The sequence below is a fragment of the Amblyomma mixtum genome, chromosome 6, assembly GCF_055824585.1.
Source record: "Amblyomma mixtum isolate Tamu chromosome 6, ASM5582458v1, whole genome shotgun sequence".
In the NCBI taxonomy this organism is placed as follows: domain Eukaryota; kingdom Metazoa; phylum Arthropoda; class Arachnida; order Ixodida; family Ixodidae; genus Amblyomma; species Amblyomma mixtum.
In genome coordinates, this window is record NC_143017.1 from 100,187,198 (window position 1) to 100,309,093 (window position 121,896).

At 47.7% G+C, this 121,896-nt stretch overlaps 2 protein-coding genes across 4 annotated transcripts; one reads left to right on the forward strand and one right to left on the reverse strand.

The window, feature by feature from the left end:
• Positions 1–44,801: 44,801 nt before the first annotated feature.
• On the forward strand, positions 44,802–90,937 carry LOC149339852 (venom metalloproteinase antarease-like TtrivMP_A). The gene is made up of 14 exons (XM_089551008.1): positions 44,802–44,808; positions 46,044–46,216; positions 57,225–57,314; positions 59,149–59,290; positions 61,886–61,972; positions 68,824–68,936; positions 70,645–70,722; positions 72,685–72,821; positions 78,485–78,540; positions 81,552–81,660; positions 84,437–84,604; positions 86,127–86,268; positions 90,512–90,631; positions 90,848–90,937. The coding sequence occupies exons 1-14, from the start codon at positions 44,802–44,804 to the stop codon at positions 90,935–90,937; spliced, it is 1,512 nt and encodes a 503-aa protein (XP_089407134.1).
• Positions 90,938–97,697: 6,760 nt separating this feature from the next.
• LOC149339853 (trans-1,2-dihydrobenzene-1,2-diol dehydrogenase-like) lies at positions 97,698–121,656 on the reverse strand. 3 transcript variants are annotated; one of them, XM_089548507.1, is made up of 7 exons: positions 121,243–121,654; positions 116,218–116,329; positions 107,123–107,286; positions 105,327–105,579; positions 102,334–102,458; positions 101,571–101,721; positions 97,698–100,577 (listed from the first exon to the last, which is right to left on the reverse strand). In XM_089548507.1, exons 1-7 carry the CDS (start codon positions 121,333–121,335, stop codon positions 100,483–100,485), a joined length of 993 nt encoding a protein of 330 aa, XP_089404633.1. In that variant the 5' UTR covers positions 121,336–121,654; the 3' UTR covers positions 97,698–100,482. The 3 variants fall into 3 exon arrangements, with proteins under 3 accessions (XP_089404633.1, XP_089404636.1, XP_089404635.1); XM_089548510.1 differs by lacking the exon at positions 116,218–116,329 and having other exon boundaries at positions 121,243–121,656; XM_089548509.1 differs by lacking the exons at positions 116,218–116,329; positions 121,243–121,654 and adding an exon at positions 108,162–108,568.
• Between the last annotated feature and the right edge of the window lie 240 nt (positions 121,657–121,896).

Below are 121,896 nucleotides of genomic sequence, written 5' to 3' on the forward strand. Positions count from 1 at the left end.
CACCATTAACATTTAAATACTCGTTTCCGTCTTTTAGAGCATTTTTCCATTGACATTACACTTCTGAAGTGCTGACAGCCGGAGCAAAAGGTCAGTCACATTGCATAAGATGCGTTACGGATTATTTGCTTCTCGAGGAAGGCATAACACCGTAATAACATCAAGATTTATTCATCTCAAAAGATGAAGAAATGAATAGACTTGAGTAAAGAATAAGCCGAGTAAATTGACACAACCACCCAAGAAAAAGACGCGTATAGAATTAAACTAAAAAAATGTCGGCAAAATACTCCACTGAGCATCGGCATGACTAAAATGAGCACATCGGTTAATGCCGTGCTAAAAACAGAGAAAAAATCCTATGTTGAGCAATGCATCTGGTATGCACGCAAATTCCTTTTAGGAGGGGGTGTCTATGATGGAGTGCATATTGCAACCGCGCTAAACGACGAGGGACGAAGAGAGGAAAACACGGGACAAGACGCGGAACTTCAACTAAGGTTTACTACAAGGAAAACCACATTTATACAAGATTCGTAATCCCACCTGATAGACAGCAAACACCATCACATTATACAGGCACGTGGGCGCGCGCGGCACAAGTTAGCATCTAGATAGCCGAATTCTTTCTTGGATAACGATACTGAAGTGGAGCTGACGCAACGGTCATTTTCTTTTTTTATGCCGTAGGCTTCAAAAATTTGCCTGCTAAGTAGGTCGTTAATTTTTTCAAGACAATTGTGTTAGACAATGTTAGACTTCAGGAGCATCGCGCAGCCGTTGAATCATTGGCAGGGGCGGGGAACGGGCAAAACATTGTCGCCATTGTCGTAACTGCACGCCCAGGTTCCGCGACACAATTGTCTTGAATATTGTATATAGCGCAATACAAAATGCTCCAAATGCTTCTGACGGCAGCTCTCTCATTAGGGTGACGTCTGGATCCTACGATGAGTGTGACGAAGGTAATATAGATTGTGACGAATATGAACACGTCGTTCGGGCAAAGGCCCAAGTGAAATATAGCAGTCAAATGAAACAGGCCATCGAACACAAAGCTGGCAAGACGCAGCGATTCATACGCTTTTTTCGTAACATAGAGGTTGCGCGGGCTGAGAAACGAGATCGGTGAACAGGCGCACCCACAAGCATCAATAGCGCAATTCGTCTAGCCGGGGTGCCACTTAAAAAGCCATGGGGGTATTCGAATCTAATGGTAAGGAGAAAAAAATTGTAGGGCAGATTACACTGTCGTGTAAGACTGATGACACCACGATGCTGTTTGAGTTTGGTTAGAGTATACGTTAACCGTGATTATACTCGTCATCTCTATCTGTTGTCCTCTATAGTACCTCCCCATGGTTAACGAACACTTAGTCGACATCTTGACGCATGCTCAGCAGCGCGATATTCAGGATTGGACAGAAGTCGTCGCATCTGTTCTCAAGCAGCGGCACGTCGGCTTTCGCACCATGCTTCCTCTTCTTCGGGAGATTCTTTTTCCGCGGCCCCATCTATCTTCGTCAGAGACACGGTCACTTTGTGGTCCTTTTATTATACCACCTTTATACGCACCGCCCCCGAGGATGTCTGTTTGTTTTTTTTGTTTTAGTTGTCATCCGCTCCGACAGGTGGCATCAGGCGTCCGTGTTTTGTATTAGTTTTCGTACGCTCCGACAGGGTGCGTAAGCGTACGTGGGTGACCACATTACTGCGAACCAGTGTTGTAGGCGTTACCGAAAAAAAGTAACTAAATACGTTATTCGTTACGCTAAGAAAAAAAAGAACGCGTTAGCGCTCTACGTTACCTACAAAAAAAGGTAACGCGTTACCGTTACCGTTACCGAAAAAAAAAGTATCGCACGTTACTTTGCCGTTACTCCATGGGCATAAATTTTAATCGCTGCGTTTTCGCTGTAACTGTAACCTATAACTCGTCTTCTCTGCAAGGCTTGTTTTCCACCCAAAAGATCTCAAACCCTGACGACGCGCTCATATTCTTCAAGCGAATGGAAACTCCGGATCGTCGCACTCTGCTTGCAACAGAGTCTAGGCAGGAAAAGGAGGGAGGCCGTCCTTAGTCACAGTGCTGTGGGGAGTGCGTTGTTCCTTGTTCTGGCTAGGGGAGAAAGGGGGGTATGGCTATGACGGGAGAAAGTTGGAGCGACAGTGTTGTTGAGCAGAAAATTTTTAGAAAATTTAGTGTGAGGTAGCTCACTACCGCCAGCACAGGAACTAACAAGGGCCCATTTCCTTTTTTCGTCTACTTAGGTGCTACAGCCAGTTGACTGCAATCCCCTTTTCTGTACTGTGCCATCGTACTCTTTCGACGGCTCTCTTGGGGCCATCTTGAAGTAAAGTGGCGACATTCCTGAGTTTACTCAGAAGAGGGAACTGCTTCCACAAAGAATGCGAGAGTGTCGCCTGAAAACGAGACCTTTTGGTTGGGAAACAAGCTTACGCAGAATTTTACTTACAGATTTCTGCGGCATGCGTCCACTCTTTAGAGAGTTGTGTGTGTGAGTGGTTTGGGGGTGAAGACAAGTGTGTGAATGCGTGTCCGTGATTTTTTTTTAGTTTAGTGCGTCGTCAAGGGCAGGTGTTATTTGGCATGCATGCGAGCCGCAACAAGGGTCGTCGAGAACAACGGTAGATTTTGTTTACTTGCGACATCATTTTCGGCGTTTTTTTTTCTGAAAAAGAGGCGGAGGGGGACAATCGAAATAAAAAGTAACTAGTAACGTGACACCTCACGTTACCGAAAAATGTTAACGTAAGTACGTTACCCGTTACAGTTCCGAAATGGTAACGAGTACGTTACTAAGTTACCGAAAAAAGTAACGCGTTACCGACAACACTGCTGCGAACACAGCCACCGCTGCGCGCGATGACCATGCCGCTGCGCACGACTAACGGAACAACCTCCGGCTTATACAGCATCACTGTTAAAAAGGCAGTAGAAGCTTGAGCCTCGACCCCTTCGTGGAAAAGAGTCGTTGCCGTTTATTAATGGCCAAACTCGAAAGAAGTTTGTCGTTGGGCTTTCAAGGGGACGCGACGTTAGCTTAGAAACAAGTATCGAACAGCGCAGAGAAGGGTCACAGACGAAGCGATTACTGGAAGACAAATATTTACTGACAGTGCAAAATATACATACTGTATACACAGGCCCAACAAAGAATGTTGAAAATGCGAAAAAAAGAAGAAACGAAGTTACAGTGCAGCAGGGACTCAGTCATTTGCAAGATACGCCAGTTCCTTAGGGTGGTGCGCGATCGATGAAACGGTGACTCAGTTTTCGCTTTTGCCTTTAATATTTCCCGTAAAGGTTTTGGGCAACAAGTGGTGGCAAGATCATTTTAGAGTCTTAGCGGTGCCTCGTTTTGTGGGAGAGGAAGGCCAGGCTTCTTGGAAGCACACTTAGAAGCCAAGCCGAGTGTCTACTGAAGGAAATGAAACATGAAGAACGGTTGTCAAGAACCTGGTCCTCGGCCGAGGTGTCGCACTGCTGTTAAAAATGTGTCAAGTACAGTAGTTTAGCTGACTGTAAATTTAGGACGGCATCGTAGCATTCACAATTATAGAGGAATAATATGGTTTCGTCTGGCATGATTAAATACAGTACAGCATATGTACATCTGATGTGTTCCATACAGTATATTCCCATAAATGTTAATTTTAATCTAGCAGGTGGCCGCGGCCAGCCGCGTATTAAGGAGAAAGAAATTTACGAGCGTATTATGAATAGAATGCTCGAAGCGCTAAACATCCGAGGAGAGCCCGTTCGGTGCAGAAAGAGGCATGACACACCTTTGCCGTTCAACGCTCTATAGCAGGTGCCTGCAGTTTCTTCTGCCTCGAAGCGACTGCAACCTTCGAGGTGTGAGTCATTTCTGCCGATATTTAAGCGTGTCCCATGCTGCAGAGGTCACTGAACTAAGATATTTTGTCAGCAGCGTGCTAATGTGGGCACCCTGGATTTGCTCTATTACTGCGTGCATGTCAAGAAGGAATAAAAATCGCCACGTCCTATGGTTGCTCGAAGGGACAACTTCTTTCTTTCTGGATGGTGACAACTAATTACTTTCGTTTTGTATCTTGAAACATAGCTTGCGGCTTTCAAACACATTGTCAAGCGCTTGATTTCACGTCGCATACGCGTAAGATAAATATCTGTCAGTTCGGTTAGGGCTTCCATCCGCTGCTCGAGCAATCAGACATGCCGCAAACCAAGCATGAACCCTTGAATTAGTGTTCCAAGGTCAAACTCTAGATCAAATGGACAACCGCGGATAGTGTTACTATCCACATTTCAGCAGTCCATCCTTCAGCGCCAGGCAGTAATACGAAAGCAGAGACAAACCGTTGTTGAAAACGTTCATGCGACTAACATGCTCAGTTTGCTGAAGGTGTTAATCGAATGGTATGCGCACTTACAGGAGTAAGATCGCAAATGGGTTTGTCTGAAAGGTTCGTAGCTCTTGAATATTTTGTTCGGATCAGTGTGTCATTTGCTGAAGTAAACGTGTGCATTCTGAAGTCCGCATGGTACCATTTGCCTCACAGTATATCCTAGTAAATTCCTCGTTACATCCACACAGCCATCGTCAGTGGCGGAGCACTGTGAACAATCCATTGCCTTCGGTAGCGGTGCGTTCATGAAAAACGTTCGAGCCAATTTCCCCGACAGGAGGGCTCATTTTCGGACCTATGCGGAAATTGCATACATTTAACAACGGTTGCATTTGCGTATAGAATGCCACTGATACTTCTCACTGAATATTCAGCCGAAGAGGTAAATACAGGAACATTACTGCATTAGTAAAGAAGACGTGCTATAGTTTGATCTTGATACTATTTCAAGTGAGATCAATTTATGAATAATTAATAACTTAAAGGTGCTGCGAATTACGATATGTATGCTTCAATGCAAGCCGCATAGGCAATAGGCGCGAGGAAATACCTCAAACAAAAAAAATACTGTAACGTTCCTCGCTTCGAGTCGAAAACTTCTGCACGCAGCTTCTGCATACATCCTATTGCGTCACTTAGCAAGAAGGCATATCTTGCAAACAGTGCCAAGGATTTTTGAAAAGCTGGCACTGAACAGGGTGCCTCTTACTTCGGCTAGGCTACCCAAGGAAGCGGCAGGAAAGTCAGTAAAGTGGACAGAGACTAAACTAAAGAACAATGAAACTGAATTCTAGGAACTGGAAGAACGGTCGGGTTGTTGCTGCAATGTTTATTCTTATCTTTACGTATTCTGGCTGCAACGAACGTGGTATCAAAGATGCAGTGATCAGCACGAACAGAATTAAGAAACGTCAATTCAGACTCCTCTTGGTGCGTTAGAACAGGCCCAGAGGTAGCCGTTGCAGGTTAGGAAAAACCCATCCTCCCCAGAAAAAGGTTCAATATGGGCAGTGCTGCAGCAGCTAACAGGAATAATTTCAAGAGCCCCTTAAGTTCTCAAGACATTTTGCAAGAAGGTATTGACCGCTTTTACTGCTATCAGCGGAGCTCTTACATTACTTCATTTAAAAATCATATCTGTTGGATTTTTACTGCTCCTCGTAGTAGCAGAGGACGCGGCTCTGAAAGAATGCCTCTTGTCATAATAGTGTTTCAGTGCTAAATTCAGAGCTTCAATTATTGAAATCAGGATCAGAATCCGGAATGTTTTATTGGTAGTTGGTGGTTTCACACTAGATATTCCACAAAGGATCGACCCCAGAACACCGCAAAGAAGGGTCTTTACGTTCATCACCACCATCATCAGCCTGGCTATGCCCACTGCAGGGGAAAGGCCTCTCCCAGGTCTCGCCAATTAACGCTGTCCTTTACCAGCTGCGGCCACCATATCCCCGCAAACTTCTTAATCTCATCCGCCCACCTAACTTTCTGCCGCCTGATGTGATCGGACGATCGGGACCGTGGACTTAACCGCATGAGGATGAAGCGGGCAGACTACGGAAGGAAGTCTTCAGGGGAGGAAGCAAACTTGAAGATTTATTTTACATATTTACAACATAAACAGGGAGACCAAAAGTCGGAAATGAAGCTCTGTGACACACGACAGATTGCGGGTTAAACACAGTTCATATTCCCCAGGCACCCAGCTAGGGAATCCGATTTCTGGTCAAGTGTCCAATGAGCCTTGAGCCTCTTGATAGGCTCAGCCCTCTCCACGTGACCATGCACACACCACAGAAACACGCACAGACAAGGAGGAATCTTGGCGCCTTGCAGTCGCGGACTGTGGTTTCCAGCGGGCCCACCAGGCCCAAGGGTCGTTGGCTCCTTATGCGGCGACCCTGATCGTGGGAGACACGAGTGCTGACAGCTCACACCGATGAACTCTTCAGGTGGGGAAGGACCAATCAGCCGACCACCCCCGCTTGTTGGGCTGCTCAGGCCAAGCAGGCGGTGGGTTGGCGCCGCCGCCGCCACTCGGGACTCCTCCGTCGGTCCACGACAATGCGCAGTGCGAGAGAAGCGCCGCATTCAGCATCACCGGCGAAGGGGATTAGACGCCTTTGTACACGGCGACGCCATAGCCAGAAGCCGCCCCCACGCCGGCGTTTCTTGCGTCTTCTCCGAACAGCAGCGCTTTCGGTAACGGTAGCTCGATGGCGCCTGCCTGGCTCGTCTCTCACCGCTGGCCGGGCTATGGTGGCTAGAAGCCACCATAGCCGGGCCTCCATTATAACACTCCGTCCGCCGCCAAGAAGACGCCACGAAGTGGTTGCAGCTGATCGGTGAACCACGAATGTGCGTCAGTGTGCGAGTCCTCCTGGTCGATAGGCCTGCCATGAAGCCCTGCACAGCTCGCAATGGTCCTCGAGAGGGAGCATGAGTGATCAAGCCTGCGCTAAATTCATTTTCCGAGGAGGGAAGCACTTGGCCAACCTCCGAAAACAGCCAGGACTTAGGATAAGATTAAACAAAGGCTGTAAATTTTGATACCCAACACAGCCGTCGCCTCGAAAGCGCATGTGTGGAAAGCTGGCCTGCCGGACCTAGTTGAGCCAATTTTTGTTTTATTTTGTACTGGAAGCCACTCGCTTCCGAATTTTGGCCAAAGAAAACCGCTCTTAGACGACGAAGGGAACAAAACGGTGATGCTTCAGAGATGCAAATGAAAAGAAAACAAATCTAGCTTGTTTTCCTCGGTGACTCTAAAGCGCTTCCTACAGGGCCACTAAAAAAAAACATGTTTTGAGACCGTCAGCGTTTCAGTTTTCTCGCCCCTTTTGTAGTGCAGTTCAATCATCACGACAATTACGAACGTGCTTGTGTCCCTTCATTCTGCACGACAGCGTACTGCCGTCGCCTTTGCACAACCTTCCAAAGCGTCGCTCAACATCAAAGCCAAAGTCTCTTTAATCTCCCTAGTGTCTTACAAGAAAGCGACTCCCTACGCTTACTAGTGACCTACAATGGCCCATCTTGCTAGCACTTCCACGTGTCAGCGGACACTGCAATGGACAAAGGCGCCATCAGTGCATGGTGCAAAACAACTTGCCTCAAAAGAAACGCTGTACCATTGCGGCAAAAATGAACAACGAGCATTTAAAAACTACGCATGCTCAAAACCTTCTTTTTTGAAGAAAAACAAGAAAAAAAGAAAAAACAAGCAGCAGAGACTTTCATGGAATCTGCCAACAACCCGCGTCGCGACTCGAAGGGGTGGCCTATTCTTTAGCCGCGCCCTGCGCGGTCGCAGACCGACGGTAGCCTCGGCAGCCGAGACCCCACAAAAGCCGAAGTTCTTAAGTGCGCGCTGACCCCTGCGAGCTCAAGACGCCACGCGACAATGATCTCTTTCGAACCCCGGCCGCCCGTCTCCAACGCCTGAGCAAGACCTGAAAAGAATGCGAGAGGGGGACGATCGAGTATGAGGGAGACCAAAAGTCGGAAATGAAGTTCTGTGACACACGACAGATTGCGTTAAGTACAGTTCATATTCCCCAGGCACCGAGCCAGGGAATCCGATCTCTGGTCGAGTGTCCAATGCGCCTTGAGCCTCTTCATAGACTCCGCCTTCCCCACGTGATCGCGCACATATCAAAGAGACACGCACAGGCACGGAGGAATCTTGGCGCTTTGCAGTCGCGGACTGCGGTTTCCAGCGGGTCGACCAGACCCAAGGGTCGTTGGCTCCTTATGCGGCGACCCTGATCGTGGGAGACACGAGTGCTGACAGCTGACACCGATAAACTGTTCAGGTGGGAAGGGACAAATCAGCCGTCCACCCCCGCTTGTCGGGCTGCTCAGGTCAAGCAGGCGGTGGGTTGGCGCCGCCGCCGCAACTCGGGTCTCCTACGTCGTTGTACGGCAATGCGCGGTGTGGGAGAAGCACCGCGTTTAGCATCACCGGCGAAGGGGATTAGACGCCTTTGTACATGGCGACGCCATCGCCAGTAGCCGCCCCCACGTCGGCGTTTCTTGCGTCTTCTGCGAACAGCAGCGCTTACGGTCCCGTTAGCTCGATGGCGCCTGCCTGGCTCGTCTGTCCGCGCTGGCCGGGCCTCCAATCATAACATGCCCCCTGCTATGCTTGCCTTCACTTGGAATCTACTCCGTCACCCATAGGTGAAACGGTGTAAATACTTCAGATGTGATCATTTAAAATACCGGATAAGTAGGAAAGGGAACAAGGACTAGAAAAAATAAAAAAAACGGCAGAAGAGCTAATACAAGGCAAGTCCTCTTTCGAAACGTTGCCTTGAGGGCTGAGGCTCCCCCCTTTCCCTCTTTTGTTCACTTTGCTTTGTGTTATAAAATATCCTGTCTTTCTGCCTTCTCTCTTCCGGTATGAGTTGTTATTCTGTTTAGAGTTTATGTGGATTGTGCTTCCTGAGCAACACGAGCACGCGCGCGTTGCTGCCGTTTTGCTCATAAGAAACCTCCCGAGATGTGTCTGCGAGCGGAATTGCACTTCTTTGCAAGAGAAGCTCTTTCTAGAAATGCTAAGAGTCACCTTCCCTTCCATCGTTCCCGTTTGACCTCGCGTCCCCGTTGGTCTCTCTAAGTGACGTTTGAGGCATTGTTTCGAGGAGAGGTTGTGAGCGAGAAATCAACACGGGGGAGACGACCGCCGACTCGGGCAGCGAAAAGGTCCGTAGAGTTCGTTTCCCGGTGCTCCGGCCTTTGGCGGGAGACCAAGAACGCCGGTGGTTAAGCGCGGCCCGAACGGATACTTGTCACTAACTTGTGCTTCTCACTCACCTGAACTGGAACGGCCTGATCTGGATGGTTCTCCGCCGGTGCCGACGCGCAGTGAGCCATCGATGTTCGGTCTGTGACGTCAAGATGTGCTCCGCGCACTCTCCGTCCTCCATCGTGTTGTGTCGCATTCTATGTAAATCTTTGGTTAGCCGTGCCTCTAGCCAACGCCCTTAGCTTCACCGCGAACGCGTGTGCACTTTGCGCACTCAACTCCGTGGGCTCGCTTTCGGCTGCTGCTGATGTGCGATGGGTTGTACTGAGCTCTGGGGTTTAGTGCAGGGTGCTGTAATCCAGCGTACTGTGTGATGAACACTTGGGCTCTTAGTTACTTGCGTCTTCCTTCGGGGCGAGAATACCGGCGCGCGGTGAACGCTGGCTGACCTTAAGCTTGCTCTCAGCCGAGCCCGCGTTATGTGGGTGAAATGAACTTAACACTATGCACTGGTGGTTCACAAGTTCAAGCGTTCACAGTTCTTGTTTGCATGGTATTTGAAAAAAAGCTACGTGGTAACCCGTTCGTAAAATGAGTGGTGTTGCTAAGAGGTGGAATAAAACTGACCGTAGAATGTTCCAGTTTGAATTGTGAGTTTTTAAAAAAACAGCGGACAATACGACGAATATGTTTGTATTTTAAGCAGGGGTGAATCATTATTCTGCCAAAAAAAACAGCATTTCAATTTCGCACTTTCTGATAGAGCATATTTTTATCTTTCTGAAAATATATTACACTCGTGTATTCGCGTCTTCAGAAATGATTTTTTGAACCTTTTTTTGTAGTGGCGCCAAGCGGGAAGGTGGAAGTTTTCAGAGGTTTTTATTTGCACTTTCGTCACATCATTTTGTTTTCGATGTTTAGGTTCGAAATCTTCTTACAGAGCATTTCTTTAACTCTCAGAAAATATATTGCACATGGTTATTTGTGACTTAAAAGCGCGAGCCTACGCAAGTTAGAAACAACACATTCGTTCGCCTAAATCTGCCGCAGAAACGGGTTGAGGATGGACAGCAAAGCGGCAGCTAACAGAGTATCATCAGAGTAGAGTAGAGTAGAGTAGAGTAGAGTAGTATAGTAGAGTAGAGAACAGAGTAGAGAGCAACAGAGTACTATTAGTACCTAAATTTCTGAAGAAATTTGCGATAGCGCTTAGGGTCCCGTTCAGCGGAAAAACCGGCGCTGTCGGAGGCGGCGGCATGAGCGAAAAATCCCCTCGGAAGCACCTTAGCTGGCAGGTGGGCACCCTAGATAACGTGACCTGTGACGTCATGACAACCTGCCCACCGGACTGTGAGCCCATCGCGACAGGTGGCAGTTAAATTAATGATTGCTCGCGAGATGATTAATGCTATCGTGCCGCACCCTTAAAGCGGAGCTCAAGTGCGCCCTCCAGTTTGTAAGTTCCTTTCTCACGGTCACGTTGGGCGGAAAGGTACAAGTTTTTAGATGCTTCTGCATTTTCTCAAAACAGCATTTTGAAGCTTTATGCGTCTTTTTACTCAGGAACTATCAGGCATAAGGAAATAAAAATTTCCCCAGATTCCAACGAAAGTGTTTTACATGAGTGATACCAGAATCGAATACCGAAGTGTATTTCTATTCTTGACTAAAAAAACAAACATATATGGGTAGCAATTCTATACCGCCAAGAAAAAAAAACAAACAAATTACTCTTCGCCCAAAGCACATATTTCTGGTCGGAGAACAAAGTTTCTACTCTCATAGAATATATCAACACTCTGCATTCAGTAGATTCAAGAATCAGGTACATTAGTGGAAAAATGAAGAAACACGGCACAAAATTTCAATCCAGTTTTTTAGCGGTAATGCAAGATGCAGCTATTTAGAAATTTCCTGGCCGATTTCATAGCCTTGGATATTATTACAATCATTCTACGGACAACGTAAGAAAAACATTTTCGAAGTCTCAGCCCACCTTAAATCTAGCGCATGGTAACTAAGGTCCAATTTTACGGGATAAATATTAAGCTCTCGATATGAAAATGTGCTCTAATCACACTTTCGATAAAAAATGACTCCGTGTAATGCTATGTGTTCGGCCACTTAGTAGCGATAGTAGCAGTGTAGTGCCGGTTGGTTTATGGGGCTTAACGTCCCAAAGCGACTAAGGCTATGAGAGACGCCGTAGTGGAGGGCTGCGGAAATTTCGACCACCTGGTAGAATTTCTCCCCCAAAGAAATTCTAGCCGCCGCGGCCGGGATCGAACCCGCGTCTTTCAGGTTAGCAGCCGAGCACCATAGCCGCTGAGCAACCGCGGCGGCGCAGTGTAGTGCGTTATGTGAGAACATAAACAATGACTGTGCAGGTGACGTATTAGTATTAATAAATTATTTAAAGAGAATAAGAAATTTTACTTACTGAGAAGTCGATTTCTTTTTGCAAGTGTTATATTATCTATGTGCGCATGTTTTGAAAGCCAGGAGCTAAAGTATGCGCCGAAAAATGTTGTTTTTTGAATCCTTTGCAACGTAAGAGAACTTTTTGCTCGGCGACTTGGTAATTCATTGTAATTCAAAGGCATGGAAATTCACACACACACAAAGGCAAGAGAACCGCACAGAGCGCCACTCGCAACTGGTACATTTTGCAGAAACCACATACATATATACAGTCTGCCAGCGCCTGCGAAAGGAAGAAATTTACGCATTAAGTCGTACATAATAAACACCGCTCAAAAAGCTTTCTTTTTCCGCCTGATACAAAGACACCAATGCATACCAAATTTACCGAAACATATTAGATCCTGCCCTTCAGGCACTTGTGAGCCATGTTTTTCAGCCGTGCCGATCCTTGCCAGAAGCTGCAATATGAAAGTAGGAGAACTGATGGAAGCGTTCTTCTATATCAACAAGAAAGACAGTTTGTGTGTCAGCAAAACATTTGTATCTTTGCATCAGGCGGAAAAATAGCGTTTTGAGCGATGTTTATCGTGTAGGACTTGAAGCGTAAATTTGTTCCTCGCGCAGGCTCTGGCTAACTGTAATATGCATGTGGTTTCTGCAAAAGAAACCAGTTGTGAGTGGCGCTTGGTCTCGTTCTCTTGTCTTGTGTATGTGCGTGATTTCTGGAGCCTTTGTAACATCTTGTCATTAACTGACATCGTTCTCATTCTTTAATCGCCTGTTTTTATACGTAAACACTATATAGCTGCTTCATTAATTTTCACAGAAACTGCGTTCAACCTTAAGCAATAGGAGTTTTCTTAAAGCTTTCGTTGCTTAGCGATTTCGTATTATTTTCTGCCATTATAACGACGTTAGCATCGTGTGCATGAACACTGATACAATAGTACTGGTAATTATTTAAACCTACATCAGTATATGTCGACTTATTACTGCTTTATAGTATACCCATAACTGCGAAGGTATACAGGGTCTGTTCTGAAAGTAGTAGGACTGGTTTTTTCCTGGGCGAACGGGAGGACGAGAGGCGGTCTGCTTGTGCTGAATCGTTGAAGGGGGATATTGGGAATGCTGGGGAAAATCGCCAGTCGGCCATTGAAAAAAGCAGGTCGCTTGTATTGTGAACCCCTGTCGAAACGTCTCGTCACGCAGAATCATGGAGCGTTTATCGGATCAGCGATACGCGATCAAATTTTGTGTAAATCTTGGTAAAACGGGCAAAGAGACTCACGACATGATTAAGGAGGCCTACGGTGACACTGTCATGGGTAGACCAGGTGTTTTTTGAGTGGCGCAAGCTGCCCCGAGGAGGTAAGAAAAGAGTGGAAGACGACGACTGCTCCGGACGCCCTTCGACCAGCAAGACCAACGAAAATGTGCAGCGAGTGAAACATTTACTGAACAGTGATTGTAGGATGAGTATCAGAATGATTGCTGATGACTTGAGCATTACTCAAACTCAAGTTGTTGAGATCGTCACCGAAAACTTAGCCATGAGGAAAGTGTTTGCGATGTTGGTGCCGGGAGTGTTGTCAGAGGAGCAAAAGGCCAACCGGAGAACGATCTGCCAGGATCTTCTTCATCATGTGAATGAGGACCCCGATTTTTTGCCTAGTACAAGGAAGCAACGCTGCCTCAGCCCTCCTACAGCCCCCACTTGGCCCTGCCAAACTTTTTTCTATTCCCGAAAATAAAATCGACGCTCAAAGGATCGGTAGAGGCGGTTCAACAGGCGGTGACGAGGGAGCTAAACAGCATTCTGGTCAAGGCGTTCCTGGAGGCGTACGAAAACTGGACAACTCATTAGCAGCAGCGTGTAAGTGCGGAAGGGTGCTACTTTTAAAAATTCTAATCGTTTTTACTACTCTCATGAATAAATTTTATTTAAAAAATCAGTCCTACTACTTTCAGAACAGACCCTGTATCTACACAAATTCGTCACAGCTTTCTTCTTCTGTCAAGCTATGTGAGATGCATCGTTTAGGTGGGTTGAACATCCCGATGCGACTCAGGCTATGCGTCGCCCGTCAGGGAGTGTTCACGCTTGATCAGGCATGAGACAGCCTTTTCGTCGGTTCTCTTATTGGTCTTCTTTGAATAAAGTTCAAGTCAAGTTGAGCCGACTGATGTCGCGAATTTCACCCGCGCAGCGAGAGCAAGCAGACAACGGCAGCTTATTTTTGGCATTTGCTGATCACAATGCCTATATATAATAAAAAAAAAAAGGCGTGGACGGAAAGAATAAATCACGGCCAGTAGCACTTACGCCAATTCCCGGCATTCAGAGGCTGCGCGTTTTTGTTTGGCATTCTCTCACTTGCCTCATAAAGACTCCTGTCAGGGGGAGGTCACTGTTTCGGAATATGCAGGGGAGAAGCGAAAAAGCAGTTCTGTGCTTAGCAGCCTGCGTGACGCTCTTTCAATGCACGCCGCAGGGTAGGTATCTCTTCTACTACTCTTTTCTTGTCGTGCAGGTTTCTTGCTTATATGTAGTACAGAGAAGAAGTGGGAGTGCTCCTACATCTCCTGGCGCAGAGGTGCAGCGGTCAAGCGATGCGCCACTGCCCTCTTTATTTATTTATTTATTTACGAATACTGTCAACCCTCGTGCGAGGGTCCTTTCTGAGAGGGTATAAAAACTTCATACAAAAGCAGCATTATTAAAAAGCACTGAATACATCAGCACGAAACGGTACATTATTCAGTCAAGCATCAATTGGCACTTTCAAGCAGATGGTGATCCAGAGATAGTTCGAATTTATTCTGTTCCACAACACTCATTGACAAGTAATTCCGCACTTCAATTAAATGGGGGAAGAAGGAATGTTTGTTTGAAAGTTTCACTACGGGCGTAGTACGGCTGAATTATCCGACTATGACTTGTTCTAGAACTCCGTTTGCCTGTTGCTTGTATGTATGTTTCCTTGTATGTATGGCAGGTGTTGCCAACAGTGGACTTGGGTTGCTTGGGTTGGGTGGCGACCCAGGTTGGCCTCCCCGGGCCATGCCTGGGCAGGTCACCCACCACCCGACGGGCAGGTGAGCAGCCTGGCACAAAAGCGGCTTCAGACACGGTGAAACAAACAGGCAAACACAGAACGGCTAAATGCGGGGAATGGCCACTATAACTGCTAGCGCACTAAAAAATGCGCTCCAATCAATGCCGCACATAGATTACCCCAATGTAGGAATGCATGCGTTCTGTTCGATGCTTTCATCTAATCCGTACACCAGCAACAGCATAAGGAAGGTTGTCACGAAAGCAACCATTGTACACTATCTTCGTAACGTCACTTCTAAGCGCCCATGTTTCAGAAACGATGACATAGCGTGCGCTTAGAATACTAGCCTGCTGAAGGCATATCGGCACAAGAATGTTTTTAATTTCGGCTACTTTCCAATCGTGTCACGTGCTCCAGGTGATGTGGTCAGGCAAGGAACGAGGACGCTGCCAAACGCTTATCAGTATTTTTCGGCACGCGCTGACTCAATCACACTGAAAGGCTACATATATATATATATATGAAAACTGATTTCTTGGCAGCTGATTGATCAATATAAAATAAAGTCACCAGAAATTGAAAAAACATAACAGGATTTAATTCACTACGTTTCGGCTGGCGGACCAGCCGAGACGTCGTGAATTAAATCCTGTTATGTTTTTCAATTTCTGCTGACTTTATCTTATATATATATATATATATATATATATATATATATATATTGTCGTGTCCGGTCGCTGTGTTGAATGCAGCGAAAGACGCACACGGTACTTTAAGACTTCGTTTATTTAAAGCCGATGAGGGTGCGACCAGCGTCGACCGAGGCAGGAGCCGAACTGGCCGCCCGAAGAAAGGAGGGAGCGGAGAAGCGTCCACGGGAGGGAGTGGCTTCCCAAAACAGGAGGAGGGGGGCATCTGGCGACAGCGTGCGACGAGGGGCAAGTGGTCGTTAGGAGGAGGATGCGAGTGGTCGTTAGGAGGAGGATGCGAGTGGTCGTTAGGAGGAGGATGCGGGGGCGCACACACACAAAAGCAATAAGGGAACACAACACTTCCTTCCCCCTTAGAAAGTTGCCTGGTATCGTGCAGGGGGTCGGCGCTCACGCGTGGAGGCGCGCTGGCTTTGTGCGCTCGGGGGAGAAACACTTGTAGGCTGGCTGTTGTTCGCTGTGTCTCCTAGGTCTGTCCTGGGCGAAGTCTCTTCTTCCGGGAAGAGGTGCCAGGCTATGTGGGAAGATGGTGCACGTGTTCTCTCCGCTGGCGGACAGCTCTCAGACGGCGTCGTAAATCTACGCAGCTGGTTGAGATGTCGGCGTGCTACTGTGCCATGTATGTTGACGAGCCAAGAGCGCAGGCCTATGCGTCTGACAATTGTAGCTTCCTCCCAGCGTGTCTTTTTCAGAAACTGTCGGGCGAGGACGCGCTGCCCCTCATTAAGCGTGCCGCAGCGCGGAATTGCTTTTTCTTCCCGGAACGTCTCTGCCTTTGGCTCGGGGAGGATGGCTGTGAGCTGGGTTCGCATTTCACGCTCGAACATCATTTTCGAGGGGGTCTCGCCTGTTGTGCTCTGAACCGTCGTGTGCTGCTTGAAGAGAAAGCGCGCAAGGCGGCGCTGCAGCGAGCCTGTCTGATCTCTTTCAAGGGCGCGTTTTAGCTCGGCTACGTAGCGCTCGGCTTGTCCGTTTGTCGCTGGGTGGTAGGGGGCCGATGTAACTGATGAGATCCCGTTGTCGCGATAAAACTTGAGGATCTCCGCAGACACAAACGGTGTTCCGTTGTCCGACACTACCTTGCGCGGCAGGCCGAACGTTGCAAATAGTGATCGGAGGTTGTCAATGACTGCTGCCGAAGTCGTCTGTCCCATTTGCCTTATCTCAAGCCACTTTGTGTAGGCATCTACGACCACAAGGAAAGTGCAGCCCTCAATTGGTCCTGCAAAATCAATGTGCAGTGTGTGCCATGGTGTGTCTGGCTTTTCGCATTCTGGGACAGGAGCTTTCGGCGGGGCGCTCCGGCTGCTCTGGCAAGGCTTGCATTCTCGCACCACTGTTTCGATGTCGTTGTCAATGCCAGGCCACCACATGTAGCTTCTGGCACACTTTTTCATTGCAACGATGCCCCGATGTCCGGCGTGGATGAGAGACATAGCTTGTGCGCGTAGTTCTCTCGGCATCACAACTCGGGACCCAAATATGATGCAGCCGCGATGGGTGCTCAACTCTGTAGCTCGCCTGCGGTAAGCGTCGAAGTTGTCCCCTTTGAGTTTATGCACGTTGCCTTGTTGAACAGCTGTGTAAACTAGCCGGAGAGCTGCGCACTTCTGCGTAGATGCTGCAACTGTGCCTGCTGTAAGCGGAGGTTCTGGCAGTGCTTCGAACATCAGAACGTCTCCTGGTGGAAATGGTTCGTCAACAGTTGCGTCTAGTGGCAGACGGCTTAGCGCATCGGCGTTTTGATGTTTACTCCCATTGCGGTAGACCAGAGCGTAGTCGTACGCTGAGAGTTTGATGCACCAACGTGTCATTCGCGGAGACAAAGTTGGTGGCATAGGCCTTTGTGGTCCCAGAATGCCCAATAGCGGTCGGTGATCGGTTATAAAGGTCACCTTCCGGCCGGCAATGTACTGGTGAAAATGTGTCGCCGCGTAGACGATGGCTAGCCCTTCTTTGTCAAGTTGCGCGTAGTTGCGTTCTGCTTGCGACAACGTACGTGAGGCGAAGGCGATGGGAGCTTCCCTTCCTTGCTCGTCAGTTTGCGATAGAACCGCGCCGACTCCGTACGGTGATGCGTCGCAAGCCAAAAGCAGAGGCTTCCTTTCGTCGTAGTGGCGGAGGACTGTACATCTTCGAATCAGGTCTTTCAGGGCATCGAATGACTGCTGATGGCGTGGCGACCATGTCCATGTCACATCTTTCCGAAGGAGTTGGTATAAGTCGTTGGCCACGGTAGCTCTTTGTTCCAAGAACCGGTCGTAGAACGTCAAGAGTCCGAGAAAAGCCTGTAGCTCCTGCTTGTTTGTTGGAGCTCGTGCTTCTGTGATCGCTCGCACTTTGTCCTCGGTAGGGTGAATGCCTTCCGCATCAATTCGGTGTCCCAAAAAAAACACCTCTGGCACCGCAAAACAGCACTTCGATTTGCTTATGCACAAATTAGCGTTTGCTAGCCTTTCGAGAACGAGCTCTAGGCGCACTGCATGCTCTTCAGTGGAAGTGCCACTGATGATGACATCGTCAAGGTAGACACAAACTCCTGGGATGCCCTGAAGCACTGTCTCCATGAATTTTTGAAATATGGCCGGGGCTGCAGCTACGCCAAAAGGCAGTCGCTTGACTTTGTACAAGCCTTTCAGTGTGTTAATTGCCAATAATTCAGCAGTTGACTCGCTCACCTTCAGCTGCTGATACGCCTGGGTGAGGTCCAATGTGCTGAAGACTCTTGCGCCACGTAGTACACTGAATACTTCTTCAGGTGTCGGTAGCGGGTAAGAGGACGCTTTAGTCGCAAGATTGACGGTGCTCCGGTAGTCTCCGCAGAGGCGTATGGTTCCGTTCTTCTTGCGAACTACGACAAGTGGTGTGGCCCATTCTGAATGCTGCGTCGGCTCGATGACACCTTGCTGCTCCAGTTTGTCCAACTCTTTTTCAACTGAATCTCGGAGAGCAAACGGCACCGGCCTGGCCTTCAGAAATTTGGGTTGCGCGTTGTCCAACAACTCCAGTGTGACCGGGGGCCCTTCGTTTCCTGGAATCTCTTCCGAGAATACTCTTTCGTATTTCTCTTGCAGTTGCTCAACCATGTTCTGGCTCGGCGTCTGGTGTATGCCGCATATCATCACGCCTAGTGGAGAAAACCAGTTTCTCCCTAGAAGGCTTGATCCTGTGCCCTTCACAACAAGCAGAGGTAGCGTATGGGTCTGGCCGTTGTAGTTAACCTGCACGTTGGCAGAGCCCAATAGTGGCAGATTCTGTCCTGACCACGTTCGCAGGTGCGTGTCGTCTTGTTGCAGGGCGGGTGCGTCAGATGGCCATGAAGTTCGGAACGTGTCCTCACTGATCAGAGTACAGGCTGCGCCGGAGTCCACCTCGAACTTAATCAGCTGGTGATGTACGCTTACTTCTGTAAAAATCTTCGGTCGCGTGCCGAGATTCATGGTGTTCAGGTCGTACAACACAGATGGTGTTGCTGATGTTGTTCCATGGAGATCAGATAGCGGCGTATTCTCTGAGGCGTTGACGCTGTGATTAGGCTGGGAAGGTGACTTTATCTTGGCAAGTCTCCGTTTCGTAATGCATGCTCTTTCGATATGCCCTCGCTTGTGGCAAAAATTACACGTGGCTGACTGGAATCGACATCCCTGGGGGTTGTGTTGGTCGTCACACCGCCAGCAGCGTTGTGCCTTTTTGACCGATTTTACAACAACAGAAGGCTTGCGCACCTGGTTGCTTGTCTGGTGTACCGGCTCGGTGTTCCGGCGAATCCCTCTCTGCTGGTGACCGGCGCTCTCCGCTCGAACGGCGATGTCGTAAGCTTTGCTGAATGTGAGGTCCTTCTCAGCGAACAGGCGCTGCTGCAGTGACTCGTCACTCAGTCCGCACACAAATCTGTCGCGTAACATCACGTCCAAGGGAAGCATGGTGGTGTTAGCAGAAGAAGCTGCGTCTCCCTCCTGCCCGGTAGCTGTTGTCGACAGCGTTCCAAAATTGCAGTCGGCAGCGAGCTTCTTGAGCGCGGCTACGTAGGCGCTCACAGTTTCTCCTCCCAGTTGATCTCGTCGTTGGAAGCGAGCCCGGCTGTAGACCTCGGATGGCCTTGGGTCGTAGTGCTTTTGCAGCGCTTTTACGATGTCGTCGTAAGACACTGCCGCTGGTGTGCTTGGCTGAATAAGGGCGCAGACAGTATCGTAGGTCTGCTCCCCGCACAGCGTCAGCAGGTTGGCCCTCTTCAAGGCTGGGTCTGTGATGTTGTTAGCTTCAAAGTAGAACTGAAGGCGTCCAACCCACGATGACCACGATGAGCCGTTGAACTCTGGTATCTGATTGGGAAACCCTCGCGTAGCCATGGCTTGTCAATAGCGTTGCGTAGCGCGGGTCGAATCCACTTTCTCGTCGCCACTGTCGTGTCCGGTCGCTGTGTTGAATGCAGCGAAAGACGCACACGGTACTTTAAGACTTCGTTTATTTAAAGCCGATGAGGGTGCGACCAGCGTCGACCGAGGCAGGAGCCGAACTGGCCGCCCGAAGAAAGGAGGGAGCGGAGAAGCGTCCACGGGAGGGAGTGGCTTCCCAAAACAGGAGGAGGGGGGCATCTGGCGACAGCGTGCGACGAGGGGCAAGTGGTCGTTAGGAGGAGGATGCGAGTGGTCGTTAGGAGGAGGATGCGGGGGCGCACACACACAAAAGCAATAAGGGAACACAACATATATATATATATATATATATATATATATATATATATATATATATATATATATATATATATATATATATATATATATATAAGGTTGGTTTGGTTTATGGGGTTTAACGTCCCAAAGCGACTAAGGCTATGAGAGACGCCGTAGTGGAGGACTCCGGAAATTTCGACCACCTGGGGTTATTTAACGTGCACTGACATCGCACAGTACAAGGGCCTCTAGAATTTCTCCTCCAAAGAAATTCAACTACCGTGGCCGGGATCAAACCCGCGTCTTTCGGGTCAGCGGCCGAGCACCATAACCACTGAGCCACCGCGGTGGCATACAGCACAAAAAGATCAATGTACTTGGTTACTAGAGGTGAAATGCGAAATTGAAAAAAAATGCTTCATTCAGGTAAACATTCATTGCAAGTCGACGCTTCGGACAGAGCCTGTCTGTCCTTTTACAATACTGAAGATACATGGTTCTTGCTTCATCTGTACAGGAGTTCGGCACATGATCCAAAACAACAAGCAAACGATGCTGTAGGGAAGAACGCCGGTAAAGAAAAAAAAGAAAATACACAAACGGAACAGGAAAGGGGCAGAGTAAATGTCGCTGCCCGCCACCCACGTATGCGATCGCGGGGAGAAAAAAAAGAGAACGAAGAAAAGGGAGGGGGGGGGGGGGAGGCGGGAGGGAAGAATGGACGGTGGCCTGAGTCGTAACGTAGCCGCTGCAAGTAAAGTGTATGGAAACAGCCGATGGCCGAAGCACAGAAAAGATTCGAGATGCACTCACGTGTTGTCGACTTAAACGAGTAAACAAAATCAACGAAACAAATGTGGAAAGGGCGGGGACTTCCGCCATGAGAAACTCCTTTGGCACGAGCAGTCAAGGCGGGCAGAGTGGAATTTAACTAGACACACGTGGGTTGTAGATGCTCTCACATGCACACACGCACAAAAACAACAAAAAAGAGAGAACCCCCCCCCCCCAAAAAAAAGAAAAAAAGCCGCAAACGTAGGCGACTTTAGGGAAGAAAAGTCGCGCGGGGCTACAATGGTTGCAGTGCTTAAGCAAGGGCTCTTTGATCGCGCCGCGCTCGTCAAGATGGTCGAATTGGGGAAGGTAAGAGCGTGGTGTGGAATGAAGACATCTGTGTAAGCGTATCGGGGGGGGGGGAGGAAGCTTGCGAAGGATGAGAAAAGGGAGGAACGGCCGAGGCTTGTCAAGCCGGGACTCAAAGGTCAGCACTGGCTTTGCAAGGGGCGGATTGAAGACAAAACGCCCAGGCTTTCATTAATGCCTTGGGCAATTGTTGCAAACTTATAGTATGACTCGCGTTGCTCCCGTTCCCGGGTGTTGTTGAATCCACCCTGTAAGACTGTTAATTTACATGCGTCAAATGGGTGTTTTTTCTCATTTATGTGTTTTGACGAGGAGAGCTTGGGTAGAGATAGGGCGCGAGCGCGGTGGTTATTAAAGCGAATTCGTAGAGGGTTAACCGTCTGCCCAATGTACTGCATACTGCACACACTGCATTCTAGGAGTTAGATTACGTTCGAGGAGTCACAGTTAAAGTTGCCATTGATTTTCCATTTAAAGCCTGAGGCTGTGCTTATTGCAAAGCTTGTTGTTTGCATATGTTTGCAGACCTGGTATCTACTTTTTGCGCAGGGTCGGCACCCCAACCCCAGGTGGTTATATGTTTTTGAGTGTACTAGAATGTTTTGAATGTTTTTCGGTCGTCTGTAGATTACGTGAGGGGGAGTAATGAAAATTTTATCGAGGTGCTCGCTTTGTTCGAGAATGTTTAAACGTTTTTTAAGGATTTAGTTTACGTTGGGGGGATTACTCGTGAAGGTGAGTACCAAGTTTGCCCGGCGATCTGATTCTTTACTGCGTCCACGTCCCTCTGGTATTTTCTCTCGGTCGACTTTAGATGTCCTTTGAATTGCATCGTCGACAATGGCGAGGGGATATCATGGCTTCGAGAGGACTTCTCGCATGCGATTGGAATCATCCATTATATATATATATATATATATACTATATATATATATATATCACACAATGAGAACTTACGCTACAAACACATGCGAGCTTGGACAAGAGCACGCGGTGCAGGCTACGGAAGCATGGTAGAACATGACAGAGAACGCATCATAAAGCCACACTACGTGTTCGGGAAGTATAAAGAGCTGCAACGTTACTAAGGACTCTATTTTTAGTCGCATCGTGAGGATATTGTGCATTCATAGCGGATAAGGCGTCTTTCGTAAGGTGTCTTTTACATAAACCTCTGCTTTCCTCCTTGTGCATCGCTGTGTACAAAAGTAGCGTCGTTTTTAGAATCGCAGCTGTTGCTAGTCTAGTACCAATTACCAGCTAACGATTACATTAGCAAATACCCCTTAGATAAGCTGCTAGGAAGCCGCTGTGGTGGCTCAGTACTTATGGCACTCGGCTGCTGTCCTGGAAGACGCGGGTTGGATCCCGGCTGCTGCGGTCGAATTTCGATGGAGGCGAAATTCTAGAGGCCCGTATGTCAGTGCATGTTAAAGAACCCCAGGTGGTCGAAATTTCCGGAGCCCTTCACTACGGCGTCTCTCATAGCCTGAGTCGCTCCGGAACGTTAAGCCTCCATAAACCAAACGAATCACCCCAAGCGTAAATGCTTGCTCCCTATTCACTAAATAGGCCGAAACTATACGTTAGCATCGAGCCAGGATTTCGAAGAAAGTCTTAAAGTAATTCACGGCTTACATGATGTTATGACCCTTCTTTGTGAAGAGATGCCAGGTAGAGAGAATGGTAATTAGTGGCCTCCATTCTTATCAGGGTGGTAATAACTGTCACCTGGCTATTAAATCCTGATGAACGTCAGATTGGGCGAGTTGGTTTTGCGTAATTACTGTGTGCCCTTTTCTTCTCTCTCCTGTGTCCGCAGCGTGGTTTTATAACTAAATAATAAATCCTAACGCGCCAAATTTGTTCAAATTAAATGCCGCTTTTCATCTTTATCCAACTCACGTACTCTCTTGTTTTTCTTCATTAGTCCTCTAATCACCTCTAAGTTGCACGTTTTACAGATTACGCTTGCTTTGGCTCTTCATAAACTCCAGCACCCATCTCAGGTCCCTGTGGTGGCCGCGTCCATTGAGGGCTCGAGGCCTTTACACCGGATAGGATTGTGCTCTATCGGTTATCTGTCTTGCATGCATTAACAACAAACGTTATCCGTGAAGTCGAATTTTTGCGGCTAGCACTTCGTCCGCAAGCATTGAGCCCAAGTATTAAAAAGTAAAGCGCTTCCTTTTGAAATGTCGATAGGGTTTTTCCTTTTAATTTAATTTCAGCCGTCCTACAGAGCTCCGACGCTGGCTTGTACACAGCATTTTCATTACTACTGCTATTGTCAGCGCGCTCTCCGGTAGCCCGACAGATTTGCAGAACCTTCAATGTACATTGTCCGGGACTTTCATTACGCGGGTAACACTCGACCGAGGTTGGCTAACAGATAAAAAAAAACAACAACATAACTACGCAGGGGACAAGACGCACGAAAGTAGCAGACGGGACGAGCGCAGACTTGCCCCTGCTTTACTGAAGCAACGCCTCTAGAGGCCCGTGTACTGTGCGATGTCAGTGCACGTTAAAGAACCCTAGGTGGTCGAAATTTCCGGAGCCCTCCACTACGGCGTCTCTCATAGCCTTAGTCGCTTTGGGACGTTAAACCCCATAAACCAAACCAAACCAAACCATCTTTTCATCAACAAAAATCTGCATACCCAAGTCTTCAAGACTGGGTTGGTTACCTGAGCCCCAAGACTCCAGTGGGCCACGCTGGCCTGAATCATACATGGCCACTCAGCACCCTTTATCGAAATCATCAACTTCAGCCCACCTGCATAATATTCTCATTAGTCGACAAGCAAGCCCTGCATCTTTTTACTTGCGAGGTACGAATCAGCAGCAATGCTGTTGGTCGAAGTTCCTTGTGGAGCCTTCACCATAAAAATCCTTTCAGTGTCCGTTATATCAGCTTATTCGTTTCAGACTAACACTCAAGTTACTCAGCCATGCTCAGGAAACCATGACTCACGTTAGAAAACCACGCGTGCCTAGCGAACTTTGGGAAATACTTTAATGGCGGCAGGCTAAAGCTCCGTATAACAGCCTTGAAGGCATTCCTGCAGCGGATGCTTCCATTTTTCGCTCACGGTAGATGGTGTCGACGCCGATGACGACGACATCGGATTTTTTGCGACAGGAGGTTGTTAACGCTGTCGCGTTCAAGCACCACTTTTACTGAAAACAAACCTCTAGTAGAGTAGAAAAAAACAAGAAATAAAACACAGGCATCGCCGCCACAGGACCCTATCGCAAGTCCAAGCGCGATGACGAAATAATTGACAACTAGAACGGAACTTTGAAGCTGACAGATGTGCATGAAGGTTACGCGTTTTAGATATTGAAGTACATAAGTTTTGTTTTCAAACCGCTAGGGCTCTTTTATCACAAGAAGACAGAAAAAAGAAAACCTGATTGTTGGAAGCCGAAGGAAAGTCATACTTGGCGGCGCAGGAGGCGGCCAGCTTAGTTTCGGTATGAATCGCGGCTATGCGCTTTGCGGTGTCAGCGTGGTTTCGTTTTTTACGCGCCTCGTTTGACAAATGTGAGCAGTAGAGAAATTACAAGGGCCGGTGAGGTGCTCCTCGGACAGAAGTTCATGCCGCGGCATGCACCTGCGACGCACCTGCGACGAGGCTAGCTAATGTTGTGTGAGTCTCCACATTAACAAACGCACCACTCGGCGTGTTCACTTCGTGAACGTCCCAAGACGCTGGGCTGCATAACCGGCCTTACGAGGACTATGATTGCAGAATTTAAATATGTCGTTATGCACCAGCCTACACTCATGAATTCTCACGGTGGTGCGGCTGTGCACGAGTAGCTTGGCACGCTGCCGACGCCGCCGATTCCTTGTCGCTAGGGCTTTCTGCCAGACCCGCCACCTCAGCCCTCAAAAGCATGTCAAGCTGTGTAGGGTCGAGGGCCCCAGATTTTTCGGGGCCGAAAATACAACACACACGCCACACTCGTCACTAACCTTATTGAGGCGGTGTGAGACCTGATGCCAGTAGGGCACAACGACAGGTCGCTGTTTGGTACGTGCGTTTCGCCTGGCTTGCACCGCCCACCGGATTTTACCTCGCGATTTCACCTCGCGTCTAGTCCTACAGGAGACGTAAATGGCAGGTGAACGCTAATGCTAACGCATCAATCACATTTTATATTTTTTCTTTCATATCACAATGGGAAAGGTAGCACACACCCTGGCCCCCTCACGCCAAGTGCGATTTTCACATTGTGCCTCCATCCCCAACCTAATATCCCAACCCATGGCGCTCTAGCTTCTGGTTCCCATTATCCTTTCAGGCGCCTTTTATCATTTCAAGACAAAAGCAAGCACCTTTCCGCTAAAATAGCACACGTAGGCCTCAAGAAAGGCAATTCTTTACTTTAAAAAAAAAAACACAACTGGGTAATTGCTTTACACGCTCATACAGCATTTTCAATACCTGTGCCACGCGGAAAAATTTAATGCCATTAAGTGCTTGCTGCCTCCCGTTCTAATGCCATTCGCGCAGTGCCACACACTTTAAAGAAATTAGCCTTGCTGCCATTCGCGACCTACTGAGTTGGCCACAAATCATTCGCCCGAGTAATGTTTATTGTCGTCCCCACTCCAGACGCAGAACAGTATGCAGCGTTTTTAGTAACAACTTCCTGTCCAGTAGCAAATACTTTATACATAACTTTTTAATCATATGAGGCGCCATTACTGAATTTTTGATGTGAAGATACTCATACACAGATACAAGGTACAGATATTCTCAGCTTATTGCTCGCACCCAAGTTTTTGTTTATGGGTACTTTCAGTGTGGAAGAAGTACTTAGTGCATTCCCAACTAAAGATCATGTGTGAAGCCCCGGAGTAACTCGGATAAGCTTGGGTAAGTTCAAGGGGGGGTGGGGGGGGGGGGGTCGCGCCAGCTGTAGCCAACGGGAGGACGACCTTGTCCAAACCCAGCAAGCAACAGGCCAAGCAGAAATAAAATACTCACCCCACTGGGTTTCGAACCCACGCTGGCGCGAACAGATCGGCTTCGCTGGCCACTGCGCGAGAGCACTGTGCGATCGCCGTAGCCTATCACGGCTCGTGTCAAAGTTCGTTACCAATTCAGCGTGTACAGGGGTATTAACCCGCTAAAGATATCATGCCACACCCCTAAGGCGGAGTTTAAGCACCCCCTTCAGTTGAGGAATGAACAACTGCTTTCGCAGGTCTACTCGGTTTAACTACTTTAAATCTCTATCAATATTTCTTGCTTTCGCTAGCTGGCATTAAAAAGCTCCCGACTTGCAAGTGAAGGATGCTGCATTCGCCTGAAAGGAAGAGCTCAGCACGAGCTAGAGCCGCTCTGAAAACATACTGCGAGTTCGCAATGTATACAACTGCTTACTATCGCGCTCAGTATGACTTGCCACGCACGAGCGTGTGGCCGCAGCGCTTTCCGGACGCACGGTGGTGTGTGGCAAGCGGTGTGCTTGAAAACAAAGGAGAAAGGATTCTGCTGTGATGAGCCCTAACCTTGCTTCATATGAGTCAGTAAACTTGTGTCACAACACTAATGGGAAATCAACTCCAAAACTAAATCGAAAAGTGCTTAAAAACATGCCTAGGACTTTCCACTATAGCCAGTTCCGAAATTAGCCCCTAACTAACTTCGGGTTGAGCGCATTCCCAATATGATGCAGGAAATCTGCGTCAGCACGGAGAACACCACAGTAATACACGCCTGCTATTCAAAGCTATGCGGCGTCCCTACTAAGCGCCCAAGTTTCACCACAGTGTGGACGCGAAGAAAAAAAATATAGTTTGGCACTGGGTGGAAACAGCCTTTTTCCTTTTTTTTTCGTTCGTCTAGCGACTCAGCTTACTTGCTTACTCGGAATATTTTTGAGAAGACTTGAGCGCAAGCTCTGTATTAATTGCGACTCCAATTACGGTTCAAGGCATTAATCGAATATTTCTAAACTTATTGCTACGAAGAAGGCAACGATAAAGCTGGCAGCAGCGTGGAAGAGAGCGCTTGCGCTAGCCATGTTATCATATTTATTCGGGTCATAATGTCGTCCTGTGTCTTCGCTTTTCGTCCCGTAACAATATTAATAAGAGAGTGACCGTCGGCAGCTGTATATTCTCGCGAAGTGGGATGCGCACACAAACGCTAATGTCAGCCGCTGCGCAAATCGCATGCCGCAATAGTCTGCCCGATGTCGGCCAGAAAGAGGGGTTAACATATAAGCTCTCTTTTGAAGCGACTGTAATAAAGTCGTGGCACCATTTCTAACTTGACATTTCTCCTCTTTAACATGCCCAGTTGTATATATTTTTACGTGCCTAGCCGTCAGCTATAGAAGGAAGCTAATAGTGATTGTTACAAAACTTATTATATTAAGAACGAATATTTAGGGTCGCTTTATTTCCCTGCTTTTGCCCTTTTTAAATTTCAGTGTTATGGGGATGATTAAACTTTACATTAAAAGCAGATTATTGCAACACAACTAGAGAGCCGCTTGGCTAAGTAATAAATCATTGTGACATTCTAAATCTCACCATGTGTGCTGCCTAACTTTGATGAATAAATGGGCTGACATTTTCGAAGGAACTGCGCTTGCTGCGCTTAAGGCTGCCCCCGTGAGCACGTGTTTCTGACGCTCCACTCCAGATGAAGGCAGGCATTCTCACGACACGGAGCTTTCTTGCTCTTTTCAAAAATGAAGGCAACTGCAAAGGGAGATGATGCAAATTATGCGAAAAAAGAAGTTTGCATGGTTCGAACCGGCAAATAGTGCTATCACTCAAACGCGGGCGTCTAATCGTTCAGAATTCGCTCTCGCGTGTCGAGCGGCCCAAGCTACTGACGACAGCAATTTTTAGGCACCTAGTGGAATAACTGCAGTGCCACCTGGGAAGCGCAGGCTCTCTATCCGAAAATATTTGATCGTGTTTCAAACTCTCGCTTAATAGCAAAATCACCGGTGCGTAATTTTCTCTCATTTCACAAAGTTCATTGAGAGATACTCGTACGCACTAACAGACGTATTGTTTGGTGTGCCCCACGACAGCGTGTTCGTTTCATTAGTATTCCTAATCTACGCCAATCGTTCACGATCTCATACTATTTCGAGCATTGAACTATTCCCAGGTGAATGCATGATGTATAGCAAAATATCACCCTCAGGGCACCTTGAACTTGAGGAAGTCTTAGATCAGGTCAGTAATTGGCGCACATCATACCATAATGCACTGAACGCCGATAAATGTAAAACCGTGACGTCCCCCAGAAAGAAATGCCCCATTAGTTTGGCATACTCACTTGTAGCCGTTGTGCGCAGGCACCCCCATGCAAGTACCTTGGTATATACACGCCTTCGACGACTGACATAAGGAACATCACGGCGAAGGCGTAGCGTGTGGTAGGCTTCAAGACATTCTCTTAACTAGGCGAAAACTTACGTAACCTAACCTCAACTTGAACCCGCCTCACCCATCTGCCCACCCCACCAAGCATACTGAATGCAATCGGTGCAGCATATTCAGAAACAATCGGCGCCTTTTGTAAGGTTTGGTTTAGTTTGGTTACTGTGCGTTTAACGTCCCGAAGTGACTAAGGATATGAGGGGCGCCGTAGTTAAGGGCTCCTGATATTTTGACCACCTCGTATTCTTTAACGTGTGTTTACATTGCACATCACACGGGCCTCTAGAATTTTGCCTCCATCGACGCGCCCGGGACCAAACCCGTGTCTTTCGGATCAGCAGTCGAGTGTTATAGCCACTGAGCCACTGAGGCGGCCTTTCTATAAGGATAAAATATTATCGGTAGTCTAGCGTCACTAAGCTCAAGTTGTCGCTATCATTTCCTTCATTACAGTAACATAGCAAGGCCGCTCTGCTCTGGCTATTTCACAAAACAATCCACAGTCAGCGTCTTACAACTCGTCCCCTTGCCGAACCACATCATACACTTCGTCGTCTGTATAATCATATCAGATTCAGATTTTTATTCGCTACGTCAAACAGCGGCTTTTAATCTTTCAAACCTTCCGCGAGCTACGAGCTACGGTAATCACTTTAATGGTCCCAACGCCACGATTCAAGACTAAGCGGTCTTCAAAGATCAAGTAATACAATGGTTCTTTGAACACTTACAAGATGTCACGCTCATTATACTGCTTATATTCTAGTAAAACTCCTCACTGCCTTGCATGCGCTGGCGGGATTTTGGTATGATGACATTAAATCTGGACGTGTACTACCGACAACAAAAGTTAACAAGCTGAAAGCCTAAAACATTGAATGCCATTTCTTGTATGTGCTTGGCACGGACACTAAAAAGTGTCATCATAGTGAAAAATTGCAGTACCAGGATTTATGAAATAGACACCGTGAGGATCGGGGTATCGATTTTTTTTTGTTTCATAGCCGCATATAACTTAAGGAGTCCAGAGAAAAAAAAAATGTCGTTATTAGTACAGATGGAAAAATCCGACCCCAAGATAATGGCGGGAGATATGCTAGCAATCTGACTCTTTCGTAAAATTTCTTTTTTGTTGCTTCGCTAGCTGGCATTAAAAAACTCCCTACTTGCAAGTGAAGGATGCTGCGTTCGCCTGAAACGAAGAGCAAAGCGCGAGCTATAGAGCACGCTCTGAAAACAAACTGCGAGTTCGCAATGTACACAACTGTTTACTATCGCGCTCAACATGACTTGCAACACACGAGCGTGTGGCCGCAGCGCTTTCCGGACGCACGGTGGTGTGTGGCAAGCGGTGTGCTTGAAAACAAAGAAGAAAGGATTCTGCTGTTCCACCAGTCAGCCGCATCCCCCGCGTCGTCTCCTCTGCGCAATCTGAGATCAAGTGCAATACGTGCCTTGCACTGTCGCACAAATATCGCCGCGCTAGCTTTCTCGATGCGATAACGCTATGCTTCTTTCAAGACCAGACGACACAGGGGGAAAGGTCACTGCTGGAAGAGCAAAATCCTTTCCCTTTCATTTTCAAGCGCGGTGCTTGCCGGCCTCACCATGATTCCGCTAAGTGCCCCTGCTACGCTGCCAGGCATTGGAAGTCATATTTAGCGCGATAGTACAAAGTTCCCAAACGGTTCAACACTTTTATACAACAATATACTTGCGTCAGCTTGTTCCTCTCAGTTAATGAAAACAGTCGGAATGGCCGGTTCGATTGATCGTATGCTCGTCCGGCGACACGTTGCCAGTTGGGGCAGCAACTCCAAACTTCTTTAGACAAAACTGATTTATTGAAGACGGGACCGAAATACAAACACTTAGGCGGTTCAAAAAAGGCTGTTAAAAGAAGGGCCGTTTAAAAAAAAGGCTGTTTAAAAAAAGGCTGTTTAAAAGCGGCCGAGACTGAGACTCGGCGCACTCGTCCCTACTCTTTGTTCGCAGCGGGTTTTAACCCTTCGATAATTGGGCGGAGCTTTATTGACTCCCCTCTCGCCCAATTCCAACCAATCCCGCCGCAATGGCACTGTAGGTACAAGTAAGGTGGAGCCCAGTGCTCGCCAGAGCCCGACTCTAGAGGCGCCAGTAAGTCCACTGCTTCGGGGGTTTCAAAAGTCGCCGACCTTACTGTCCCCCACCCCCACTTGACAGGTCATCTCTCTTCAATGGGAGACGGTCGCCGACCCCTTGGTCCCTGACAAGGCGGTCGCGGTCTTTCCCGCAGCCTTGGACAGCATCCGAAGCGCGCGACCCGCTGTCGCCATTCCTAACCCCTCCCGACTTCAGACGGACACGGTAGGGGGGGAATTAGCCTACGGGTGCCGTAGGCTTCAGCCTTAACACTCTCTGCATCACAATTCTACCTCAGATTTCTCACCAAAGCCTAAACTTTCTTCATTTATGTTAGCAGAATTAAATCACAACACAGAAGGAAATTCTACTCCAAACCTAAACCGAAAATTGCTTGAAAACATGACTAAGGCTTTCCACTAAAGCCAGTTTCTAAATTAGCCCCTTCGCACAAAAGAAACTTCGGGTTCAGCGCGGTCCCCATATACTTGCAAAGTAAGCGAGTGGATCTGATTGCTCAGTAAGCCTATCATTGTATAATCTTGTAAGAAACTCGCTATACATAGTTAAAAAAAAGTTAGTGAATGGTTGCCTTCTATCTGTAAACGTTGGATGTGTACGTGGCACAGGTGTAGTCAGTCGCTAGCTGTGATGCAGGAAATCTGCGTTAGCCCGGAGAACATAACATTACTACCGCCTGCTATTCTAAGCTATGCGGCGTTCCTGCTAAGCGCCCAAGTTTCACCACAGTGTGGAAGCGAAGAAAAAAAATAGTTTGGCACTTGGTGGAAACAGCTTTTTTCCTTTTTTTTCGTTCGTCTAGAAACTCAGCTTACTTGCTTACTCGAAATATCTTTTCAAAAGACTTGAGCGCAAGCACTGTATTCATTGCCACCCCGATTACAGTTCAAGGCATTAATCGAATCTCTCTTTAAATTTATTGCTACGAAGAAGGTAACGATGAAGCTGGCAGCGTCGCGTAAGAGAGCGCTTGTGCTAGCCATTATACCATATTTATTCGGGTCATACTGTCGTCCTGTTTCTTCGCTTTTCGCCCCGTAACAATATTAATAAGAGACTGACTGTCGGCAGCTGTATATTCTCGCGAAGTGGGATGCGCACACAAACGCTAATGTCGGCCGCTGCGCAACTCGCATGCCGCAATAGTCTGCCCGATGTCTGCCAGAAAGAGGGGTTAACATATAAGCTCTCCTTTGAAGCGACTGTCAATAAGTCGCCGCACCATTTCTAACTTGACACTTCCCGTCTTTAACATGCGCAGTTATATATATTTTTAAGTGCCTTGACGTCAGCTATACAAGGAAGCGAATAGAGATTGTTATAAAACTTATTATATTAGAAAGCATAATTCCACAAAAACGTATACTTACACTGGCTTTATTTCCCTGCTGTTGACCTTTTTAAATGTTAGTGTTATGGTGATGTTTAAAGTTTACATTAAAAGCAGATTATTGCAACATGGCTAGAGATCCGCTTGGCTAAGTAATAAATCATTGTGACATTCTAAATCTCACCATGTGTGCTGCCTAACTCTGATGAGTAAACGAGCTGACATTTTTGGAGAAACTGTGCTTGCTGACGTGTTTCTGACGCACCACTTCAGATGTAGGCAAGCTTTCTTATGACACGGCGCTTTCTTGCTCTTTTCAAAAATGAAGGCAACTGTCAAGGCAGATCATGCAAAATATTTTGATAATAAATTTTCATAATTCTGAGCGTCTTTAGTAGAGTGGCACGTGTGTCAGAAATCTCAGATCAGAAACACGGGAATTCCCGCAGAACACGTGTATGCTCTGTGTGAAAAGTTCATTGGAGTCACCCCAACGAAATACCACAATCGATCTTGATAAGCAGTTTTGAATGGTAGAATGATTAGCCTTCAAAGCACCGTGCATGGTTCGAACATATAGGAACATATAGGCCGAGCATATAGGACTTCAGAATGCATTTTTTGGTTACTTCTGAATACTGGCTGTCCTTTATAGCAAATAAAGTGCGTCAAAAATTATGCGCATGTAAGATTGGAAACGTTTATTTAAGAAAGTGAAATGGTTAGGAACACCGGAATCACCCCAAAAAACAGCTTCAATTTGCCAGTAGCCGCTCTTCAGGTCCATCGATGAGAAGTACTTAGCGTTGCATAGTCGATCCAGTGTGTCGTCGATGCGGGGGAGGGGGTAGACATCCTTCTTCGTAATGCTGTTCAGGCGGCGGTAATTGACGCAGAAGCGAAGGGTGCCGTCTTTCTTTTTCACTAGGACAACTGGTGCTGCCCAGGGGCTCCTTGATGGCTGGATGATGTCGTCACGTAGCATTTCCTCTACTTGCTTGCGGATAGCTTGGCGTTCTATCGGCGATACGCGGTAGGGGCTCTGCCGCAGTGGTCGGGCGTGTTCGTCTGTGACAATGCGGTGCTTGGCAAGCCGGGTTCGTCGCACATTCGATGCTGATGAGAAGCAATCGCTGTACCTTTGAAGAAGACTGCGTATTTGGTCTTGTCTGCTCCGGTGTAATGCCGGGTTGATGTCGAACGTGGGTTGACGGCCTTGGTCTGATGGTTCTGCGGGTTGGTCGGGTAGGGCAAATACGTCTCTGATGTCTGCCAGCTCGTCGAGGAAAGCGATCGTCGTGCCTTTGTTTAGATGCCGGTATTCTTCGGTGAAGTTGGTTAGCAACACCTGGCCTTGGCCATTTAGGATTTGGGCGACTCCCCTTGCGACGGCCAGTCCTCGATCCAGGAGTAGCTGGGTGTTCCCCTCGATGACGCCTTCGGCAGTTTCGACGTCTCCAGTACCTACGCAGGCGAGGACACTCGATCGGGGCGGCACGCTCAATGCTTCGTCGAGGACGTTTAAGGCAACGTGATGAATTGCGTTCGACGCAGCAGGTATGGCATTCTCCGTGGAAAGCCTGATCGACTTAGATCGAAGGTCGATGATCGCCCGATGTTCATTCAGGAAGTCCATTCCCAAAATCACGTCTCGTGAGCATTGCTGTAGGACCAGGAAGGTTGTAGCATAGGTTCTCCCATTTACAGTAACTCTCGCGGTGCAGCGTCCTGACGGCGTAATCAGGTTACCACCTGCGGTGCGGATCAACGGGCCATCCCAAATTGTTGTCACTTTCCTGAGTCGAACAGCGCATGGCCCGCTCATGACTGAGTAGTCAGCTCCCGTGTCGACCAAGGCAGTAACCGCGTGACCGTCGACCGTAACTTCAAGGTCACTTGTTCGCGTTTTCGTGCTACACGTGGTCTTCGGTGTACGATCTCGGCTTCGTCGGGTAGTGAGGCTGCGGTGGGCGTACTCCGACGTTACTTCTATGGGCAGCGGTAAAGGCGTCAAGTCTGGTCGCGTCGTCGTCGTCGTCGAAGTTGTCGTCGGAGGTGTCGTCGGAGGTGTCGTCGGAGGTGTCGTCGGAGGTGTCGTCGGAGGTGTCGTCGATGGAGGATCTTTGTCCTTGCGCTTAGAAGCAACCTGACCTCCAGAGGCTGCTTTATTCAGTTTAACCTTCGGGGGCTGGGGGAGCGTCCACGCACAGCGTAGCCTCGGCTCGGAGATACGAAGCGCGGAGACGAAGGCGACGGGGAACGTGACAGGTGGCTGGGTGGTGAGCATTCTTCCCGACGCAAAAATTCCTCAATTTCGGCTGGTCGCTGGCCGGGTCGGGGTCGTAGAGCGTCGTAAGAGAACCCTCGGATGCCCAGTCTTCTGTATGGGCAGTGCCGGAGGACGTGACCGGCTTCCCCACAGTGGAAGCATAGTGGGCGGCGCTGGTCGGGAGTTCTCCACTCGTCGCATTTCCGCGGCTGCGCGCGTCGCTCGTAGGACGGGCGGGTTGGGGCGAGTGGGCGGCGGTCCAACGCAGCTGGCTGAGGGCGATAGGGGCTTGGGTCCCGTCGTCGAGGGGCAGGACGGCGCACAGCTGCGGCGTAAGTCATGGCTGGGGGCTGCAGAGGCTGCGTGGGTGTCGGCGTCACACCCAAGGCCTGTTGAACCTCGTCCCGGATGACGTCAGTGAGCGATGAAATTTGCGGCTGCGTTCCCGTTGGCAGCAATCGTCGGAGCTCCTCTCGCACAACTTGACGTATAACATCCCGCAGGTCATTGCTGTTAGCGGTGTCCAGGCAGCTTGCTGAGAAAATGCGCTGCTGGCGGTCATACTGGCGGGCTCGGGCATCCAGAGTTTTTTCCATCGTGGATGCCTCTTCTACAAATTCCGCGACAGTTTTCGGTGGGTTGCGGACGAGGCCGGCAAAGAGTTGCTCTTTAACTCCTCGCATGAGCAACTTTACTTTTTCTTCTTCCTTCATGTTCGCGTCGGCACGCCGGAAGAGACGCTTCATTTCCTCAGTGTACACAGCAACGGTCTCGTTTGGGTGTTGTATGCGAGACTGTAGCAGCTGCTGGGCTCTCTCCTTTCGCACAACGTTCATGAAGGTCTTTAGAAGCTGCTCCTTGAAGGCTTCCCAGTTCGTGAGGTTAGCTTCCTCATTCTCAAACCAGACTTTTGCTGGTCCCTCCAAGGCGAAGAAGACGTACCTAAGCTTCGTAGCATCATCCCAGTTGTTGAAGGCAGCCACACGGTCGAACTGTTCCAGCCATTCTTCGGGGTCGGCGCCAGGCGAAGCGTCGAAGGTTGGTGGCACCCGGGGCTGGTGAAGAATGATTGGAGCCGTCGGCTGGGGCAAGCTCATGGTGGACGTTCCTGCTGGCTTTCGTTTCCGGGTAGGGTCAGGCAGAATCCCGAACTCAGGTGCGTCTCCTAGCAGACGTCGGCTTGCGCGGTGGACTGGACTCAGGTCCTGCGGTGAATGACTCGAAGGGCTGGCGTCGCGACTTGCTGGGGGTATCCGGTACATGGAAGGCTACCCCGCACCTCCACCAGATGTCACGTTGTAGTGACGGCAGTCCAGTGGTCAGGAAGACAGCAACAAAGACTTTCAAACGAAGCTCTTTATTTGGGCTGACTTGCGCCCTCAAAAGAACTGAATCACTCGGCGGCGGCGTAGAAAGAGAAGTTTATTTTTTCTGTTTTAACATAGAAAATACAAAACAAAACAGATGAACTTAATGCTCTGATCAGTCAAGCACATGCTCAGTGACGCAGCACTGAGCACGTCAGTAATGCAGTAGAAATGCCGATACTCGACCGCCGCGCAGGACGATAAAGTATGTCGACCATTTGCGCAAGAACTCAGCCTCGCTCATTGACAGAGCGTCCATGCATGCTTGTTCAAAGAGGCGCGTGCGCAGGCGCTGCAACATTGGGAACATTGTTCTTTGCGGACACCCATTTAAGGATGCCACTCCACGCTGCCGCCACAAAACGAACATGCCGACACACAAGAGCATATTTTGAAACACTTCGGGAGAACTAGTGCGCGCTTCCAGGCGGGTTAAAAACATGCGTGACACTAATGTCCAAAATGTGCGCGCAACTACACACTCAAACATTGCGTGCTGCAAAGTTTCAAGCAGACCGCACTGCGGGCATCGGGCGGAGGGCGCCACGCCCCACGCCGCAAGGCGGTCTCTTGTGGGCAGGACCCGCCAGCCTCGCAGCCAGCCGAAGTCCCTGACATCTGCAGGAAGCGTAGCTGAGGTCAGTCTCGTTTTCTGGAGTTGTTCGCGGGTCAGCGCAGCGACCGTTAGTGCTTCACACATCCTGGAGGGCGGGGTTTCATCAACATCCAGATCGGGCACGCCGGCAGTCAACGACGTCAGTGTGCGACGCACATTAACGAAAAATGCCGGGGGCTGCTCGGCTGTAGGGCCAACCACGTGTTGTGAAAAAAACTCGTTACGCGCTGTACCCAGAAAGTATGTGAGGAGTGTTCTCCCGGGATAGTCTGGGTTGCGTACAAGATCTCGTACTCCTCGCAAGGCGAGCACATTGCACATGGTGCGGATACAAGGTATACCAAACCCACCCATGTACGATGGAAGGCGCATGAACATTCGTGACACAAGTTCGGTTTTGCCCGCCCAAACGAAAGAGCCACAGGCCGAGGTTAGCCTGCGCGCAAACGTGCGCGGTGGGTTTGCGACGCGGGCGACAAAAAAACATGCGGCTAGGATTGTGGACTTAACTATATAGCAGCGCTCTGCCATTGAAAGGCGGAAAGTTGACGCCACCGAGAGGCGTTTCTCAGCGTTCGTGCGGAGGTTAGTCCAGGTTTCGCGGGCTACTTCTCCGCTGGCGAGGAATACTACTCCCAGGACTTTCACTCCCTGCACCCACTCCACCTCGCCCGCAAAGTTCGGTGTGAAGGTGCCAAACCTTAGTGCCTTGCTTTTTCCCCTGTTCAATAGGGCCCCAGATATCTCGCTGTACTCGAGAAACAGCCGCGAAAAAGCGGCGTAGCTATCCTCGTCCTTGAGGAAAAGCGACACGTCATCGGCGTAGGCCGATACCTTGATTTGGCCCTGGCCAGGCAGAGGGAAGCCGCGTATGGATGGGCTGTCGTTAATGCGCCGGATGAGTGGATCCAGGCATAACACGAAGAATGTTGGGGAGAGAGGGCATCCTTGCCTTATGCCCCTGGTGACTGAGAAGGGAGCGCTCTGGTGGCCGTTTACGGAGAGGCGAGCATTCAGGTCTGCGTAAAGTAGGCGCAGCCTGCTGACAATTTGCGGAGGGAATCCGAAGGCTTCAAGGACTCCGAACAGATACGAGTGTTCCACCCGATCGAATGCTTTCGCCTGGTCTAGTGAAACAAAGCACCCGCTGAAGCCCGTCCTGCTGGCAAATGTGAACAGGTCTCTAGTGAGTGCCAATGCATCAAACACAGAGCGGTCAGGGACACTGCTGGTTTGAGCCCGGTGAATTAGGTGAGGTAGGATCGTCCGCATTCTTGTGTTCACTAAAGATGTGACTATTTTGTAATCTGCGTTTAAGAGGCTTATGGGCCGCCATGCTTGCGGGTCGGAGGGGTCACCGCCCGCTTTCGGAATGAGTATGATGCGACATTCGCGGAAAGAGTTTGGACGTAACCCATCCGCGAGGAAGCCGTTGACCATCTTCAGGAGTGCTCCTTGGATCTCGTAAAAAAAGTTTGAATAAAAACTTGTTGGAATGCCGTCTGGACCGGGGGCAGAGGCTGCATTCATACTCTGCAGGATGGCGTGTAGCTCTTGGCTTGTGGCTGGTGCGCAAAGGTTTTCATGCAACTCTTCAGCTACTCGTGGCAAGTTTCCAAAAAAACTTTGTAGAAGCCCGTCATAGCCATCCTGAAGATGTAGCCAACTGTCCGTAGAGAACAGGTTCGAAAAGTGGCTTGCGAAGATCGTGCAGATATCGGCCGTGGTTTTGCTTTGGGTGCCGTCTGGGAGTGTCACGAAAGGCACAGTAGCGGCAGCGAATTCCTCTGCCGTGCCTGCGCGTACGTGTCGTAGCACAGCCGGGTCTGATATCGGCCGCCCGAGCTGGTGTGCACGACTAGCTGCCCCTGATGACTGGCAGAGCAACACGTGGTAACGTGCTTTAAGTAGACTCAGGTAATCGCTCATGGCAAAGGTTAAGGGTGCTCCCCTTTGCACTATACGGATGCGCTTGAGGGTGTCATTCAGTGCATGAGTTACCCGCCGTCTGCGGTCTTGACCGGCCGCCACCAGAGTTGCCTGCCAACGAGCCTTGAGTGTGTCCCATGAATCAGTCGCAACGAAGCTCTTGCACGATGCTGCCAACGCCGTACGCAGCGACGCCACGCTTTCCGGGTCCGCCAGTAGGCTCGTGGCCATGCGCCACGTAACAGTACGTGGGGTGTCCTCACCAAAGTCGAGCCTGACTGACAAGGGGTGGTGATCGGAAATCACCGGCGTGCCTGCAGGGAACGCGAGAACTTCGCAGCTAACGACAAAAGAAGCGAGCATGGTGGAAAATAGAATTTGTCTATCCGACTCGCTGACTGTGCTCTCTCAAACGTCGCTCCAAAGGCATCCCCGTGAAGCTGCACCCACGCGTCAGACAAGCGGAACTGAGTCACGAGATCGCGGAGCGCGGGGGCACCGCAATAACGGCGACCGTGACCCTGTCCGCGGACGTCGCGGTCGATGTTAAGTACACAATTGAAGTCACCGACGATGAAAGTGGGGTAGGGATCAAGGAGGAATGAGTCGAGGCGCTCAAAAAAATCAGAACTACTAGTCCGCCGTGCTGGCGCATATACAACCAACGCACGTACCCGCCGCTGGTTTAGTGTGAAGTCGACCGCAAGAGTGCGGCCGTCCAGCCCGAAAGTGCAATGAGCACCCGCGCGCAGGCAGGGGTTTACAAAAACGACACCAACACCGCACATATGAAAATCAGTCAACGAAAAATAAGCAAAAACAGAAAACCGGGTGGTGAAATTCAGCACATCAAGTGAAGTACGGAAGTTGCATTCCTGTAAAAACAGGATGTCGACGCCCCTAGCCCTGGCAAAGTGCATCACCTCTCTCTGTCTGTCTACGGATTGAAATCCCCGAACATTCAGGGAGAGGAGATGCACAACCGCCATGACTGCCAAGAGCACCGACGGCACAGCATACAACCTAAAGAGCGCTGCCATGGGCGGCGCTTGGCGCGCGCGGCACTTTTTTGCTAGAACGTTCGTTAACAGTCCCTTCGGATTCCGATGATTGGGGGTGGGCACGTTTGAAGTCTGGTCGGGAAAAGTCCATGTTTTCGGGGCCGTCGGCGCTTGTGGCCTCGCTCACCGGTTGCTGCGTGGTCTTGGCGACGCTCGCAGCTGAAGCCGATGCCGACGCCAGGGTCGCCGATGGGAGGGTGTGGCTGGCTGGTGACGGGAAGCGCTCGTCGTCCGCACCTCCAGGAGTCGTCGGTCCTGACACCTGGCCGCACGTCAAGTCGCCTGTCAGGCGAAGCGGCGTGACTTTGTCCGGTACGTCCACCAGGTCGCCCGACGCCACGCTCGACTCATCGCCGCTGCTGCTCTCGGTGTTGAAGGAAGCTGTGCGGGGTAGCGGCGGCAAGGGTTCGGAGAAAACAGCACCGAACGGCTCCACCTCGTTTGAAGGCGACCCCTCGAGCTGCTCCTTCACGGGCACCTCCGTCGCGGGGGTGGGCTCGGGCTCCATCGGGCTGCTGGTCGTAGGGACCACGTCGGCAACAGGCGTCCGGAGGGTTGGTGTGCTCCGTGTTTCCGTGGCCACGTTGTCTTTGCTCGGGGCTTTCCTCGAGGAGGCGGCGGCCGCCGCATACGACCGTGGCCGCAGGCAGTCCGCTGTGGCGTGGCTTCCACCGCAGCGCCTGCAAGCCGCTCCGCATCCTGCCGTGTCGTGGCCGAACACCTCGCAGCGAGCGCACCGCGGCGTTCGACACGCCGCGCCGATGTGGCCGTCCTGCCCGCAGCGGGAACACACCTTCCGGACGCCTCGGTAGTCAAACATGACGCGGTGGCCCTGGACGGTCAAGAAGTTCGGCACCGCCTGCTTCATCTCGATCCGGACCACGCGCGTCCCGTTGCCGACGTGACGACGGCCCTTGAGGACGGGGTGGGTGATGTCCAGCACCTTTCCGTAAGAGGACAGTGCTGCCGCCAGCGCCGCGTCTCCCACGAACAGCGGCACACGAAAAGCCGTCACGTGGACCACGGCGGGTCCCACGCAGGCTACTGGGACGGAAGTGCCATTCACGTTGAAGGCGCCTTCCACTAGCATCTTCTCTGCCGCCGCAGCCGAGGCCATGGCGACGCAGAACTTCATGCCTCCATGGTGTTGGAGGCTCTCTAGCCCTTTCGGGCCGACAACCGACTCGATGCCGTCGACGATGTCGTCAGCCGTCGCGTCGGAAGTAACTACGAACTGGAAACAGTGCGCCTTTGGGGGCGGCGCACGGAACACCGGAGGTGCAGCAGGTCCCGGGCCTCCCATGACGTCACGGGTGGCCGGCTGGGCTGCTGCTTGCACGAACTTCACACAGTTTGCCCGAGCACCGGCAAAGGCACGGCGCCTGGGCGGGGAGGCTGGTTGCGGAACCTCCGGGCCGCAGTGGATCCGGGGCCCGCCTGCACTTGTCGAAACTTCCCACGAAGCCAGCGCCGAAAAAAACTTCGCTGGTTCTGGACGAGCTCGGGCAGCAACAAACGTGCTCGGCGGTCGTCGAACTACGAATGTCCGCTGCTCGCGGCATCGTTCAATTTAAAGCCGCCAAGGAAACTTCGAGATAACAGTTCGAGATCATCTAGAGTAATCTGGAAACACGTAGATGCCGCTCTTCGTGGCTGTGATCAATCGAGATTAGTCCGGTCGCTTCTCGCGTCACAAACAAAAATGATAACAGCCCTTTCCTGCAGCCTTGAGCGTGAACGAACAAACACTACAATGATACGTGGCAATATTCTTGTGTGACACGCAAAGCGAAACATCTTTTTTCTCCAGTGATCTTCAGTTTATTATAACGAATAACACCATAAAATTGTGGAAAACCACACCACCCCAACAGCTACATCCTCAGATTACACTGAAAAATGATACCATGACATCTATAAGTAAAGAGAAGAGCCGATTTGCTTCTCACAATTTCTTAACCTCTGTCTTTAGACAAGAAGAACATTCCAGCAGTATCCCACAGATAACCGGAATTGACGATCAGAATACGGAACCTATAACATAACACGTGCTGAAAAAATGCGTCCCTGATTAATAAACTCTAGCAATCGACTTCCTTTGGCATTGATGACATCAGTACTAGCATGCTTACGAATGCCATAAATTATTCTGTCGTCACCTTCTCTCGCATGTTCGAACAATCGTTGTCACCTGGCGAAATTCCAACGATTCTAAAACTGCTGAAGTAATACGCATTTACATATGTGGTGAAAAAAATAACGTCAGCAACTATAGCCCTTTACCTGTAATAAGTATCCCATGCGAACTTCCTTAACAGATCGTCGCATTATGCATCGCGCGTGACCGCTAACTCAGTAATCTCTGTTTTCCCGAACTGACATGCTTTAACGTGGGATTTTCTTGTGAAACGCAGTTAATCGAGCTTGTTAATAAATTTATTTTTTAAATGAACGAAGGTTTTCAGACGAACTCCTTGTTTTTAGACTATCCGAAAGCATTCGATCGCGTTTCACTCTCCCGCTTAATAACAAAATCATGGGTGCGTAATATTCTCTCATTTCGCAAAGTTCATTGAGAGATACTCGTAAGCTCTAACGGACGTATCGTCTGGTGTGCCCCACGACAGCGTCTTCGTTCATTAGTATTCCTAATCTACGCCAATCGTCTACGATCTCATGCTATTTCGAGCATTGAACTTTTACTACGGCATCATTCCTTGCAGGAGCCGCTTTGGAACGTTAAAAACAAACCGAGCCCTAAGCAAGGTACCTTCGCCGCCTTGAAATACGAGATGACACGCATAAAAATTTTGTGAAGAGCCGCTTTCTAAAATTCTGTCGGACTGAAGGATATGAGGAGAAGACCCTACATGCATTATAAGTTAATAATTCGAAAGACGAAGTACTTTCGGCAGGCCAATAATTCTGAATCGATCCTTAGGAACAAACGAATGCGCAATGCTTCGATGAGAAGAGCTCATCTCTGAAAGCTTTTGCTGTTCATAGAGAAGATGGTTTGGTTTATGGGGTTTAACGTCCCAAAGCGACTAAGGCTATGAGAGACGCCGTAGTGGAGGACTCCGGAAATTTCGACCACCTGGGGTTCTTTAACGTGCACTGACATCGCACAGTACACGGGCCTCTAGAATTTCTCCTCCAAAGAAATTCCAGCCGCCGCGGCCGGGATCGAACCCGCGTCTTTTGGGTCAGCAGCCGAGCACCATAGCCACTGAGCCACCGCGGCGGCGTTCATAGAGAAGAGGAGAACAAACTACATAACTTTAACTCCTATTGTGGTTTATTAAAATAACTACAGTAGGGCGCTGTCGCTATTACGAGACCCTTAGAACGAGGCGATGGCGTTGCAGTTATGATTTGGTCGACCTGAATTTTGTGACAAGCCTTAAGTTACTATGATTTACATCGGTGAGGTTTTGGCCTTCAATATATGAGGAGTTTGTTTTTTCAGAGACAATTACTTTATTAATAAATTTTATCTTATTCTTTACTTACTATGATTTAAAGCATCGTTGAGGTTTGGGCCTTCAATGTATGAGAAGTTTGTTTTTGCAGAGATAATAACTTTATTAATAAATTTTATCTTATCCCAATACTATAATTGCGGAAGTGTCCTTTTTCCGCAGTGGCCTTCTAGAAGAGGGAAGCTGACGTCAACGCGTGAACGCCCAAGCGCGTGCACACACACACTAGCCTTCACGCAGGCACACATACGCGCGTGCGTGCGCTGTGGAAGATTGGGGTAGTCTTCGGCCCCGCACTGCCACTGCGCAGCTGCAGCATTTTCGCTGGATAACCGCTTAGCGGTTCGTGATCGAGTGAACACAGGGAGGGATGACAAAGCGTTTGCGCTCGGTTCATATTTATTATAACTTGCAAATAACATACAGAGCGGGCCAGCTAGCTATAAAACAATCAACGAGGTATTCCTCGGAGGGAGAAGGCTACATAAGAAGTGCTTTCGCTATTACTGGTTGGGGAAGGGGCGAGGCTTCGGAGCTATCGGCGGTGAACGCTTGCACGCGCCAGAAATGGCGGCCGGGTTTTCTCGTGCGCGCCGCATTCATGGGACCAAGCCATCGCCGGGCATTTGCCGCGGGAGACGGCGAGAGCACACGTTTGCTGCGTTCTCTTCGTTGCCTTGAACCAGACGAACGACGGCGGGACGCCACGGACTTTCCGTGCGGCTAGTGCGGATGGCGACGAGAGCGTGCGGCCACAACCGCTCGTGACGCTGGCCCGAACCTGCCCGAACAGACTCTAGCAAACCGGCTGCGGGGAGCGACCGGAGCGCCACCTCGAAGGCTGCGGGGAATTCCGCGCAGCCTTCGAGGTGGCGCTCCTGTCGCTGCTTACGCTCCCCCCTCCTCCTTGCCCAGCCTTGGAAACAGTCATATTAAGTAATCGAATTCCGTACAGCTGGCGTGAGAGTAAAATGAATTCGATTTTTATAGGCAAAGGAGATTCGATGCTCATAAAATTCTTCAGACTGATTGAGATAACATCTGTCAATACAGGCTGGCAACGCAGGCGGTGAAATTAAAAATTCATTCATGGGTAGAAAGTAATAAGATACTCGGAGAACTTCAGAACAGACTCAGAAGGGGTATGTGCTTAGATGATAACCGGTTCGTACTTACCCAATTCATAGAAATAGCTAAGGCGGAAAACAGACCTCAGTATTTAGCGTTCCTGGACAGAAGCGGTGCATTCAACAGCTTGAACAGGAAACTTCTGTGCAGCATAATAAAACGTGAAGGTATCGGTTATGAGACAATTTATCTGCTTCATGAAATATACCACGAAATAAAGGGACAAGAAGTGAAACTGTCGTGGTACGCCATGGATTACGGCAAGGTTGTCCTCTATCCCCGCTGTTGTACATGCTTTGTATGATAAATATGAGAAAGAAGCTACAAGAAAGTAATCTAGGTTACAATCTCTCATACATATTAGGTGGAAAGGTCGTTGAGCAACGGCGCCTCGATTTAATCAATATGGGTGATATTGTACTGTTAGCCAGGAAGATTTGCTGTGGTTAATTGTTGTGCAGACGAAGAAGACGCTTTAGGTTTCAGTTTTAACGCATTTAAGTCGGGTGTGATGATTTTCAATCATACAACTGATCAGGTGCTCACAATAAAAGACCATGAAATACCTAGGCGAAGAGATGCCGGGATAATGGAACATAGGACATTAGAGGGGTACAACGTATAAGATGTACCGAGAGGTATTTGGAAAGGAGTGATGGTGCCAGGGCTCACTTCGAGAAACGCAGTTTGTGCCTAAAGGCAGAAGTGCAGCCGAAATTAGAAATAAATAAGAGAGCTGTTAAAAGATTACCACTAGGTGCCCACAGGAAAACCACAAAGGAGATAGTACAGGGGGCATGTGCTGGGCATCGTTCCAAGCACGGGAAGCTGAGAGTAAATTATTATATGAACAACGCCTGAGAAAATTGGACTATGACAGGTGGGCAGATATGGTTGTAGCGCCGAGACAGACAACACACAGAAAGCTAGACGGGACAGGCGCTACAACCCTTTTCTGGAAACATGCACCAACTAGCCCCCCAACAAGTATTACGCAGATATGGTATTTAGATACTTATACAGAAAGAACGTTGACTCACAATGGCGGAAAATGACTAGGAAACTAACTAGTAAGTATGCAGGACACAAGGACAGAGGGATATAAACAGCTTTAAATTTCAGGAAAAAACGCAGAATCTAGAACTAGACTAGATGAGTGGAAAAGAATCAGAGTGTGGAACTATATCGAAATTGGAAAATTCATATCAGGAAGGGGCCGTTCTATGATAACTCAAGAGGCAACGCCCTACTCTTTGAAGCTACATCAGGGTGTCTTAATATGCGCAGCTACAAAAAGAAATGTATGGAGATGACGTATATGCAGTGTGTGGTAAATCTGTGCAAACAAATGAGCATCTTATACTCGAGTTTGATGGCATCCACCCGGAAGTCGACAAAGGCACAGTCGCTCTCCCTGAGGCCACGGGATTGAGGTAACAATGGTGATGTGAATGAAATGCGGTGGAAGTTGGCAAAAAGCGATTGGAAGATTGGTGGCTCAGAAGTAGAGCATGACAAATGGTTAGTATAAAGTGTAGAATTAAAAATGAATTTAACGGAAATGAGGTATCTATTGGCCGATTTATGACGTCATTAAAGAAATATAAAGAAAAAAAGCCGAGCACGGTGGCAACTGCCACCAACACGTTTCATAAGCCGCGTTTACATGAATGCGACAAAAGTCGACTCCAGTTCACTTTTTGAGGGAAAGTGTAAAAACGTCGAGGAGGAGAGTAGAGGATGAGTCGTGCCTTTCCTTCTCAAAACCTGCTCTTTCCCTCGAAAAGTTGACTGTAGTCGACTTCTGTCGCATTCATGTAACCGAGGCTATAGGGTACGTTGCTGTCTTCCATGCATCTGTCTTGGATGTGATGGTGGTCGGCCGCCGCGAGACAGTGGGGAAGCAGATCTTTCACAGTGCACAGACGCACGCACACATAGGCCACACACGCAAATACACGCACACATACGCCATACACGCGCATTCCCCCCCGCCCCCCCACACACACAAACACACGTACACGCACACGCACACGCACACACGCACTGAAAAGATGACGAAGGGATTGAGAACTTGGTGTGTGCTAGCAGGACTTCCTTTCTTACACCATGCAGGGGCTCCCGTGAAAGCTGTTGTCTTCCCTCGAGTCCTAGAGGAGCGAAGCGACGGTGGGGAGTTGCTCGTGGCCATCCGGGACAATCAGACTTTGAGGCTGAAGAGAGCGTCCGTGCTGCGGCGACAGCTGGATGTCACGACATTCGAAGAAGATAAGGAAGTCGTTCATTATGTGAGAGCGCTCCTTTCTTCTCGTACCAGTATGAAATGCTCTCTTAGGACACTCGTGACTTGCGCCTCAGTATTGTGCAGCCCACAAATAAGCTGGCGATATTTTGTGCCGCAGCACAAGTGTAGCCCTTTTGAAGTGCAGATGTTACTGCTTCGATTCGAAAGTGCGCCGCCTCACTTGCAGTTCCGGCTGCAGGCACAGAGGGCAGAATGTACCTGAAAACCACACTGGTGGCAGAGGGACCCCATCGCTAACCTAATTGCACATTATCGTCTGAGATGTCATGCTGTGCCGGCGAAACGAGGCCTTCATGATAAGTAGGGCCCGGAAATTTAGGCACTAAAAAACCCCGAAATAGGCAGGCATCTAGGCTCTAAAAAATATTGAAATAGGCGCTATAAAGCAAAAATAGACGCTTTGCATAATACTCTTTACTCATTAGTACAAGATTTTTAAGTCAAGCACGGAGCATACGCAGTCCTCAACTGAAGCAATAAAGCGCATTCTCAGGTTTTCGAAATTGGAGCTCATTCGGTTTTTGCTAAGCATAGCTTTGTACTTTAAAAGGCTTCTTTTGACATCACATAAACTTAGTGGCGCGAACCTAAAATTTGAGAGTTGATAAAGGCTAAGCCTTCAGGTGATGTGGCCGTATCGTCTCCGCGTAGAAAGTCTCTGATTTGGGAAATTGTTTCTAGGCGCGTATTTTTTTTTCTACCAATTGTTGCATCTTCGTTGAAGCAGTAGCGCCCAGTCCCCGAAGTGCTGCGGTACTTCTGCCACTACCTTCAACAATTCCTCTGTTGAGAGTCCAGCCTTTTCCAACTTTGTCATCCTTTCCTTCAATGTTGAGAAGATTGCACTAATGTATGTCAGGTCTCTTTCCAAGCTCGCCTCTTGCTACATTTCGAGATAAACATACGTTCAAGTTACAATTCGAGAAAAACGTTTGGCGAGACCCGCGCCTTTTGTGCGTGCGTCGGCGCGCGCCTTTCACCACACTCAGACAGATGTCCAAAAATTAAAAAACGGCACCGAGGACCGAAATGCCGGATTTAGGCATTTATAGGCAAAAAGTGCTGTTAAATAGGTAGTATTTCCTAAAAACCGGGAAAAAGGCAGGCAAGTGCAAAAATCCCCCGTTTAGGCATTTATAGGCATGTTTAGGCAAATGCCTAAATTTCCGGGCCCTAATGATGAGATACGAAAAAGTTCCAAGAGCCATAATTATTGTAGCTTGACAGCTGCCAGTTGCAAATGCGGTTATATCCTTTCAGCGCCGAAATCTTATTATCTGGGCAATAATTTCTGGAACAGTGTTTATAGGGGATATTAAAAGTAGATGCTACTTTTACTACATCGCTGAATTGTACGTTGCTGATGAACAATCAAACGTGAATCATAAGCAAAAATTGACTATTTTTTTTTGAAAAGTAGTCGAGAAGCAAACATAAATTGTGTGTAAGGTGGTCACCGCTGCTTTCACAATTACGTTTCTTTTTCTACAAAAGAGGGTTATTTTACGTCCCCACAGAACCAGGCTCCTAAATGCAAGTTTTTCACGTGATAGTGTTAAGGCTACAGTTCTGCAAAAAATTCGGCGTCGTCGGTGTCGCCTACGTCGGCATTGTGAGCGAAAAAGCAGTTCGTCTACCTGCCGCCTACATAACGTTACCTTGTGACGTCATCACAGCCTCAGTATCTTGCGTACGCGCCTGGCGTGTCCTGAAGTGTGTTCTACTGTTGTACTCGTTCGTCGCGCGTTTTCATTGCATCTCCAAGCATGAACCAACTAGCCCAAGCAAGATTTTTACTTGACGCTATTTACCCCGTGCGTTAATCGTCCTACCAAGTTTCCTTGAAGGGATGCGAAACATTACAGAACCAAGTACGTGAAATGCTGGCCGATGAGACCACTGAACCATCCCATAGCCAATTAGCTGCTCCGGTGGTGCTGGGGAAGAAAAAGATGGAACTCTTCGGTTTTGTATTGACTATCGCCATCACAAAAGAGTCACGAAGAAGGACGTCTATCAACTTCTGCGTAGAGATGACACCTTTGATCGCCTGCGCCATGCACCTTACTTTTCATCCATCGATCTTAAAAGTAGATGTTGGGAAATAGAAGTCGACGAGCAGGACCTTTCAGAGCGCTATGGACACCGTGCTGACAGGCCTAAAATGGCAAGCATGCGTTGTCTGCTTTGATGATGTCACTTTTTTAAGTACATTCCACGAACACCTTGAGCGCATAAAAGCAGCCCTGGAGGCTATCAGAAACCTGGTTCCTCTCTCAAGCCTACGAAGTGCGAGTTAGCTTATGACGAACTGAAATTTCTTGGCGATGTCGTCAGTCACGAGGGAGCCCGTCCTGACCCCTATAAAACAGCGGCCGTCGCTTCTTTCCCGACACCATCGGATAAGAACGCCGAGAGGAGGTTTCTGAGCCTCTGCGCTATTAGGATTGGGGATCCCACCGTTGCCACCACTATTAAAACTTGGCATCTCACCGCTGCCACCACTGTTGGGTCTGGGCCTCCGAGCCAAGAAACGGTCGAGGCGACGGTGAGTCAAAGGACGTTTATGTACAATATGTACAAGGGCTTTTACATGATAGATGCACCGGCCAAGAGCACCACGGGCTAGCACAAAGAAGAAGGGCGGCCCCGGCGGCGAGCGTAGCTCCGGCGTGATGGCTCTTCTGCTGCCCGTTGTTGGGTTTGGGATGCCCCCCCCCCCCCCCCCCCCCCCCCCCCCCTCCCCTCCTGCCTAAGTGGATTAAGGCAGCGACCTTCCAGGACCGTGGGACCACGGTGGCAGCGGCGAAAGTCAAAGACCGCCGAAGGCCGAAGATGCGGCGACGTTGGCGGCGTCCCGTGGCCGAGTCGACCCTCGGGTCAACGAACAGAGTGGTGGTGTGCTGAGTGAAATACAGCAGTGTTTAATTACTGAGCCTCTACCCTCTCCCATCAACCGAGCTACGAGAGAGCGGGACAGCCAGCACCGCCCAGCCGTGGGTGGTACTTCCCGGGTCCACGTCTGCCCATGCGATTGGACGTCATTCTTCGAACTATATTCCCCAGACAGGGATCTGGGGAATCCGTGCGTTATTTAACGGGCGTTGTTTTGAGACTCCAGTGCACTCCTGTTGACTCCTGAAGAAGTTCCCCTTCACTGAGAGTCGCTCTCAGTTACCCTTTTTGTAAATAATGTAAATATTCCTGCATAAACTTCTTCCTTCCTTGTCTTTCTACTTCGTAACCCCGTCTCCCGCCTTCCTCGTCCCTTCTCCGGCCCGACCACGCTCACCCGATCCTGATAACTGGTTGCCAGCGGTGAGATGGAAGCTACGTCTCAACAGTTTAATTGCTCGAGATGCCCAAGCCAAGTCACCGGCTCCAACGGACCCCGGCAGCTACGTGATTGACGGCATCAGCTACGCTTACGAAGACCGAGAGATGGACGCGTCAGGTCAACGGCTTCAACGGACCTCGGCAGCTACGGGACTGACGGCGTCAGCTGTATCTCGGCAGGGTGAGTGCCCGATGTTTGCCATTTGTTTCGCCAGACCGCACTAGCACAGGCAGATGTTAGTAGTGGATTTTGGATTTCTGGGAAATTAAGATTTTGGCAATTTTGTGTTTTGTTCGCCTCAAGCTAAGGATTGTGTTTTAGCGGGGATCAGCGGCACGAGGTGCGTTCCGCGATGGAGAAGTTCAAGGTAGAGGACCTCCTTGAAATTTTGAAAGAATTGGGGATATCAGTAGACCCCTCTAAAACGAGAGAGGTGATTTTGGATGTGATGCGGGCGGAGGAGGTGACAGTCGAGGAGGCAGACGAGACGTGGGAGACGATTGTTGAACGAAAAGCGGAGCAAGAAACGCGAAGGCTTCTCCAGGAGAGAGAGAAGCGAGGGGCGCAGGAAAAGCGAAAACTCCGCGAGGAGAAAGAAGAGAGAGAACTGCTTCAGCAGCAGGAAAGACGAAGGCTCCGAGAGGAGCAAGAAAGAGAATGGCAGGAGCAGTGTCGTAGGAGACGCGCTGAGCTTGAGGAACTGCGGGAACGAGAGCAGCAGGAGCTCATGCGTAAGATGCAGTTTCTAAAATGGAAAAGGGCTCGAGATCGTCTGAGGAGTTACCGCAGAGGCGAGAGCTTCAGAGCTTTCCTCGACAATTTTGAGCGGATCTGTACGGAGGAGGAGCTCGCTCAGGGCGAATGGTCGATGATGTTAGTGGCCATCCTCCCTGGTGACGTCGGCGGTGTATTGGCGCGCCTGTCCGACGAGGAAGTCGACAATTATGAAAGTGCGAAAAGCGCCCTCTTTCGCTTCTTCGGCATAAGTGTAGAAGTCGACTCCAAAGGTCGAAATGATGGCAGCGGGCAGCGCTCCCATCAGTGCGTTAGCGACCAGCCAATGAACCCCACTTGGTCAGCTACGCACAAAATAGTTGCTCAGAAGAGCAGTGACATGGCTGGTTTTAGTCCTGAGACAGTAGCCGCTACGGCAAATGAGGCGGAATTTCGGCGGAAGAAATACGGTACTGAGCATGTATGCCGCCGCACTGCAAGACAGCTTTCCGGGAAAGAGCGCTACGGAGAGTTACCAGATATCAACGTTCAAGCGCCAAGTAAGAGCGCAGCGTTAGATATAAAGAGCGATGCCAGTCAGATTGTCGCTGGAGTCCGGAAGGTTGATGACGCCGCCCCAAAACGCCAAATTCAGGACAGAGAGCTGTTGTGCTCAGAGGAAACAGCAGAGGTCACGAGAGCGAGCGATTGTGCAGGTGAGCCGTCGCCTGGCACTGTGAGAGAGGCACAAGTGGCTTTGCTGCGAGAGAAAGATGGCGAAACCGATGAGCCTCTGAAAATTGATGGCTCGACTAAGGCGAGGGCCAGCAGTTTAGCACCTGTTGGCCACGCGAGAACTTTCGATAGGCAGCGAAAGTCAACAGGTGAAGTTTCCGGAAAACGGCCACGCGTGAAGACAGCTGATACGAACACCTCTGCGAGAAACCAAAAAGCGCGGGTCAAGCTTCTGCATTTGAGGACGCCGCGTAATTTTTCGAAATTGCCACCGCGGCGCTCAAAAGTTCGCAAGCGTTGCAATATAGCCCAGCAGATTACGCGTGCGCATGCAGGGCGTAAACGACCTACTCCATCGAGAAACAGCAGAGGGGATTACAAGGCATGTGACGCGGCCGGCGTGCTAGGAAGAAGGGTTCAAGGCCGCCACACAAAAGGGCGTTGCAGAGCGCGCGCAGGTCAGAGGGGGAAGCGCCCTTCTAGCACAGGCGAAACTAATCAGCCCCGTCGGTTTTTGGGGACCTTAGCTGGTAGCCCGGCCGCCCGACCGCGACCCCGCAGGGCGCGGCTGAAGAACAGGAGGCAGTGGATTCTGTGAATCACAAGACTGTTTCCAGGTTAATTTCAGCCCTAAGCACTTTTGTATTTACTGCTTGCTTTTCTTTGTATCCATTTAATCAACTGTAAAAAGAAAAATGAAAGCAAACCAAGTTTTGAGCTTTTGTGCTTGAGTTGAATTTTGCATTTTTTCGTTACTTTCATTGTAATGTAACTTTGACGACGCTTGTATTTTACGTAACTTTTGTTTGTAGCAGTTCTTTGTAGAGCGAAAGATTTCATTTGTGAGGTTTGGTCGCATCCGCGATTATCTTGTGTCGATATTTGCTCTTTGACGGCATCACTCAGTTGAGATTTGATGCGAATTGCCGTGCAGCAGGCACTTGTATATAGGTTTAGCTGCGCTGCGAATTGTGATAGTGCCCGCTGAGGCACGAAGGTACAGCGAAGTAACTCATGGGCGAATGTGGCGCAGTCCCTCGCGTGGGTGCTGCGAGATTACTTCGAGCTGTAATTTTGTTGGGTCGGTTTCGTGGTTTGGCACGTGAGCTTAAACTGCTCCGATTATTGCGTGCTAGTGCCCGCTGACACTCATGCACGAACGAGGCCATTCTTGGCCATTGTAGCTTAGACAGATGGCATGAGCTCCCAGAGAGGCTACCTTTTCAGCCGAATTTAGCTTTGCAGTAGGTTTATCTGCAGTATTTGTTACACGCTAGTGTCCGCTGACGCAGAGGCGCGAGCGAAGCCGCTCTTGGACATTGCAGCGTAGCTCGTGTGAGCTCTTAGAGGTACTACTTTGTGTAGCCGTATGAAGTTGCGCAGAATGTTTCTTCTGCGAGGTTTGTTGTGCAAGTTTCGCACATTTATGTCGTGTCTGCTGCCATGCAGAACGAAAGGAAAACGACATGGGCAATTGTCGTACTTAAGAACAGCAAGTAGCTTGGGGCAAAATTAAAGCCTCTGTCTCACCTCTCGGTTGATTCCTCCCTGCCCGGGTAATATCCGTGAATCGTTTCTACCTTTTCGACCGATTCTAGACCCATTCTAATTTTCCCTCTGTTTTTCGAAGTGTCATGCATTATTATGACAACACTTTGAAGAGGTCCAACACCTGAACCGTGCATTGGCTACGCACTTCGTGTTCGTTGAGGAAAATTTTGTTTCTTTAAGATTTTAGAATGAAGTTTGAGTAATCAGTTTTCTTTGGTTTTGGTCTGGCGGGGCGAGTGGGCTACAGACGGCACTTGCTTTTGTTGTGTGCGGCTTGGCGTTTGTGGTTCCGTTTGGCTCGCCTTCCAGAGAAATTCCGAGAGCGGGACATCACAGCCGATGAAGAGAGGCCTGGCGAAGAGTGGAACGAGAGCCCCCTCTTGCACGTCCTGTCAGCCGAGCTGCGTAGGAGCGGCTCATCTTCCGGACGCATTGTCTGGTGGCGGGGGTGCTGTTGGGTTTGGGATGCCCCCCCTCCCATCCTGCCTAAGTGGATTAAGGCAGCGACCTTCCAGGACCGTGGGACCACGGTGGCAGCGGCGAAAGTCAAAGACCGCCGAAGGCCGAAGATGCGGCGACGTTGGCGGCGTCCCGTGGCCGAGTCGACCCTCGGGTCAACGAACAGAGTGGTGGTGTGCTGAGTGAAATACAGCAGTGTTTAATTACTGAGCCTCTACCCTCTCCCATCAACCGAGCTACGAGAGAGCGGGACAGCCAGCACCGCCAAGCCGTGGGTGGTACTTCCCGGGTCCACGTCTGCCCATGCGATTGGACGTCATTCTTCGAACTATATTCCCCAGACAGGGATCTGGGGAATCCGTGCGTTATTTAACGGGCGTTGTTTGAGACTCCAGAGCACTCTGTTGACTCCTGAAGAAGTTCTCCCTTACACTGAGAGACCCTCTCAGTCACCCTTTGTTGTAAATAATGTAAATATTCACGCATAAAGCTCTCTTTCCCTTGTTTTCTCGTCGTAACCCCGTCTCCCGCCTTCCTCGTCCCTTCTCCGGCCCGACCAGGCTCACCCGATCCTAATACCGTCTGCTGCTCGGGCTCAGCGCGGCTCCGTTTGTATAGCCGCCGGTGTCCGCTGCGGCAGCCAGCCGCTCAAACCCTCCAATCAGGTCACGTCACAGGCCACCGTTCAAATTAGACGAATGGTCGAGAGGGGGCTCGGCCGTTGAAGGCTTGCAGACTGGAAAGGGCGGCCGGCTAAGCGTCGTAGCAGTTCGAACCGACGGTGAGGAGAGGAGGAGGAGGAGGAAGGGTCCGCGCCGGCGAGGCGGGATGATTCATGCTGCAATCCGCGACATATCCGATGAGAGTCTGGGCTTGCTTTGCGCGACGGCGGGCGCGCGGCGCTGGTCTCCAGAGAGGCCAGCGGAATGTGGGCAAGAGCAGAACAGCGCTTACCACTGACGTTTTTTTCAAAACTTCACGCATATCGCTGCGCCGCTTACGCACCTCACGGAAGAGGCTGTCGCTAGTGGCCCAATGAAGAGCAGTGTGAATATGACCGCTTGAAACGATGCTTGCAGGCATCCCCTCTACTAGGCCATTTTTACCGCGGCGCCACGACTGAAGTTCATACTGACGCTTGTAGCAGGGGCCTCGGGTCTACCCTCATCCGGCACCAGAACGGCGCCGAACGTGTCATCGCGTACGCAAGTCGTGTATTATTGAAGGCGGAAACTAATCACTCGATGACAAAAAAAGAATGCCTCACAACAGTTTAGGCGATCATAAAGTTCAGACCCCACTTTTACGGACATCCATTCCAGATGGCCAAAGATCACTACTATCTATGTTGGCTGAATAATCTCAGAAACCCTGCAGACCGACTTGCACGGTGGTCCCTTCGGCTGCAAGAGTTCGACGCTATGATCGTCGCAGTCTGATCGCAAGCACACGGACGCCGACTGCCTCTCTCGCGCTCCCGTCGACTCCGCACCTAAAGTTGCGGACGACGACAATAAAGAAAATAAAGGAGCCCCAAGTACCATAAATGTGGCGGGGAGGAGGGTGGGGGGGGGGCAGCGACTCTGCGACGTGGTCTCGCACTTGGAAGGTCAGGCAAAAACACTGGCGCGAGTTCGAGGTCAAGGCTTCTGGTTGGACCCGGTGATCTACGCGAACAAATCATAGAAGACTGTCATAATGACCCCCCCCCCCCCCCTTCGGGACATTTCGGTTCAAGTTACTATTGTCCACTCAAAGTACTATTGTCCACAGCTTAATAAGAGCGTTCGTCATTACACAAACACCTGCCGCGAGTGTCTAAGGCGGAAGCCTCCGCCCGTGAAGCCGGTAGGACGCCTTCACCTCACCATGCCCCTGCCCACTACATTCCGGCAAATAGGTATAAACCTGCTCGGACCTTTCACTGAGTCACAATCGGGCCACCGATAGATCACTGTTGCGACGGACTGCCTCACGCGCTATGCCAAATCGCGAGCTTTTCCTTCGTTAGCAGCTTTGGATGTGGCAAAGTCTTTCATCGAGTCAACAGTTCTTCGACACGGTGTCCCAGAGGTGCTAATCATCGATCATGGCTCCACATTTATGTCCCAACTTATATTCCATATTTTGAGCTTAAGCCACACTGCCCATCGCAAAGCACCCGCATACTACACGCAAACAAACGGGCTCACCGAGCGCCTTAATAAGACATTGGCTGACATGACCTCTAGGTATGCCGACATCGAGCAAAAAACCGGGGACAAAGTGTTTCCGTATTACACTGTGATTCAAGAAACCACCGATTTTCAACGTTTCGCCCTGTGCACAGCTGGGAAGTGATTACCATGTTCGTCGCTATGCTACCCCACCAGCCAGATGTCTACACTCACGCCGATACTCTGCTCGTCGCTCAGCACGTGGAAGAAGCCCGACAGCAGGCACGACTTCGCACCCATTCCCGACAGCGCTTTGATGCACGCAGGTACAACTTAGGGCATTTTGACATTAGTTTCCACCCGGAGATCAAGTGTCGCTGCGGACTCCAGTTCGACGCCGCGGTCTTAACCGGAAGCTCTTGAAACGCTAGTTTTTACCGTACGGGGTGGTTCGCTGTATGGGCGATATTAATTACGCCAATTGTAACACGGCCGTCTCGCCGACTGCCTCATTCCGAAGTCATTCACGTGGTTAGCCTCACTGCGACTGCTAGGAGCACGTGTTCTAACTACTTGCGCTCAACACACAATTCAATGTTTTAACTGTGCCTTGCTACTCTTCATTCTGAATTATTTAAGGCGCAAAAACAGGACGGAAGGCGCCTCACCCTGTGTTTTTCTGCCTTCGTCCTGTCTTTGCGCCTTAAATAATTCAGAATGAACCAAAATAAACTAGCCCAGAAACAAGTCTCCTTGCTACGCATCGGCACGATGCGCCTTTCGGGAGGGGTGCAGTGTGAAAGACATCTGTGCTCCGCCGACTTCCTTTCTGCTCAGTGCGAATCGACGGCAAAGAGGAAGAGGATCCGGCAGAATTAAGCCTGAGGACATCATCACCATCATCATCATCGTTTGTGAGCTGTGTCGCGACCTCTTCGCCTGGCTCTGGTTCCCGTTCCTGTTTCACCAGTGGTCCCGGTCCTCCAGTTTACGAAGTGCCCCAAAAACCCGTTTCAGTATGAGGGCTGTATACTAATACAGTATACAGCCCTCATACAGTATACATCCCTCAGTATACTAATGTCAAACAGAGAATGACCATTTCCGCATTCATGGGCATGCAGACAGAGCCTTGATCAAAGAGAAGAAGTACTTGCCCGGGAGGGCTAATACGATTGCACTGGATTCTTAGGGGTAGGCTAAGTGCTATATGTAGTGGCGAAAAACAGAACAGTGTCCGTGTCTGCGAAGCGATACGCGAAGAGGACCCCAGATCGTGAAGGGACCCATTAACGTCATAGTGTCATACCGTTAAGGCTTACGTGCCCTCTCAAGCTGCTTTATGGTAGTGGTTTCCGCAGCGGAAGGTAAATTTGTATCGCGCATTAACACTCACGTGACCGCGACTGAAGCCCTGCAACGATTTAGGCGCTTAGTTGCAGGCGATGCCACCAGCGGCTAAAATGGCAAAAACTTGGTCCAAACCAGACTTATGCCTACATGTTAAAAGTTTAATTTTGACCGTGACTGCAAAGAGGAATATTACACAAATCGAAATAAAACCAAGTGTCTGTATTATAGAGACCTGAGAAACACAGGATGCGAAATGCTTGATGCCGGAATTTCGGGCGGGGGAAATCTAAACGTGAGCGTGAGATATTGGAGGCTTTTCTGATCAGAAAGAATAAGCAGAAATGCGTCAGTGAGCCGTCCGTGATTATCACCGAAAAAGAGTGCAAGTTTTTATCATTATAGTAGCCATGTCACCATGTGGTGCGCGAAGTGTATTGTCTGTAGGGTGTGTGCGCAGGCAGGAAATTCTTTTAAATTGAGCAAATCTTCATCGCAATAAATCAGTTGTAAGTCCAGCGTTGTGGTGTGTGCCTTCTTTGTTCTTGTGTTGCGTCTTTTTTCGCTGGTTCCCTTTATTTGCCGGAATTTCTAAACGGCTTCTGTGATGGTGCCTGATATCAGCTGGAGTTCATTGAACGGGCGCTGTGGTCTCTCTGTCAACATAAATCAATTGTTTACTCCTCTAGATGGATGGTTCCAGAATTGAACGAGACCTTTACCACGACCCCGAAGCGCACGCCGTCCTGGTATTGACGCGAGGCGAAAGACTTGGACTTGTGCGTATGCGTACTTTCTTCATAGAATACGTGTGCATTAGCAACGGACAGATATTTTAACATGTGCAGGGCGCCGATACAACACACGAGTAAATGGTATGAAGGCCTAATTTGAGGTTTTCATGTATCTAAGGAACTGAAGAGATAATCCGGAGTCCTCTTTGGCATTCCTCATTCCATCTGTGGCAGACTCATCAGTCTGTCACAGACAGACTGATGAGTCTGCCATAGTGTTTCGCGTCAAGACTCATCAGTCCGTCACAGATGGTGAATAAAAGATTGCTGGTGGTTTAGCATTGCTAGGCACGAAATATTGTAGGAAAGCACATTTTTTGAAGGTGGACACCACCACCACGTAACTGAAAGCGCTACTGAGGTTTCCACCTACTCAGAGAGCAAGTTATGCACGTTTTGAAGTTTTTTATTGTCAATGCCAACTAACCTAATGTACACCGGTGGCCTATACTACAAGGCCTCGTTTCTGCAGCAGTGTTGTCAGCGCCAACGCGCATTGATCTAGTGCCGTGCTTCTGTTGCTATCCACGCCAACGCATGCAGCGCATGTCTCTCTGTCACTACCGCCGTATAGCTCAAAGCGGGAATATTAGTTTCATAGGAGTATTAGTGGACAACGATTATAATGTGCAATGCACAGAGCGAGAGTGTGTGGCAGTGACAAAGCGTGTTCGGCTGCGGCGGTAGCCTGGTGCTCTCGCAAAGCGGCCAGTGAAGCTGTTCTGTTTGTCCCGCCACGGGTTCGACTCCCAGGCGTGGATGTTTATTTGTTTTTTTTTGCATTTATTACCTTCACTTGCGACAAACTAGAACACACTGCAAGCATAATGATAAAAAAAATCAGAAGATCTTGCTCGGGGTTGACCCTTTGACACAGTACTTTCGCACTAAAAGGAACGGGCTCTAAGCAGATAACTAGATGCTTTCTTCACACGCGCCGCTTTCGCAGTGCCATCGAGATAATGACTGCACTTCTTAATATACAAAAAAACACATATGTTCCCTTTAATTGCGTGCTTGTAAGACGCATAATGCGAACAACATTAATCGCTCATAACGATGGGTAGCTAACAACTGCCTTTTAACTTACATTCTGTCCTCTAGCATACGCTGCTGTCAAGGGGTCGTAGAGGTATGTAACAAATAAAAATAACAGAAATGAGACTTTATGATAAAAAATGATATTAGTTTATCCTGATCTCTCGGTATCCTAAGTGGCGTCTTGCTTTTTCAAGGGTTCATGAATGGCACTTTTACGAAGTGGCCTTGCCTTTCTTGATTGAAGGCGTGCATACAGGCTCCGCCCGTGCTCAATGCGCGGGGCTGACATAAAATCCACGTGAAATTGGCTGAATATGGGTTAAAAGAAGACTTATTATTTAATCCTGTTTAGAGCAAGCCCTTTCAGTTACTTAATTAGGTACCGGCATGCACGGAATTTATTTTCATGAACCATGAGCCCAATGTTAGGAAAATATGTTTTAAAGAGGTTCGTATGTTCCCTTTTTTTCCTGGCTTAAGATACATGTCAGAATGTGCACATCGGCTCGTCCATACACCCATAATCGCTCCCTCAAAGCCCACCACAGGATAGCGCAAATGTACAAGTTCTCCTGCTGATTGTATCAGGTATAAGTGGTTCACCTCTCACGAAAAAAATAAAAGTACCGCACTGAGTTATACATGTTGTTTTAGACGGATATGTTAACGTAGAAAAGCAACACTGAGTGCATTTTCATGTTTTCTGGTGCCTTCGGCTGCGTAAATGCAATGTTAAAAGCGTTTCATAAAGAGGTGCTTTGTTTTTGCTTCCATGAAGTTCGGAATTATAGGCCCTACCGAGCGAATACAGCCGTCACTGGCCACAGAACTTCACAAGGGAAGAGGAGTCAAGCACGAGATCTTGCCTATTGTAGGGAGAGACCAAAATGCCAAAGATACGTCTGGTACCGTTGTTCAAGGTAACTAACTGCTTTGTGTAGTATGCTATAATGGGATATATACTAACGGACGACTTTCTGTGGCAGTGCAGCCATTACTAGGCAGGAAAAGAAAGGAGCCTCTGCCCACGGGCCACAGCGCCATGTAGTCCGGCCTGTAAACCAGCGTTCATTCCTTTTCGTTCAGTTCGTTCGTTATGAGCCCACTTTTCCCTCGTTTTTCTTTCTTCAAGACCGAGAGAAACAAGCGTGTATCACCCGAAAGCCGGAAAGGAAAAAATGACGGGTCACGGTCTGCAAGAGAAAGGTCTGAATGCGCTAACAAGCGGTTCGCCATGCTAACGGCGCCTTGCTTATTGCTAACGACGACTGCTATTGCTGACGAGTGCCATGCTAACGGCACTCGTCATTACTATGTGCCCGGTAATAACGAAACAGGAAACTCGTCGTGTCTATGAGGTTCCATACTCGCTTCCCACGAGAAACTGCTGGGCTCGAATGCACCCTACGGAACTTTTTTCTGGGATTTTTTTTCATTTATAAGGTGCACAGACCACACACACTTCGCTGATATCGCTCACAGCTGACAGTAATGCTGGCTCACTCAATGCTTTCGAAAACGCACGATTATGCTGAGCTGGGTAAGTTGCAGAGGATGCATCTTAGAGGATTCTGCGCAACAAAGGGATGAGTGCAAAGGAAGAAGACACAGACACAATGTTTTTAAGAAGGGTACGGAACTATAGGAAGAAAAAGGTTAAAAAAAATGTGATACAACTCAGAAGTATTTGTATTTGGGCGTGTTGGTTCATAACTTTTATTGCGCCCCTGTGTCCTCCTGAAATGTGATACAAGGTTGGAAAAACAAGTCAAAATAAAAATAACCAAACACGTGCGATCACTTAACTGATTCCAGGTAGCCGATTTCGCCCACGCTGTGGCAGAATAGAAGACGGCCGACTGTGCAGCAGCGTGGGCCCCAGCGCTCGCGCGAGGTCGTCAGCTCCATTAAGATCATACCGTCACCATCCTTCATAATTCGGTCTTCATCGGCTTGCCATGACGTAACATTATGGATAAGTCGTTAGCACAGCTGTCACCACCTTTGAAGATATGGAAGGCTTCTATAATTTTCCTGGCGCGCTGGGTGCGCGCTCTACCAAGCACAAGGAACCCCTAGCGTCCACTAAGCTGTTCTCTGATTTCCCAAGGTTGGGGCCAACACGTTGAGCGCTGCGCTTTATACCTGTGAGCGCCAGTTAATCTGCGCGCCCTGGAAGAACTGCGTGAGCTGTGTACTTAAGAGATAAGAGGGCAATGGTTTTGGTGGACATTTGTCACCATGTAGCATCCGAGCAATATGCTAGCAGCCGGGAGCAGCAGGACACAGAAGGAAAGGCGAACCCCCCCCCCCCCCCCTATTCCCCTACGCAGGCACCCAGCATCAGCGGGAGTCTGTGAAGCCACGCCATCATACTCGCCGCTTTGGAAGAGGTCGGAACCTACCCGGTACAAGTGTAGGCACGCTTTATAGCGTCCATGTCCTCTTCTGCACGGGTTGTCGCGCATGCGTTGGCCGGCCCAGAAGGCCCTGGCGCTGCGTACGCCTTAGCGTACGCAGGAGCTTAGCTAAGCCTAGCTAAGCTAAGCTAAACGGCGCAGAGAAGATGCCACGGTGGAGTCGTCGTCTCTACATGGCTGAAAAGAAAGTGCACAGCCATCACCAGGGTGGCAATGGACGCCACAGCGACTACGGAATGACGCCATAGACTGCGCCCTGAAGTGACCTGTGGAGCCCCACCGCTAGTAGAACTGTTGCATTCCTCTGTAGTAAAAGGTGTTGCGTTTACCAGCAACCCGGAGGTGGTCAGGAACGGCGTTCGACGCAGCTATCTCCCCTTTTACGTACCGTGTTCCGGTAGGACTCCACGTTGGGAACTCATCTCACCAAGGTGACGGTGAGCGCCTTTCCTTGTTCGTTAAAGGCTTGGACGAGGGCCCCATTGGTCACGTATGAGGGTGGAAAGAGGCAGGCCACGTTGGTAACTTTCGGCATGAGCCCTTGGTAACTTTTAGGGCCTGAGCCCTCTTATGAGCCGCACAATAGACTTCGGACAAACCGACTATTGAAGGCGCCGCGTCAACTACGGTCTCAGGACTGGTCCTAGAAAGTACATTGAAGTCGAACACGAAGTCCTTTCACGGACACCACGACACCGTAGGCGCCATGTAAAATCAGAAATGACGCACGTACTCAGCTGGCTGGAATTGTTCCGCAGACCTCCACTACGGCACCTCTTTCTTCCTGTCTTCTTTCACTGCCTCCTTTATCCCATCCCTTACGGAGCGGTTCCGGTGTCCACCGAGATATGCAAGACAGTTACTGTGCCATTTACTTTCCTCAGAACCAATTTTTTACTCATTAACCGTGAGGCAGGCAGGGGTGTCACCAAAATGGGCACTCTGTTGTGTACGATATGTTAATTCTGCTGTGGGATTGCTGTGCGGGTGCTGATTTCGAAATTCGCATTTCGAAGCTAGCTAGTTAGCTAGGATACCCGGTATATGCGATGTTGGCGCCCATTTCGTCAAAAGCCTTTCTTGGTTCTTCCGCAGGTACTGGTGCTGCTTTGAGCATGACTTTGAGTGACGACCAAAATAAGGCTAAAATTAACCCCGAAGGAAGATCTGGAAGGAATCCTTGTAAGTTGACTGGTGTTATAATGTAAATCAACAGTTCTTAATATTCAAACGCTTTTCATCCTGGAGGAAAGAGAGCCTCTATATACCATTGCATTAACATTGAAAAAAAAAAGAACAGTGTAGCATAAATGTCTCAAAATTTGAGACCGGCAATGAAGCCTGGAAGCTACTTATTACCTTTAACTGTACACTAGCGGACATCTATTACCAAGCATAAAAATCGCGACATTTAGTTACATGTATTGGTCATTCGAGAATAAGTAAACATGAATTATCGTTACTAAAATTCCGTTACTCATGTCAGCTATCTGGCAGGGGGCTAATATTCAATATAATATCATACATTACGGAACGCAGGACTCCAAGTGCAGAAGTTGCATACTTGGAAAAGCTAAATAGGTGCAAGGGACAATACAAGGGGCCGCGCCACCCCATCAAAAAAAAAAACACGTCTACAACAATAAAAGAACAATAATTAGCTGTGGTGTAACTACTGTTGAACCTGATTAAAGAGTGAAAGCTGTGGTGTACCGGGCATATAGGCGCGGCTTGGCGGTTTGGCGTTCCTTGGGTACTCGCTTAATTAAAACATCTGTAATTTACATGCTCATAATTGATTTATTCATGAACGCATCAGTACATAACTCAAAGATACGTTTCTAAGACATCTGTGCAATCACTAGGGGCGTGCCATCAGTTGGACCATCGTCGTACATTGCGTGTTGGAGTTTCAGTGGGCGCCTCATGATGGCGCTATGATTGCACGCCATGCACGAAGGAAATTCACTGGAAACGTACTTCGCAACTCGCTATTTGTGCAAGAATCCTTGATTGCCAGATCTAGATTTTGTGACTCCGTTCCTAGTCTATACTTTCCTATCGTTCGTCACTTTATCAAGCGCCACCACACCTGTTACCAGCAGGTCTGTGCATGATAAGAATGGTTTTATGGTTTATGGAATTTAATGTCCCAAATGACTCAGACTCCGTAGGACGCTCGTGGAGGACTGTGGACAATTTGGACCACCTGACTTTAACGTGCACTGACATTGCAAAGCAAACGGGCCTCTAACATTTTGCCTCTATCGAAGTGCGGCCGCCATGGCCGGGATCGAATCCACGGGTTTCGCATCAGCAGCCGAGCAGCCGAGCAATTGCGATGGCTGCATGGTAAAAGTCAGAGTCTCTTGTAACCCTCATAACCTGAGTCGCTTTGGGATGTTGAACCCCATAAAGGATACAATGAGAGTAAATGGAAATCATCATTAAAATATACCAACCGTGATTATCACTGTTGGTAATGGCCGAGGCCTGACCGTACTTGAAAATGCCACGAGGACTCAATCTTTATTGTAAGCATGAAATGCTTTTAGCTCCCGTTGTCGGCAGTGTGGTGAAGTCATGCCGAGACCGAGAGCCAACATCCGGGCACTGAAACGAGAGCATCCGGGCACCGTACGAGATTTAACGAGACTCATACGTGATTTGTTAGGGGCTTTGAGAGAGGGCCGCTTAGAGCAAGATGGGAGCTCCAGGGCGAGAAGGTCTTTGGGCGGAAAAACTGCTTCCGCGCCGTCCCCAAGGATGGCGCCGCGGTCCCACACTCACGTATGTAAAAGACCGGCCGCTGGGACTTCAGCTCATGACGTTTCCCCCTTTGGCAGGCAGATGTATACACGCTCGCGGAGTATTCGAACGCGCTGCATATACATTCGTGTCAGGCCTGCGTCTCGTCGTGTCCGCGTACGCTTCTGCATCGTCCTGCATTTAAATGCCGCCACCGTCACAGCTGCTTAAGCCGAGCAATGGAGCCTGATGAAAGGAGAGGTAGGAAGCGTCTTGCGGAAAGCGATCGCTTTGCGAGTGATACGCCACAGCAGAAGACGGCTCGCCCCTGCCGACAACGCCATGATTATGCGGCCGCTCCCGAAAGCGACAAGGCCGCCACGGTTTGCGGCTGCCTACCTAAGCCCGCACTATTGCAGGCGATCGCTTCGACGTAACAAGAAGAGTGTGGTGTGGTGTTGTGTGGTGTGTTGAACACTAGACCCATTTCAAGATTTTGACTAGTATCATCTACAACCAATGTGTTATGCCCGTAAACATTGCATGCTTACTCTACTCTCGGTTACGGGAGAGGCAGAGATCTTTTTTTTTTAACCTGCATTGTAGATTTTTTTTAATCCGACATGTTTGCCATTAGGCATAATGAGAAAGGGAGAGAAAGTTAGAAGGAGTGTAAACAAGCCTCGCTTAAAAAGTGGTAAAAGTTCTCGGTAAAGCGATTATCATGAGTCCACTTCCAATAGTCGCCTGCAACGTCCCATCGCAGGCCTACCTTCCTTAAGAAGCGTCGTCTCACGGAGGCTGTAGCCGGGCCAGCCCAAAGCAAATGTTTTTCGTCACACTAGTCTCGAGCAGCACCACAATGGATACACTTGTCAGTCACTTCTAAGCTCTTGTCAGGCCACCGATGACACACAGAAGGAGTCAGAGCCGCTCCTGCCCGAATCCAACGCACAGGTACCTCCTCCTCCCGAGTGAGACTACGGAGGAGAGGGTACGAACACGGAGGATTTAGAGTGCGTGTTTGCTTACGCAGAGCCTGTTTCTCGAAGCGTGGGACAGGAACGGATTTGGGGGATGAGGAGAAGGTGTCGGGATGTCTGACGTGTCAAGGTATCTACATTGTATCCACATGAATATTATGCGGATCGTGAGCGTAGCCGCGAATCCAGTGTATACGCACAGAACAGGGGTATTTTGTGCAAAGTAGGTGAACGAATTGTGTAATTGGGAATGCTCGCCGGACAGCCTGAAGCTGCTTAAGGGAGGCAAAGGAGTCAGTGCAAAATATGAACAATATCGAAAGTGGGTATGAGTGGAAGGGAAGGAATTCCAGTGTGTATCGCTTGAAGCTCCAAGACAAATGGGGAGCAAGTATTCGCGCTATATGTAGTGCGGGAGGTAAGATGAGGATGAGAGGGACTGTAAACTGTGGTAACTTCCTGCAGTGTTGTGTGTGATGCATCGGTGTATATTATGCACCCTGAAGGTAGATGCGCGGCAGATATCGGCCGCCAAAGCAGAGGAGCGATTGTTAGTGAGTTGACAGCATGACCATGGAGGAAGAGTCTGTAAACTATGAAGTTGAAGCGACATCTTGTGTGCTCTGTTTGCCTCCCGCTGGTCGATTATTTAACTTAAAGTATTAGGTTGAGCTTACGCTTGCAGAATGGGTATGTGTGTGATACGAGGAAGATAAGTTATGGCACGCGCAGCCTCACGATTGATAGCCAGAGGTAAAGCTAAAGGCTACAGTGCCTGACAAAGACTTTCGCTCCAGGTGAACTTCGGTGAGTAGGTAAAGGAACGTGCTAGAACAGCAGTCACAACAGCACTCTAAAACGTCAATACAAATCGCAAACACCGAAATTTGCTGACCGTAAATTTGGGTTATGCAAGGTCAGAATAATAAAGGAATCAGCCATAAGAAATATAACGCGCTAAATTAACATACATTGTAACATTGCTGATTGTTTTGCAATAACCAGACATCAGAGAATAATTACACACAGTTAAAAAAGACGAAATAAAAATAGTGCTACCAGCAATTTTTTAAATGTCTGGTACTTAGTAGCACTAACAGCAGTCATACAAAAAAAGCAATATACTTTTTCAGGTGCAGCAAAGCCGAGTGAACAATATGAAACAATGCAAATGCATATGTCAAATAAGCCATAGGGCTTTAAGCAAGTTTCTGACCACAGATTTGTAAAAATTTACTAACGCCGTAGTTTGTTCTACGAGTCGCGGCTGGTGTCCTCTGAGTCCTCTACGAAGAGAATACTTTGAACTTAACTCTGGATTTTTAGTTATAAAAGGCTTATTGTAGTTTATGTCTAGTAAGGATTTGTAACAATAGGCCTGTTTACATTCATAAATTGTTCTTAAAAGACCGAACTTGGAGGAAGAAGGTGATTTCTGCCAAAGAAGTTTCCAAATGTTCTCCATATTTTCTTCTGTAATGAAATGAAAATATTTTTGAGGTGTTGTAGTTCCCAGACCGCTGCGTAGGAAGAGAGCCTAGTGTAGAACAGAGAGTAATACAAGATTTTTTTAATGAGAGAGGAACGAGGTTTTATTCTTATAGGGACAGCCTACTGCCCGGCTTAGCTCCCTCTCCAGACGGCTGACATGAGTATTCCAAGATAAGTTACTGTGAAACCATAAATCCAAACATTTTGCGTAATACTTGCTCTAACTGATTATTGCACAACAGTGTGGCAATGTTTCAAAACAGAGTCTTATTTATTGGTGCAAAGATTCCATATATAGCTTTTTTAGTGTTTAATCTTAACTTATTATTATGCAGCCTGTGGGACAATGAGTTGAGAAAATTATTCGCTCGATCTGTCGGAAAAGAAAACATTGGTATCGTGTACGTACATAATTTTGATGAACTTTGTATATTGCAATATCATTCATGCGCTGATTGAACAATATAGGTCGAAGAATTGACCCTTGCTATACTTCATACAGCGCTTGTTGATCCATAGAGCGCAATTGTTGAAGATGCATTATTTATTGTAACATATTCTATCATTTTTCCCATTAGGTCTAATGTTACAACTCGAATACGGTAGTCATAGAACTTACTCTGACAGTGAAAGCGCTCAAAAAGACAAGGACTACAGAACTAAGAGGGACATACGATGCGCTTCATATGTCCCTCTTATTCTGTCGTCCTTGTCTTTTGGAGTGCTTTCACCGTCACAATGCAAAATCAATTAAATCAATTCGCCCACTCACTTCAAATATTCATAGAGCTTAATAACTAATATTTCATGGTCTGCACAATCAAAGGCCTTTTGTAGATTCAAAAATATTCCTATTGTATAGTCTTCGCAGCGTAATATGTGTTATTTCATTTTTACTGTTCAGTAATGCCTGTTCCGTTGACTTCTTTTTGAAATCCGCATTGTACCTCATACATAATGCTATGTTTTGATCTAAAAACGTCCAGCTTTATGTTTACGATGCTTTAAAAAACTTTTGATAAGACATGGAGCTTTGATACTGGACGGAAATTATTGGCTTAGTGATCAATTTCACCGTGATGAATTGAGCACACTTTGGCTATTTTGGGCTCCTCTGGAAATATTCCGGTCTGAAGCATGTTATTAATAATATGGGCTAGAATGCCAGAGATTAGATCAGGAATATACTTTATAGGGATAGACTTAATATCAATGAATCCAGACGCTATGTTTTTCGTCAAGATTAGCGCTTCTGCCTTGTCCCTTCTTTCTGCGCTATGGACCCTCATATTAGTTCTGCAACTTCAAGCAGTGTAGTTAGCGACATTGGCAATTAGTTCAGTATAGTAGGTTTTGGAAGGCAAGCACGTGTCCAGGTAGGCAAGCAGGACTATATTTTTCGTTCTGTATGAAATGCTTACTGAATACATCGGCTGCTTCATCGTCAAAAGGTTTCTTTGGGGTGAGGAAACAAGATTAATCGCCTGTATGGCAGCAGCAGTGCGTAAGGTTTCTGGCCTCTTGCGAAATTTTCATGAGGTTGCTGGAAACAGATGTGGATAACTTTTCGCAGTTGTTTAACCTCGCTTGCTTAATTTCTTCAATAAGTTGGTGGCGGTATTTTTTGCATTCTACAATTTTACAGCCTCACGAGTTTTTGTAAGAGAATGGTATAATATCGGTTCGCGTCTTGTACAATCTAGGAGTACTGTCATGGCTTCCTTACTATTATTCAACTTGTATTCCTAGCGGTCAACGAAACGAAAATGCCTTACTGTAGCATTGCTTCATTTGTTCGGCAAAAGCGCCGGCGCAGTGGCTTAGTGGTTGTGGCACTCGGCTGCTGACGCGACAGACGCGGCTTCGATCCTGGCCATGGTGGTCGCATTTCGGTGGAGGTAAAATGCTAGAGGCCCGCGTTCTGTGCGATGTCAGTGCACGTTAAGGAACCCCAGGTGATCGAAATTATTTGCAGCCCTCCACTACGGCATTCCTCATATCCTGAGTCCCTCCGGGATGGTAAACCACATAAACCACACCAAGCCATCGTAGATCTAGATGTTTTTGCTTTCAATACCTTGTTTCAGTGCTGGCACTTTCTTCGGTGTAGAGAGACTTAGACAGCTGTAAGATAGAGGCGTTACTGCAGGTAGCAGAGTTTTGCGTGTTAAAGCGGCCCCAGCACTGCACGAATAAGCAGCTAAGAACGTCATTATGGAGCTACATTTGAAAGCGGCTTTGTTATGATCGATTATCTTATTTTTCAGTGGCAACGGCCACCTGTGCTGGCAGCGGAGATTGCCAAACTTTGAAGCAGCGCCAGTGCCTGTTTCTTGCATCCAAAACTAATTCATGAACTGCAAAGACGCAAAATAAAGAATCCGAAAAGAAACTGTTGCAGAATGCACGGACTGCGTTTTTTTTTTGTGAAAGGAAGCGCTTATTGCAGGCGATCGGTGCTTGTATTGCTGTATGTCGCAGAGTTTCTTGCTGTGAAGTTGCCTGATTTTAAGCTGGAAGACCTCTCTGCGTGGCTCCCGCTTCTCAAGCCGTGATGATGCCTTGCAAACTATCGGCTGCTGCTGGTTCCCGGTGTCCGCTCGGCGGGGGCGTTCACCATTTCCTTTCACCCTCCACTACCCATGACGCAAGCGAGTAAAGTGAAATGACGCATTTGTCGCGATTCATTCTAAAAGAATCTCTGTCGGGATTCTCCTGTTATTCACCACAGCAAAATAAAACAAAACTAGATCGCAGCTAACAGAGAAATGAATACGGGTTTTTCACTTGTCGCTGAATTTTGCTTTTCAGACCCCATAAATGCCACCTGTGAGGCGCGCATTGCTGTGGATTCAACATTCTTTAATGCTTTCAAGGCAAAAAAACAAGATCTTGTGCAGTATATCTCCGTCCTCGTAGCATTCGTGAGTAGAGCTGTGGTTTCTATCGCGATACTCAAAAGCAGCGTATTGCTTAACGAAAAAAACTGGCTCGTACTTATTAAGCACTACTTCTTTATGTAGAATTCCTGCCTGCATCAATTACTGCTTTACATTGTTTCGGTGTTGTGCGAACTTCGAGACATTATCGGCGTCAACGTTCCCTTGCATACAACGTGAATGGTTTTACAGTCTGACAGAAAACATAGGTGATCCAAGCATCTGCTTGAATCACCGCTTAACGTAACACACGTACGTACCTTACACGTAATAGGCAATTCTGTGAAATTGCTTGTTAAGTAAGCAGTTCATTAACATCGGTTTAAAAACAAGCTCAGCGATCGTAAATCCTTCCAGACAATCTGATCAAGCCTGCCCTTAACATTTTTTCGCGTACTAAGTTTGCTCAGGCTGAACGCTTTGCTGAAGAAATATATATTTTTTGTCCGGCAGAAGCTCAAAAAACGTGGACTGATCTTCTTGATACCAGATACAAAGCGTTCACTTCTTCAAAACTTATAACAAGCTGAGAAAAAAAAGATTTATTTTGCCGACTGTTATCAACTGCACTTTTTGGCATCAAGTGAAAGCTCTTTCCCGAAATAAACCAATACCTTGGCGTGGCGCTGAAATAATGATCAACATAAATTAAGACCAAATTTTTCTACATGTTCGGCTTTTTTCATGTAGACGACGCCAATAAACCCTAACTACGGGGACACAATATAAAGTTATAGTAACTCTGTGCAACTAAATTAACAAAAAGGCTGTTACGCCATCTAGCCGTCACTCAGTGGCAGTAATGAGCGTAACATTAACCAAGGTACATAGATTTCGTTAAACTACAGTTGCGAGCAATAAAGTGTTTTTACAAAAGCTACCAGTAAAATAAAAATGGGGAGAGTTACCACAGCTACCAGAAACCGCTTTTGCCGGCAGGAGCTTTTACGCTGGCAGCCCCACAATGCACAGCGGCAGGCTTAAAATCTGAAAAAAAAAAATTGAAATTACAACGATAAAGCCTTTTTAAACCGTGCACAAAATGGTGACTATTTGCAAGAGAAAAGAAATGAAGCATGTAAGTTGTCATCCAGGTAAAATGAAAACATGACGCTAATTTGTGCACAGTCTTAGTATATCAGCCGAGGCGACCGAATTATTGCAGAGCCCCGAAATGTTAACCCAAGTCGGTGCAAACTACGGCTCTGACCTTAGTTTCTTTGCCAATCTAAAATTCAAATGCTTGCCCTCGCTATTGTCATCGTAAGGAATGGTCTATAAGAATCTATAAGGACTGTAAGGAAATCTCTATTCGGTAAGTTGTAGTGGCAAAAATGCAGACCAACGTTTGCAACAATTGAAACAATTTATTGGCGTTTCAGCCGCGGAATGACCTTCGTCAGAATTTCGTGACGTTCTAACGAAGGCCTTTGCTACGGTAAAACGTACTTGGTTTCTAGAGGTAAAATTCGAAACTGGGAAACAATTTGTTTAGGTAAAAATTTATTACCAGTCGACGTTTCGGACACAGCCTGTCCTATCTCGTGCTGAGAAAGGACAGGCCCTGTCCGAAACGTCCACTCGCAGTGAATATTTAACTAAATGAAGGGCTTCCCAATTTCGCATATATATAAAGACAGAGAGAGAGTTAGAGCAAAGGAGAATTAACTGGAAACATTTCTTTCGATTTTAGGTGAACCTAAAGCTTCAAACATTCCAAGACAATATTCTGCGGCTTCAGGTTGTCGTCACCGGGATCATTATATATTCAGTAAGTGCAGTCCACGCTACGCGACGTGCTCCAGAGCACATGAAGTAGACGAGCGGCGTTTTCAATTGTTCCTGCAAGTCGTGCGTTATACGTAACTTCGAGCGGCCTTGTCCTATTTCACAGTTTAATAAAGTTGATAGGGCCTTCCTATTTGGCTGTGTTGCAGCATTTTAGACAGTTGGTGTCAGCGACAACAGCATATCGCATTAATCAGAAGCAGCAGAGCCCGGAGGACGGTATTTTTTTGTTATTTTCACGAAATGGACTCTATGCAGTCGCGGCACCACGACCTAGTTTAAGAGGGATTGGTATTCATTATTACAGCGCAAAGACGGCACAGAACAAGAAGGGGACACAACAGCGTGACAGTCAGCGCTGTTGTGTCCCCTTCTTGTTCTGTGCCGTCTTTGCGCTGTAATAATGAATGTAGGTAACCAACTCGCCCAAAATGTTGTATTAGGGATTGGTAATCGAAACGACCCCATTTGCTGCTTTGAGGCAGTGGTTCGCCACTACGCTCAGACGTTGTTCTGAGAGGTTTAGCGAAAAAATATAACTTTTAAGAGCTAGGTTACAGGAACGTGTGCACGCTGACGAGATGAAAGAAGCTGTTAGAACCACTGTGCGAGTTTTCTGGTGCCAATAATACATACAGAGCTTGGCAGCAAGAAGTTTGCACGCAGTGTAGCGAAACGCTTGGAGGACGAGGAGAGCGCAGTTATTATTAGCTATCAAGCATCTGTTTCTAATGAAAGGGCGGGCGTGCACCTAAATACGAGGCGCTATTTGTTAACAACACTAAGAACAACGGCAGGCGGCGTGCGTGTGTGTTGATTCGCCATCCACGGACTAGAGGCAAGATCAGATAATGATTTACTCGAGCTACATTTCGTTAGAGCGAAACAAAACTGCGCGAAGAAGACGGGACAAAAGAAAGGCACGAATACACACACACAAAGCGCAGACTTCCAACTGACTTTATTTTGTAAAAGCAGGGTGCTTATAAAGGCAATCACAGCAAACTGTGACTTTCTTTCTTTCTTTCTTTCCTTTCTTGCCTTTCTTTTGTCCCGTCTTCTTCGCGCAGTTTTGTTTCGCTCTAACCATGAACCGACTAGCCCAACATCATGTCTTACATTTCGTTATACTTATTTTTGCACTTCATTATTGCGGCATGCCTTCGCCGTCAGTGGAAATATGCGGGCATGCGAGCCATGGTAAGAACCTAAAGGAATCTTAGGGAAAAGTCATATCACAGTAGTGCATTCTCTGGTTAGGGCAAGGCGCAGCTGCGCCGAGAAAGTAGTACTTGGGGAACGCGGGGCTTTTCATTTGTACATCACGATTAGAAATATATATCGGTATTCAAATAGCCCGCGATGGTTAAAATTTATACTGACGACAAAACGCAAAATGAGGCCTGCTTTAGCAGTTGAAACTTAGGTTACGGCTAAATGGTTTCTATGTTGTTTTCCTCGAAAGCCGTGTGAGAGCCGCCGAATCTTGCTTACGTAGCGCTAAGTGCTAAAACTAGCGCTTCTAATTCTGTCATTCATCTGTCGTACAAGCCTCCGACGCCGATGTAGCTAATTTTAAATTTTCTCCCTTCACCGCTTCGCTTTTATTCTAGCTGTTTTCCCATGTATTACAGTAACTCGCGACGTGTTTATCGCGTAATTGCAAAACGGGCGCGATCTTATACCTAGGCTCCGCCCAGAAGCGGTCGTCATAGCGCTGCCATATTAGACAAACTGATGCGTTACCTCTAGGCCCTGGAAATTCCTTATCCAGATATTCCTTATCCAGATTATCCAGAAATCCTTATCCAGAGTTGATATATAATAGCCCTTTAGCTTTTATTTAACGCTAAAAACTGAGAACTGGAAGAGTAACTGTGTAGCGTAAAGCTTAGAAAAAAACACTGCGACAGAACGTGAGCAAAGTCGTTTTTGATTTTTGCAGGAACAAACAGAAACGTTCATCGAAAGATGGCAACACAACCAATCCTTTATGTTGGACAGCACGCTGTACAATTTCAACTTGTATGCATACAAAGAAGATATGTTCAAAAGTGATGATATTGTCGTGTTTCTAACTGGGTGAGAATACTTCGGTCTTTGATTATTCGCAGTTTGTCTTGAGCGAAGACACTAGAGGAGAGGAAGCATGCTAGCCCAGATACTGTATTTGTTCACACAAGGTCACGAACATTGATAACAAGCCACTTTGGAACTAAGCCTTATGAGAGGGAACATCACCGATGTCGGGAATGCGCATACGAATTTGCACACAAGTACATAAGTTTCCGAATATTTATTGTTGCTTTACTTCTTACTGCTGCGGTACAAAAAATATTTTCAGGGTACAAGCGTACTTACATGATACAAGAATCCCTTCAGTCAGCTCAGGCTTGAAGATTATAAAGTGGTTGACAAACTTTATTACGTATGCGACACACTGCATATACACGGTGTTTCACCTAATACTTCTACGTAATTATTAAAAATAGAATTCTTGAGGTAGAAGAGCGTTTTTTTTTTGCATAGCGTTTCAGTGGTGTAGTACATAAGAAACAAGAAGTGCTGACTAGCAGGGTGGTTAAAAAACATTCAACAGTTAATTTTTTAACTATTACCATTAGGCTTCTTAATTATTGAGAGTTGCGTAGCGCACCGTAATTAATATCCACATCAGTTTTTAGAATATTGAGAACGCGTCTGGGGGAAGAAGATGAAGTGCAGCCTAGATCGGATGTATTTCTTGTGCTCTCTGTCAATTTTGACCACTTGGCCAGCGATTTCCTGTAAAGCGATCGCCGCAGCTTTGTTGCGTGCGGTGGTTAGCCGCCACTGATCGCGGGCTCGCCTTACCCATAGTCGGCGACCTTCGCCGAGGTCAGGTGTGGCCCCGCCGCTCCCGCAGCTGCAGCGGTCTAGAGATACGATGAAACGCTCCTATCCTGCAGGCTCTAAATCTTCTATCAAACGTGCTGCCGAAATGACATGACAATCTAAAACATTCTTGCAAGGAACCGCTCAGAATAGAGGCCGCCTGTCGTCTCAACCTGGCGTATCGCCGCTATACAAGATGGTTGTTAAGCAACGGGAATGCTTCGATGTGTCAACCTTGTCACACCGTCTCCTTCAGCCGACCTTCGACAAGTGCCCGAGAACGCAATGATTTCAAGTCTTCGCAATTCACCTCCACACCAACACCGTGACCGTTTGGGTGCGCTCGCTAATCATTGTCGACCGCCTCCACCAACTGAAGACTTTGCCTGCCTCTGCTTTGACCATCGTGACTGTTCAAGCTCACCCGGAATCTGGTTCAGATCTTCGGCGTTAAATTGTGTCCGGTGTCAGGTTGTTCCACACATAAGGTGGTGGAAGCTCTCTACATGGGCAAGGGACGTGCTTGTCTTGTCACTCTGCAGGGGCCTTATCTGCTCCGACTAGCATTACATTATATGGGGGCATTTTGCAGCGCCGTCTCTACAAACCTGGAGTCGTTCATTGTTATCGCTGCTTCCGGCCAGGACATTTGAGAGCGTCTTTCCCGCATCCCGCCGACACCTCAAATCGGTTTCTGATTCCGAGCAGCACCACATTGTCCTTTGTCGTAAGGGCGATCACGACATTACTTGCAAAGACTGCCCAGTGAAGCGCTGCGCCACAGAGGAACGGCGTAAACGATCTAAGCCTGCTCTTCGTAATCCAATGCAGGAGTCGTCAAATGGTGTGTTGCCTACATCGAACCGCTTTGCACGCTTGTCGTTTAGCGAAGATGACACCACCTCACAACATGATGTTGATGAAGAACTTAGCGCCACCCAAACGTACAGTAAAGCATTGAAGCGGAGCAAAGCACGTTCTGCGAAACAACCACAAGCATCAGCTCTTGATGGGGTTCCTTCAGATGACATTGCTGAATTGGATGAACGGCTTGAACTTCTTACACTGGCCAGCGATGGCAGGACTGGTACGCGTCTTTTGGCTCATCGTCAACGACAACGTCAATATGGCGCACCTTCCGTCTCATGGAAATCGGCAAGCGTTCAAAAGCGGCTTTCTCGCTAGCGATAGCAGGACTGGTACGCGTCTTTTGGCTCATCGTCAACGACTACATCGATATGGCGCACCTTCCGTCTCATGGAAATCGGCAAGCCTCCAAAAGCGGCTTTCTCGCCAGCGATGGCAGGACTGGTACCCGTCTTTTGGCTCATCGTCAACGACTACATCGATATGGCGCACCTTCCGTCTCATGGAAATCGGCAAGCGTCCAAAAGCGGCTTTCTCGCCAGCGATGGCAGGACTGGTACGCGTCTTTTGGCTCATCGTCAACGACTACATCGATATGGCGCACCTTCTGTCTCATGGAAATCGGCAAGCCTCCAAAAGCGGCTTTCTCGCCAGCGATGGCAGGACTGGTACGCGTCTTTTGGCTCATCGTCAACGACTACATCGATATGGCACACCTTCCGTCTTATGGAAATCGGCAAGCGTTCAAAAGCGGCTTTCTCGCCAGCGATGGCAGGACTGGTACGCGTCTTTTGGCTCATCGTCAACGACAACGTCAATATGGCGCACCTTCCGTCTCATGGAAATCGGCAAGCGTTCAAAAGCGGCTTTCTCGCTAGCGATAGCAGGACTGGTACGCGTCTTTTGGCTCATCGTCAACGACTACATCGATATGGCGCACCTTCCGTCTCATGGAAATCGGCAAGCCTCCAAAAGCGGCTTTCTCGCCAGCGATGGCAGGACTGGTACCCGTCTTTTGGCTCATCGTCAACGACTACATCGATATGGCGCACCTTCCGTCTCATGGAAATCGGCAAGCGTCCAAAAGCGGCTTTCTCGCCAGCGATGGCAGGACTGGTACGCGTCTTTTGGCTCATCGTCAACGACTACATCGATATGGCGCACCTTCTGTCTCATGGAAATCGGCAAGCCTCCAAAAGCGGCTTTCTCGCCAGCGATGGCAGGACTGGTACGCGTCTTTTGGCTCATCGTCAACGACTACATCGATATGGCGCACCTTCCGTCTTATGGAAATCGGCAAGCGTTCAAAAGCGGCTTTCTCGCCAGCGATGGCAGGACTGGTACGCGTCTTTTGGCTCATCGGCAACGACTACATCGATATGGCGCACCTTCCGTCTCATGGAAATCGGCAAGCGTCCAAAAGCGGCTTTCTCGCCAGCGATGACAGGACTGGTACGCGTCTTTTGGCTCATCGTCAATGACAACATCGATATGGCGCACCTTCCGTCTCATGGAAATCGGCAAGCGTTCAAAAGCGGCTTTCTCGCCAGCGATGGCAGGGCTGGGACGCGTTTTTTGGCTCATCGTCAACGACTACATCGATATGGCGCACCTTCCGTCTCATGGAAATCGGCAAGCGTTCAAAAGCGGCTTTCTCGCCAGCGATGGCAGGACTGGTACGCGTCTTTTGGCTCATCGTCAACGACAACATCGATGTGGCGCACCTTCCGTCTCATGGAAATCGGCAAGCGTTCAAAAGCGGCTTTCTCGCCAGCGATGGCAGGACTGGTACGCGTCTTTTGGCTCATCGTCAACGACAACATGGATATGGCACACCTTCCGTCTCATGCAAATCGGCAAGCGTTCAAAAAACCCCACAAGTTCAGCATGTCTTCCTTCGGGACAGAAGCCAAGTGAGTTCGCTTCAGAGGTCGTTAAGACTTTATTTCTAGCTTTGGACCAACCACAAGTGCCGTTCATCTATCCGAATACTCTTCCTTCAGAAGAGGGCTCGACTCTAAGGAAAGAGGACCTTGAAGGTATGCAGAAGCAGTTCACCATGGCCGAGTTTCTTGCAATCAAACTGAACTGCGTAAAGCTCCTGGGCCGGATGGACTTACGTATTAGGTTTTCAAAAATATCGAATGCCCGGCATTGGAGTGGTTACTTGAGGTCCTGAACACAATTTGGACGTCCGCGGATATCCCAACACCACAGAAGCATGCTAAGATGATGCCCATCCCTAAGCCCGGGCGAGATCCTGGCATGTTAAAACATTTACGTCATCACAATGTAAGCTACTAGAAGTGATGACAGCTACACGGCTGTCATGGTGGCTTGAACGTTATCACTGGTACCACTCAGCTCAGAATGGCTTTCGTCCTCACTTGGGTACTGAGAATGGGTTCGACCACCTGTCAATCATGGTGCTGATCGGAGGTAGATCTCGCAAAATGCGCACGGTTATAACCATGGACGCTCACGAGGCGTATGACAACGTCAGCGATTCAGCGATATTGGCCATTCTATGTTGGCTTCATCTCCCTTCTCGTGTGCGCAATTTTGTGGCTTCGTTCTTGGAAGACCGTTCCATTGCCGTACACATCAGCAAGGAACGTGTTGGTCACATGACCATAAAGAGGGGTGTACCTCAAAGATCCATTCGCCCCAGTATTATTTAACAATGTTTATGCCAGCTTGCCCTTGTCTTCGAGAGGCACGCAACGACACCTCGGCATTCAGGGCTACCACCCAGCCGACCACCAGATACTCGAATCTCAAACCACGGGCCTCAATACCATTCCTTGTTGGCATTCATAGCGACACCGGCTTGCTGTTGTAGCCATTACCGTCTTATGCCGTAGGGCATATTTGCGCGATAAAAAATTTAAAAAAGAAAATGCGGTTACTCTGGGTACCGCGGCCCAAAAAATTTTGGCTACATCCCTGAATACATGTGCTTTCGAGAAGCTTGCAGGCAAAGCAACCTCTCCAGTGTACGTAGCTCGTCAAAATAGCCAATTGTTGGGCCACAGTGCCGAGGGTAACTGTGTTTTCGAAATACTAAAAACTGAAATGCACATTGCTTCTGTGGGACTCTCAATAAATAAGGAGACTGGCAGTAACAGCTGAAAATTCGACTTCTATATGTTATTCCTATATGTTATATGTTATGTAAGCACTAGTTTGTGTCTCTTACCTTTTTTTCTGATGCGCGGCACCGCTGAGAACACTATGCCGAAAAAACCGCCCTTCCAAGTAAAAAAGCGTTTTTTTTTTTAAATTGTGTAAAGTCTTGGGTGAAACGCCTTGCATAAAAAGGGCACGCCCTGTTATTTCTACTTGCTTATTCAGCCTTTTGCACTAGGCCTTTGCTGCGACCTAGACTAGGCTATCGGCAGGAGGACACAGTCCGTAATACAAGCAACCCTGGGCTTTCAAGATACAATAACACTAAAAAAAGAATGTAATTGTCAAGACCGGCGTAGTGCGCATCTGCTAGACTTCACCATCACTCGGCTGCCACCTTTCAAACGATAACAGAATGAAAAGATTTCCCTTTTGAGCTGCGAACGATTATGATATGCTCCGATGCTCCAAGAGCCGGGCAGCTGCGACTGCCTGAAAACGTGTCGAAATATAACTGAATACTTTTTGTGTTCGCGTGCACACACTCTGCGAATGTTGCTGTGCAACGCTCATAGTTAAGTGTGCTGTCTGATAAAACATACGGTAAGGCACTTTACAGTATCTGAGGCGTGTGTTACCTAATCAGACTAGAACGCTGACAAACAAGTCCCTGAGACGAGCACCAAACACCATTTTATGCACAATTGGTGAGCCCAGGTGTTAGTACTAAGCCAACTGTCGGTCTACTCGGTGGGTATTTCTGCATGTCGAGAAAAACGCTCGAACATTATTTCGAGCGCGTTTGATAAATATGCGTTTTTTTCCCGAAAATATGCAGCCTCGACAGCCATTTTTGTCTTTTTTTTTTGTTTCAGCCTCGACTTGGCAGGACGTTACTTCAATTCAACACGTGTCAATGAAGATATTGTTGGTAAGCTGAAATAAGAGCGGCCCATGCTACTCGAACCGGCACTGATTATGTATACACTGGGAGCAAAAAATTGCGAGGAACTTTAGCGGCTAAAGTGGTGAAAGGCGAAAGCCTGAGTGCTGCATTCTGCTACGCGATTGTTCACTTCACATTCTGTTGGTGCATTAATTAACTGCAAATTAATGACGCTTTAGCTTCGCCTTTAGAAGTGGAACGCGACAGCCTGTTGTAGCGCTGCCAGGCGGTCCACGGAACGCCACCACCCGTTAGGCGCAATGCGTTGCCCTTTGAATGCAACGCTTTTTGAGGAAAGGTTCTACGCCTTGCTCGTCGGTAAATTGGTTTTTGAGGAAAGCAAATGTATCAGTGTGTCATATCTCGGTGGTCACCTAAACCTCGCCGTAACGGGAAGGGAGGAAGATGGGAGTGAACGAAGACACCGTATTCACTAGACGCGCCTTTGTTCATTCCAAGCCATCGAGCTAGCATGGCGCAGTGGTAGCGTGCTCGTCTCGCACTCCGGAGACCGGGGTTCGATTCCCGAGCTCGGCTAATTTCCTACTCAGTTTTAATTATTTATCTGGTCTGACTAGGAAGGTTAATTAGGCTAATTGGTTAAGTAAGTCCCACTAACTTGGAGAATCACTATACAATCCCTTTAATTGGTTGCATGGTTAGTAGCCAAAGTACAATTGGTCCCGTTTGAAATTCGCTCACTGTGACGTCACGACCAATTCGACGAATTGAAAAGCGTGACATTTTCTGTCGACAACTTCTGCTTACAACGATGAGGCATTAAAGGCTTCCGCCTTAATACTTTGGGATATATTTACCAGCCGCTTCTTATGTCTTAATAATCGAGCCGTCAGTTAATGAGAGCGGAAACCGCAGGGTGCAGGGAAGAAACCCTTTGTTGTGGTGGATAGGGATGAATTTTACGCCGAACAAAAAAGAAGCTAAGAAGGAAACCTTGCCATTCCATTTCAGACAATAGCTGTTAAATAAAGGGACATCAAATTTTGCAAAGATTATCAATATTTTTATATGTGCAATAAAATGCGAAACTCATATTTCGGGCAATAATGATGCTCAACGTAAGCCTACAAGATGGTTGTTCAGGCGCTGTACATAATCGACAACAAGGCTTGTTGCAAGGTGTACTGGCACGTTTGACAAAACTAGTTTTTCTTATTTTTTTTTACATTATTAGAAGGCGCAAAGAATTTACCATTGCTCTGGAACAGGCTCCGTAAATTAATTTCGCATACACACGCATCATAGCATGGGCCCCTTTACGTCCGCAGTAGAACTTTCGAGCAAAAATCTTGCATACTATTTACTAAACATCGTCTCCGTTGTTGGGGGCTGCGTTGGGCGCCAAGAGGGCCAGCGCTCGGGCCACCATTTTACCCAGGCTTAACTGGCAGTCTTGTAACACGGACAATGGCACTGTACTGCTCGCGGCATTCACCGGCATACTAGTCATGTGACAGTGCATCCTTCTGCGCTGTAGTGAGGATGGATCGAATCTTTAAAATATAGATATTTTATTGATTTCACAGTCTCGTTCTAGGCGCACTCAGGTGAACGTCATCTTGAACCACGGCGAATCTGAGGTTGAAAATGAAGCCGAACCTATCCGAAACGTTCCCAAATATTCTACCCGAACAGCGCCCAGCAAAAAGAAAAAAAAAGTCTACTGCCTACGTAGCTCCGAGTGTGTTTCGAACGAGTACAGGCGAAAACAGAGAAGCTCCATTTCCAAATGCCTTAGATCACTACTTACCATCCCCGTAGCCTCCCGTGCATGCTGTCCTAACTGGTAGCCCCTCTAACCACATGTAAAACGTCGTATTCGTCACCGTTAATTCATTCTGTGATTTAAAATGTATGGTCACAGTAGCCCTCCCGCCAAAGCCACGCAATTAAGCCAGAGGTTCGCTCGTGTCGCCAACGGCAGCTTTGTGCAGCCGCATACGAACACAGCCTCATGCTTGGCTAGTGGCAAAAACGGGTAAATCTGTGTGACACATCAAGGAGCGAGGGACGCAGTACAACTGAAGCGGCTGTACATAACGCATTAAAGGCGTCGAAGGCGAAGAAGCTGGTGGCCTCGAAAGCAGCCAGGAGAGAGAGGGCACTGCCCAGCCCGAAGAACAGAATAAAGCAATGTCAGCGAAAATTGGTTTTGGAGGAATACAAATGACGCAGTGACTGTCTCACAAGCCTGGGTGGACACCCGAACCGCGCCGTAGGGGAAGGGGTAAAGGAGGAAGGGAAAGAAGAAAGAAAGAGGTTCCGTAATGAAGGTCTTCGGAACAATTTCGATCACCTGGTGATTTCTAACCCACCTGCCGCGGCGGCTCTGTGGTTAGCGCGTTTGGCTACTGATCCGGAGTACCTGGGTTTGATCCCGACTGCAGTGGCCGCGTTTCGATGGAGGCGAAACACAAAAGGCGCCTTTGCACTGTGCGATGTTAGTACGTGTGAAAGATCCCCGGGTCATCGAAATTATTCCGGAGCCCTCCACTACGGCACCTCTTTCTTCCTTTCTTCTCTCAATCCATCCTTTATCCCTTACCTTACGGCGTGGTTCAAGTGTCCGCCAATATGCGAGACAGACACTGCGGCATTTCCTTTCCCCCCAAAACCAACCAACCAACCAACCAAGCAACCAACCAACCGACCGACCGACCGACCGACCGACCGACCGACCGACCGACCGACCGACCGACCGACCGACCAACCGACCGACCGACCGACCGACCGACCGACCAACCAACCAACCAACCAACCAACCATTTTTAACCCAAGGTGGTCGAAATTATTTCAGAGACCTGCATCGCGTTCGCGATGACTCAGTTTAATTTAAATTGGATGTCGGAAACAAAATTTAAATGGCTTCAAGAAGCCGGTTGGTGCATCCTGTACAGAGAAGATAAAGTAATTGATATTTTTGAAAATCAGCTGCAAAGAAACAACGCCTTTTTCTTGACTTTTGCGATTCCCAGGGCTAGCGTCAATCAGAGGGGCCTGCGGATTTCACAAGACCGCTCTCGTAGAAGACATCCCTCGAACGTTCAGCAGCGTGCATACAACTGCGCACGAGATCGGACACCTGTGAGTTTCTCCTACTTCGGCATCTTTTAGGAGCCCAAAAAAGGTTCTGAGCAGCTTCACAAGCATATGTCAAGCAGCAGCTAGATGCAGTACAAGGTTTTATATTCGGTGAGAAAATTATCACTTAGTTGCTGCCGTACTTAATGAAACTCAAAGGTTTCTCTAAAAAAAAAAAATTGGAGGCTTATCAAGGTTAAGCCCAGTGGATGCGAAGCATGTCCTTAGCGTTTGGAGGCATCTTGACCGCATACACGCCCGGCGCAAAGACGCTGGCGCGGTTGCGGGCACAGAGACTGACGCGACGGCGGGCGCGCGCCGCTTCATCCCTGGTGTGACGTCACATATCACGTGATGCAGCGATGGTGGCGCCGCCGCCGCGTCGCGCGCGACGGCACCATGGAGTTTTTTTTTCCTCCATGGACGGCACGAACCGAAGCGTGGAGGCCTCCGCCGGGCGACGTCCGACGGCGCGATATGAGGCGCCATCTGCAGCCGGTGTGACGTCATCACGTGACGTCACATCATGTGATCTCACTTCAAGGTCAATGGTGGCCACCGCCGGGCGTCGCGCGAAGGCCTGAAACCTACGTTAATATGCTTCGCATAATAGCCCAAGCCAACGGACTTAATATGAGGCGCCTGTGTTGGAAAATTGGAAACTGTAATCTCAGCAGCTTACGCGCGCTTTGAAGCTCTGTGAAGCTGATCAAGAATGGGAAAAATATTCAGGCTAAGTGAATAGCGTCAACCGATGTTTAAATGTTGGCTAGCCTTGAAATGCGCGAAATTATCGCGTCATGCAGGAAGACTGCACAAGCAGTGCACGATCGTCATTCCCTTCTTTTCTGGTGCATTTTGTTCTGTGTTCTGCCTATTCATATTACAAGGCATGGGTTTTTTGCCTGTTCTTAAAGGTGCGGTAAAAGGAATCTGAACTCGTCTTTTTGCCGCGGGAATTCAATCTACACGTTCCGAGCATTCTTAGAAACTGTGATTTATTACCCTGTGTGGCCGATTTCCCTAATTAAATCGGATTAACATCCGGCTCCCGCCTTTTTTTTTAATTCTCCCCGTACGGTGGGCGGAGTCGACCAACGCGTGGAGTGCCTTTCAGCCAGCTTCGTGGAGGCTTGCCGCTCTGCCATCGGCGGAGTAATACTTAGTAATCCGTAGAAACAAATAGTCCGCGCATATTTTTATTTCTGCAGGCTTATTTTGCGGCTATATTATCTGCGAATGAAACTATTTATTCACGGAAACCTAAAAAACAAAATAAAGCGAAAGCAAAGCCTCCATGTTGACTTGCGTCCATGTTGCCGCCGAAATCTTACTTTCTGCCAGGTGTCAGCTCCTGCAACACGTAAACAATCAGACTGCCTGGAGGCGGGATAGATGCTGGACATACGCATCATTTTGTCGTGCAGCTTGTATAGTATTAGAGCACATGCGAAGTGATATAGATTGTGGCTGTTTTTTAATTTGTCGTTTTCTTTTTTTCATTGACTAATGCTTTGCTATATTTTTTTTCATGCGTGTTAGAGCTTGCTTAAAGCTGTCTGGCGAGGCTGTGCCTAGCCAGTGTGATGCCATCTTACTCAATGGACAAGCGACAGTCTGCAATTTTAATTGGGCAGATGGCTATACATAAAGATCAACCGCAGTCGCACTACTAATTGTTAGCTATACATAGTGGAAAAAACGTAGCGTGTCAAAAATGCGACAATATATTCTGTAGCTTTGTCGTAACGACAAATATTTCTTTCGTTTTGTCATATTTTTCTCATACTTTTCTGTAGGCTCTAGTACTGTAGTAATTTTCCCTAGTAAATGCACAAAATTACGTTGTTACTACTAAAATTTTTGTTGCTACTACAAGTGTTTGGTCAGAAACATTACAGAAAATCTTTTGTGACAGCAGACACTATTCTGTTGTGATCTTTTACTGTGTACTTAAACTGCGCGTTCGAGGAACAAGCGAGAGACGCAGAGCGAATAGTGCGACGCGACTTTTGTTTCGCTAAAATCTGCTTCGGAACCCTGGAAGATCATTTTTACAGTTTTTAGAGGACACCGCCCTTATGAAAGTGTGGTAGAAACGTTGTCATTCAAATCAGTGACTCAGGCGGAGCAATTGCCGACGAGCCCCTTTAATGCAAATCCAACCTGTACATTCACACTGCAACCGGCGCCGCCAGGAAACTTACGCACTCTGCAAGTCAATGCGCGAACTTTTGCACGTACTATTTGGAGGCCTTTAGGACTCCAAATAGTACGTACAGTGGTGAGCAGCCTTGTCTAGAGCGCTCGGGCGGTGCACTTCCTTGCAAACAAATCCAGATTTTGTGGCAGCCTCTAGGGTCCAGCTGCAACGCTTGCACGAAAGTAGCGCCAGATAGCCTCGTAAACAAAGCAGGCACGAAAACTTTGCCCTGTAACGAGGGGCTGCTCTCTAATTTCGGTTTTTCGGTTTTTGTTACCAAGTGCGCACTGCTCAAGCGCTCTAGACAAGGCTGCTCACCACTGTACGTAGTACGTACGTACGTACGTACGTAGTACGTAAAAAATGCCGCTAATGGTCAAGAAGACCATATGCTTTTGTAACGATTAGCACTGATAAACAAAACTGCTAATATTCTCCTCTGATGCCTCCGGAATATCAACAATACAAATTTTGCTTATAAATTTTGGGGGATTTAATTTTTCAGTGAGCACCATTTGCTTGGGAAGGCGCTTTCTTGGCATCTTAATTTTCGCATCGCCGCCTTTTTCGCTGTAGCCTAGGTGCGCACCACGACGGCTCAGTACGCGACCCAAATTCACCCAGCCGAGTTGATCCAGCCGAGTGCCCGGCCAGCAAAAAAAATATTATGACGCCTGTCTTGGGCGTACATAAACGGCACGATTTCTCCTACTGCAGCACCGTTGAAGCAGCCGAGTTCATTCTGTAAGTGCTTCCCGGGTAAGGAAAGCCCGAAGGAACAGCTGTGCTTTTCTGCTGATCTCTCGTACGCTCGAACTCCCCCTGAACTAAATTGAGAGGTTATTCTGCTCTTATTTAGGTGTTCCCAATTAATGAAGAAAAAAAATTGGTTTGGCATAAAGGCTGTAGAATTATGCGCGCTAGCTAGTTTTTTCACACCTTCTATGACAATAACGCCTACGTTTCTTGGTATATTTTATGAGGCCGCTTTGATAAAAGCCGGCGAATTATTTCTCAGTTGACAAGGGGTCAATTCATAATTTTGGGTATCATGAGAAATACCGTAGCATTTGGTATGAATACGGGCTGGAATAATCTCTTAATCTACTGGCAGCTTCGTAATTAACTAGGAAAAGGAGCCGCAAAGACAACACATATGACGAGAACAAGCTTCTCGTTGCACATAACGAGAAGCTTGACCTTACCTTGGTCAATAACGCAGCAACAGCTTACATTTATGGCAACGTACTTTAGTGATTGTCTCGTAACGGTTCAAACTCTAACAACTGAAAGGAACTCGTAGCGACTCAAATATCAGGTTATATGAAGAATGGGCCCTCAATACTTGAACGCTCTCTGGACAATTAGTACCATCATTCATTATTTTCTTGCTCTTCTCTGCCATCCAACTAGTACAAAAAGTAAAATGTGATTTTTTTTACTGAGGGCTGGATAGCTCAAGTTAATTAGTTTATTTCTTATTTATAGAGATTAGGTCATTACATAATATGTGATGGAGATTTCAAGTATATATACGCTTTTATTGGCTGATAACTGGCTGCATAACATCCTCAATAGCCACTGAAAAAACAAATACAGAAAAAATTCGTATTCCACTACAAACCTTGGTTGACGCTGTGAGTACGTGAAGAGGTAGCGTACGTAAGGAAGCGCAGGTACACTTATATTGCCTCGCAACACCCCCTGTAAACAGGCGGTGAATAGCATAGGCGAGATCATGTCTCTCTGCCTGACACTTTTCCTTACTGGAATTTTATTGCTGACTTTAGGAAAGACTATGATGGCAGTGCTGTCTTTATAGGTATATTGGAGTATTTTCACGTAAGACTCCTTTACACCCTGATTCCGCAATGCTTGCATGACAGCTCAGGTTTCCACTGAGTCAAATGCTTTCCCGTAATCAATGAAGCCTATGTATAGGGGTTGGTTATATTCTTCGCATTTCTCTATCTCCCTATTAATAGTCCGAATATGGTCTCTTGTCGAGTATCTCTCGCGAAAGACTGCCTGACAATTTGGCACATTGAAGTCTAAGGTTGTCCTGACACTATTTCCGCTTACCTTAGTAAATACCTAGCAGGCAATGCACAGTAAGCTGATCGGTCTGTAATTTTTCAAATTCTTGACATCTCCTTTTTAATGAATTAAGATAATGTTAGCGTTCTTCCAAGGCTTCTAGTACACTAGAGTTTGGAGAGTAGTAGTGCTATAATATTTTCGCGCCCTGGTGTTTCTTTTATTTTAGGAGCACAGCAGGACAGTGCCTTACCAACACTGCTGAAGTACCGACTGTAAAATTGACATTCGCAGCCGTTAATGACACCCGGACTTCTCTGAGCGAGTTCTGTAAACGCCACTATGACCACACTGCAGATGTATACTCTACAGTAAGTAAAGAAGGCTTTACTTTGTTGAAGCGGATTGTTATGAAACAAAACAAAAATTTGATTACGGAGCTACCTGTTTTTTTTTCTTTTTAGGTTCTTATCTCAATGATTTTTATTGTTTTCGGGCCTTATTTACCTATATGCTTTGTCTTGGAGCACTACATGGTGCCCAAATTAAAAACTGCCGTTTTTGGTCAGAGTTGACGCAAAGATCAATCCCACGTTAGTTCTCGCAGACGAAAAATAAGAAAAAAAACTTGTTTGCATGCAGCTATGTGATACACAGGATACCATGAATTTTTTCCTCTTCCGAACAAAAACAAGGAGGAGGAGGAGGAGGTAGAAGAGGAAAGGCAAGGAGGTTAACCGGAAGAACAATAGGTTTGCCACCCTACACGGGGGGAAGGGAGTGAGGGGATAAAAAAGTGAAAGACAAAAGAAAGTAGCAGAAAATTGAAGCAACTATGAAAAGTCAGCGTTCGTTGAAGTCACAACCTGTCGTGCAGGCCAGAAGTCCGCAAGAAGCGGAGCAGTGCCATGGAGGCCTTCACCACCGACGATCGCCGCGGCCAGTGGCCGAGGCATACGAACAAAAACAAGATGGTCGAAAGATCACTATGAGCTTAAGATTTTATTTTATACATCACACTCAGCGTAGAGGCCGAGATTGTAGAAGCGTAGAGTAATGTAGCCTGCAGAGTGTCAGGTTGTGTAGCTTCTAGGTGTGCTTTCATCATAATCTATTTTTGTTTCTACTAAACATAGGTTGCTTCCTAAACAAATACCTTGGTTCAGCGTGGAGAGCGGCTGGGTACAGGTCCCACTCATCCCGTCCGAACTAAGCTCGGCTTGGTGGTTAAGACAAGTGGCTGCCGGTTTGAAAACAGCGTAGCATTGTGCATTCAAACTTTAAGCCTGTTGTCCCGACCCCAGGTGTGGACAACGAAGAGGACAGAGTGATTTGATTGTGCATTGAAGATGAGGAGGACAAATTGTGTTGTAGTTCTGTGCGTCACTTTGCCAATGTTGTACGACCCTTCGGCTGTCTCCCTTAGCACATAAAACGAATTCCCTCTTGTTAACATACATATTCTCGTTACATTATTTTCGCTGTGAGTGATAATATTGATAGCATAAGAGGCTGTACAATATTTGTCCTCCTTGATATGCTCTCGATAAGCGCGCAGAATGATCGACCGGGAGCAAATTGTAGTTTTGAAAAACCAAAGGGTGAAAATAAGCGCAAGTAGGCGTACAGAAAATGGGCCCACGGACGAAGACGAATCTAGAAGCAAGCAATATATTCCCACCCCTGCCTTTTCATTGCATTAGGAGGCGTCAGTTGCTATCGTTACGCGAATATGTAGTCTTTGTAAATGGTCTTTTAGAAATCCATTTAAAACGCAGGGAGGTAAATGCTTAACATTTTTGGAGAAAATGTCATCATAGACAATTTTCATGGGAGACCCACTGTTTTGTGTCAGAAGGATGTTAGACAGGAATGCATTTAATGGTTCGAGCAAATTTTGTACCAGTACTGCCTGCGGGGTATGAAATCCAGGCCAGTGGACTCCAAAAAAGGAGGTCTGCTGGCAACAAGAAATGAACAAGTGGCGGTGGAAACTTGATTCATATAATCTTATTCATGTATATATTGCAACAAAGAGAGAGAGAGAGAAAAAATTTTAATGGATAGAATTGTTGGGTGGACCCTCATCCCATGAGCCCGTTGGCTTTTGCCACCGCTATTGCCTGGCTCATCAGCGAAGCTGGTGTGAGGTGGACAGGTCCGCCGACCAGTCTTCAGTTTAGCTATTGATTCTTGGTATAGCTGGGTTTTTATGGCATGCCCATACAATATGGTATAAGTCAGCCGCTTTACCGCAGAAGGCGGAATGCGGATCGTACGAACTCAGGGACGTATAGCTGAATTTGGCAGGTTTTATATGAAGTATTCGATTTAAATATCTTCAAAATGACCCCCACTTCTTTTTCAAATTTTTGTGCTGTTCGGCGTATATTTTCCTCGTTAATCTTTATTGTTGGAGTAAATTCTTATAGCTTAATAGTGGTCCAGAATAATTATGTTCCTGCGAAAATTGGGGGACCGGGGGTGATAGCTCGCGGGCAGCAGCGTGAGCGCACTCCAGCGCTGTACGTTGCAAGTCATCGTCTTAGTCAGCTTCTATCTGCGGCGAAAACAGATTAGATCAGCTTGACCTCGATCAGAGCTCGACCTCAGTCTAATACTGTACCGGAGACGTACCGACGACCCAGCAAAGTAAAACCTTAAGACAACTAGGCTAAACACATGCTTTCACACGTCTGCTCGGTTAAACTACATTAGAACACCATCACTTTTTAAGGCGAAAGCCTTCAATGGCTCATGCTCGCGGTGTCCGTCCGTGCGCTGAAATCAGGACAACTGTGGCCTCTCCTCTGCGCAGCGGCGCAACCTCCTCCCCTCGTTAGCACCCGGCGCGCCGGTGGGGTGCGCAGCTGTGCATAGAAACCGTGACGTCACACAGTAGCGGTAGAACGAGCGCGCTCGTCGGCGGTGGCAGCTACACTGCCGCTCCGTCGCCAGACGTCTCCTTGCAGTCGAGTGAGTTGAGTGAGTGAGACGCATGGCCCCAAACGGCCCAGTGATTCCGCGCCAAGTGGTTTGGGGAAGCGGCAGTGGGTTGACCACAAGGCTTTCGCCAAGCGCACTTTAGAATTTCCAAAGTGTCTTCGGTAATCTTTTTTGAACGATGCAGCCAGTTCGAATTTAGTTCTGCATTGTCGATAACCAAAACTAAACTGAGCCCTGTTGTTTCATCAGACGTCTACCATTTCCAAATATAAGGATTCGATAGTAAGGGAGGCAGTCGCAGCCTGTCACATAGATATGTGCGGTTCCGAATGCGTGAGTAAATCTTCATTGCCGCTGGACAGCCATGGAATGCTTTCTTTACGTGTACATTTTAATAATTCTTACGCATGCAATAATGAGGAGGCTGTGACGTCCACGCTTTTTTTTATCGTGTTTTGTTTTTGGTGGGAAAGTTAAAATCACACGTGCGCGTAATACTGCGATTACGTGAATTTAATACGAGATTTTTACCGAAAAATAAAGTGAAAAGTGACGTCTAGAATTATATTTTATTATTTGCATGAAAATCGAATATTACGCGGAGAAAAAATCACACTGAGCCGCACTTATTTGCATATTGGTTGATGCATCGCGCAGGTGAGCCACCAAATTCGGAAAACGAAAAGTAAAAAGAAAAACAAAGAACCCCGCACTGGGTGCCCGACGGAAGCTCCGAGGCATCAGTGCCGATCAAAAAAAATGTGTGCAGCGGTCGAGTAGTCAGAAACTCTTCGCCAGAGACAGCGCACTTGCGTACCATGCATAGGTTCGATGCATCTCCAGGAAATGGGATAGAATCGCGTGATTGGAATACACTGTAACGGTCCTCGTTTCTTTCTCTGAAAGTTCGACAGATTTCCTCAACGTTCGCAGCTCCACCGATGCCAATGACAGTAATCCGCTTCGGGTGCATGGAAAGCTTGTCGTTGCTATTGCACGCCTCTGTCGCAAATCTGCTGGGTGTCCCTATCTTGCGCACTTTCAGGCGACACCGAACTTCGGTGAATCGCCGCTGAAAGTCAGTGCTTGTGATGCCTCTTCGTTTGTTCATTATTCACAACAGCGCACGAAACAACTTTTCAGACATAAAGACCAATTGGCTAGAGAAATAATGGAAGCCTATCACATGCATAATTCTGGAAACACTTGTGTCAGTCGGCCTTCTGTAGCGGTGTCACAAAATGAACTCGATTTCCTCAAGGGTGCCCATCTCGATTTTTAGCGCGATTAAGGACGCGTCCAGTGTTATCTTCCTCTGGCCAGAGTTTGTTCTGTTTTTGTTGTTGAACACGTGCTTTTTGGCTCACGCCTCGTATGACGGTTCCGTTTATGTTTGTTTGTTTTTTCGAAGATGTATATATACTCTTCCTTTTCCGTAATAAATTTCAGTTGAATTCAGCGCTTGTGTTGTCGATTCTCCCCCCTTTTGTCCGTGTTTCGTGCGCTGTTGTGAATAATGAACAAGTACCAACTCGCCCAACTTTCTTCATTCCTGTTCGTTTGTGCTTCGTGTTATTCGCGTTGTTTTTTACGATGAATATCGTGCAATATCGGGCGCCGCTTGAAGCGTTCCAGCCTAAAATATTATCCAATCATATTTTTCGACAGCCTGGAAAATATGGACCAGACAACTGCTTCATTACTTGCGAAATACATGGGCCACAGAGAAAATTAGTTATAGAGGATGCACCAGACGGCACGCCTTGTAGCAGAGCGCACAAGCGTATGGTAAGCGACGTAGCATATGTTCACTCTCTGGTACACTCTAAACAGAAATGTGTAAGGAGAGAGTAGGCGATGCTCTAGCGCAGTCCGTTTTAAAAAGGGAGTGCTCTATAGAACAGCTTACTCCGTTTTCACTCCCATATAGGCGTACTCTTGTTTAGAGTGTACATACGGAAGTGTTTGTTCAACGTTGCGTTTAGAATCCTATCCGTTTTGCAGATATGCTTGAACGGTGAGTGCACGCGCACGAAGTGGAAACCTGTAATGACTTTCAATTACAGTGTCATAAAACCGGTTCCGGAGATCTAATAAAAATTAGAGATCAACATATTCGCCAACGTAAGTATGCAAGTAACACACACGATCAGTTGATATATTGATTTATACATTATCTAGCACAAGGATTTTGGTACACAGTAAAGAGGCACTTATGTAGTGGCTTTCCAGGAAATAACTGTGCGATGTAATACAGACCTGTGCTGTTAAGTCCAAAGCATTGACTTCTGCTGTTTTATGCGGTTTGAGGTAACAGGCTGCGTTGAACTAACATGCGATAATAATTATCTACAGAAGCATGCTCCATTTCAGAGGGTGACCATCGGTTTTTATTCGCAGTATTTCTGTTCTAATTTCAAAGATTCTATATACAGGCGTGCGCAATGGCACGCGTAGTGAAAACATTCTGTGACGCCGGTTTCAAGCTCTGCATGACATTTTGAGATACCCCCCTTTATGTGAATGTATAAATCGAAGGAAAAAATCACCTGCGCAAGGTCGAGTTTTTCACTGATGATATTTTAAGCTATACCGGCAAGTTCAGTCTGTGTAATGCCGCAATCTCTTAAATGTATGGAAATGTTTCCAAACTTGTTTTTGCAATGCGCCGCGCGAGAATACACTGCTAACAAGCAGAGTAAAAGGCGGCAATAACGAAAACTTGTTTGTATTATATCTCCCACTGCAGAACCCAAAAAAACTTGTTTTTCAGATCTCGGCGTATTGATGAACGTTCGTTTCATACTGAGCACGGAGTGGAACGATAAATATATGAAAATGGTAACGTCTCGAAGTTGCGCTTACTTCATCTCAATTATGAATAAATCATATTCACGACTTTATTGTGCGTTGTGTGCAGCTCGGCGGCTCTTGTGGGCTGTTGAGACCAAAATAAGGAGTGTGCAGTATGGAAAGCGCCCCAGACGAATGCAGCACGACGCAAAAGACGCTTTCTCGAACCGACAAACATGAAAGTATCACTATATAGTGCTGCAACCAAGGCTTCGAAAGGAGGCGATTAAGAGGTAAGAGTGCGAGTTAAACAATAAGATGGCAGTGTGGGCTTGTTGGGAGCACATGACGCACAAAACAGTGCAACAGCACACAGGGACAAGCAAGAACACACACGAGTCTAACGACAACGAAAGAACATGGAAGAGCATGGTTGGAAATATGTGGTTGCGCACCTAGCTTCAGCTGCACCGAAGATGACATCAAGCCGTCAGATCCTCTCGCGTCTTTTGTAGCGATAGCTACATTACTCTAGGTTTTCACCTCTTCGTCGTCGCCGCACTTTGAGCCGTGGCCGCACTGTGACGTCACACTACGGCCACCGCTCATGCCGTTGGGCGCTCGCCGCGCCCTCTGTGTGACGTCACACCACAGGCCTCGATTCTCCGGCAACTCGGCTCGTCGCAGTCGCCGCGCGGTCACCGCTCGTGCCGTTGGGCGCTCACTGTGCTCTCTGTATGACGTCATACCCCGCGATCCGCAGCTGTGATAACCGGGAGTATAGAAGGACAGAGCTCGCGTCACCGCAGCCATAGTTGAGGTCGCAGTACGGATGGTGAGAAGTCGGCCAGGGATCGCCGTAGAAATGAAGTGGAGACAGTGCGCGTCTATAGCTATCGCTAATCGACTAGGTTTAACCAGAGCTAAACCACAGCCAGTTGTTTTCTTTTTTCTCCAAAGCAGATATGCTTCAAACGTTATCGCTGCATAAGAACACTCAATCTTATCCCTGCAGGTAAACTGACGTTTTCCCAATGAGCTGCAAAAAACAGTGCGTAGCTCTTAAGCGAGAACCAGTTCTTCTGGTTCATACTTGATATACGCCCTTCGAATCTATGCCTCCCTTCTCAGTGAGTTCCATAGCTGCCTGATGTAAAGGTGCTTAGAAGCCCTGTTTAAGAAATACGTGTGTCATCAAATAGTTGTCGCCCTCGCTTCCTGAGGCCGCGTAAGCTATAGGCCTGTTGAGCGCTGTCGGCGACTGTACTGACGAACAAAATGCATGCACATGAGGCTTTTGAAGTTTTTAGTTGAAACAAAATTCGTCCTGGTCAGGGGTTAGAACCCGGGACCACCGCCTATATGGTGCAGTCGCTACACCAACAGAGCTAATCAGGCAGGCTGTACCAGATGTCAGGGCAAGGCCGAGTTGATAAATAACTCGAATCGGGTGCGGTGCTGCTCCATTGTGTTTCACTTGAATCCCACAATATCCAGGAAATTTGTATAAAGGAAGCGATTATGTATTGGCTTACTCTCATTCAGCTTTCACAGAAGTTCGCAGTTAAAGAAAATTTCATCCTGGTCCGGGGTTCAATCCCGGGATCGCCGCCTGTCCGATGCAGTAGTTCCAGCAACCGAGCTAACCAGGTTTTGTTTTCTAACATAGCATTTATTACAGGTGGTTGTGCACGTGAACAGGTTATATAGAGAGGCTATTTCCGAAGATGCCAACTAGTTGCTGCGCTGCGCCCCAAAAAGAAAAAAAGAATTAAAACCTAAACTAATAACTAAAAGGTGGCCAAAGAGACACAGCACATCGCCATAGGATATCAATCCGGTCACAAGTCACTTTCATCAAAAATGCCCTTAAGCTGCAGCATTATCTGACTAAAATGTGTTTTAAGGGAAACCCCAGATTGGCTAGCAGATTGCAGTGCTAGGCCGTATTGACCAACTCGCAGTGGGAGCGGTATTACTCCAATATGTTTAAGGGAATCCTCCAAGCTGCAGTAAATTTTCAACAAGAGAGCAATTGTTCGTGTGAGTGGCAGTGAGAAATTGCTCTCTTATTACAAATCTACCTCATATTAATGGATTCAAGTGAAACAGATTTGAAGAGACACTGTGGTGCCCGTGTTTTGTATCTAGACATGACTACTGCTCAAGGAAGTGAAACGCCACAGAAATAACTGACTTCACAATCAAAAGCGCCATCACAGCAGAAACCAACAGACAATCCAAGCCCTTTATGATATCTTCAATAATCACGTGACAGCCGGTGGGGTCTGAATGCTTCAAAGCTGCTCGCCGCTGTTTCGCCGTTTGCCCTTTAATTTTCTTTGCAACAGCGCTCCGTGCTGGCGTGTAATAAGCTTAATGCTCGTATGTATTCGTTCGACGGCCCGGAATTCTACATTATGCGACGCCATTCGATAGTATACAGCACTCTAAACGTACATCGATGTGAGCGCTTGCTGCGCAACTTTTTATTGTAAATATTCAGTCGACCGTAACATTTTCCGCCTTCATCGCCCTTGTCAGAGTTAGCATGAATGCGAGAGTATGTGGCGCAATGCTTACTTGCAACATGCCTTGTTCCCTGATTCTGGGAAAATGACACTTGCTGGCAACTCCTGCCTTTGCAGAGTTTGAGGCCATCGGAAATGCTCAGCGCGTAGAGCATTTGTGCACTGGCGCAAGAAAGCGCTCAGGAAACGGGCCGTTTACCCGCCAGTGCTTATGCCCCATTATTCAACTCCACGACGCTGCCAATCACGCGGCTGTAGTTACATTGGCTACATGACAAGGACTAGGCGGCTGTATGCAACGCAGAGGCTTCATGCGTAGCAATGTAGCTACGGTCATGATACGCGGCACCAAACGCACAAAACACTCAAAAACACAACGGTTCGTTTGAATCATTCCGGACATAGCTCATACCTATAAACGCTCCCTTTAAACCATCATCTAAGACTTTGTGATGCTCTGTCTGGATTTTCTCAAAGGTTTTGGTAGCAAAGCTTTTGAAAGTGGCTGTTTTTTTTTTTTTGGAGAAAGGAATCCAACCAGAGATGGCATCTTGTTCCACTGACGGAGCAAAGGCCATCGTGAAAAAAGAAACGCGTCGAGGAAAATTGCACGAGTTTTGAATATCACTAAATACCTGAAAAATTCCCTTAGTCGTTCTCTACACGGCCGAAAAAGCCTTTAATGGTCCAAAAATGCGCTCTTACAATAATCAGTCACAAAAATTTTTGTTTTCGCCCAATTACCTTCCATGACGAAGTAGTATTATGTTGATACAACCACGTATTTCATATGCTTTCTTGGGTGCTCTGACTGAGTACATTAAGGAAAGAGAACAGTAATTTCTTTCATACTATATGTTGTGATGAGAACTTACTCGATCGCTGATAACGCAAGTAAAGGGTTGAAATACGCTTCTTGAAGAGGCATTCATTACTCCATCGGTTTCGGACGGTGGACCACCAGTCCACCATGGACTTGTGGTCCATGGTGCACCGCATCGACACTGGAGACGGCCCCTCCATCCACTGCCGGCAGTACCGGGTGTGTCATGCTGAGCTACAGGTTATCAATGCCGAGGTTACAAAAATGCTTGATAAGAACATTATTGAGCCCTCCACAGTCCCTGGGCGTCGCCAGTGATCCTGGTCAAGAGAAAAGACTGCTCGCGGCGCTTCCATGTCGATTACCGCAATCTAATCATGATCACTAAAAAGGACTTACACCCACTTTCTCGTATCCACAATGCCTTGGATTGTCTCTACGGGGCCAATTTCTTTTCCTCCATCAGTCTACGATCTGCTGCTATGCGCAAATTGCCGTGGATTACGAGGACCATGAGAAGACTGCGTTTCTCACTCTGGATGATCTATGCCAGTTTAAAGTTATGCCTTTCAACTTCTGCAGCGCCCCAGCCACATTAGAACGCATGATGGGCGCCCTATTGCAAATCTTTACATGGTCCATGTGCCTCTTCTATTCAGACGGCGTCATTGCCTATTCACCTACGTTTTCTTCTCACACTACAGACCGCCATGCGGGACTGCAGCTGAACTCTTCCAAATGCCGTTTCGAGCGTCGTCAGATGCGTATACTAGACCACGTCCTTGCCGCCACGGGTGTTCGTCCCCATCTGGAAAAAAGATTCGAGCACTGAAGCACTTCCCAGTACCACGTTCAAGCAACGATATCTGAAGTTTTTGGGCCTTCGTTCGTACTTCAGGCGATTCGTTCAAAGTTTCACCGACGTTGGCAAGGAACTTGACATAGGCTATCTTGTCGCGAAGCGTTCTACCGAGCAGGTTAGCGGTCGTTGGTTTTCTTCTTCACGCTTCGATGGCCACCAACAGCACGCTTAACACGAACGCCAGAGTGTGCGTCATGCACTGACATTAGATCTGCCGAGCGCTGGACGCTGGTTCCGAGACAGTGCGGTACGGTGTGTTGGCGGCGGTCTCAGACCCAGCGGCCGAAGCCCGGCGGCGATAATGTCAGCGGAAGACAAGCGCTCGAGCGTCCGTGTTAAGCGTGCTGCCGGTGGTAAATTTAGATTGCAGCCCCATACTACGTTAAATATTTCGTGCGATTAATATTTAGGAAGATTTATTCACTGTTAGGTAGCAGAAAAGGCAGATATGGTTGGCAAATATCCATTGGCTGCATAATGATCCCGTGAGATTCCGGAAATCTGAACTGTGATACTTGGGACCTTGGTCCAATCGGGCTTCCTTAGCCAGCCACCGATGCCGCACGTATAGTTCCCGTCAAGCACAAGACTTCGGAGCGCTGCACTACTATTATTCTTGCTGAAACTACGTCATGTGGGGCTTTACCATACACCACCGAGAGCGCAGAAAATACAAACCAGTTTTCTTAAACGAGCTTCTCTTTTCTGTATTCTCTGCCTTGTAGGTGACACGCAAAAAAAAAAGAGGGAAACTGATGCAATTACTTCGAGCTTCTATATCTGGGAGCAAAAGGAACCATGTATCAGTTCTCTTTTGGTGTCCCTTTAAACGGCTTCACTATGAGACTGTCGGTGCCGGCGACTCCGCGAAGGAACTGACGGGTTGATTGGAGCGCCGGCTGGGTATGGGGTGACACTAAAACGGTGGAGAAGGCTCCTTAGATGCCGTGAATGAACAGTTAATGATGACTCTTCGATATTTAGCGCATATGCCGAAGACCAAGATATACAGACAATGGACGTAGACAACGTGCGATACGATTACGGCTGCCAAGAACTTTTTGAGCAGGAGACACCTCGTGTCGACGAACTGTCTTGGTGGAATGAAATTCCCGGCACGTTTTCTGTGGCTAAAAAACTCATGAGTGCAGCTTAAGTGCAGCTTTAGTCAACCGATTCAAGGCGGGGAGTGCATCGCCGTAGACATCCAACACTACATGCGCATTGCGCTTCTGTACGATGCACGGAAGTAATTTCTTGCGGCTGCTCTGTCGCTCCCATTGTTCTAACCTGAAGCGTCGACGCTAGCGCCTTTTGTCAAGGCACGGAAGCTGGTCTGCCACAGGCACCCCACTCACAATCGATCCCGACTCCCATACGTGCCGGTACTGCAAGGGTTTCCCGTATTTCAAACACACTCAGCAGGAATGCGCCGGTACCCCCGAATCTTGCGCCGATACATTGCACACCATACACCCAATTCCGGGTTCGATTTCTACCCAGGCGTTCTTCTTCAAGCAGGCTCCTGTCCAGCTCGTCTGAACTTGCTGGCCGAAGTACCTTGGCAGCTATAGTGCCGAATGTCATTTGGGCAGAGGGAAATTGAAGTAAAGCTTGTTATTTCTCTCTCCCAGAGGCTGAGACGAAGCAAGAATTGAGAGAACTTTGAGTTGAGGAAAATGGGTGATGCAAAATATTGAACGTTTGCTTTGACGCTGATTTCGCGCGTTTAGAATAATACAGAATATAGGTCCCGTTTGCAAAGACGCACCAGATAGTTTTTATCGTCCTAAGGTGGGCAGTTTCGACGGCATGACGGCTTACAGAAGAAGATGACCACATACATTGGGCACTGAGCCTTTTATTATGCATACTGATATAAAACACAATTTTCGCCTAATGCCACTTATTGCACGTCATCTTTAGGGAGAGTGCAGGCATATAACAAATGAAGCAAAAATAGGAACACAGAAAGCACACAAAAGAGGAAGCCATTTCTTGTGAAAAAAGCGGATTCGTGCCGGAATTTGACGTTCGAGATAGATAGATAGATAGAACTTTTATTCATGTCAATTGTCAGACAACATAAATCAGGCCTACCAAAGCCTCAAAGGGCTTGAGTGGCAGCGCCTGGCAGACCGCGAACATTGGCAAAACAAAGGAAAATAGAGACGTTGCAATGAACTTTGCAAAAGAAGAAAAAGGTCAACAAACGTAGTGAAACAACTATATAACTATTACAACATCAAGAGAGATTACAGTAATTTGAAATTAATACAGTAATATAGATGAAATAACTACGGGGCAGGAAGCAACGCGGAGACATACCGCAAAGTTTTTTTCAGGGTGTATTTAGTTTTCATGCGGAGTAGGTGGCAAGCTATTGAAACAGGCAGGTACATAGTAATGACGTGTGCGCTTTCCGTACCGGGTTGAGGAGCGAGGAATGCAGTAGCGGTATTTTGGTCTTAAATCCAGTGCAGGAACATATGGAATGGTGAACTGACTGTACCAGAAGTGTTTTAGCACAATAGTTTCTGTTAATAAAGAGTTAAAACTTGGAAGCTTTAGTCGTGTAAAAATATCAATGTCATTACCAATGGACAGGTCGTAAGCAATATTCTTTAGAAGCACACGCAAAAGCGAATTCACCCTGTGTTGCCAGCGAACAGTGCAGTGACCATAAACAGTAATTCCGTACCTAAGCACACTATAGGCTAGAGCATGTGCAACACATTTACGGACAGAAAAAGGCATAAAATATCTAATGTTATACAGGACACATGATACAGCACGAAGCCTTTGGCAAACAAAAGAAAGGTGCGAGTTCCAAGAGAGATCACTGTCGAAGATCAGGCCGAGATATTTGACCGAGTGCGCATATTTTACTGGTACACAGTTACAAGTAAAACAAGAGGAAGTATGCAAATAAACAGGGTGAGTCAATTCAACTTGTTTTAATGGGTTATGAAAACATATCAGTTTTGTTTTAGAAGTATTAACATTAATAAGATTAAACTTAAACCAGTCCATGGCTTTAACAGCTGCCATCTGTAGCGCTGTAACAGCATCAGTGTATTTCTTTGCACATGCAACAATAACAGTGTCATCAGCATACTGAAACATCAAAGCTGGCACATTGTTAGCAAGGTCATTAACGTATAGATTGAATAATAAAGGACTCAATATAGAACCCTGCGGGACTCCAGAGGTAATTGCCGTGAAATCGCTATGGAATCTTGAAATCGACACATATTGGCGCCTATCTTGTACAAAGTTAGTAAGCAGTTCAAAAAACGAACCTCGAAATCCCAGCGCAGAAAGTTTATGAAGCAAAAGAACGTGGCAGATGCTATCAAAAGCCTTGCTTACATCCAGAAAAAGAGAACATGCGACTTGATTCCTATCAAAAGCTGAATTTAGCACGTCAGAGAATTCTTCAAGAAGAACCGTTGTTCCTTTTCCTGCTACAAAGCCGTACTGACAAGGTGATAGAACACTGTGCGTATTCAAAAAATTCATCATGGTGAGTAATAGATGCTTCTCAAAAATTTGGCCAATGCATGGTAGAATAGAGATAGGTCGGTAATTACTCATAATGTTTCTGGAGCCACCCTTGTACAAAGGTATAACTTTAGCAGTTTTCATTGAAGCAGGTATTATACCAGTAGAAATGATAGTGTTAAGGATAACTAAATAGAACACCTTTAATCGGTTCAAAATTTTTGCATAATTCAGAAATCGTGAGGCCGTCATGACCAGGAGATTTGCTACGTTTAAGACTGAAAAGTATACACCTTAAATCACTTTCAGTAATATCAGGAAGGAAAGCAGATTCCATCACACTGAGAGGCATAGGACAGTCGGTAGGAGGGGTTCGAGATGCACCAGAGACCAGAGAAAAAAAATTGTTGAAGTCATTCGCAATGCTCTGTCCATCTTTATGAAAATGCGAGATGAAATATGTATCATTGTAGATAGCAGCGCTCCCTCCTTTCAGACAATTCACCAATGACCATGTTTTCTTGCTGTTAAAACGTGCGTCATTAAACTGAGACCTAAAGTGGTTGCGCTTGGCCAGACGGATCATGGCGTTGACACGGTTTCGTTCACGTTTAAACTGCAGTTGTAGCTCAGAACAGTTTGGGGCACGTCTTGATCGAGCCCAGAGCAGATCCTTCTCTTTAATGGCTTCCAGTATTGTGTACTGAATTGTACTCGTTTAAGAACCCGAAGGTTCTATAGCTGAAAAGATGTGAGTAATTATTTGCCAATTTTATTTCTACATTCTATGCCTATGCAGTGGTACAAGCGAACCTTCAAATTCTTGGTTTCTTAAAGATGTAATCCTGACTGCAACATTCGTACTTATGTTTACTGAATATTGATAAGTTTGTTTGTGACAGACATCATGTTCTACGTAAGGCCTCTGAGAACGGTGCTGTTAAGGGTATTTTGTAGAAAGATGTCCGGCTCAAAAGGTAGGCAGCGCGTATACCTGAGAACTGTTGGACGAAAGCCGCAATGATTAAAACCACGAAATGAAAGTTTGCAGCTTGCGCTTAGCGGCCTAGAAATAAACAGCTGCCGCTAAGCATGAATATAATGGAATGTAATCACTGCTGCTGGCCTAATACTTGACACCAACTTGCTTCAAGATTTCGTCCAGCATTTCTGCTATCAGCAGTGAATCCTTATGGGTCATCGTCGGACTTTCAAGAAGACCTGTTAAGAAAAAAAAATGAAGAAACAACAGATTGAGTAGAATTCACGCACTGCATTCTGTTCGCTCAGTTTGGATTGAAAGAATTTGAAATCAAAGCCCAGAAATAACTCCCGGACATGATCAGCCGGTCCCTTATGCAAAGAAAGCGTTTGGTGCCAGCCAGCAGCACTTGTGATAGACTGTAGGTTGAGGTGGATTGAAAAAAAAAAGAAAAACTCACCTTCACCACAAATTCATTGCGGGTAGACCATTTGGGACAGAAAAAAAATTAGCAGATGGTTTAGCATCGCTAGGCGCCGCGTCTTTCGGGACAGCAGCCGAGCGCCCTAACCCCTGAGCCACCACGGCGGACAGTTAAAATATTTCGGTCAGCTTAGCGACGACTACCAGTTTTTTTTCCCGGGCGTTGGATGTCGTACCTGCTCAGTTAAGTTTACGCCAGTATTGGTTCGAATGGACTTCAGAGCCCTGAATTCTGGAACCCCCATAGTCGGTACAATAAGTCCGGGCTACTTGATAGCATGCGTCAAAGTCCTTAACTGCCTGTGCTCGAACGGTCCCGGATCCACCATCCACAGCTTGTTAACCGCCAATAGCTGCATTTGCACTTGTTGCATGTGTTTGCATTGTTCGCTTAATTCTTTTGGCGACTTTAGTAACGACGTTCAATAAATCCTCAACTGGACTTGACAGAGTGTTCTAACAAGTCTTGCCTTATGTGTGTTGACTGTTATGTGCTAATGCGCACGTGGATCAAATCCCATCTCCAGAAGACAGCAAGAAGAAAAAGCAGAGCTCCTTTCTGCACGGTTAAAATGTCTCACGGTCCTTTTGACACCGCTCTTTATACCTTTTAGTTCAGTAAGAACATGTTTTCGCCTGTGACACTGGGAAGGAAAGCGAAGACGCACCAGTGTAGCTCTAGGATAACCCAGCGAGTCGATTTACTTCGTCGCTGTTGTGTACGGAGACCCCAGATACCGCGTGCTTACCTTCTCGCAGACAGCGGCGCACTTCTTCCGCTTCGTACCGCATAGCGGCTGTGTTGGGAAAGTTGTGCGGCACAGTGGTCGGCGGAAGCTGCATCTCAAATTTTCCGCTGGGAGTCTCGACGCACGTAGTCGCATGAAACGGAGGGTGCAACTTTGGGGAGAGGGGGGGGGGGGGGGGGGGGGCAAAGATATAAGCATTATAAGACCTTTTCTCATCACTCCACTATAAGTTTACTGCGTACAAAAATGACGAGGAAAGAGCATCGAGACATGTAGTCCGCTTTGATTAGTTGCGTAACAAGAAAAAGGCTAAATTATTATTATAAGGAAACCAGGACGAAAGGGAAGACTGGTTTCCTTTGCGGTGCCTCTTATAAAGATGCTTAACCGACTAGCCGACACGAATATATTGATCGAGGCCAAATTAATGCGTTTGTATGTTACAGGAATAGTTCTCATATCTGTGGTATATCTGCTAATGGAAGTTAATATGAGAGTCCATGAATAAAAGGATAACCATTCGTTTCTTGCGTATCTAGACCAAGACAGATGAAGGAATATTAAAAACGCGTAATAACCGGCAGGGTGTCAGTATGCATGGAATAGCATATTTATGCATTGCGAACGTCATTACGCGCAGTTATCTTGAAAAATCAATTTGGGTAGGTGACGTGTGGGCAGATATGTGCGTTTTGTATACGTAAGGTCCCTAAAGTGCCCCTCTAAACGACTTCAATATTTAACGGCTCGCGCTAGCTCTCACCGTGATGGTCCCTTTTGTTCCGACGATCTCACCCCTTCCTGGCAGCTTCACGACGCCCGATAATGCAAACGTGGCCAGCCTGCCTCCGCTAAACTCCATTACCACGGCGTCTGCCTGGTCAACTCCTGGAACGAAAAAAAAAAAACGTTTGCGTAACAGTTACAGTGAATAAGCAATTCGCTCGTTTCGAAAATTAGAGGTTACCATGCTCACCGTCGGTGTTTCTTATTTTCTGGTATCTTTGTATCTTGTTGACTTTGGCAATTTGTTTTTCATCTTAAAACACCAGTGATGAAAAGCGATATAATAGTGTCCTGAATGGCAATTTACCGATATCCTTCTCGAGAGAAGTATAACAGCTGTACCTCACCTGCCCTCACCAACGGGGAAAACCGTGGAGGTAATCGATAAGGGCTCTACTCAAATTGAAGAACTGCTATGCAAAGCAAAATTATAGGTGTAACGTTAAGGAACAGGTAGACGGCAGAGTGGTTCGGAGAACAAGTAGGTTAAGGGCATCTTAGTCGAAATCAAGAATAAATGGGCTTGGACTGGGCCTGTAATGCTAAGGCAAGATAAGAGATGGCCGTTACGGGGAACTGACTGGATGCCAAGTGAAGGCAAGCGTAGCAGGGGCAGGTAAAAAGTGATATTGGCAAATGAAATTCAGAAGTTTTCGGGGATCGGGTGGTTGCAGCTGGCACAGATCATGTCCTATAAGATTATTTGGAGAGGTATGGAAGAGGCCTTTGTTCTGCAGTTGACGTAGTGAGGATGACGACGGCGATGATAAATAGTGTACTCTCGGAAAAGCAGCTGGAGATAACGGCGAACTAGAGGTGTATTTTTTTATTGTATTCTTGCTGCGTCGATAAACCTCTGTTTATTCGTACTGGTGTGAGTTGGCGACAAGCTGCATTGGGGCTAGCGCAGTGCACGCAGTACGCTGTTTTAGCGCGAGCATTAGGCCAACGCCGGAGCCGATTACGCCTCATGTTAAGCTGCAACACGCTCTCGCGCTGTGCATTGCCCATCCTCGTCTTCATCAACTACTGTAATGAAGAGGATGATCATGCGCCGACGCCAAGAACGACGAAGCTCTTGAGGCGGCCGGCTGACACTCGTGATGGAGAACTGCTCTTTGTGACCATGCCTCTCGCCCCGCTGCTGCATAGATTACTTGTGGAAGAGTCTTCGCCACCGGCGCTTCCCACGTCCCAATAAACCACCCTTCACTACTACCGAACTAATATCGTCGTCAGACGTGTCGACGACCCAGCAATGCAGAGCCTTGAGCCAATCAGGCTAAACACATGTTTTCGCACGTCTACTTGGCTTAACTACGCTAAAAACCTGACACATTTTTGAACTTCATTGTGAGAAATTCGTCGGTTGCTTTTAGCCATGACTGGACGTTCGGTTCGCAACCGAGCGGGCTATGCTTATTGTACTCCATTTAAAGTGTGTTGAATTTTGATGAAATTTTCTTGAATGGAAATACGTGTTCTATAACACCATGCAAGAGCCGGCTGCACGTCTTCGCAGAAAGTCTTGCACTAGGAAGCTTTTAATGCCACTTTTATGTTTCTTCAAATCTATGCGCCGCCACCGCTGTGGCTCAGTGGTATGGTGCTTGGCTTCTGGCCCCTAAAGAGGCGAGTTCGTTCTCGGCTGCGGCGGTCGCGTTTGATGCAGGCGAAATGCTAGAGGCCCGCGTGCTGTGAGATGTCAGTGCGCGTTAAAGAACCCCAGGTGGTGGCAATTATCCGGAGCCCTCCACTACGGCGTCCCTCATAACCTGAGTTGCTTCGGGATGTCAACCTTCATACAACAAAACAAAGCGACATTATGTGCAATTGTCATACACGGTATTAGGTACAAGATAAACAAACTACACCACATTCGGTTAGTGTCAGTGCACATCAAATACGAATGTTCCTTCCAGTTAAACTTCAGAGAGACATGTAACTGCGGCACTTACCTTTCGGTTTGTTCGCTTTGGTGCCTTCTCAAGCAGTTTCGCTTCAGTGACAAAAAAATAAACAACAACTGAATTTTACGCAAAATTTTTACTTTTATATTAGTTTCCCTCCAAGGAAAAGCTATCGCCCTCCAGTTTATGATAAGGCTTCGAGAAGTATATTCGATGATCTGCTTTTGGGAGGTTTCACATAAGAATTCCAGACATACCCTGCCCTCAGAAACCAGCCATAGGACATCTTTTGTTATTTACTAGAACGAAAACCATGGTGAACTTAAGTCCTGGCTATGCATATACTAGGCGTTTAATGGAAGATTTTAAGTAATTCTCAAGAATAGGTTTTGAGGTAAAAATATGCCTTTTCGAGCACAGTATTTCCCGTGCTGGCGGACACCAGAAAACCGGTGAATCGTTCGAAGTACTAAGATGGTTAACTAATTATTAATTAATTATTAAAATGATTAACTTTCAACTATTAGAGTTAGGATGAATTAATTATTAAAATAGTTAACTTTTAACTATTAGAGTTTGGCGTAGTTGCAATTAGAGGTTTTTAGCCGGTCGTTAGTGATAGCCATGCCAGTTTTTAGAATTTAGAAAGGGTGATTACCTTTGGCGCTGTGGCTCGACAAACTTTGGCTTTTTTGATTAGTAACGTGCACTGGAAAGGTTATTTTTCCTGCATGCTCTTCGAAAGCGCCTGTATTTTGGAACAATGTAGTAAAATTTTGTTGAGCCACAGCGCCGAGAATAATCGCGTTTCCGATATTCTAAAAACTGATAAAGCTATTACTAAGAAACGATTGCAAATCTTGTAATTCCAACCAGCTGTCTAGCTGTGACAGTTAGAAAGGTATGTCCGAAATTAGTTAACGAGCTACTGCTTAAGACAGTTCACCCCCTTTAACGCGTCCGCCAACTCTGGTAATACTGTGCTGCAAAATTCTATTTTTGGAAATGACTTAGTCTTCCCTGAAACAGCTGGTACTATAATAGGCTGGCAAACGCAAACCTTCTGGCGCGAGTTCGCCGCATGCGCTGATCTTCACTGGTCGTTCTCCACCGAACACCTGCAGCACGAGGTTGGCGGTGTAGTTGCCAAGCGAGAGGAGCACCGATCCTCCACAGTCCTTGCGGAAGACGCGGCTGAGGCTTCCCATCGGGTATCCGAAGGTGGAGTGCACGTAGCGCACATCTCCGATGGTGCCTTTCTTGATAGCCTCGTCCATGTGCTTGTACGACGGCAGGAAACGACTCCATAGGGCCTGCGCCATCATGTTCCCCAGTCGATCAGGCCCGTATACTGTGCGACGTCAGTGCACGTTAAAGAACCCCAGGTGGTCGAAATTTCCGGAGCCCTTCACTACGGCGCCCCTCATAGACTCAGTCGCTTTGGGACGTTAAACCCCCATAAACCAAACCATGGTTTACCCCTTGTAGCCATTCTCCTCAGCAACATGTAAGCCCCATGTCACCCTGGTAATACGAATCGTTGATTCTAATTTTCGTCCCTCTCAGTTTCCTTAAGCGAAATTAACCGGACAGTTACACTTTTGTAACCGAGCTTCCTCTTGCAGAATTTTCATGTCGCGATGTATTGACGGAAAGAATTTGAGAGGTATGTACAGTTATACATCACTCTTCTTGTTTTTCAGATATATTCGCTCTTCAAGTAACATTGCTCTCTCTGCCCTTGATAGTCATGGCGAACGCCTCGTGATCTGAGAAGGGACAGAATATGTATTCGAGGTGTTGTACCAATGCCTTGTTCTGAAAAGCGAAGTCTATGCAACTGTTTCCAGAGGGCGTCAAACCAGTGTACGAATTACTTCGAAGAGGAACTACGCTGTCACGCGTTACGTCACTGGGTTGGGGCCATTCAGCATGGCACGTTGGCCTGGAGCGCTCTAGTGACGTCATGAGTAAACGCCAGAGCACCCCTTGTTCCCCTCCCTCCAGAGTAGCCACCCTTTAGGTTCTGACGCCCTCCGGGATGGTTACCATGGTTACCACCATCCGGTTACTCCGCCTACTAATATTACAACGACGGTCAACCGAAAAAGGGGCCTTTAACAGCTGTCGCTTTAAAAAACAACTTGCGCTTTGGTATCAGCGCAAAGATCAAAGTCTTAAATCATGACTTCTTATAGACCACAATCTAGATTCATGCTCGGGCGCGGCCATTTTCCGCTGTCTGGCATGCCGCGATGTGGTCGTTTCTTTGGGGACGACGGGGCAGCCGTAGCTCTGCAGCCGCACCTGCATGGCAGCCGCTATTTACTATGCTTCGGGCGGTGGCAAACATTGTCGAGCATATTTTCACCACGCAGTTCGTTTGCAACAGGTTTTGGCGTTATCATAGAGATCTAAACAATGCGTAAATCATGAAATTTCGTCTCACACCATCACCATCAGCCTGACGATGCCTACTGAAAGATAAAAGCCTCTCCCATCTCTCTCTAATTTACGCTATCCTCTGCTAAGTAGCTCTAGGACTTTCTGGTACATGGAAAATGTCACGTGGGATGCATGGCACGCACATTCATACGTCACGCATTGGAGCCAATCAACGACAGTAATGGACACTACGGCCAAATAAACATCCGTTCCGCGCGCCCAACCCTCAGTCCAGCCGGCCGTGCACGCAGAGAGGTAGGAGCGTCAAGAGTAGGAGCGCACTCACAGCCTGCGTCTGAGGTTAAAAAAAAAAACATGATCAATAGCAGGCACCTACACTGACGTGTCCGCCACTCTGCAAACCTAAACGGCCGAGAGACACAATCGTTAAGACATTCCCTACTGTCTCACCTCCATGAGGAAGAGCTTCTTTTCCTTGGCCAGCCGGCAGATCTCTTCCGTGTCCCGACGGTTCATGGTCAGCGGTTTCTCGCAGAGGATGTGTTTGCCGTGCTCCAGCAGCTGCTTCATCGTCGGATAATGGTCAGGGTGGAGAGAGCCCACGTACGCGACGTCTGCACGAAATGGGTTGACACGGAAAGCAATTTAGTCGGCACACGAGTCTTTTCATATCAGAGAGAGGCATCCACGATACTCTTATATTTCCGTCAATCAGAATGGATCAGCTCGTGATTGGCCGCTATTAATCGGTACCGTTGGCCTGGCTTTCATTACAGGCCAGCCGCGATGACCATGGTATAAATCTTGATCTACTGCCTTACTCGCTATCGGGACTGGACAGCTCATCTGTGAGTTCCAGAGCATACGGCTGTTTAAAATGTTCTGGGCGTCTGTTTTGGTAGGAGGAGACATTCTATTTACGTCCTTTATCAGTGAATTGTAATTTGCAATCACGAAAGAGATCACATTGAAAGGGATTGAGAGGTGACATGAGTTTTCCCCTAGCATGTCTGTAGATGAGAACGAGCACGCTTCTTTCGCTCAGACATTCAGCACTGTCAAGAAAGTCATGTGATCAGCGCTTTTGTATATTTTGAGCAACGCAATAAACGGGGGAGTCCCTTAACACCGCCCAGCGATGCGTGTCTGACAAGAGTGGCCAATTCCGCATATATATAGACCTGAACCCACTATCGCTATCGGAACAACTGCCATCCGTGAACACTGAACCTGGTCACGAGAGCCGACGTGAAAACCGTTGTGCTTGCGCACCTAATCGCATTTGGCCTAACTGCGTAAATCGACTATCATTTTCTTCTATTCGTTTTCCGTCTGGGAAAATGAATATAAATCACCTTCCGAGTGCTCTTGGCCAGCCATCAACGCAGCTGCGCCAGAGCCTTTATATAACGGTGCCATTCCAGAAAAGACGCCATGTGCTTTGTGAAATGAACATTTATTTTGCTCCATATGAACGCAAAAAACAAACCATTGCAGCTGGCGTCGCCATTTTGCACATCATTAAGCTCGTTCCGGTGTTCTTGTACGTCGGTTGCTATGGCATCATGAAACACAGCAGTGGTTGTCGCTCCCATCGGGCACCGCCAGCTGAAAACATGCTTTTACGCACCTCGCATACAGAATATTGATGCACCACATGAAGTACTACAAGATGGAGACATCTCCCGATGATTTTCAAGCCTGCCTTCATTCCCCGACGTTAGTCTCTGCCCCCTAAAAGTTGGATGGACAGCCTACTACGCGTTTTGTTCGGCAAAAATATTTGCTACAGGGCCGCCCGCAACACCGACTCTCCGCCAGACTTTGACAGAATGCCTCCTGGGCGGACTGAGAAAAAATGCGAGGGCGCAATGCGGGCTTTCAATAGCGCAAACGACGGAATTTTCGACTCAAAAATTCCTGGTGTTTGAGCTATTATATCTTTTCTCCGGCCCTTTTCAAAAGCGCACTCCTAGTGCTGTACCTGTACGCTTCCCTTCGACACATATTTGCCCATTATTTCAACTTTTACCACATTTTGCCCTCCTGTCAAGTAACGAATTCAAAACTAATTATGCACTTGGGTCTTAGAAAAACAGCATGTCTCATAGGAGTCAAAACAAAACTACCCGTGTCAAAAAAGCAGCCGCGCCATGGCGCGCATTCGCTAACCGCGTAGTTTCTGACACAGACCGGCAGGTATGCAGTGCTGTCAGAATTGCTTGCAGCGGAGCATGTGTTTGACAGCTTTTCTTTGGTTTGTAAATTGCTACAGTCATAAACGACAAAGCACGTCGCGTACCCGTTTAAAAGCCAACGCAAAACTGCTTCGCCACATGCAGCTGCCGGTGGGTCGTAGCTACAACTGCGCAGTCCGTGACAGTGCTCGGCCTGCTCGGCTGGTGTGCTCACCTAAACTGCTTGAAATGCAGCGCCAAAAATAAAACGTTTTTAACCTTGTCATTGTCGGAAGCTGCATGAGTGCCACGAAACGCGCCAGAACAGCCGGCACGCCACAAAGCGTCCGCGCTGCGGGCCTTTCCACCAACTGCGCAGTTGAAGGCACCGGCCGTCGTGGTGAGCCTAAACTGCTTGAAATGCAGCGTAGCTAGGCAAAAAAAAAAAAAAAAATCTCACCTTGCCGTTGTGAAACCGCAGGAGTTCCGTCTCAAAGGCCAAAAGAGACGCACAAAAATTGAAACGACGCTTAAGCTTCGCCTTGTTGAGTAGAACACAATAGCCCGCATCTCTGCATTTTTGCGCCGCCTAACCCTCATCGCCTCTGCACGCCTACGCCTCAACAACCCCTCTAGCACCTTCTGTAATCAAACCCACTGCCACCCTCTACCCTTGCCTACATTCTGATCCTATGCCCGGCGGATCCTCTTCCGCGCTGCCTGGAGCACCTCACTAGCTGGGAGGACTGGGAGACCATGCTACACTCCGAGGACCCGGTCCCGCAGAAGACCACCATGCACCGACGACATGGACCGCAGAATTATGAACGTTTGGGTGTAGTGGGGTTGTGCGGGGGCCTAGGGGCCTGTGTGCTATAAATACTTCTGTCAAAATAAAAGTGTTTGCCACCATCACTACCAACCCTTCGTCATTCTCGGCTTCAGCGCAGAAAAAGAAATTTATAAACATCGAACACTCGAAGAAATCTGGCCCCAGGACATACGTAACCGGTTAGTTGGTATCCCCCCATTTTAGTGGCGCCACCAGCGTTAGCGCATGCGCGGGCGGCGCGGGCGACGGTGCAGACGAGGCAGATAAGGAGACGGTCGTCTGCGTTTGTGCGAGTGCGGCGTCTTTGTTAGGGCGTATACTCCGTGGTTTTGCGTCTGTCACAGTTTTAGACGGAGAACTCGTGCGGTTTCTGACGACGGCAAGGTGCGAAATGTTTTCTTGCCCCACTACTGTGCATTTCGAGCAGTTTACGCTGACCACACCGGCCAGTGCCTTGAACTACGCAGTTCGTTAAGAAATGCTCACGCCTCGCGGCCTGCCGGCTGTTCTGGCGCGATTCGTGTCACTCTTGCTCTTTCTGACAGCGGCAAGGTGAGAAACGTTTTTGCCAATCTACGCGGCATTTCAAGCAGGTGCGCTTTTGCTGAGCACGCCGGCCGGCGCAATATGGCGGAGTTGTGAAGGGCACGCCTACCTGCTTGTGCCATAGCGCGAGCCACGGCAACGGTCGGTCAAGAGTTACCGAAGGGCGCGCTCACGCTTTGTGCGCTTTGCCTTGTTGTTAGTTTCGCTTGGTTGTGCGTGGAGCTTTGCAGGGTCCCGAACTTTTTTACGGACCCCAAACAATACGCAACTTCTTCCGAGTGATAGTTGTTGACGGCCTGTTAAAATATGTGGTCAGCTTGAAAAAAAATTGCAAACGTATCGAAAACGAGCATTCTCGCGTTGTTAGTAAGGACGCTTAAATTCAAGACTGCCGGGAAAAAAGGTAAAGCATGAAAAGCTCAAAGTCTAGGCACTTGTTCTTCGAAGGCTCCGTCGTCTGCTGTGGTGAAAACGCGCATTCCACCCGCGTACGACCAAAAAAAAAAAAAAAAAAAAACTCGTAGGGCTTTCTAAAAGCTCGAAAGCCTTGAGCGGGTGCACCGAAAATTGTCTTCTGCACTTATGAATTAGACGTGTAAATTTCACCCGCGCATTTGTTCAGTGCTCCAACACACCGTAAACGAGTGGTTGGGAGCCCGTATTTTAGCTGTCACGGTGGCCTGCATTTGTCGACCAAAATCGCATAGTTGGCCGTGGAATGGGACTTACAGCTTTTAGGGGGCAGAGAATGACGTCGGGGAACGGTGACATGCTTGTAAATTATTGAGATATCTTGTAGTATTGCAAGTAGTGCATGAATGTTCCGCATGCGAGGTTCGTAATTGTAGGTTTTCCTTGTTCGTAACTTCGCGCCTTTCGCCTATTCGCACAGTTTTTGATGTAAGGCTTATCGCAATGACACCTGCTCGTAATTAGCATTTTTCAGCTTACGGTGCCCGGTGGTAGCGACAACCACTGCTGTGAGCCGTGTTGCCGTAGCAGAGGACGCACAGGAAGCGCTGGACGAGCTTAGCGATGTGCCGGATGGTGAAAGCTACTGCATCGGTTTGTTTCTGTGTTCTTATGGAGCAAAATAAATGTTCATTTCGCAAAGCACCTGGTGTCTTTTCTGGTTTGGCACTGTTTGACGAAGGCCGGGGTGCAGCTGCGTTGATGGCCGTTCAAGAGCGCACGGAATGTAATTTTTCGTCTTTCTGGATCAAAATTAAACAGATACCAGTAGGAGACCATACAGAACTGAAATAATGTGTCATGAGGGTGCGGCAGGCCGCAGCGCATGCTAGGATTCAAACCGCACGCGCCTGAAACCGGAAGTCTCTCATCCTGCACTATAGTCAATTAGGCCGCTGGGCCCTATGAGTGTGTCCGCTGTTTATGAATCCCGTCCTCTATGGATTCAGCCTGAGTGGGCGACCCCGTGCCGTCGCCGGGCAGGAGCAGACGGCACACGCATACATCGCACACGCATTCCAGAAGCTAAAGGCCCTTGATAAATTATCGAGGGACTTTGCAAGAAGCCCGTCTACTACGCCATCTGTTGCGGCAGTGCCATACGATCGCGGAAGTTTCTGCTGATCGCTGCATGCTAGCGCTAAAATCGCAGAAAAGCAAAGAGGACGATCAAAGGAAATGTATTTTTTACTGGCTTAATTTTTGCTTGCGTAATTATTTTCTTTCTTATGACGCACCTACTCATTACCTGACAGTCGTACACATTAGGCGGAATCAGCAGCTCATTTCGTTCACTCAAGCCACGGTTGAGAGCAGCACAATCGTGCCGTGCTAATGCGCTAGTCACGTGATTTTTTTTGGTATTTTGCGGGCTTTCTTTGGAGCTCGGAAAAAAGATACACGTGAGGTTTTCTTTACCGCAGATAAATGGAATGGGAGTTTCTGAAGGTGCTCTCCAACTTTGCTATTCACATTTGCTGTCTAATGTCAATATTTACGCATTTAGAAGAACTATCTTAATTGCGAATTAATTAATTGCAAAACAAAAAAAAAATAGTCTATGATGCGCAAGCCGGTTGGTAGGTGTATGTAAGCAATTTCACTGGCCTACCTCAAATATTTTATTTTTTAACCCTTGGCTAAGGTTAGCGTGGACAACTTGTACATAGGTTCATGTCGATCTACACTCCGTGAAGGGCAGCATCACACCTTCCAGGTTACCAAGCGTCAATGCAGACGTATGACTTGCCTCACCAGAGCGGGAAAGCGGCACCAACTCATTCTAATGAGTGGATACGGACGGCTCGCTTGAAGACGACGTAGTATACGTACTGTCGGTGTTCGGATCTCTGGACTTATCAGCCTGCATGAGAGCACACTTTCTGGGCCACTTTAGGCTGCATTGCGTGTTTACTGGTTTTGAGACCCGCTTCGAAAGACAGGAAAAGATTCCAGGGACGCCACCATGCAGCGCGGAGTTCCGACGAGGAATTCGCACCTGTGGCCCGTTTACAACATGCTTCCAGTCCTTGGCAATATCGGCATCCTCAAATTGGCGCTCACATACGTCAGACGTGCTAGACAGCTGCTCTTTCGGCGCAGTATCTGCTCCCACCTATTAAAATTGCTGTCACACCGAGGCGGTGTGTAAAAATAACGATCGGTGGCGTCGTTTCTGTTGCCACTTGTGCAACCGGGCGCAAAACAGGATGGCATGTGTACCTCTCGCTTGAAGTCACCAAGTGCACATATTTCACCGCAAACACGTTTTCGCAACACTAACAGCACCATAACACGAAAAACCAGCTTGAAAATCTGACTAGCCTGTCGTACCTGCAGCGAGCGAAACTCCCGAGACAGCAGACGATGTAGAAAAGCTCGACTGCAGCGCCACTAGTTCCCGCGACCGCCACATTAGCCACCTCCCGAGCTGAGCTGCGAAACGGAAACTGCGTAACAAAGTTGGTTTGATGAACGTAGTTCTATATGGTGTGTCTGTAAACTTTTATTAATGCGAAAGCCTTTCTAGGCTATGTCAGCGGGGTAGTGTCACCAAAACGTGTCCGCAAAACGTGTCTGCAGCAGTTGTGGCGTTCTCAGAAGAGGTAGCGTCAAACGAGCGGTTGTAATCTAGAGAGGAATGATGTGAGGATGCTGCGCAAAAAAAAAAAAATATGCCTATAAGATGATTAGTTAGTTAATTAGAGCCACAAATATCGAAAGAACGTCGAAATAGCGCGGAAAGCCGATATAGTGAGTGGACGGAAAAACCGCCATGGATGGAAAAATAGTGCAAAGATAGGCAAAACAATGAAAAATAAAGTTTCAAATCAATGGAAATGTATTTTATGACTGATAATTAATTGAATAGAAAAGTTCCATTGACATAGATTAATTAGTTAATTAATTTTCAGCAATAACCGTTGGATGGTTGAACAGGCTGGGCGGGGATATAGTAAGTGAACGGAAAAGCAACCACGGCGCCAAAATAGAAAAAACCAAAATGGTTGACGGAGATAAAAGAAGGTATAATAAGAGGAAATAAATCGATGTTCAATTAAAGCATGAGACAATTGCGCTAATTCAGTAGTTAAATTAATAAACAAACAAAGAGAAAACGATAAAGGCAGGCAAAGAGAGGCCCTTGTCGAGTGTACCGTTTTTTTACACCTTTCTGTTGGCCATTTTTGAATTTTAATTTTTTTCATTGTCACTTGTGTTGTTTTGTTTATCCCCGAAGCTCAGAAATTTAACGAAAATGTGAGCCGTATTTTCTTTCTACACGTGCGCTTCTGCTTTCTGAGGGAGCTGTCACGTTAGGTGCTTTTTCGGTGACGTGTCTATTGCACTGAAATGTTTTCCTGCCAGTAACCTTGCTCGCCTGTAATCTGTACGCTGATTGCGGATGGCAGTTTTTGTTGCTGAGTGCTCTCCTTGTGTTTGGCTTCTGAGATACGGCTGGGGGCTGCGTACAAATGCATGGAGTGGTGCAGTAAACCTCAGTTGATAGTTGGCACCTGTCCCGTTGTTTTACGTTCCTTCGTGTCCTCGTCCCATCCGTGCCTTTTCTGTGTCAAATATGGCCGAGGAGGCGTCAATGCTTTCGTATTCTCCCAATGCGGGTCGCTGCAGTGATGTCTAATTTTTTATTCGCTTCCTACTGATTTTCGCGTTGCTTCCATGACGCCGACGCCGGCTTTTCTGCGACACTGGACCGTTGCTGCTTTCCCGTTAAAAAAAAAAAAAAAAATTCAGAGGGCACTTTGGCGCTCTAAAGGGCTGCAAGGCGAAAGCCTTTCCTGGCGCACTTTTTAACGCACGCCTTGCGCCATCTGTTGGAGCAGACGACAACTTATTTTTTTATTAGTTGTCCTTTGCTCTAAAAGTGGGCGTCAGGCATCCGTTCGTGACCCTATTACTTCGAATCCGCGCACTAAGACATCATAACCATTTCGACCAACCGAAAAGCGTGACACCTCTGCTAACAACCCTCTGTCGACAACGATAAGGCACTAAAGGCTTTCGCCTTAATATGCGGTCTGCGAGCACGAACAAAGACGCTGCATGCGCAGCCAGCCTCCAGCGTGCTTGCTAGCTCTTCCCTCGTTGAGGGAGTCTCCCAATCTCTTCTGGCCCGTCGCCCGTGCTGCCTGAGCGTGAGCTTTAGTGTTCCTGCATATGCGGGGAGCATGTTGGTACAGTGACACGAGCGGGCTTACGCAAGTGGCGCCACTAATCGGATCATGAGCAAGATTAGCCGCGGCTCATTTCCAGGGGCCAGATTTCATCCTGTCTGCACTTTATGAACTTTCTCTATGCATAAAGGCAATGCACCCTGACTGGTACCCTCTCCGCTTTCGGGTATTTCCCACAGCGTGCAGCGCTCCTGCTTCTGGCACCATGCCAACGGAGAGCACTGCATGTCAGAACATGGCCGAGCGTTGCTGCCATAGCAGCTGCCGCCTATCCCGCCGCAACCACCGCTGATCACGCGCACGTGTGCATGACGTCATACCCCACAGGCATTTGGAAGTAAGGGCCAGATAACGGCCACATTTATTTTCGACGAGGTTTCTGTCGTTTTCGAAATAAAAATTATCCCATTTGAAACAGACTGCGCGCTGCCTGTTTAAACATAGAGGAAGTCTTGGAGTGCAGGCATAATAATCTGCAGAAATCACCATATTTCTAACGTGAACGTCGCGTGTCAATGTGTTACCGATGAGAGGTATTCCGTCATTTAAGAATGAAACTCGACGCTGTTAAAGATTAGGTTTTTCTTCTCTATTTAACACATATGGTCTGGTAACATTTCTTCTAGCGCAAACAAGCGTAGAATGCGGCGAGGCAAATTATATGCACCTTATATATACACTGTTTTTGCGGTAGCACATCGATGTCACACATCGGCTGGCTTGAGCTATTTTGAATGTATGAGATAGAAAACCGGCTTCTGATCATGAAGCGCTCTCCACACATGGTGCGAAGCCGTCTTGAGTCACGTTAAAGCGAACGTAATGTCACAGTGCTCAAATAGCTGGACAACATTTACTACTACTTAAGATTCCTGGCTAATTAACTGAAACACGAGGGCGAAATGGTCGAATTACAGACCCCTATGTTTCCACTCAGCCTTGCTTAAACGCTATTTTAAATACACTGATGTCGACGCTCCGGCGGGCTGTTTGGTTCATTTCAACACAAGTAAAACTGCGCAAAGAGAACGGGACGAAAGGTACACATAAGCATAGATAAGGCGCAGTCTTTGTCGGTTCTTATGTGTGCGTTTAGTACCGATCTTTTTGCGCGGTTTTATTCGCGCTGTTTTCAACATTTCTAGGAGCAGGAGTCTCAAATGCGCACCCTGTGAAGAACCTGTGCGTGCATATCTATGTGCATGATTTTTAAACTGGGCCACTTTTTCGTTACCACTCTCAACGGAAGTAGGCCGCAGTTGCAGGATGACACCTTCAGTTATGAAAGAGAGCGTCCTTCTCCTCCTTTGCACTCTTTCTTACCGACATTTGGATCCCTCGAGAGCTCTTCGTAAGTTGCGTAAACGTTGGCGATGCGATGCAGTTCACCAAACTTCTTGGCGTTCTCAAAGTCCCTTCCAGCCACAGCCACAACCTGCGAGAAGTTGATAACAAGGAACTCTAACGCGTGCGCCGCTTGACGATTTGATTGCCCAGCTGAATGGTATGACAGCCAGTTGCACCATTTTGTTGTTTACCAAATTCGAATGCTGTAATAATCATTTGTCTCGTCTATTAGCGGCCGGTGAGGATGCCTTATGTTTTTATTTCAGGTCCCAGATAAACAACAACTTTTGTCACTCTAGAAGGCAAAAAAAAAAGTTGACAATGAGAAAATCGAAAACGAAGCCTCAAAGAAGGTGCATCGAGGGCTGTTTGAAACGACTCATCCCAGGTAGCAAATTTGCATATTGAGATTAACTCTCAGAAGTCGTTCGCTGATTGACTAGCGCTTGCCATATGTCTTATGGGAAGAAAGGGTGTACAAGCATGCACTGATGAGTGAAGAAAGTTGGGCGAGTTGGTACTTATTCATTATTCACAACAGCGCACGAAACACGGACAAAAGGGAGACAATGTAGTGCATGTGTTGTCGATTCTCTCCCTTTTGTCCGTGTTTCGTGCGCTGTTGTGAATAATGCGCAAGCACGCATTTCTCTAAAATTTGTCAACGTAAATTTACTACTTGAGCAACTGCGTTTTTATAAAAACCGACAGCTTGTGGAATTACGCGATTATAAATGTGCGTGAGTCTGTCCTCTACGCCTCGGCCTGATAATATGCGGAACCGAAAACATGATTCCCATCTGCTGCCTGGGGATTAGCTGTACCGAAATAAAGGGAACAAGTAAGCCCCCAACAGTGTTCGGTTAGGAGTCGCCATGGGTGCGTCAGCTGATCTGGCGCGGTAAACCCATTACTGTCATCGCGCCTAGGCACCTCGAGCAGTATGGAAGGATTTTTGTGCTCTCAGATGCAACTTGACGAGTGACGCCGTGGCACATGAAGAAAGGTTGGCGAGCTTCTGAAGCGGCTGCGGCAGGCCGCGATTTCGAACACTCCAGGTTTTTGCGCATTTTAGGGAAGGAAGATGGGAACACAAAATATGAAGAGGTTTAAACAAAAGTCCTCTTGTAGAAACGTGTGGGATATTGGAGTGATGGCTCCCTCTGGCCCTTTGTTCATTTTGCGCTGTGTTATAATGCGTTATATACTGCAAAAAGCACTGGCGATACCTTAACGATAAAGTTTCCGATAAAAAGCGGCGGCTTCCTGAATGTTTTTCATCGCTTGGAATATTCGCAGAAACTGATTATTTGCGAATGGAACTGTAGGAATAGATTACTTATGGAGAATGGCAACAATTCTAAACTTCATACCTGTTCACTTCGTTTTTCATCATCCTTCATTAAGCCTCCTACGCTACCTTGGCGGCGCCTAGATTGACTGTACTGATGGAGATGGAGATGACGGCTGATGGAGATGTTCTCTCGGCCTTGCGCGGAAACCAAACAGCCTCCTAAATGGCGAACCCCGCCACTTACAGTTCTTGATGCGCTCAGCTCGGGCAAATCACGCGATGACAGCGCTGAGTGTGTGGCCTCTGTAGTGTAGGAATTACCAGGTGGTATCGCGGAACTGCCGTGCCTGCGAAGTCGGTTCCTGAGTTTTCGGTGCTAGCGTGGCTTCCTCCTCTAGCTGCGCTGCGCGTTACAGCTCTGTTATTAATGCGGATAGCTACAGCGTGAAATCACTTGGTGTCCCAGATTTCGTTACTGTGCTTTCACATTTGATGATCCACGTTATCAGGCCTTACGACACCTCTAAGTTGTTACAATGAGGCGAAAGGGAAACGGACTCTCTTCAACTGAGAACAAACAAAATCCCAAGTGCAGCAAGGTAAGACTGTGTTTCGTACTGAGGAAATCGCGCTAAGTGGTACAGAAAAACGAGAACACAGAGGGACGAAGCGCGTCTGTGTTCCTGTCTTTCTGTACCACTTAGCGCGATTTCTTGAGTATGACCTCAACTGCATCAACACAGATGACGTTTCAGTGAATATTATTGCCGTTTTTATTTTGCGTGTCTTCATAATTTGTCGTTGCTATTTACAGATGCATCCATTATCGGATTCTTAAGTATTTGAGAAGCATTAAACTACCGCTGTTCTTGATGCGAAGCGTCTAATATGATCGCTTTGGATGTTGTTCGCTGGACGCCTTCATATGCCATAGGCGTTAGCATCTTTGCAATTGTTACAGACCACTGATGATAACTGTTTCGTGTGCGTGTGGAAGAAAAAGGCGAGTTGGGAAAGCGCAAGAGCCAGGGAAACTTGCGCAGCGCCAGCGTTGCCTATGGACTGCGTAAACGCGACGCACCAGTTAGGTGCACGCCGAAATCGCGAGGTTGTCCACTACGCTGTACAGTGGATCGTAGTTAGGTTCGACGGTTTCACTACATCAAAGGATACCAAACCAGAGCTCTTGCTTCCAGCGTGGCGCTTGTGTCGCTCATTTGTTTTTTGTCTCTTGCTTCTAAGCATAACGAAAAAGCGTTGCGGGGCTGCTTGGTGGGGCTACTCGCAAACACGTTCGTTGCTTAAGAAGAACTCTAGTTTGGGCTAGTTAGTTCATGATTCAGGAGGAAAACGGCACAAAAAAACGTGGAAAAAAGAGAGACAACACGACAGGACCAGCGCCAACTTGCAACTGAATTTTATTTCGCTCCAAACCCGCCCTTATATAAGCCAACACGCCGTAACATCCGTGTAATCACGTACACACTGTAGAATAGATCAATGAAATATATCGAATCCATGAAGCACGATAGCAACAATGTAACATGCTATCATGGCTATCCGAAAAAAAAACCAACAAATGTATAGCCAACAGCTCTACAACACTAAACAGTCATGGCCAAGCAACTCTTAAACACCGAAAACGATACAAACGCATGAGTGATACGGGATGACCAACAAGAAACGTGAAAAAAAAAAAAAGGTGAAGAATGATGCGTTAACGCCAAAGTAGTGTCAAAGGTAAAAAAGGGGTGATATGGATGATGTGTGCCAATCCTTAAAAATTGGAAACGAACAACCAGCAGCCATATGAATAATAACCGATAACCAACCAAAAACATGAAAAAGGATGAACGCGGAGCTCAGACCAAAGTCAGCGTCAAAGGTATAAACATAAATCGGCGCAAACAACCGCACATCGTCAAAAAAAAAAAAAAAGAATTGCGCCCAATGCCAAAGGGAACAGCGTGCACAACAAAATAAAACGAACAACCTACAGAAAACTTTCTAGAAAAGTGTACTCCTCGTTGCTAAGCGCAATGGATGGCTTGCTGACGTATCTGCTCCCTTCTTTCCTGATGTAAAAGGCTTCGACCACCTCTCTCTCAAATCTGTCCTTTCCACTCCTCAGAAAAATAGTTTTCTCGAACTCCGGACGGCAATCCCTACAGGCTTTGCAGTGATCCACTAGGAAGCTTCCTTCGTTATTCCGCAGATTCCGGTAGTGCTCGCTGGCGCGTTCATTAAAACATCGACCAGTTTGGCCAATGTAGCTGAGCCCGCAACTTAAGGAAATCTTGAGCTTTGCGCTATGACTAACGGAAAAAAACAACCGGCTTGTACTGTGAAACATCAAAACAAGTTCACACAGTGCAGGAGGCGGGTTGTTTACCAGATTTCCTTAAGTTGCGGGCTCAGCTACATTGGCCAAACTGGTCGATGTTTTAATGAACGCGCCAGCGAGCACTGCCGGAATCTGCGGAATAACGAAGGAAGCTTCCTAGTGGATCACTGCCAAGCCTGCAGGGATTGCCGTCCGGAGTTCGAGAAAACTATTTTTCTGAGGAGTGGAAAGGACAGATTTGAGAGAGAGGTGGTCGAAGCCTTTTACATCAGGAAAGAAGGGAGCAGATGCGTCAGCAAGCCATCCATTACACTTAGCAACGAGGAGTACACTTTTCTAGAAAGTTTTTTGTAGGTTGTTCGTTTTGTTTTGTTCTGCACGCATTGGGCGTTGGGTGCAATTCTTTTTTTTTACGATGTGCGGTTGTTTGCGAGGATTTATGTTCTCGTTTTTATACCTTTGACGCTGACTTTCGTCTGAGCTCCGCGTTCATCCTTTTTCATGTTTTTGATTGGTCATCGGTTATTATTCATATCGCTGCTGGTTGTTCGGTTCCAATTTTTAAGGCTTTGCATTCATGATCCATATCACCCCTTTTTTACCTTTGACACTACTTTGGTCTTAACGCATCATTCTTCACCTTCTTTTTTTTCGCGTTTCTTGTTGGTCTCCTCGTATCACTCATGCGTTTGTATCGTTTTAGGTGTTTTGAGAGTTGCTTGCTCATGACGGTTTAGTGTTGTAGAGCTGTTTGCTATACATTTGTTTTTTGTTTTTTTTTCAGATAGCCATGATAGTATGTTACGTGGTTGCTATCGTGCTTCATGTGTTAGATATCTTTCAGTGATCTATTCTACTGCATGTGCGTGATTACACGGATGTTACGGCGTGTTGGCTTACATAAAGGCGCGTTTGGCGCGAAATAAAATTGAGTTGCAAGTTGGCGCTGGTCCTGTCGTGTTTGTCTCTCTTTGCTCAGTGCTGCGTCACTGCGCATGTGCTTGACTGATCAGAGCATTGAGTTCAGCAGTTTTGCATTGTATTTTTGTTCACATTAGAAAAAAATAAACTTCTCTTTCTACGGCTCTCTTTTGTCCCCGTTTTTTTGCGCCGTTTTCCTCCTGAATCGCTGCTCAATACGTTCTCACTTCTTGTGCAGTTGCTCTAAGCGAAGGACGTCCGAAGGAAACTTGGCACGAGTAGCGTGTCATGAAATCGCGGCGATGGTGTCCGCGATCGCTACTTTTTCTACGAGCATCCTACTGCCCCAAAGGAAATAGAAAACAACGCGGATTCGGCTGGCGAATGTTTGTGTTGAGGATCGGCAGGGGGATCCGGTGCTATACAGACATATTCTACTCACCTGGTGCTCTTCGCGCGGCATGTTGTTGATGCAGTCTGCGAAGTCGTTGCAGATGCGGCCGGCTGCCACGATTCCCCATCGGGTCGGGGCCATGGCGGATGGCACTTGCGAAGAAGCTTGCCTTAGGAATGCGCCTCGGGTGCGCGCAGTTGTCGTTCGTGACTAACGACCGCGCCCCTTGAGATCGTAAGCGACTGTGATACTTAAATGCATGTGGACAGCAGCTGGCGGATCGTCGGGGCACGCTGCCAGAGTTATTGTTGTTCCCGCCTCTCCGGTGCGGAGGGAACGAATGGGCGAGAGTGCGAGATAAACACGCCGGCGAGTTCCTGTTTTCTTTTGGCAGACGTCGAGTTTCGAAGCGCAGCCCGCTGGAAATCTCTCGTTGCGAGGGAGTGAGGTGCGCAGCGAGGACGGAGCTAAAGCCCCTCAATTTACTTTAGGTGGAGCGTCCTTCGGCCGCCTGCGCTACGGCCTAGCACGCTAGATCGACCTCCAGGTGGCGGCACCGTCGCTCCACTGGGTCGGCAGCCGGCGGCGCGCCCGCTGAAACGTACGCGCGGCGGTTCGCATCGAAGCTTACGGAGGGCTTTCTGCCAAAGAAAACGTTCCCTCTGTAATGCATGAGCGATATAGTTCTTAAAACGTTCCGTT

Excerpts from the sequence above, each read along its gene's own strand:
- LOC149339852 (XM_089551008.1), top strand. Across the intron at positions 57,315-59,148 it reads GAGGCGAAAGACTTGGACTT|TTCGGAATTATAGGCCCTAC; the intron begins GTGCGTATGCGT and ends GCTTCCATGAAG. Across the intron at positions 70,723-72,684 it reads CCGGGATCATTATATATTCA|GAACAAACAGAAACGTTCAT; the intron begins GTAAGTGCAGTC and ends TGATTTTTGCAG.
- LOC149339853 (XM_089548507.1), bottom strand. The coding sequence starts at position 121,335 with ATGGCCCCGACCCGATGGGGAATCGTGGCAGCCGGCCGCATCTGCAAC. Across the intron at positions 107,287-116,217 it reads CTCGAGGGATCCAAATGTCG|ACGTCGCGTACGTGGGCTCT; the intron begins GTAAGAAAGAGT and ends CATTTCGTGCAG. Across the intron at positions 100,578-101,570 it reads GCGCCGCTGTCTGCGAGAAG|GTCTTCTTGAAAGTCCGACG; the intron begins GTAAGCACGCGG and ends TTTTCTTAACAG.